At 40.7% G+C, this 117,324-nt stretch overlaps 1 protein-coding gene and 1 long non-coding RNA gene across 2 annotated transcripts; one reads left to right on the top strand and one right to left on the bottom strand.

The window, feature by feature from the left end:
* Positions 1 to 47,387: 47,387 nt before the first annotated feature.
* Positions 47,388 to 73,053, bottom strand: LOC311291920 (uncharacterized protein). Its single transcript, XM_084411276.1, has 5 exons — positions 72,945 to 73,053; positions 59,682 to 59,764; positions 56,332 to 56,443; positions 51,274 to 51,355; positions 47,388 to 49,571 (listed from the first exon to the last, which is right to left on the bottom strand). Exons 2-5 carry the CDS (start codon positions 59,761 to 59,763, stop codon positions 47,523 to 47,525), a joined length of 2,325 nt encoding a protein of 774 aa, XP_084267402.1. The 5' UTR covers position 59,764; positions 72,945 to 73,053; the 3' UTR covers positions 47,388 to 47,522.
* A 1,010-nt stretch (positions 73,054 to 74,063) lies between these two features.
* On the top strand, positions 74,064 to 117,060 carry LOC311291919. The gene is made up of 6 exons (XR_014627633.1): positions 74,064 to 74,136; positions 74,864 to 74,952; positions 113,013 to 113,098; positions 113,193 to 114,491; positions 116,296 to 116,507; positions 116,637 to 117,060. It is a non-coding gene; the product is annotated as an uncharacterized lncRNA (long non-coding RNA).
* The last annotated feature ends 264 nt before the right edge of the window (positions 117,061 to 117,324 follow it).

The following is a 117,324-nucleotide window of genomic DNA, read 5'->3' as shown; positions in this document are numbered from 1 at the left end:
GTCTTGCTGCTCCCTCCCCGTTCTGTGATTGGTTCCCTAGCTGAGGCGAAAATCTTGTCCATGGTATCCAGGCTGCCTAGCAGCGTGAATCAAATCGCGCTGCGCTCAAGGCAGCATGGGGAAACCCAGGCTAGATCGATGCATTAAATTGATCAAAAGTGACAGTCAAGGGTTTTACACGGTTAAAAAATCTACTTCATATAAATGCTGTTCTTTCAACTTTGTTCATCAAATAATTCTGCATAAAATGTATCATGGTTTCCACAAAAATATGAAACTGTTTTCAACATTGATAATAATAAGAAATGTTTCCTGAGCAGCAAATCAGCATATTAAAATGAATTATCATCATGACTGGAGAAATGATGCTGAAAATTCAGCTTTGATCACATGAATAAATTACAGTTTACTATGACATAGAAAACAGATAGCCTATGTTAAATTGTAATATTACAGATTTGTTTTGTTTTTTACAGTATTTTTGATCAAAAGAATGCAAAAGAGAATTTAAAATTCAAACTTTTGAACAGTAGGCTAGTACTAGTAGGCTAGTACTATAATTATGGTAGTTTTGTAAAAGTCACTGACTAATTACAGGTGAGTTGAGAGCACAAATCACAAAATATTTAGTAGTCATGAAAACGTATTCAGATTTAGCATATTAATGATGCATTCACCTCATAAATCATGACACACTGCTCTAGCACAGGAAAGTGCATACAAGTTCAAGTGCATGCTTTTAAAATTAAAAAGTATTGGTATCGGTATCGATATCGATATCGGCGATACTGGCCCTGTATTTACTTGGTATCGGATCGATACTGAAATTTGCAGTATCGCCCACCACTAGATCCAAGCTTGTAGAAGGAAGACAAGGCAAAAGAAGGCGTCTTATATGAAAGTTGTAAAAAGATTGAAGGAGTTGACAACAGTTCCAGATCTGGGATTGGATAAATTGTCTATATGTGATTGAATATGTAATGAAGGGGTGTAATGAAATGAATTATAAAAAGTACAGTGAAACATGTGAGAAGCAGAAGCTGTGAAGAGAAGACAGCCTCTCCCTTGTTTGATGGTCCAAGCCTGACACTATGGAGCGAATTATGTGCCATAATTAAACAAACAAATCCAGCATTTTGCAAACAAACTCGATCTACTTCGCAAAGGAAAACTCGACTCGCAAACAAACAGAAAGCAATGTGCAAGTACAAAGGTCAGTTTGAGTGAAAATGCAGTGGAGTAACACATATGCATTATGTTTTACAGATATAAATAAATAAGCCAAGAAAATACTTCACAAATAAATACAAACCATCCTACAAATTGCATGTAACCTTTGAACAAATACCAAATCTAGTGCATACAAATGCATATCTGTCTGTTATGATTGTGTGACACTTGGCTCGATTTTCTCACAAATGCGTCCAGGCAGATTTTCTCACAAATGCGTCCAGGCAGATTTTCTCACAAATGTGTCCAGGCAGATTTTCTCACAAATGTGTCCAGGCAGATTTTCTCACAAATGCGTCCAGGCAGATTTTCTCACAAATGCGTCCAGGCAGATTTTCTCACAAATGCGTCCAGGCAGATTTTCTCACAAATGCGTCCAGGCAGATTTTCTCACAAATGCGTCCAGGCAGATTTTCTCACAAATGCGTCCAGGCAGATTTTCTCACAAATGCGTCCAGGCAGATTTTCTCACAAATGCGTCCAGGCAGATTTTCTCACAAATGCGTCCAGGCAGATTTTCTCATAAATGCAGTTGAGCAGCTTCCTCTTCTAAAACAGTAGATGGCGCTAAACTAGGGGATTAATTTAGCGCTAGTCTCCCGGGAGAAGCACTGATTTGAAACTTGCCTTTGCCTACAGCTGAGGAAAATGACCGGTAAACGGGTGTGTTTCTGTCTTATTTGATCTATAATTAACCTTTTTGAGGTTTTCTTTTGCAAAATGTTTATTGCCAAGGCAACAGCGGCATTCCAAGAAATGATCTTATCTGAGACTTCGTCTGTGGTATGGGGCAATTCTCTATTGCCTGGATCCTTTGAACTTGAGGTTTAAATATTGACAGGGTCAAGACTCGTAAGATATGGGAAACACAGTTGCAAACGGACTTTGCATTTCCATTTTAAATTTGGCAGTCACTGTGTGTTCGCTTAGACGAAAAAGCAAAGGGAAATGCCCGATTTGCAGTTGCGTTTGGATTATGTCACATTTTATGCGTCCACAAATTGAAAACGCAATTGCAAATACAATTTGCAATTCCTTTTGAATAATGTCCAGAATATCATTCCATATCTCACTTTGACAGATATGGGACTGGCGAAAACAGAGGCCTTGTGGTTTTCCAAAAATCACGTGTGTTTTAAGGTGGACTGTGTACAGTTGAGACACCTTAAATAACTGGTAACACTTTACAATATGGGTGCACTAATACGCATTAATTCATGCTTACCTAATGCACAGATAATCATGTGTTAATGTATGACTCATGAAAAACTAAACCATTAATTAATGATTGCTGCATCAGCAACTAATAAAGATTCTATATGATCAATAGATTAAGTAATATATGAATTGTTATTAATTAAATGTGTCACAATGTATTAATTCCTTAATAACATATTTTTAATTAACTAATAGTGTAAATGAATGCATTAATTGCCACAATGGGTTGAAGTCATGTAAAACTGGCATATTTCATGGTATTGTGTCATGCAAGGTCATTGCAAAATCTAGAGAAATGTGCGAGGTGGCAAGCGGAGGACAGTTGAGACACACGTGTATCTACTGTCCCCGTGATAGAGCTCTATTACCAAACACACTGTTTAGTTGTTCAGTGTTACGATAACAGGTTAAACGTCATAATTAGCCAGCATAGGACACAAATGAAAATAAAATTTGATATTTGTGATATTTAATGAATATATTCACTAAATATAAACTTCTTATGGGTATTATTGATTGATAATATCTTAGTCTACAAGCTAATGTAATGTCATGTGGAAATTCACTTCTTTTCAGTATCTATTTTTGTGTGAAAAATCAAAACACAAAAAGTGTCTCAACTGTACTCAGTCTCTAAAGCATTCCTCTTTTGAAAACCATTGATGTGAAATGTCTACTAAATAAAAATATGCCATTGTCAATGTGTTTTTTCACTGACTAGAACATGTCATTAACCCTGTAAAACCTCTGGGCTCTGAGGTATTTTTGGGGTCCTTGAGATGTTTTGACATGCCCTGATGAACATAAACACACACACACACACACACACACACACACACACACATATATATATAAGTGGAATTTTGGAATTTATTTAGAATATGTGACACTGGACCACAAAACCAGTCACATGGGTCAATTTTCTGAAATTGAGATTTATACATCATCTGAAATCTGAATACATAAGCTTTCCAAAGATGTATGAGTTGTTAGGATAGGACAATATTTGCCCAGGTTCAACTATTTGAAAATCTGGAACATTGAGAAAATCTCCTTTACTCAACTCAACTTTATTTATAGAGCACTTTCAACACCGCAAGTGGAACCAAAGTGCTGTACAGAAACATATAAAACAGAAAACAAAAACATAAAAACATGCAAACATATGACACATACTGTATATACACAGCTTACAAAGCATTTTCAAATGCTAAAGAGAACAAATACACTTTAAGCGCACTCTGAAAAACACCCAAAGATGGAGAAGATTTTCCAGACAGAGGAAGGTCATTCCAGAGCCTAGGAGCTGCAACAGAGAACGCCCGATCACCTTTACATTATAAACCAGATTGCGGAACCATGAGGAGCAATTGATCATTTGAGCGCAGAGATCTACTGGATTGACAGCGACTGATTAAATCAGTAACATACTCTGGTGCTAGGCCATGCAGATCCTTAAAAAACATACAACAATGCTTTGTAATGAATTCTGTATCGCATGGGTTACCAATGTAGTTTAATTAACACAGGAGTAAAATGCTCTCTCTCCCGTTAAAAGTCTGGCAGCTGAGTTCTGAAGAAGCGTCAAACGGGAGAGAGAGAAGCCTTGACTCACACCCACATACAACACATTACAGTTGGTTTCTCACGCTAGACAGGTTTTCCCAGGAAACGACCCTAGTCATCCTCCACACACCCCTTATTTCCAAATAAAACCATAGGCTATATGGCCATTCTACACAATTGGTTCGAAGTTAGAAACGTCTTTCCCACAAATTTTGTATGCATGCAAATTGTATAATATCCAAGGTAAAGATTTCTAGTAATTGTGCAGTTAATTCATACTGTATTTTCAGAAAGTGTTGGAATATTTTTCCTCTCCCCAAGTTTGTCACTAATGAAGCAAAATAATAAATGATGTAATGAGAAGGCTTATATTGACCTATTAAGATTTTGGGTAACACTTTATAATAATGTTCAGTTGTAAGTCATTTATAAGTGGTTAGTTAATGATGAACTAATCATTTACAAAACATTCAGAAATAATTAGCAAGTGATATATTAACATTTTATGAATGTTTTGTAAATTCCGTTACAAGTAATTTACAAGTGATTAGTAAATGATTAACTAATCATTTACGAAACATGACTATGCATTCATAAATGATTAATTAGTGATAGGTTAATTATTGTATGTATGTTTTGTAGATTCAGTTATAAGTCGTTTACAAACATGAATATGCGTTTCATAAATGTTTAATAAATTGTTTTGTTTTTTTGCGTGTATGTAGCAATTAGAGGGTGCAAAAAGGGTTGTAAATGCCTTGTATACACGTACAGATCATTTGTAACAGGTCATTAACAGTGTTCAACACAATGAACTGAACAATCAACTGAATGTTATTATAAAGTGTTACCACAATTACAATTTCAACAATATTTCAAGTGTAATCTTTCTTTGTAGCGTAACGTTTATCATACGTATTTTAAAGTTAAGGATTCATTAGTTTGGAAATACATTGGAACAAACACTATAATAACATCTAAGTTGATAATTCAATATACCTACTTTTTTTTTGACAAAACATTCCATACTATATATTTAACATATGAGCAGAAATCTCCTGAGTTACAGTTACAGTTCCCTAGCGGTTATGGGCACAGACAAAAAGCCATGTGTTGCAGGCTATTTCCTCTGAAGGCCTCCTCTGTGGTTGTCACCTGGGCGTTGTCAAGTCACCTTCATTTATACAGCGCTTTTAACCCTCTGGGGTCGGCTCGATTTATTTCACATAGCAGCAAATATTCTCTGTTTATGTAATCTATATGAAAAGAGAGAGACGTCAGTCGCTCTCATTTCAGCTCATTATAGCTCATTATCTGTTAATGTGAACACGCCAACTGAGAGCGCGCGCTATTCAAACGCAAATGATCTGAGGCAATCCATGCGAACCTGTGAACGCCCACATCAGCTCGACAAAACACATCAAGTTTAATCAGATTAATGTACTTTACATCGCCTTGCTAGGCTGTGAGGAATAATCCTGGGAAATTTACCTCAGAAGTGCTGATTTAGTGTGATTTCGAGAAGAAAACTTACATCTCTTACTTACAACTTACATCTGTTCTCCCGCCTTCATGATGCCACACATACATTTTCTTACGCAATGAAAAATCAAAATCGCAGAGCAATGAGGACACTGTCACCAAGAGACAAGACAGAGCATGTTTCTTTTGACATGGAGTCTCAGGTTTCAAATTCTGTCCGTTTTATTATGAAATTCAAACTGTAAATACATGAGACGTATCAGATCGCTGGAGAGCCCCTCAGGTCAAGTGGCACGTGAAATGATCATCTCTTCCTGTTTACTACTAGTTAGTAAGAATGGATCAATCAGTGTTTCAACTGTGGAAAGATGTCAATAAAGCAGCTGGAGAACAATGTCATGTAACGTAACATTTAGCCTACCACAGGAAAGCCATTTATGACCATATCATGTTAGTTAGTGTAATGTTGGGACTCGTGACGAAAAGAAATAAACAAGGAGAGAGAACGATTTGTTTACAACATTGTCCACGCTTTACTTCATTTCTTTTTCTTCTCTTCTTCTGATCGATGACAAACGAAGCCTCACTTTAGGCTTGTTCGACTTGAACCGGCGCTGCACAAACCGATCGGTTTATAACATCAAAGTACCGCGAGAGCGAATAGAGAGCAGACGGCTCCTTATGCTTTTGAATCGCTCTCGCGGTACTTTGATGTCATTCACCGATCGGTTTGTGCAGCGCCGGTTCAAGTCGAACAAGCCTAAAGTGAGGCTTCTACAGATCGTATTTAACGAGTCAGATTGTTGCCTCAGTCAGGCTGATGGGTTTGTGAGGAGAGTGCTGTACTTTGAAAGTTAATCAATATATTACATTTAAATAAGCAAAATTTATTTTTCGCTACTTAGGCTATTATTTTTTGTTGTTGTGTCTTTTTGTTTTTGTAAAATCTTTGCACTTTTTGGTTATTTTAGGTAATTTGGTGTTGGTATTTGGGTTTAGGGTGGGGTTAGGGGATAGGGGATAGGGTGCTGGTGTTTGGTGAAGGGTTTGTATTTAGAGCGATGGCAACAGCCAAAAATAATAAAAATAATTAAAAACTTTATCAACTTTCTGTCATTCCAAACAGTTGATCAAGCACTATCAGTAACAAGTGTCATAAGCACATTTAATCAGTGGCGTTTTCTTGCGGAGGCCAAGGGAAGCCAGGCTTCCTCACTTTTTCAGAATATAATCGTCATTTAATAAACACTTTTGTTTTCACAGTTTACGCAATCCTTCTGTCATCTCCTCATCGTCTCTCTTCATTCATTACTGAGTGTTTTATGATGTGTAAAACAGCGCCCCTATAAAAGTGACATGGTGAATGAGCGTTGAAAACATGGTACTGCACCCTGTGTCTGTGAGGAGGCCAGGCTGAGTTGGCATCCCTTGATAGAAAAAAAAAAGAATGACTAACCAATCAGGTGACGCTATTGTCACGACACTGCTCCCCTGTGATTGGTCAGGACAGTGTCAAGGGAAGCCATGAACTTGTTGGCATCAAGCCAATCACATCACGTTATCATCGTCAATGAATTAATGAATGAAATAGCGGAAGATTTGTGGTTTTGTGCCCATCTTTTTAATTCCTTTATTTATTGACCATACACTCAAAACAAAACAAAGACACATTTAAATGTAAGCCTTACAAACAACCTTTTCACACGTAAGTTTTTCAAGGCGACCGTTATTGATCGTAGTATCACTTTATGGTTCCCATGGAGACGCGTCTTTCATTGCTTGTCACACCGCAGGCACAATAGCGCTGAATGATCAGCTTTTATTTCCTTTTTTTATTCAAAATTTCACAAATTTATTAGCTATAGCAGGATATATCTGATATTCCGTTTGTCAAATATGTGCAAGAGGGTGTGTTTTGTTGTTCAAACACCTTTATAACAATCGCGTTAGTTGAGCTGTATGCGCAACATATTTTAGGTATCTACGTGCTCAAAGTGTTGGATTGTAACAAGCGTAAGTCCCGGTAAGAAGATGCTGGGCGCTCTAATAGTTCATCCAAATAGCAACATATAAATGGTAACGTATGATTTTCTGCCCCCACCCCTTAAAACACACAGCTTAGAGGTTGTGTCTTAATTGGCTTCCTCAGAAATTTTCCCCACGCCACGCCACTGCATTTAATAACAGATGATCTTATCAGACAATGTCCTTATTCATTGTGTGTGTGTGTGTGTGTGTGTAGAGAGAGAGAGAGAGAGAGAGAGAGAGAGAGAAGGCCTACATTAGATCTTATTGAATCATATAAGCTCATTTTATATTTTAATTGTCACACTTTAATGGGTAAAATCATTTATTTAATGAACAAATCAAACACAAACATGTAAGGCTTTTATTTGTGCACATAACATTGAAACTATGGAGTGTGTTGTGGTTGCTTCACCTGCCAGAGCTTCTAACACAGGCTTCTGGCTGCTTTATTTTAAATAAGCACCAGATGGCGCTGTTCTCTGCGCTGTTCTCCACACTCTCGAAGCTTTGAATCTTTTCCCGGAACAGTCAGGGGAAAGCCTCAGTGATTCATGAGGCATCATTTCCCCATCCCTAAAGTCCGGTTCTACCAGGGGTGCACACCTGCTAGTGATGAATGATTGATTTTGCATCAAGTATGAACTGGAAGTCGGAAGCTCTTATGTGAAAAAAAAAAAAAAGTTTCAGTTGCTTATAAACATATTACTATAACCAGGCTTTTGAACTAAAATTTTATGACTGTTAAACGTAACTGGTATCATCACAAACGTTATTCTGTGCCCTATTAATATAAACTGGGAAGACAAGGGGAAGAGAAAAAAACTTAAAACAATAACAGACAAATATAACTTGCAACAGCTGATCAAAGGCCCAACAAGAATTGCAAAAAATTCAATTACAGTGTTGGATCTTGTCTTCTCCAGTAGACCAGAGAGGATAAAAGAAAGCTACAGTCTGATCACTGGGCTATCTAACCATAATTTAACCCTAGTGTAATGTTGCTGAGGAAGACAGGCGAAGACGAGGATCTAAACGCAGGGTTTTAATGAAATAACACATAGAACAAATAATAAAGAACTTCAGGGATAAAGAAACAAAACCACGAGAATCACCAGACTAGACGCAACCCTTACATGTACAACAACTGACAAAGTAACAAGTGAAGCACAAGGGCTATAAATACTAGGGATGAGCGAGTACAGCATTATCTGTATCTGTATCTGTATCTGTTAACCATATGAATGATCTGTATCTGTACCCGGACTGGGCGGGGCCTAACCCGGAAGTGGGCAGGATTTAACTCGGAAGTGGGTCGGGTTGTCTTGAAATGGGCGGGGCTTTAACCGGTATGTTATTTTAAGCATGCAATTGATATGGGTTGATCAGAAATTGTTATATTTATTGCTGATTAGAAAACTATTTACATGACAGCATCAGCATTGAGCTTCAGATCAATGGTTTTGATCACGATAACAAACGAACTACAGAACAAGTTTTGCAACAATGAATACAACACATGCGGTTGCAATTATGAAGTAAAATGTAATGAACAAGAGTTTTCATCTCAACTAGGGCTGGGTGATATGGACCAAAAGTCATATCCCGATATATTTAGGCTGAATTTCGATATACGATATATATATCCCGATATTTCTTATTGTTCATGTTTGATTTTTTTTCAAAATTTGTTAACACACACACAAGTAGGCCTACTGTCCCCCTTTACTTAACATAAATTGTAAGAATATGACTAATAGTAAAGACTAGTACTAATAAACATTAGGCCTATGCTAAAGGTATTAAATAGCAGTCCCAAACTAGTTTTTGTTAATACAATGTTGGTATGAGCCACTAGAGTCATTTAAAAATATAAAAAAATAACACAAAGAAAAATAGTGGCATTTTGGGGTTAATGTGGAAACGACAGTTGCCATGGTGAATACACAATACTAACAAGAACTGTTAATGAACCATGGAAACTGCTCCTGGTGAATAGAATGAAAATCATCCCTGCATTACTTTTATTTCGTGTAATTTACAACGTAACGGCGTTGCATGCTCGTAGTTCTCTTACGAGAGATACTCTCGTACTGCGTAGAATACGCTAGGGGAAAATCCTTTTCCACGAGAATACTGAAGCCAAAAAATTATCCTTAATTTTGTATTAATGTAAAACGCGTTGCGGCAGCATACAGACATAGGCGAGGCAGCTCGCGCGCCTATTGGCTGGTCTGCTGGCAACTGCTTAAGCCTATCGAGCGAGACCTAGAGTGACGTCAGACCCAATGACCCGCCGTTCTCCAGCTTGCGTCACGTCCCGCCGAAACGGGCGTGGCTTAGGTCTATAAATACCGCTCGCAGGCCTTATATCTCTGATTTTTCATCCTTCAGCGAAGCAACTCACATCGCTGGATCCGAGAAGAAGCCGCGCTGTTGAAGAAGCACCTCAGCGGGACGAGTCGAGAAGCTGCTGGCCGAGCCGCCTTCATCGCCTTCCTGCTGCGCTATCCGGCGTTATATCCTTTTCTCTTCTACTGTGCCTTGTGTGTGCTCGCCGCCGCGACACACACTCTCATTGCACTAAAAGAGCCGGGCGTCTTTTTCAAGACGCCCCTTTCCTGAGGATCACGCAGTTCTCGCGCTCGCTGACGGCGACTGCCCTCACTGCGAGCTAGGTACTGCCTATGGTGACTCTGAGGACTCACCTGGCATCCTTCTCCGAGACTGCTTCTCCGCCCTTCCGACCCGCAAAGCTCGCCGGTTCGCCCGCTTGCCTTGCCTGCTTGGGGGGTGATGCCTGCTCGCCCCCTGTTCGAGCCGCGCAACCGCGCCGTTCACAGGGGATGTCTGGAGCGGACCGTCACGGGGCTGGCTTTCTCTCTCCCTCTGTTCGAGCCACGCAAACTGCGCTGCTCACAAGGGAGGCTGGAAGCGGATGGTTGGGGTTAGTTTTTCTTTACGTTACAAGAAAGCTACCCTACCCCTGCGCCCCATTCACGCGTCACTCACCGGCGAAAGGAGAAAAGTGTTTACAGTCCCGTCGAGACTGGACTGACCTCATTTCTCACACATGTCTCAGTTCCCTGATCAGGCGACTGGAAATGTCTATACTGCAGCAAACGTGCCTGTTTTTTAATACACGCACGCCTGCAAGCAAACGCCGAAGAAAACATGTTGACGCTCTTTATATGCTCGTGCATCTGAAAGCCTTTGTGTTTCCCCCCTGTGGCTCAGTGGCGGAATCCTAGGTTTTTTCACACGGGAGACCGGTGTTCGAATCCCGGTCTAATGGCAGATAAATTATGCCGCCAATGCTTCGTTCTGTCAGTTCCCTGGAAGGCGACTGCAGACGTGCATTTTGCAGCCAACGAGTGCGTTGTACAACCCCCTCGCCTGCACCCAAACCTTGCCGCTCGTCCAGTTCCAAGAAATGTGACTGGTCCAGCGTATTTAGCAGCCAACAAGCCGGTTCCATTGCCCGCTTGCCTGCACAAAAAAGCCATTTTTACGGCTACCCAGATAAATCCCTTAAGAGTGTATTTTCTGGTGTCCCGGCCACGGCCGATGGTGTTTTCATGTGTAGAAAAAATGCCCACTACTCAGTGCCCATTCCTACACACAAGCACAGCCCTTCACACAGGGCTCGCGCACATAAAATCGACTCAGATCGATTGCGCTTTAAACGTAGCAAACGTGCCCACTACCCAGTGCCCACAAACGCTACTTCCCACATGTCTCACGGTCTCTGTAAATACAGGACCAGTATGCATACGCTCTGCTCACGCGAGCAATGCTGTAAAAGTGGTGTATGTGCCCGCTGCTCTGCGCCCACGCCCACACACAGACATGAAACTAGCCCAGCCCTCCCCCTCTCAGTTAGACACTGCAGAGGAGTCGAGCGCGGGCATTCTGCCCGCTGTTATCAGCGCGCCCCCTGCCTCAGATGTCATGAGCGCGACGCTTATGTCCCAGCACACAAAAGCCGCTGTATCGCGAGCCGATCAGAGCGTGCTTCGCATCCAGCCCCTAGCTACTCGCGCACTTGCGTGGGAAAAGCTTCCCGGGGTTTCGAGATGGGTGCTGAACATCATAAAAGAAGGCTATTCGCTGCAGTTTCGCTTCATGGCACGCGTCGAGACCACGGTAGAATCGAAAGTAGCTCATCTACTTCGAGCCGAGATTCTGAAACTGTTGAGCAAAGGGGCTATAGAACCCCTATCTCAAGCTCAAAGCGAAGGGGGGCTTTACAGCAGAGACTTCCTGGTGCCCAAGAAGGACGCGTATTTTCAAATACAGATAGCGTCACGTCACAGGCAATTTTGAGATTCGCCTTTGAGGGCCAGGCATATCAGTACACAGTCCTGCCTTTTCGGCTTGTCCCTGGCACCCCGTACATTTACGAAGTGCATGGACGCAGCGCTCGCACCCCTCAGACTACGGGGTATACGAGTGCTGAACTATCTGGACGACTGGCTGATTCTAGCCCAATCTCACTCGGAGCTTGTAGAGCACAGGACCATTTTACTCGATCACCTCGAGAATCTCGGTCTCACAGTGAACTGGGAAAAGAGCTCGCTATTCCCCAGTCAGATTATATCTTTTCTGGGAATAGAGCTGAACTCGCTGCTAATGACAGCACGCCTGTCATCTCAGCGCACACTGGACATTCGGCGCGCAGCCGGCTCGTTCCGCTGCGGCGCGATAGTCCCTCTCAAAACATTTTAAAGGATGCTAGGTCTGATGGCCTCAGCATCTTCAGTTCTCCAGTTGGGCCTTCTGCGCATGCGCCCACTGCAGTTCTGGCTCAGAAAGAGAGTACCACGCACAGCGTGGGCCTCCGGTCGGCTTCGCTTCAAGGTCAATCAAGCGTGCATTGCAGCTTTGAAACCTTGGGAGGCAAAAGACTGGTACCAATCAGGTGTAAGCCTGGGGACTTCCTCGAGAGTGATGGTGGTGTCCACGGACGCATCCACCTCGGGATGGGGAGCACTGCTCGAGGGCAGACCGCTTTTTGGGCCAATGGTCAGAGCGGGAGAAGCTCTTACATATCAACTGCCTCGAAATGTTGGCAGTGAGCAAAGCGCTCACGCGCTTTTGTCCCCTCATAAAGGGACACCACGTGCTAATACGTTCAGACAACGTCTCAGTGGTGTCCTACATAAATCGCCAGGGCGGCCTCAGGTCCCTGACTCTGTACAGGCTAACCAAGCGCCTCCTGATATGGGCCCGCAGCAACCTGCTCTCGCTGAGAGCGGCGCACGTGCCAGGGCTCCTAAATATAGGACCAGACAGACTGTCCAGGAACCAGGTTCCAACAGGGGAATGGTCTTTGCACCCACAGACAGTCCAGCTGCTGTGGAAGAAATTCGGCAGAGCGGAAGTAGACCTGTTCGCGTCTCAAGAAAACGCTCACTGTCCAGAATTTTTCTCGAAGAGCAAGGACGCGCTGACCCACGAGTGGCCTCGCGCCCTCATTGGGTCTGACATCACTCTAGGTCTCGCTCGATAGGCTTAAGCAGTTGCCAGCAGACCAGCCAATAGGCGCGCGAGCTGCCTCGCCTATGTCTGTATGCTGCCGCAACGCGTTTTACATTAATACAAAATTAAGGATAATTTTTTGGCTTCAGTATTCTCGTGGAAAAGGATTTTCCCCTAGCGTATTCTACGCAGTACGAGAGAATCTCTCTAGAGAGAACCGAGGTTACGTTAGTAACCGAGTACGTTTATTTTGCACTTTATATACAGTGAGGCGATACAGCGCGCGCCGCCGCATTTGCGCGTGCAATTGAGTGTGCGCTACGACTACAGTATAACGGCTGACAGGACAAGAAAGTCCGTTTTTCTGAGGTGAAAGACTTTATTTCATGTTATAACATAACATGCTCTAAACACGCACGCAAAGTGGAAAAGGAGGGGCGGGGGCGCGGGGAGCGGTGCAGAGAGATCCGGGTCAGCAGCTGCTTGGAGCAAGGATCACAGCGCAAATTTGAACTATATCGATATATGCGATATGGTCTAATTCCATATCGCATTTAATATATTTATATATATTCTTTATATCGATATATCGCCCAGCCCTAACAACATAACTTTCTTTTTTTTTTTAAATCCGAGCACAGATATTGACTAGCACACAAAAGTGCTTTATCCGTACCGGATACTCGTTTCAGCCGAGTATCCGGCTCAACTCTATTAAATACACAGGGACCAACAAGCTAAACAAGATAACAAGGGGGTGTGGCTAATTAGAAACACCTGGGAAGACTAATAAACTAGAAAACTACAAAGGACTACAAAACATGGCACAGAACAGGAAATAACAAGACAAGAGGAACACAAGACAGGAATCATGACACCTTAGGGATGGGGAAATGATGCCTCATGAATCACTGAGGCTTTCCCCTGACTGTTCCGGGAAAAGATTCAAAGCTTCGAGAGTGTGGAGAACAGCGCAGAGAACAGCGCCATCTGGTGCTTATTTAAAATAAAGCAGCCAGAAGCCTGTGTTAGAAGCTCTGGCAGATGAAGAACCACAACACACTCCATAGTTTCAATGTTATGTGCACAAATAAAAGCCTTACATGTTTGTGTTTGATTTGTTTATTAAATAAATTCATTTTCCCATTAAAGTGTGACAATAAAATATAATAGCTTATAAGCTTATATGATTCAATAAGATTTAATGTAGGCCTTCTCTCTCTCTCTCTCTCTCTCTCTCTCTACACACACACACACACACACAATGAATAAGGACATTGTCTGATAGGATCATCTGTTATTAAATGTCAATATCAATAATTGTAAATATCAACCAGACTGAGGCAACAATGACTCGTTAAATACGATCTGAAGTTCGAGCCTTCTGACACCCAAAGCAAAACACGCACGTGACTGGACAGAAAGTGAGGCTTCGTTTGTCATCGATCACGTGACTCTAGTAAACCAATACACGCCTCGATACGGGGCTTCACTACAAATTGTGTCGCTTATGTGATTCGCGCATCGAAGCTTCAGTGTCATATGTAACATCACTATGACACCTAGTATCAAGGAAATTAACTAAAAACAGATTTAAGAATATAACACCATATTACACAGACATTATGTCTTGTGTCCCTAAAAGTAAACAACCTGCATTTGACAGTGAGATGAATGATTTGGTCTGGGATGATATTTTGTCAACAGAAGATGTGGAACATGGTTGTGACTTATTTACAACAAAAATTGATTCTGTTAGAAAGAAGTTTACTGTTAAGGTCAAGAGAAAACTCAGAAAGAGATTTAATCTACCTTGGTTTAGTGATAATTTGTGGCAAATGATGAAGTGTAGAGACTCAGCTTTAAAAAAAAAAAAGAAGCTATTAAGTCTAAAAGAGATACAGATATTTTAATTTATAAAGGTTTGAGGAATAAAGTGGTTAAGGAACTGAGATTAGCCAAATCACGTTTTTATCCTCAAGTAATAAATGAGACTAAAGGTAATAGTAAAGAAACCTGGAAAAATATTAATAACCTCATAGGGCGAGAACAGACTCACACAAGAGATATACATCTCAGATTTCAGGGTAAGATAATTGAAGAAAATGTTGAAATTGCCTCTATTTTTAATTCTGCAATTTGGCTTCAGGAAGAACTATTGCTCAGAAACAGCCGTTTTGCACTTCACAGAAAAAGTAAGAACTCAACTTGATAAGGGAGGAGTTGTTGCCGCTGTATTCTTGGACTTGCGTAAAGCTTTTGATACAGTGAATCATGATGTCCTTATTTCCAAGCTTTCTAATTTAAATTTTTCAGCACAAACACTAGCATGGCTCTCATCTTATTTGTCAAATAGGATGCAGTGTGTTAGAATCAAAGATGCACGCTCCAGCTATATGAAAAACACAATGGGCGTGCCTCAAAGATCTGTATTAGGTCCTTTACTTTTTAGCCTTTATATTAATGATCTTCCACAGCACTGTCACGGTGTTGATATACAATTATATGCAGATGACACCGTTTTGTACACGCATGCAAAAAGTGTAATTTGTATGTTTTTTTTTTTAATGGACTGCAGATGTAAATTAGCCCGTCGCTAACTCTGGTACAATGCATCAAATGGTAACATTTATGTTGGAAATTGTACATGGTCCTTAATAAAGAAAAAAAAAACTGGCATATTTCATGGTATTGTGTCATGCAAGGTCATTGCAAAATCTAGAGAAATGTGCGAGGTGGCAAGCGGAGGACAGTTGAGACACACGTGTATCTACTGTCCCCGTGATAGAGCTCTATTACCAAACACACTGTTTAGTTGTTCAGTGTTACGATAACAGGTTAAACGTCATAATTAGCCAGCATAGGACGCAAATGAAAATAAAATTTGATATTTGTGATATTTAATGAATATATTCACTAAATATAAACTACTTATGGGTATTATTGATTGATAATATCTTAGTCTACAAGCTAATGTAATGTCATGTGGAAATTCACTTCTTTTCAGTATCTATTTTTGTGTGAAAAATCAAAACACAAAAAGTGTCTCAACTGTACTCAGTCTCTAAAGCATTCCTCTTTTGAAAACCATTGATGTGAAATGTCTACTAAATAAAAATATGCCATTGTCAATGTGTTTTTTCACTGACTAGAACATGTCATTAACCCTGTAAAACCTCTGGGCTCTGAGGTATTTTTGGGGTCCTTGAGATGTTTTGACATGCCCTGATGAACATAAACACACGCACACACACACACACACACACACACACATATATATATAATTGGAATTTTGGAATTTATTTAGAATATGTGACACTGGACCACAAAACCAGTCACATGGGTCAATTTTCTGAAATTGAGATTTATACATCATCTGAAATCTGAATACATAAGCTTTCCAAGGATGTATGAGTTGTTAGGATAGGACAATATTTGCCCAGGTTCAACTATTTGAAAATCTGGACCATTGAGAAAATCTCCTTTACTCAACTCAACTTTATTTATAGAGCACTTTCAACACCGCAAGTGGAACCAAAGTGCTGTACAGAAACATATAAAACAGAAAACAAAAACATAAAAACATGCAAACATATGACACATACTGTATATACACAGCTTACAAAGCATTTTCAAATGCTAAAGAGAACAAATACACTTTAAGCGCACTCTGAAAAACACCCAAAGATGGAGAAGATTTTCCAGACAGAGGAAGGTCATTCCAGAGCCTAGGAGCTGCAACAGAGAACGCCCGATCACCTTTACATTATAAACCAGATTGCGGAACCATGAGGAGCAATTGATCATTTGAGCGCAGAGATCTACTGGATTGACAGCGACTGATTAAATCAGTAACATACTCTGGTGCTAGGCCATGCAGAGCCTTAAAAAACATACAACAATGCTTTGTAATGAATTCTGTATCGCATGGGTTACCAATGTAGTTTAATTAACACAGGAGTAAAATGCTCTCTCTCCCGTTAAAAGTCTGGCAGCTGAGTTCTGAAGAAGCGTCAAACGGGAGAGAGAGAAGCCTTGACTCACACCCACATACAACACATTACAGTTGGTTTCTCACGCTAGACAGGTTTTCCCAGGAAACGACCCTAGTCATCCTCCACACACCCCTTATTTCCAAATAAAACCATAGGCTATATGGCCATTCTACACAATTGGTTCGAAGTTAGAAACGTCTTTCCCACAAATTTTGTATGCATGCAAATTGTATAATATCCAAGGTAAAGATTTCTAGTAATTGTGCAGTTAATTCTCATACTGTATTTTCAGAAAGTGTTGGAATATTTTTCCTCTCCCCAAGTTTGTCACTAATGAAGCAAAATAATAAATGATGTAATGAGAAGGCTTATATTGACCTATTAAGATTTTGGGTAACACTTTATAATAATGTTCAGTTGTAAGTCATTTATAAGTGGTTAGTTAATGATGAACTAATCATTTACAAAACATTCAGAAATAATTAGCAAGTGATATAGTAACATTTTATGAATGTTTTGTAAATTCCGTTACAAGTAATTTACAAGTGATTAGTAAATGATTAACTAATCATTTACGAAACATGACTATGCATTCATAAATGATTAATTAGTGATAGGTTAATTATTGTATGTATGTTTTGTAGATTCAGTTATAAGTCGTTTACAAACATGAATATGCGTTTCATAAATGTTTAATAAATTGTTTTGTTTTTTTGCGTGTATGTAGCAATTAGAGGGTGCAAAAAGGGTTGTAAATGCCTTGTATACACGTACAGATCATTTGTAACAGGTCATTAACAGTGTTCAACACAATGAACTGAACAATCAACTGAATGTTATTATAAAGTGTTACCACAATTACAATTTCAACAATATTTCAAGTGTAATCTTTCTTTGTAGCGTAACGTTTATCATACGTATTTCAAAGTTAAGGATTCATTAGTTTGGAAATACATTGGAACAAACACTATAATAACATCTAAGTTGATAATTCAATATACCTACTTTTTTTTTGACAAAACATTCCATACTATATATTTAACATATGAGCAGAAATCTCCTGAGTTACAGTTACAGTTCCCTAGCGGTTATGGGCACAGACAAAAAGCCATGTGTTGCAGGCTATTTCCTCTGAAGGCCTCCTCTGTGGTTGTCACCTGGGCGTTGTCAAGTCACCTTCATTTATACAGCGCTTTTCACCCTCTGGGGTCGGCTCGATTTATTTCACATAGCAGCAAATATTCTCTGTTTATGTAATCTATATGAAAAGAGAGAGACGTCAGTCGCTCTCATTTCAGCTCATTATAGCTCATTATCTGTTAATGTGAACACGCCAACTGAGAGCGCGCGCTATTCAAACGCAAATGATCTGAGGCAATCCATGCGAACCTGTGAACGCCCACATCAGCTCGACAAAACACATCAAGTTTAATCAGATTAATGTACTTTACATCGCCTTGCTAGGCTGTGAGGAATAATCCTGGGAAATTTACCTCAGAAGTGCTGATTTAGTGTGATTTCGAGAAGAAAACTTACATCTCTTACTTACAACTTACATCTGTTCTCCCGCCTTCATGATGCCACACATACATTTTCTTACGCAATGAAAAATCAAAATCGCAAAGCAATGAGGACACTGTCACCAAGAGACAAGACAGAGCATGTTTCTTTTGACATGGAACACAGTCTCAGGTTTCAAATTCTGTCCGTTTTATTATGAAATTCAAACTGTAAATACATGAGACGTATCAGATCGCTGGAGAGCCCCTCAGGTCAAGTGGCACGTGAAATGATCATCTCTTCCTGTTTACTACTAGTTAGTAAGAATGGATCAATCAGTGTTTCAACTGTGGAAAGATGTCAATAAAGCAGCTGGAGAACAATGTCATGTAACGTAACATTTAGCCTACCACAGGAAAGCCATTTATGACCATATCATGTTAGTTAGTGTAATGTTGGGACTCGTGACGAAAAGAAATAAACAAGGAGAGAGAACGATTTGTTTACAACATTGTCCACGCTTTACTTCATTTCTTTTTCTTCTCTTCTTCTGATCGATGACAAACGAAGCCTCACTTTAGGCTTGTTCGACTTGAACCGGCGCTGCACAAACCGATCGGTTTATAACATCAAAGTACCGCGAGAGCGAATAGAGAGCAGACGGCTCCTTATGCTTTTGAATCGCTCTCGCGGTACTTTGATGTCATTCACCGATCGGTTTGTGCAGCGCCGGTTCAAGTCGAACAAGCCTAAAGTGAGGCTTCTACAGATCGTATTTAACGAGTCAGATTGTTGCCTCAGTCAGGCTGATGGGTTTGTGAGGAGAGTGCTGTACTTTGAAAGTTAATCAATATATTACATTTAAATAAGCAAAATTTATTTTTCGCTACTTAGGCTATTATTTTTTGTTGTTGTGTCTTTTTGTTTTTGTAAAATCTTTGCACTTTTTGGTTATTTTAGGTAATTTGGTGTTGGTATTTGGGTTTAGGGTGGGGTTAGGGGATAGGGGATAGGGTGCTGGTGTTTGGTGAAGGGTTTGTATCTAGAGCGATGGTAACAGCCAAAAATAATAAAAATAATTAAAAACTTTATCAACTTTCTGTCATTCCCAACAGTTGATTAAGCACTATCAGTAACAAGTGTCATAAGCACATTTAATAACAGATGATCTTATCAGACAATGTCCTTATTCATTGTGTGTGTGTGTGTGTGTGTGTGTTTCCCGGAACAGTCAGGGGAAAGCCTCAGTGATTCATGAGGCATCATTTCCCCATCCCTAAAGTCCGGTTCTACCAGGGGTGCACACCTGCTAGTGATGAATGATTGATTTTGCATCAAGTATGAACTGGAAGTCGGAAGCTCTTATGTGAAAAAAAAAAAAAAAGTTTCAGTTGCTTATAAACATATTACTATAACCAGGCTTTTGAACTAAAATTTTATGACTGTTAAACGTAACTGGTATCATCACAAACGTTATTCTGTGCCCTATTAATATAAACTGGGAAGACAAGGGGAAGAGAAAAAAACTTAAAACAATAACAGACAAATATAACTTGCAACAGCTGATCAAAGGCCCAACAAGAATTGCAAAAAATTCAATTACAGTGTTGGATCTTGTCTTCTCCAGTAGACCAGAGAGGATAAAAGAAAGCTACAGTCTGATCACTGGGCTATCTAACCATAATTTAACCCTAGTGTAATGTTGCTGAGGAAGACAGGCGAAGACGAGGATCTAAACGCAGGGTTTTAATGAAATAACACATAGAACAAATAATAAAGAACTTCAGGGATAAAGAAACAAAACCACGAGAATCACCAGACTAGACGCAACCCTTACATGTACAACAACTGACAAAGTAACAAGTGAAACACAAGGGCTATAAATACTAGGGATGAGCGAGTACAGCATTATCTGTATCTGTATCTGTATCTGTATCTGTTAACCATATGAATGATCTGTATCTGTACCCAGACTGGGCGGGGCCTAACCCGGAAGTGGGCAGGATTTAACTCGGAAGTGGGTCGGGTTGTCTTGAAATGGGCGGGGCTTTAACCGGTATGTTATTTTAAGCATGCAATTGATATGGGTTGATCAGAAATTGTTATATTTATTGCTGATTAGAAAACTATTTACATGACAGCATCAGCATTGAGCTTCAGATCAATGGGTTTGATCACGATAACAAACGAACTACAGAACAAGTTTTGCAACAATGAATACAACACATGCGGTTGCAATTATGAAGTAAAATGTAATGAACAAGAGTTTTCATCTCAACTAGGGCTGGGTGATATGGACCAAAAGTCATATCCCGATATATTTAGGCTGAATTTCGATATACGATATATATATCCCGATATTTCTTATTGTTCATGTTTGATTTTTTTCAAAATTTGTTAACACACACACAAGTAGGCCTACTGTCCCCCTTTACTTAACATAAATTGTAAGAATATGACTAATAGTAAAGACTAGTACTAATAAACATTAGGCCTATGCTAAAGGTATTAAATAGCAGTCCCAAACTAGTTTTTGTTAATACAATGTTGGTATGAGCCACTAGAGTCATTTAAAAATATAAAAAAATAACACAAAGAAAAATAGTGGCATTTTGGGGTTAATGTGGAAACGACAGTTGCCATGGTGAATACACAATACTAACAAGAACTGTTAATGAAACATGGAAACTGCTCCTGGTGAATAGAATGAAAATCATCCCTGCATTACTTTTATTTCGTGTAATTTACAACGTAACGGCGTTGCATGCTCGTAGTTCTCTTACGAGAGATTCTCTCGTACTGCGTAGAATACGCTAGGGGAAAATCCTTTTCCACGAGAATACTGAAGCCAAAAAATTATCCTTAATTTTGTATTAATGTAAAACGCGTTGCGGCAGCATACAGACATAGGCGAGGCAGCTCGCGCGCCTATTGGCTGGTCTGCTGGCAACTGCTTAAGCCTATCGAGCGAGACCTAGAGTGATGTCAGACCCAATGAGGGCGCTTCGCGCCCTCTTGCGTCACGTCCCGCCGAAACGGGCGTGGCTTAGGTCTATAAATACCGCTCGCAGGCCTTATATCTCTGGTTTTTCATCCTTCAGCGAAGCAACTCACATCGCTGGATCCGAGAAGAAGCCGCGCTGTTGAAGAAGCACTTCAGCGGGACGAGTCGAGAAGCTGCTGGCCGCGCCGCCTTCATCGCCTTCCTGCTGCGCTATCCGGCGTTATATCCTTTTCTCTTCTACTGTGCCTTGTGTGTGCTCGCCGCCGCGACACACACTCTCATTGCACTAAAAGAGCCGGGCGTCTTTTTCAAGACTCCCTTTCGTCTCCCTTTCCTGAGGATCACGCAGTTCTCGCGCTCGCTGACGGCGACTGCCCTCACTGCGAGCTAGTTACTGCCTATGGTGACTCTGAGGACTCACCTGGCATCCTTCTCCGAGACTGCTCCTCCGCCCTTCCAAGCCGCAAAGCTCGCCGGTTCGCCCGCTTGCCTTGCCTGCTTGGGGGGTGATGTCTGCTCGCCCCCTGTTCGAGCCGCGCAACCGCGCCGTTCACAGGGGATGTCCGGAGCGGACCGTCACGGGGCTGGCTTTCTCTCTCCCTCTGTTCGAGCCACGCAAACTGCGCTGCTCACAAGGGAGGCTGGAAGCGGATGGTTGGGGTTAGTTTTTCTTTACGTTACAAGAAAGCTACCCTACCCCTGCGCCCCATTCACGCGTCACTCACCGGCGAAAGGAGAAAAGTGTTTACAGTCCCGTCGAGACTGGACTGACCTCATTTCTCACACATGTCTCAGTCCCCTGATCGGGCGACTGGAAATGTCTATACTGCAGCAAACGTGCCTGTTTTTTAATACACGCACGCCTGCAAGCAAACGCCGAAGAAAACATGTTGACGCTCTTTATATGCTCGTGCATCTGAAAGCCTTTGTGTTTCCCCCCTGTGGCTCAGTGGCGGAATCCTAGGTTTTTTCACACGGGAGACCGGTGTTCGAATCCCGGTCTAATGGCAGATAAATTATGCCGCCAATGCTTCGTTCTGTCAGTTCCCTGGAAGGCGACTGCAGACGTGCATTTTGCAGCCAACGAGTGCGTTGTACAACCCCCTCGCCTGCACCCAAACCTTGCCGCTCGTCCAGTTCCAAGAAATGTGACTGGTCCAGCGTATTTAGCAGCCAACAAGCCGGTTCCATTGCCCGCTTGCCTGCACAAAAAAGCCATTTTTACGGCTACCCAGATAAATCCCTTAAGAGTGTATTTTCTGGTGTCCCGGCCACGGCCGATGGTGTTTTCATGTGTAGAAAAAATGCCCACTACTCAGTGCCCATTCCTACACACAAGCACAGCCCTTCACACAGGGCTCGCGCACATAAAATCGACTCAGATCGATTGCGCTTTAAACGTAGCAAACGTGCCCACTACCCAGTGCCCACAAACGCTACTTCCCACATGTCTCACGGTCTCTGTAAATACAGGACCAGTATGCATACGCTCTGCTCACGCGAGCAATGCTGTAAAAGTGGTGTATGTGCCCGCTGCCCTGCGCCCACGCCCACACACAGACATGAAACTAGCCCAGCCCTCCCCCTCTCAGTTAGACACTGCAGAGGAGTCGAGCGCGGGCATTCTGCCCGCTGTTATCAGCGCGCCCCCTGCCTCAGATGTCATGAGCGCGACGCTTATGTCCCAGCACACAAAAGCCGCTGTATCGCGAGCCGATCAGAGCGTGCTTCGCATCCAGCCCCTAGCTACTCGCGCACTTGCGTGGGAAAAGCTTCCCGGGGTTTCGAGATGGGTGCTGAACATCATAAAAGAAGGCTATTTGCTGCAGTTTCGCCGGCGCCCTCGCCGCTTCATGGCGCGCGTCGAGACCACGGTAGAATCGAAAGTAGCTCATCTACTTCGAGCCGAGATTCTGAAACTGTTGAGCAAAGGGGCTATAGAACCCCTATCTCAAGCTCAAAGCGAAGGGGGGCTTTACAGCAGAGACTTCCTGGTGCCCAAGAAGGACGCGTATTTTCAAATACAGATAGCGTCACGTCACAGGCAATTTTGAGATTCGCCTTTGAGGGCCAGGCATATCAGTACACATTCCTGCCTTTTCGGCTTGTCCCTGGCACCCCGTACATTTACGAAGTGCATGGACGCAGCGCTCGCACCCCTCAGACTACGGGGTATACGAGTGCTGAACTATCTGGACGACTGGCTGATTCTAGCCCAATCTCACTCGGAGCTTGTAGAGCACAGGACCATTTTACTCGATCACCTCGAGAATCTCGGTCTCACAGTGAACTGGGAAAAGAGCTCGCTATTCCCCAGTCAGATTATATCTTTTCTGGGAATAGAGCTGAACTCGCTGCTAATGACAGCACGCCTGTCATCTCAGCGCACACTGGACATTCGGCGCGCAGCCGGCTCGTTCCGCTGCGGCGCGATAGTCCCTCTCAAAACATTTTAAAGGATGCTAGGTCTGATGGCCTCAGCATCTTCCGTTCTCCAGTTGGGCCTTCTGCGCATGCGCCCACTTCAGTTCTGGCTCAGAAAGAGAGTACCACGCACAGCGTGGGCCTCCGGTCGGCTTCGCTTCAAGGTCAATCAAGCGTGCATTGCAGCTTTGAAACCTTGGGAGGCAAAAGACTGGTACCAATCAGGTGTAAGCCTGGGGACTTCCTCGAGAGTGATGGTGGTGTCCACGGACGCATCCACCTCGGGATGGGGAGCACTGCTCGAGGGCAGACCGCTTTTTGGCCAATGGTCAAAGCAGGAGAAGCTCTTACATATCAACTGCCTCGAAATGCTCACGCGCTTTTGTCCCCTCATAAAGGGACACCACGTGCTAATACGTTCAGACAACGTCTCAGTGGTGTCCTACATAAATCGCCAGGGCGGCCTCAGGTCCCTGACTCTGTACAGGCTAACCAAGCGCCTCCTGATATGGGCCCGCAGCAACCTGCTCTCGCTGAGAGCGGCACACGTGCCAGGGCTCCTAAATATAGGACCAGACAGACTGTCCAGGAACCAGGTTCCGACAGGGGAATGGTCTTTGCACCCACAGACAGTCCAGCTGCTGTGGAAGAAATTCGGCAGAGCGGAAGTAGACCTGTTCGCGTCTCAAGAAAACGCTCACTGTCCAGAATTTTTCTCGAAGAGCAAGGACGCGCTGACCCACGAGTGGCCTCGCGCCCTCATTGGGTCTGACATCACTCTAGGTCTCGCTCGATAGGCTTAAGCAGTTGCCAGCAGACCAGCCAATAGGCGCGCGAGCTGCCTCGCCTATGTCTGTATGCTGCCGCAACGCGTTTTACATTAATACAAAATTAAGGATAATTTTTTGGCTTCAGTATTCTCGTGGAAAAGGATTTTCCCCTAGCGTATTCTACGCAGTACGAGAGAATCTCTCTAGAGAGAACCGAGGTTACGTTAGTAACCGAGTACGTTTATTTTGCACTTTATATACAGTGAGGCGATACAGCGCGCGCCGCCGCATTTGCGCGTGCAATTGAGTGTGCGCTACGACTACAGTATAACGGCTGACAGGACAAGAAAGTCCGTTTTTCTGAGGTGAAAGACTTTATTTCATGTTATAACATAACATGCTCTAAACACGCACGCAAAGTGGAAAAGGAGGGGCGGGGGCGCGGGGAGCGGTGCAGAGAGATCCGGGTCAGCAGCTGCTTGGAGCAAGGATCACAGCGCAAATTTGAACTATATCGATATATGCGATATGGTCTAATTCCATATCGCATTTAATATATTTATATATATTCTTTATATCGATATATCGCCCAGCCCTAACAACATAACTTTCTTTTTTTTTTTTAATCCGAGCACAGATATTGACTAGCACACAAAAGTGCTTTATCCGTACCGGATACTCGTTTCAGCCGAGTATCCGGCTCAACTCTATTAAATACACAGGGACCAACAAGCTAAACAAGATAACAAGGGGGTGTGGCTAATTAGAAACACCTGGGAAGACTAATAAACTAGAAAACTACAAAGGACTACAAAACATGGCACAGAACAGGAAATAACAAGACAAGAGGAACACAAGACAGGAATCATGACACCTTAGGGATGGGGAAATGATGCCTCATGAATCACTGAGGCTTTCCCCTGACTGTTCCGGGAAAAGATTCAAAGCTTCGAGAGTGTCGAGAACAGCGCAGAGAACAGCGCCATCTGGTGCTTATTTAAAATAAAGCAGCCAGAAGCCTGTGTTAGAAGCTCTGGCAGATGAAGAACCACAACACACTCCATAGTTTCAATGTTATGTGCACAAATAAAAGCCTTACATGTTTGTGTTTGATTTGTTTATTAAATAAATTCATTTTCCCATTAAAGTGTGACAATAAAATATAATAGCTTATAAGCTTATATGATTCAATAAGATTTAATGTAGGCCTTCTCTCTCTCTCTCTCTCTCTCTCTCTCTACACACACACACACACACACAATGAATAAGGACATTGTCTGATAGGATCATCTGTTATTAAATGTCAATATCAATAATTGTAAATATCAACCAGACTGAGGCAACAATGACTCGTTAAATACGATCTGAAGTTCGAGCCTTCTGACACCCAAAGCAAAACACGCACGTGACTGGACAGAAAGTGAGGCTTCGTTTGTCATCGATCACGTGACTCTAGTAAACCAATACACGCCTCGATACGGGGCTTCACTACAAATTGTGTCGCTTATGTGATTCGCGCATCGAAGCTTCAGTGTCATATGTAACATCACTATGACACCTAGTATCAAGGAAATTAACTAAAAACAGATTTAAGAATATAACACCATATTACACAGACATTATGTCTTGTGTCCCTAAAAGTAAACAACCTGCATTTGACAGTGAGATGAATGATTTGGTCTGGGATGATATTTTGTCAACAGAAGATGTGGAACATGGTTGTGACTTATTTACAACAAAAATTGATTCTGTTAGAAAGAAGTTTACTGTTAAGGTCAAGAGAAAACTCAGAAAGAGATTTAATCTACCTTGGTTTAGTGATAATTTGTGATAAAATGATGAAGTGTAGAGACTCAGCTTTAAAAAAAAAAAAGAAGCTATTAAGTCTAAAAGAGATACAGATATTTTAATTTATAAAGGTTTGAGGAATAAAGTGGTTAAGGAACTGAGATTAGCCAAATCACGTTTTTATCCTCAAGTAATAAATGAGACTAAAGGTAATAGTAAAGAAACCTGGAAAAATATTAATAACCTCATAGGGCGAGAACAGACTCACACAAGAGATATACATCTCAGATTTCAGGGTAAGATAATTGAAGAAAATGTTGAAATTGCCTCTATTTTTAATTCTGCAATTTGGCTTCAGGAAGAACTATTGCTCAGAAACAGCCGTTTTGCACTTCACAGAAAAAGTAAGAACTCAACTTGATAAGGGAGGAGTTGTAGCCGCTGTATTCTTGGACTTGCGTAAAGCTTTTGATACAGTGAATCATGATGTCCTTATTTCCAAGCTTTCTAATTTAAATTTTTCAGCACAAACACTAGCATGGCTCTCATCTTATTTGTCAAATAGGATGCAGTGTGTTAGAATCAAAGATGCACGCTCCAGCTATATGAAAAACACAATGGGCGTGCCTCAAAGATCTGTATTAGGTCCTTTACTTTTTAGCCTTTATATTAATGATCTTCCACAGCACTGTCACGGTGTTGATATACAATTATATGCAGATGACACCGTTTTGTACACGCATGCAAAAAGTGTAATTTGTATGTTTTTTTTTTTAATGGACTGCAGATGTAAATTAGCCCGTCGCTAACTCTGGTACAATGCATCAAATGGTAACATTTATGTTGGAAATTGTACATGGTCCTTAATAAAGAAAAAAAAAACTGGCATATTTCATGGTATTGTGTCATGCAAGGTCATTGCAAAATCTAGAGAAATGTGCGAGGTGGCAAGCGGAGGACAGTTGAGACACACGTGTATCTACTGTCCCCGTGATAGAGCTCTATTACCAAACACACTGTTTAGTTGTTCAGTGTTACGATAACAGGTTAAACGTCGTAATTAGCCAGCATAGGACACAAATGAAAATAAAATTTGATATTTGTGATATTTAATGAATATATTCACTAAATATAAACTACTTATGGGTATTATTGATTGATAATATCTTAGTCTACAAGCTAATGTAATGTCATGTGGAAATTCACTTCTTTTCAGTATCTATTTTTGTGTGAAAAATCAAAACACAAAAAGTGTCTCAACTGTACTCAGTCTCTAAAGCAACCTAACCTTGGTTCTCTCTCGATGAGGGAACGAGTGTTGCGTAAGCTAGCTTACGCTACGGGAAAATCCCTTTTCTCGAGAATACTGAAGCCAAAAATGATCCTTAATTTTTAATTAATTTAAAACGCATTTGCTGCATAGAGCAGACCTAGGCAAGGCAGCTAGCGCTCTGTGGCAACTGCTGCAACCTATCGAGAGGCTGCTCGCACCAATGAGGGCGCGGGTGCCCTCGAACGTCACGTCCCGCCTGAATGGGCGTGGCTTATGTCCAGTAGTCCACGCATGACGCGGAATGCGCATCTTCAGCCAGTACTGAAGTGGGGGCATGTGAAGCAAGCCCAGTCGAAGCACCGCTGAGGCTGAGGCCATAAGGCCCAGCATCCTCTGAAATCTTTTGAGAGGGGTGACGCTGCCGGCTTTGAAAGACGCTGCCAGTCATTGTATACTAAGCGCGCGCTGTGACGTAAGCCGCTCTGTCATCGACACTGAGTCTAGTTCTGTTCCCAGGAAAGAGATTTTCTGGCTGGGAGACAGCTAACTCTTGGTCTAATTGACTTTGAGACCCAGGTCCTCTAGATCAGGGGTTCTCAAACTATCTGGAGATAGGGAAGGGCATAAGGCAGAAAAAATTCCAAGGACCCCCTCATAACCGCAACACAAATGTAATAGCTAAATCGTGTGTGTGTGCGTGTGTGTGTGCGTGTGAAACTGAACTCTGCAGCAACACAGTGGAACACAATGAAAATAGTGCAAAAGGATTTGGTAACCCTTTCTTTTACAGTCCCCTAATTACTAGGTATTTACCTGGTAAATATATGGTAAGTTATAGTTGGTTATTGGTAATTACCACAGGTAACAAGTATGTAAATGCAGAGAAACTACAAACTAATTACTAGGTATTTACCTAGTAAATACATGGTAAGTTATAGTTGTTTATTGGTAATTACCACAGGTAACAAGTATGTAAATGCAGAGAAACTACAAACTAATTACTAGGTATTTACCTGGTAAGCATATGGTAAATTATAGTATTTTAGTGTGTAATTACTTAAGGTGATTAGTATGCAATTACAGAGAAACTACCAGGGAAAAAAACACCACTGTTGAATATCAACTCAACAAAGTACTGTGTACTTGTTACCTGTTTAGGTTGGTAATAACTCAGATTTAATTGTGTACTTCCTCAGAATGTAGGCAGACTATTTTTAGAAACACCTCCAGTATTACCCATCAATTCAAGTTAGGTTTGTAGTTATCCTAGGGTTATGTTGGTAACAGTCCATGTTTATTTATTACTATCTTGAAATTAAGACGTAGTTTCCAATAAATTACCTTGTCTTACATAGTTGTTGTTCATTGCTACACCCATTTATAGAGGGTTTATCAAATAATTTACCTTACACTTACCTGGTAACTACCCCGCAGGAACAGTTTTCCCTAATGTCATGGCACATCTTAAATACTGGGTATGTTCTTGCAGATGTTTTTACAATTTACTCAGTAAGTAAAGTGCAACTGTACTGTATAGTCAGGTTCACTATATATTTTTGTGGGAATTTTGGGGGGATTTGCTAAACTATAAATTTTTGGAAAGGTTATTGTATAAGGAGTCAGAAAATCAATGTTTGCATTTGCCCAGATGTCTATGTGGCGGCCATATAATTTTTTTTTTAAATGGCCGCCGTAAAACTTTTATTTGTAATATCTCGGCTTCTGAATAAGCTGGAATGTTGATTTTAACTGCTAAACCCACATTTTCAGAGTAAGGGAATCCAATGGTGCTAGTTAAAAAGCTACAAGACGTTACCACATTAACCCATAGATGCATAAGTGGGTCAAAAATTACCTGGTGTGGTTGTTTTATTGCAATATCATTGCAATGAAAAGTTGTTCGCATTTAATATTCCATGTTCCTTAAAACCCATGTTTTTTTATCATCCCATTGAAATACATCCACAATATGGGTAAAAAAAAACTAGCAGAGTTGTATCCTGCCCAGCCTGGAATGTTGCTGGAAGTTTCTTCTGCTTTCATTCTTGATAAAGCAGATGCAAAAACCCATCCTAGCTGTGTCAGCTGATATTCTGAGATCCCCTGGTTGATGGCAAACTGTTCTGACCTCTTGGTAAGCTGTGGTTTTGGCTCGTCACAGTGAAGCATCTCTACATAGTAGGGAGTGACTGATAGAGGTTCTGCAACAGGTTCTTTAGAAGGATCAACCTTCTGGTACACTGCAGTGATCGTTCCTTGAGTGGTTCCTTTTCCATCAGGAGTGTCTTCTGCAAAGTCTGTGTTATCTACTGCAAAAAACACAAAGGTCTCCTTCTTCAGGAATGGTGGTACATAGAGGCCTTGGTGCGCTTTGATGTTTTCTACAACAGCATTGGCCAAAGCAGTTTCCATGAGAAGGGCACGGCCATGAGCATTGAGAAGATTCATCAGCTTCTTGTTGCGTGTGTCATGGTGGACAGTCAGTGCTAGTCCAAGAACCTGTGGTTCTCTCGTGCTTGGGGTGACCTGAATGATGCTGATTCACTGCTCGGCATGTACTTTACCTGTGCACAGAATTTGAACCCATACATGACATTCTGGCTCACCGTCAGTGTTGCTCGGTCAACAGCTCTGGTTCTCTTTTCAGTTTGCAGCTTTTCAGCAGGCCCAACCATTATCCAATATATTAAGGTGTGTAGTTCAGCTGGAACATCGCCAATGTCACTAGATACCTTTATGACATTTCTCTTCTTGGTCTTGGTAAAGGTTGCAATACTTTTCCTTATTACCTGTGCTGCTTTGTAGATTGTCTTCATGCTGTTCTCCTCCTCCTTGCCAGCTGTCAATGTGGTAGCAACCATGTCCTCTTCACATGCATCTGGGGAGTAGAGGACTGCTGGCTTCTTTCTATTTGGACGAACATACACCAGGTGTGGCAAATCAGTGAGGATTCTTTCTTTCAGCCATTTTCTGCTGAATGCAGATACATGAGTTTCCAAGAAACCAATTTGAACCAATCAAATTGAAATAAGTGGTTTCAATGTCATCCATATGAAGGTAGGCTTAGTTTCGTGTTTCCACATCAGCTCAAGAAGACTCAACCTTTGTAGAAAGGGTTCTTCTGCAGTTTTGCTAGTGGTAGTTTCTCGGAAGAGCGTGGAACACATTTTCTCTCCAGCAAGATTTGTGGTATTTCACATCGATTGCATGTGCATCACCAGGTGAGATGCAGGTATTCAGCCTTGTCTTCAGTGCAGTATTATGGGACCTCTCCACAGCATCTTTGAGATCTTTACCAGCATTCTCAGTCCTGATCTGGTACAGTGGCTGGCCATTGTCCTTTTGGCAGAAGAAGCAGTCTTCCTTATCCAGTGGATTTGTATGGGATCGTGTGAATGGCAATGAAGAACCAGATGTTGAGGGGTCTGGCTCAGCCGTTTCTTTGCTTCTTCTTTTCTGTCCACGCTTTTTGGCAGTGTAGTGTCCTGTAGCTAAAGCATGTGCATTGCGGTCTCTTGCACGTTGTATTTCAACCTTTTTAGTTGCACTTGAGTGACAGGAGCGATGCCAGACTGCCTTCTCTGTGCACATTGTTTCTGGTGTGCAGTTCTGTAGTCGCCTTTGTACTTGGACATAGATCCCATCATTCAAACTGGCCCTCTCTTGAACTACCTGAAGAATGAGCCCATAGGACTCTAATCTAGGGTGTTGGACCAGGACTCCTTTCTTTTTATCATCAGACTGGCAGAAAATGCACTGCTTCCAGTTAATGGACTCCTCAGCTTGACATACCCCTTTTTTACCTTGTGACTTGTCACTCACAAAGACATAAAATATGATCAAGCTAGCTGGTGTTGTTATCTAACTAGAAAGGGTAATTTGATGATACATGATAACACATGCTCTCAACTTAATAATTATGAATGTAGGCTTCATACAGTAGCCTAATGTTAGCTAGCTAGTTAGCTAGTGTTAGCTAACAATAAAGTAGGCTAATTTGTAGGGGAAAAATACTCTTACAAACAATCGTCATTTATGACACTGACACGTACTATACAGTATTGTTAGCGACCTGTTAGCAGCCGGCATAAATGTATGTTGTTGAAATATAACATTCTGAGGAAAAAATCAAGATAATAGGCTACCTACTATACATGTGTTAGATGCTCTGTAAAACAATGTTCTTGAGGGATGACACAGCTGATATAATATGTTGTGTGTTCCACAACAACTATCCCTGTATATCAGAAGTCTGAGGAGCAAAAGTCATATATGACACACACTATACAGTAATATTAGCTAGCTTAGTTAGCTGTAGTCATACATGTATAAATATGTTGTTGAAATGTATAACATATTTTCTGAGGTAAAATGAAGATAATACTTACTATACATGTGTTAGATGCTCTGTAAAACAATGTTCTTAAGGGATGACACTTCTGATATAGCAAGTCTGAGGAAGAGCCATTGGCTCGAAACATCACTGCAAATAAATTCTTTCAACAGATAACTTTTCATTACAAAGATTGCAAGAAAACAATCTATGGGTTAATATGGTAACATCTTGTAGCTTTTTAACTAGCACCATTGGATTCCTTGACCCTTACAGTGTGGGTTTATCAGTAAAAATCAACATTCCAGCTTATTCAGAAGTCGAGATAATACAATTTTAAAATTTACGACGGCCATTTTTTAAACTTCAATATGGCCGCCATATGACATCTGAGCAAATGCAAACATTGATTTTCTGACTCCTTATACAATAGTGGTTATATCCCAGGTGCTAATTTCAGACAAATAACTTATGTTTTAGTTATGATCTTTTTATTGTTTAATTTTTTTTTATCATATTCAATATTTTTAAAGGAGAACTTGGTAACTTTTTTAACTTAATAAAACTGTCTAGAAATCTTTTGGATGGTTAAACAACCTGTTCTGGTGATATTGGTGATTTTCCCCGCTCCCCCCAGCGTTCCCAGGCGGAAAACCAACCTTGCAACTTTGGGCACTACCGTCCCGGCAAGATAGAAATTGGAAGTCTCGTGAGAAGCGAGAACTAGAACGAGAACGAGCGCGAAACACAAATTGCTTTACGGCAATTCGACATAAACACACACGCATGTATGATGTATTACCAGATTACTCACCTCGGTAGACCTAGCTCCACACGATACAGTTGGCTTGCTCCGATCAAAACACACGCACATGAGCAGCGGTAGAGAGGGGGAGGAGGCCGCCGCAAGTGAGTTATTTACGACTGTGTTGTGAAATATACGCCCTCCCACAGCTGTAGGGGGAGCTCGTGGGGAAAACATGCGACAACAAAAGGGAAAATCAGCGAAGAAGTGACTAGAGTTCGCTAGAGTTAGTTTCTCCTTTAAATACAGATCATGCCAAGGACAAAAGTTACCAGACGAACCAATAAGAGCAGAAGCCCCCAGGATGAGCCGCTGCAGTCGGATAATGAAGGTAACGTTAACTTAATATTACATAAAGTTAGTAAAGAATTAAAGAGCCAAATCAAATGTTTAGTGTGCCACCAATCGTCACTCTTACAAATTGTGTTTTTCACTGTACGTTTTTTACAGTTAGTGGGATTGCTCAATCACAGCTCTGCAAAAACTTGTTTATTTGCTAGCATAACGTTAAGTTAGTATCAGGCTAATGTCAGCAAAATTTGCAGCCTACTAATGAGGAACTAACCTTAATTACGACATGAGTCATATAAATTCCTGCATGAATATACCGTCTTAACTACACGTTAGTACATGCTTGTTAATTAATGTATTAATTACCATTTCGGGTTTAAACTAAATCACACACACACACACACACACACACACACACACACACACACACACACTCACACACTCACACACTCACACACACTCACACTCACACTCACACTCACACTCACACACACACACACACACACACACACGCACACACACACACACACACACACACTAGCTCGTTCATCTCACGCTGCATTGAGCGGACACGTTCAGTGTTTCTTGTTACCCACCCTAAGTGAATGTGGGGTCGGTGCCGCGCTGGGCAAGTGATGTAACCGGTGAATTAGAGACGGTAAAGTGAGTGTGTCTAATATCATTGCTCTTAAAGAGTGTGTGAGTCTTGTTCCACACACATACGATGGTTCAGACTGAACGGCACTGCTAAAACTTCTATTTCAGTTTTTCTCGATTGTTCAGTTCAGTTCAGTTTGTTTATTTATAGAGCACATTTACACACGGCCACTGGCCGACCAAAGTGCTGTACATACAGTAAATAACATTAATAAAAATTGGTAAAAAAAATAATACTACACAGTTTAGAATGGATCAATCACTGTAAACTAAAAGCAACAGTAAATAAATACGTTTTGAGGCATGACTTGAACTCAGACAGAGAGGAGGGGTGGCATGGTCGAATTTCCTCTTTCCCTTCAGGAATCTCGCCGCAGCATTTTGGACAAACTGTAAGCGGGCCGTTTGGGACTTTGATATACCAAAATAGAGCTGGTTGCAATAATCTAGGCGCGAGGTAATAAGAGCATGGATCGCAGTCTCCAGCGAACGTTTCGGGAGATAGGATTTGATTTTCGCTATAGAGCGAAGATAAAAAAAGCTAGATCTGATAACAGCACTAATTTGCCTATCAAATTTAAGGGAACTATCGAAAATCACCCCTAAATTCCGTACCTGTGGAGCAAGAGATAGATCTAAAGATCCAAGGTCAAAATCATGTGTTTGCCTGGATTCAGAGGGGTTAAACATAATAACTTCTGTTTTGTCTGAGTTCAAGAATAGGAAATTGTTGGTAAGCCAAGCTTTAACCTCATCAAGACATGCTGTCAAACTGTGAAGAGCACTCTTATTTTTCTTAGCCAAAGGCATATAAATCTGCATGTCATCGGCATAGCAGTGAAAAGAGACATTGTGTTTCCTAAAAATAGAACCCAGAGGAAGAAGATATAGAGAAAATAAGACAGGAGCTAAGACAGAACCCTGAGGCACACCGCAAGATAAATGTCGGAATGAAGAGGAGAAACATCCCATTTTTACAGAAAACCGTCTATTAGTTAAAAAAGATTTGAACCAGCTTAAAACTTTGCCCCCTAGGCCAACGTAAGACTCCAGCCGAGAAATGAGAATCGTGTGATCTACAGTATCAAAAGCAGAAGACAAATCTAACATTATTAAAATGACGGAATCTCCCGAATCTGTACCCATATAAATATCATTAAGAACCTTTGTAAGGGCAGTTTCTGTGCTATGCAGAGTTTTAAACCCTGATTGAAATTTTTCAAAGATATGGTTGTCATTTAAGAAAGTCTGGAGCTGTAAGAATACTATTCGTTCTAAAACCTTGGAAATAAACGGCACAATGGATATAGGACGAAAATTTGATAACATGAAGGCATCGAGTGAGGGTTTCTTTAGTACAGGTGTAATTGAGGCAATTTTCAGACTAGAAGGTATAGCCCCTTCAAGCAAGGATTTATTAAATAACGAAACCAATCCAGGACCGACAGTGTCAAATAATTGTCTCAGATATCGAGGAGGTAAGGTGTCATATGTACAAAAGGAAGGTTTGAGTTTAAATATAATTTCCTTTAACGAATGTAAAGAGACAGAATTGAAAGAGGTCCAAATAGTAGGTGAACTCATTTCAGTCGGTATTTCCTGATCGGAGACTTGAAATTCGTCTCTCAAGTTAGAAACTTTATGGCCAAAGTAACTAGCAAAATCCTCACATAGTGCCAAAGACGGGCAGCGGAGAGAGTTTATTGGAGGATTTAGAACAGAATGAATGACAGAGAAAAGTGTTTTTGGAGTGCGGTGATGTTTCTCAATCAATTCAGTAAAATATGAAGCCTTAGCTTTCTTAACCGCATTCTGATACACCAATAGACAGTCTCTTAAGATCTCGTACGAGATCTGCAATTTGTCTTTTTTCTGCTTTCCTGCATGACTGTCTCAACGAGCGAATGCTATAATCAACCCATGGCTCAGAATTGGACTTAACTTTTGGCTTAAAAGACTTAAAAGGAGCAGTGAGACCTAAAGTATCTTCCCAGACCGTATTTAGGAGCAAGAAATGATGCTCCACATCAAGGTCAGGTAGTGGGGATTCTAAAGAGAGTAGCGGATTGACCTCATTATAAAATTTAATAAAGTCTACTTCAAAATTGGGCAAATAAGCACGCGCTTGTGTGGTATTCGAGACAGGTGCAATAGTAAGCAGAGGAAGAGACATTTTAAATAGAATAGGAAAATGATCAGAAATAGCAGAATCAACAACTTCAACTTCAGTTACAGGAAACCCATATGATAGAATTAGATCCAGTATGTGTCCATGAATATGTGTGGGATAACAAACCCACTGCTGAAGGTTAAAAGAGTCCATAATATTTAAAAACTCAGGGGTTAATCGCTTCGAAGGGCAACATATGTGCACGTTTAGATCACCTAAGATAAGGATGCGATCATATTTAGTGACCAAGTCACCTACAAATTCTGAGAACTCCACTATGAAGTCTTTGATTAGATGTGGAGTTCGATAGATCAAAGCTAATACCAAGGGTTTAGGCCAGTTCAAAAGTAAAACAAGTGCTTCAAAACTTGAGAAAGGGCTGGTATATAGTAGTCGACATTGAGATCTGAACGATTCTTTAACAATGACAGCTAGTCCACCACCTCTGCCAGCTGCTCGCGGGCCGTTGTAATAATAATACTCGGCTGGAACAAGTTCAGAAAAAGGACTAAGGTCTCCTACCTTCATCCAAGTCTCGGTAATAAACAAGAGGTCCAGATTATGATCTGTGATGAACTCCTTGAGGATAAACGTCTTGTTTACCAGAGAACGAGCATTTAGCAGCGCAGATTTTGGAGAGCGTAGAGTAGTATGTGGAACCGCTGCTTTTCCCAAGAAGCAGAGGTTAGCAATATTAGCGCCCCCGTAGCGCGGTCGAAGAGTGATTCGTGAGTGGATGATTTCCTCTTGAACCAGCGAGCCGAGAGAATCAGAAGTAGAAGCAGGGGAGATTGTCACGATTTGCCTGAGCCAACGCGACGCCAGGGTTGGCCGAAACCGCGCCGTGAAGCGATCAGATACCGTAACCTGTGACCGAGGATGAGACCTGAGAGCAGCTAGACAACCAGCTCTCACAAGTATCTTTATTCTGACAATCACACCCCCGCGTTTACCGCGTCTTCTCCGACGCTTTCTTGATGAGACATCCAGAGGCAATAGAAGGGATCCGTATGTATGGTCGGCTAAAAAGCCCAATTTAGTGTCCAGAACTCCTACACAGGAACTGCGTATATCCAAGATAGTCTGGCGATCATATGTGAGAGACTCAACATAGTTGCGGGACAGAAGATCACATAAAAACAGCCATATAACAAACAAAGCCGAGAGCAGCAGACGGCTCGCCGTGTACATAGGCGCCATCTTGGATGGATTGTTTACACACATTTTCTGAAAGCATGCCTCATGCTCTCAGAACTCTACACACACACACACACACACACACACACACACACACACACACACACACACACTGGGCAAAACCCCTCAATTCTCCTGCAAAATGAAACTTTACATTCAAAACAATGTTATTTCTTCTCAAAATGGTATTTTGTTTTCAAATGACACACACAAACCATCATATGAATAGACAGAACCAGTTGAACACTGATGTGCTCACTGTAAAACACTATGATGAGTGTAAAACACTTCTTCTCCATTCATCATCATGACTTAGGCCTTTGTTTTGTTCAGTGTTACACTTAATACAGACAGTACATACATAAGTGTGTTGTAAAATATTTGAGAATATTGTTTTTATACTCAGAACACACAAATACACGGTAACATATATATTTTATTTTTCCCACAAAAACAATGTACACAGTGTACATCCCAACCAACACAAAGCTGCACATACAGTGGTCTGCATACAAACAACAGAAGTATTCACTGTATACAGTTACAGAAACTATGCTGCATCCTCTATTCTGTTTCGGTCTGTGGCCCTTTCATGCTAAAGCTCTGATTGCTAACTGTAAAACTGTGTGACGGGTGTTTGCCCATGTGATGAGTCAGTGTGTGTATCTGAATGGAGATTTTCTGCATGAAAATTGTGCCAAAAGCAGGGAATTGTGTGTAGTGTTTTGAAAAAAGTGTGTTTTAGACCTGCAGTTAGAGTGTAAAGCAGGAATTGTGCTTGTAGTTTAGCAGGATTGGTTCAGGGGGTTGGTGCATGAGTTACATGTTGTGCTCATTGTGTCTCAAGTACCAGAAAATGTGTGTAAACAATTGAGAAAAACTGTAATAATGCTGCATAATTCCCCATTTCACAACAAAATGTCACAAAAATTACAAGATCTCTCAAAAAATTAATTATAATGATCTAATTGAACTATCCCTAATTTAATGTACGTTGTAATGCATTATTTAATGTACGTTGGTGGAAATGGGCAAAATTCACTGGGCGGACTCTATTTTGAAAACAATAAATAAAATAGAGGTCATCTGGCTTTAGATGACCTTTCAGATGTTTAAAAACCTTTATAATCTATAATAACTAAATTAAATAAATAATTTATTTTATGTTTCATTTAACCCCCTGGGGTCGGCTATTGCAAATAATAAAAACAAAAGGTTGTGTCTTTGTCTTCTGTCTTTGAACACTGGACTCTAAGTAACCCTCCTTTGCTTTTCTCATGATGTCATCAGCAGTCTAATGTCCATGGCTTCCTTTATGTTGACAGATTTTCTTCCGAAGTGATGCCATTTGTGCCTCCCTTGTGTCTCCACTACGGCATATTTGAAATTCCAACCATTCTTTGGCCAACCTTGATCCCTTCATATGATGGTGTAATCCTAATCTTCCTATACTACCACACGCATCACATCCAAGCTTGCCATATTTCTGTTCTTTAGCCACGGATGGCCTTTACAGAACGGGTTGAACTGCTCCTCTGTCCAGCAGCTGGGGAGAATGCAGCCTGCATTGCTGGAAGTTCCCTGATCTTCACTTTCTCTAGACTGTTCAGGTTGTTCTTTATTCTGCTAATTTTCCTCCTCATTCTTGTCCTGTTTTCCCATATCATCATCCTCTGCCTTTTTAGTCGTAGCTTTTTTGACAGGTGGTCCAAAGTAATTTAATAATGTTCTTTTCATCCTGTCGAACTGACTATCTCCTTCAAACTCTTCTCTATCTTTGTGTCGTTTTTTTTACTATCAATAGAAATAAGGGTGGCAAACTGTCAGTTTGTGAATGTCATTGTATTTGAAGAACAAAATACATTTATTTACAAATATTTAATCAGAATGTTAGATCATTTGTCTACAAGTTGAATACTAGCGTGTTGTGCAGGCTAGCGAAATTACTAGCGTGTTGTGCTAGTGATAAGGATTTAGATAGAAGCTAGTGATGTCAGATTAATGTGTGGTGATGAGTAAGATATAATTATCAATATAAACAACACGGAATGATAGTAAATAAAGATTACAGAAAGCAGAAAGCAATACGGAGCATACAGACGCAAACCACTCAGCAGCAAGGCAGACAGGAGCAATCGAGCAGGAGCTCAGCACACAGCGGTGATTCGTGAACGAATCTGTACAATTAACAAAAATGCACAATTAACACAAAGTGACACACAATGTGTTAAAATGGCGTAAAACAAAAAATGTTATTAATTAACATTTACTTTTTGAGAATGTTGATGCTGCACTGTGAAGGAAGTTGATCTAGCCTGTCAATGTGAAGTGATGTGTTCTTTGCCAAAAACCACAAATCATCAGTTATATTATCAAAACTATGGCTTATTTCTAAGAAAATATAATATTTTGAACATTAGTATTTTTTCATTATTACAGCACTCCAGTTTTCTTTTCTCACAACCCTCTTCCCACAGCTACATAATTTTCTTATAACCTGTAAATGATCTGTAAAGGTTTTTATTTATTCTTTTAAATATTTTTCTTTTCAGGTTTTTGCAGAAGTTGATGACAGGCAAGATGATCTGGATGCACCTGATGGATCCTTGAATGTAAGGAGAATGCGTACAGAATATACATACAGTACATGTTTTTATACCATGGGCTGTTTAAATACTCGATTCTGATTGGCTGGAAGGTGTGCAGTAAAACCGTTTAATGCACAGGTAGTTCCAGTCAGTTTGATTACAGTTCGAAATTAATCCGCTACATTGGTAACCATAGTAACACAGATACACTTGCAAGCAGAGTGAGAGACGCATATGAAAACGTTTAGGTAGACATACAGTACATGTTTGTGTATGCATGAGTATACATTTAAAAATAAATAAAAGTACTGTTGAAAAAACAGTTGATTTTCATATTAAGTTATGAAGTTCATATTAAGTTATGTCAGGGGTCCAGACTGTGACCAAATGATCGCATTTTGCCACCATTCCTGCCAATGCGACCACAATAAACATTTTGCAATGGAAAACCTCAAGATGTTTATTATAGATACAGTAAGACAGAAACTCACCCGTTCACCGCTCATTTTCCTCAGCTGTAGGCAAACGCGTTTCAAACCAGTGCTTCTCCCGGGAGACTAGCGCTAAATTAATCCCCTATCTTAGCGCCATCTACTGTTTTAGAAGAGGAAGCTGCTCAACTGCATTTGTGAGAAAATCTGCCTGGACACATTAGTGATAAAATCGAGCCAAGTGTCACACAATCATAACAGACAGATATGCATTTGTGTGCACAAAGTTTGGTATTTGTTCAAAGGTTACATACAATTTGTAGGATGGTTTGTATTTATTTGTGAAATATTAGGCTAATTTATTTATATTTGTAAAACACAATATTTGTTACGCCACTGCGTTTTCGCTCAAATTGACCTTTGTATTTGAACATTGCTTTCTGTTTGTTTGCGAGTCGAGTTTTCCTTTGCAAAGCTGATCGAGTTTGTTTGCGAAATGCTGTATTTGTTTGTTTAATTAAGGCACATAATTCACTCCATAGAAAACACCCAGCAATGAAAGCCATGTATCTCCTTTATGGACAGTGTCAGAATACAGTGAGAAAGCACTACATGAACAAAATAGAAAAGAGCATGAGTTGCTCCTCCTAGCGCTAAAATTAAAACATGGTGTGCCAGATGAAGCACTAGAAGACATGCTTCAAGTCATAAATGCTATCACCGGTAAACACTCAGTGTCAACTACTAAACATCACTTCTACAAAAACATGAATGATTATAAGGACTATATTATTATCAAGCATTTCTGTTCAGATTGTATGGTCTTAATGGAAACAAAAGATGAAAAAGTAGGTTGCAGAATTTGCGGCAAACATGTTGATGCAAAGGAGCACGTGAAATCGGGAAACTTTTTTATTGTTCTCCCTCTAGAAGCACAACTACGAAATATTATTGAACAACACAAGTTTTCGCAGTTGACCGTCAATAACAAGGATGACGTAAATGGACACTTGGTTGATGTATGTGATGGTGTGCTCTATAAAAAGACCTTGAAAACCTTCACAACTTTAAATGATTGCTTCTACTTTTCAACCACCTTTAGTTGTGATGGTGTACCTTTATTCAAATCCTCTTCACAGTCCATATGGCCCCTGTTGTGCACTTTAAATGAACTACCTCCCGATCTGAGATCTGACCATATTATGTTAACAACATTGTGGTTTCCCCAATGAACATCTATCTTGACCCATGTGTGAATGAGTGCACTGATCTACATGAGCGTGGCTTTGATTGGGTTACATCTGATGGTGTACATGGAACCAGCAAAGTATATGCTTTAATACTTGTAAGGGATTCTGTTGCCCGTCCACTCCTACAGAACTTTAAGCAGTTCAATGGGGAGTTTGGATGTTCTTTTTGTCTTCAGAAAGGAACACTTGTCGAACGCGGTCGGGGAAAGGCCAGGGTTTACCCATTTGAGGAAAACATAGAACTTAGATGTCAAAGTCAGACTTTGGAGCTAGTTACGAGGGCTGTTGAGACGGACACACCTTCAGCAGGTGTGAAAGGACCTTTGGTGTTGTCCCTTTTACCTGGATTTGATATAATTGAGGGATGTGTCCCTGATTACATGCACAGTGTCCTCCTTGGAGTTACAAGATCTATCACTTCGCTATGGTGTGACTCTGAAAACCACCAATCTCCTTGGTACTTAGGCAGGTCCATACCACACATTGACATACTACTGTTAAAAATAAAGCCCCCAAGTAATGTCTCCAGAACACCTCGATCCATAAAAGAAAGGCGTTACTGGAAAGCCCATGAATGGCTGATGTGGCTACTTTCCTACAGTATTCCCATTCTTAAGGGGATTCTACCTGAGAGATACCTAATCATTGGCTGGAACTTGCGAGTGGCATAGCTTTGCTGCTGACCACATCGATTTCATCTCAGCAGCTTTTAGAAGCACAGGACCTTCTTCACCAGTTTGTATCTGAGATGGAGCCCCTTTATGGTATAGGCACTGTCACCTACAATGTTCACCTCTGCCTTCATCTCTCTAGAAGTGTCCAGAATTGGGGGCCATTATGGGCCCAATCTGCCTTTCAATTTGAGGCCTATAACATGGAGTTGATCGAAATGGTGAAAAGCACCCAGTCTGTGCCCATCCAAATATACAAAGTTTTCTGGATGAAAAAAGCACTTCCACTGTATCCCAGTCAAACACTGAAAGATCCCTCCTCAGAGTGTAGTGCTGTTCTTGGGCAGTTATTGAGGGGAAAACAAGAGCGAAAGCATGCAGTGAGGTGTTTGGGAGTTACAGCTTTTGGACCATCCAAGAAAAAAATTATGGCACATGATGTCTACATTGCTTTGCATAGTGTTGGTGATAGGGTAGAGAAGCAGGTTGTAGAATATTATAATCGAGTGTTTGTCAATGGTGCGATCGTTCACTCCCAGGCACACCACCGTTCAAAGAAGAGAAATTCAACTGTAGTTCGTATAAAAACTGACAACGCATTCTTCTCGGTTAAAACGTTCATAGTGACAGATGTAGGAAATGGCAGTACTTGTTATGCTATTGGTCGCTTTTTTGAGGAGGGGAAGCACAGCTTTTCTGCTTGTGTTCAAAATCCTCTACACTTTCATCCAGTCAAGAAGGTGCTATCTCACCTAACTGCTGTACATGCCTCAGCAATTGAACACAAATGTGTGTACATGCCTTTAGAACAGCACAGATGCGATTACATTATGACTTTTCTTAACTATTATGAAGTAACGGTTTAATTTTTTTTTTTATGTCTGACATCAGTGACATCAGTTTTTGCAGCTCTGCCAAGCTTTGTTGAAAGCACCAAAAGTTTATTTTCTTTGAATGCTAGTGGAGAACCCAGGTTTACATAGCTGCATGAGTTAGATCAGTGGCTCTCAAACTGTTTACACCACCTCAGAAAATATTCGGCTCTCCAAGTACCACCATAATGACCTATATGAAAATACAGTAGCGTAGTAGGCCTAACTATTCAGCTACAGTTATGCACAGCTCAAGAATCTGTATTATTGTCAGCCACTTTGAACATTGTAAAAACACAGTTTAAACATTAACACTGCACTGTGCTGCTTACATACAGGTTAATAAAAAACTTAAATAATGATTCAATTCAAATGTATTGCACCTAAAAATGAAATAAAAACTGTAGCCTACTGTACTTAAAATATTAAGTAAAAAAAAACGTACTGTACTTAATAAAAAAAGACAGGCTGTGTATTCATATTTAACCTTTTTAAACGTACATTTAAAATATTCTGGCTGACCCCCGTGAGTTTTTCAAGGCGATCATTATTTTAGAACTGATCACTTTATTGTTTCCATGGTGACGCGTCATTGCTTGTCACGTGACACACCGCGGCCACAATAGCCCTGAATGACTAATGATCTGCTTTTATTTCTTTTTTTATATATTTTTTTATATTCACAAATTTGTTAGCTATGGCATGAAATATTTGATATTCCGATTGTCAAATATATGCAAGTGGAAGTGTTATGTTGTTTAAACACCTTTATAACGATCGCGTTAGTTGAGCTGTATGCGCCGCCATGTTAGTTTGTGCCACTTTTCAGAGAATCGGATCTGTTGGATTTACAGCACGTAAATTCATCCACTTCTCCCGAAATACATGAAAGTAAGTGGCCGGTGAACTGGGAGAAGAATAGAGTTAACTTTAAAGTTATTTACACAATATGTATCTGATATGAATAAAATGTGTCGGCTAATTATAATGGAAATTATTATTATTTCCGCTTCCATAGACATCAGTGTGTATTTTACAAATTCTAAATGTATTGTTTTTTTTGGTACTTATGTGAATTTAAATGTCTGAAACCCAAAATAAACATATGTGGTTAAAAACACTGAATAACTGTGATATTTGACAGCGCCTGAGTGGCGCGCGTCCGTCTCTGGCTCAGCGCCAGCCAACTGCGAAAGCACATTTGAGTTTAGCAGCTGATCACGTGATGCACTGACCGTTCTACACCAGTGTAATCGTATCGTACGCTCCAGGGACCAGCCAAGACTGAGCACACCGGTTTGATCTTACGTGCGAAATTCAGTGATTCCTCTGCGTACCACTAGAGGGAGCCTGCGTACCACACTTTGAGAACCACTGAGTTAGAGAAATGCGTTCAAAAAATCTAGGGTCCTTAATTTAAAGACAAACACAACTGTATATTATTCTGTATGCATCTGCATATGTAGTGCATGTATATACTTTCTTACATATAGATATTGATATATGGCTATTGATGAAAAAAATTAAATGTATGTTTTCAAATAGAATTTGTGTAGTATTTGTTTTGTTTTTATGAGCCGGTTAAGAAGAGGTAAAATAATAATAAATAATACATTTTATTTATAAAAGATTCGAAAATGGGATAGAAATTGAAATGAAATGTGGATGTGTAGACTTGATAAAAGTTCAAACTGTTCAAATAAGGAAAACAAGGAATGAATAAGGAAACCATAGGCATGTAAAATGTATGTATGTTGTTTAAATAGTTTGGCATATATAAATTAAACATATCGGTGACATATATGGTCAAAACATACAGTATTATATAAATAATAATCATATACATCATAATAATACATGTCAATATACTCATTCAATATGGCAAATTTATATATGTTATAAACCTATATAAACATATATCTAGAGATATGTATATATGTGATAGCAATATATTGTCTTATATTTAGCATATATGATGGCGTCACTAGCGATATAGGGACATATATGTCATTACATTTCCGTATGGGGAGTGCAGCTGTCTTCAGAAAGCAGAGACACAGCCCTCCCAGTGCAGAAACTGGTGGATTTATCCCTAAATTGTTCAGATTGGCGACCACAGAACAATGATAACTAATCATTTCCAGCTGAAATAATGAAGCTAGAAGGCAGATGGATCTATATTTAGCTAGGGGGAGTGACGCAGATTTGCAATATCCTCTCTAAAACTAAAAATGCCTTTTATTCTGCTGACATGTCATATGGTTCTATTCTCACAAAATGTACCAGATATGTCCTTATATTTAGCAAGGCAGGTGGAGATTGCTATTATAATACAGCATCACTACAGCATCATGGGCTTTGGGTGCACTCGTCCAAAAGCACAGGCATAAGGCCCAGTTGTGAGGGCTCCTTTAACAAAATATAGTTTTTCTTTAGCTTACAAAACTAGATTAATGTAACAATTTAAATAATTTACAGTTGTTTTAATTTGTTCTTCAAAAAACGTACACTCCTTTTTCACAGTTTTCTTTTTCATCCACTCTACTAAAAGTCATAGCCGTGACCCCTGTGAGTTTTACGTTTCCATGCGTTTGCCGACATCTCAGGGCCACAAAGTGAAATTTTCATTTTACATTTATCCCTGTACACACACATCCCGGTGTTTCCTCCATTATTGTTGAATCACGGAAGCTACACCAGTTACTTTTGCCAAGAGATTTATTATTTATACATGTGTCATGTGTCAGTCAGAGAGAAACAGGCATATGAGAATATAAGGCTACATGAGAGGAGGTCTTCATTCCCCATTCCTGATCTTCTCCCCCCATCATGCTAGCTGTAAACGGTTTCTCCTTCCTCACCCCATCATCTCTATGTTTCCTCCTTCCTCTCACGCCCTCATGCCTTTATGTTTCTCTGAGGTGGTACAGTAAAGTTGAGCTTATATACATCACAGAGAGACTTACAGCGTCCTTATAAGCATTAGGTATACAACATGATTTTCTGCCTTACGTTTAAAAATGGAATTTACCCCATGCTTTCACATGGCACTATCCTCTATCCACATTAAGAACTATTTCTCAGTGTATACATTAGTGATATACATATGGTACATTTGCCTCAGTTGAAACATCCCTTCTCTCGCTAAGAGCAACTCTACACATCTGAAGCATCATCACTGGATCTCTCTGCTAATGAACATTACCTCTAAGCTAACTATAACTCTACCAGCTCTCTGCTCAGCACACATGTACAAATATAGTCTGACTTCACAAAAAACATTATGAAATTATTAGGGCCGTGACATTAACGCGTTAATTTCGATTAATTAATCTGAGAAAAAATAACGCGTTAAAAAAAATAACGCAGATGAATCCATTCCGTATTGACCTTTGAACCTGGAGCCGTTAAAATGAAGGAGGGAGACGAGAACGCGCTGGCGCTGCCTGGATCATTGATTGGAACATTTACTTATAAAAAACATCAATTTCAACGTTGATTCACCGGTGAACGTAAGGGACCAAGGTCGAATCAATGTTGGATTATGTTTCGATTGTGCAAAACGAATCAACGTTGAAATCGTGACGTTGTTTCATTGTTGATTTCGTGACGTTGTTTCACCGTCTCTTCTTTCAATATGGGTGAATAAAGATTGTATGTCGACGTTGTTGAACCAATGATGAATTATGCTTCGCTTTTGCAAATTGAATCAACGTTGATATCGTGACGTTGTTTCACCGTATTACCTTTCATCATGGGATAATGAGTCATGACAATGCTGACTGAATTTGTGATTAACTGTACACTAAAATATTGTTAACTGTCAAATTACTTGCAGCAATGGCTTAAACACATTTAATAAAAATATAACACATGCTCAAGATTGTAAAACAAGTTTTATTCTGAAAAAAACAAAAGTCTAAAAATACTTTCTAAAACAGATGAAAAACATCTCAAACTTTAAATTTCAGCATTTTCAAAGTAATGTTAAAAACCTGTAAAGCAAGTGTAAATAATGTTTATAATTTAATGTTTAATATCAAATGTATAATTTAATAATGTTCAATAATTTAATAATGTTCAATTGTATTGTATTGATTATTTGCTAGGCACAATTATTTCAATGCTCACCCTTTGAACATTTGAACATTATTTCAATAACATGTTCAACACAATTATTTTTAATTGATTGACAGCCCTAATTTATATGCAATTAAAATGCGATTAATTTCGATTAATTAATTACAAAGCCTCTAATTAATTAGATTAATTTTTTTAATCGAGTCCCGGCCCTAGAAATTATAAAGAAAATGAATAAAGAAAAATAATAATAAAAAATAACATTAAACAGTAAATTTTCCAGTCTTCCCCGGTTAAAGAGTCGCACTAGACATGGCTGTGTGTTCTTCTTGATGGTGTGGCCATGGGAGGTCTGCTACGCCACCTCCCCAGGGGAAGATGTTAGCTCTTGGAAAGTTGCGTAGCCGTCAGTGTGGGCTCCTTATGAGCCAGATGCTGAAGCTCCACGGTTTTTATTCATTTTGGTTTTAAAATCGTTGTAATTTTTAACTGGATCACCTTCAGCTAACTTGAACTCTTCTGCAAGCTCGCGTACCTTTTCAGCATCCAATACCTCACCATATATTGTATTTATCCACGAATTATACAGTCTGACTTCTCTGCCTATGACTTCTTCAAGGGGAGACGTTATACTAGCGGAAGCAGTTGGTTTGCTGGAAACTTCAGGTGTTGCTGAGCCGCTAAATCCACGTAGGTCCTTGTTAATCCAACTACCTCCTGTTGCCATTGAATGCTCTGTAAAAAGAAAATTCTCTCCTTTCTCTCTGGTGTCTGGGTTTGTGTTTTCAACCATTTCCACGGCCATAAGAATCAGAGGAAATGTCCGGAAGTTTCGAGCAGATTCAGCTATGACTGATGCAGTGAAATATGTGGTGTACATGGCCTCATCTAGCTGTAGGTAAGTTTGCTCTGCACGAAAAATATCTTTCACATAATTAGCATATTTTGTTTTTTTTATTTGAGCTCGAAGGTTTCCGTAATCTACTTTGTCTGTCTGTCCCTCAATAAGTTTCTTGACTTTATTCTTTCCCACATCATCTCTTTGATTTTGGTCAAGCCCTTTTCCAACTGGATACACATACAGACTTACAGGATCAACAACGTATATCCAGTCTTTGACCATCAGGTGTGTGAGCTCATCTTCTCCATCCTTTGCATAATGACGGATGATACTTCTGACATCTCCTGCTGTCTTAATCTCATAACACTTGGAAAGAACATTATTTAGTCCTTGCTGATCCGTTATCCACTTAATTTTAACCAGCTGGTTATTTTTATCTTTTTCTTTTACCCCTATTACATAATCCTGGTTTATGTTCTGGTTGGCTGTTACTCTTTGTGGAAGTGGCAGGTCTGCATGAAAGAAGGCCCAGGACAGAGCTTCAAGTTCATTAACAGCAGTTTTGTCAGCAGAGGATAACTTGTCAAAAACATTCTGGTCAATAAATCTGCGTGGCTCAGCAGGCCAGCTGTTTCTGTAGGTAACTTTAGTAGTACTTGTTGCTCCTTGACCGCCAGGCTTTGGGTTATTTTTTGGGGGGGCCTGTAGAAAGTTTCTTTCATTAGTAAAGACTTGCTCTCCTCTGCTGCCAGGCTCATTTCTGATAATTACGTCTCCGTTCCTATCCAGGGTTGCCACCACCTTCTTGCTGTCATCATTGTGTCTCCACTGCACCCCTTCTTCTGAGATCTCCTGGGTGATGATCTCTCCTGTGTGTCGGACCTGGAGCACAGCGCTCCTGAGGTGCAGCTCGGTCTCGATGTGGGCCGTCTCATGGAGCTCCCTCAGCAGGGCTTCAGCAAACTCTTCATCTGACCCCACCTCACAGGCCACCACACTGGTCGTTCTGATTCTGTGGCCCGTCCTGAAGGTGTGCTGAATGATTCTGGCGACGTCTCGAGCTGTGTACCCTGCCAGTCTCGTCTCTCCAGAGCTGTCTCTCTCACCGTGGCCTACCAGCGTCAGTCGGCTGTCCTCTGACAGAGGCACAGGGGCACCGTGGACCAGTCTGGGTCTCTGGTTTTCATCAAGAGCGTAGACAGAGGTCACTGCTGGACGTTTCTCATAGAGAGAAGCAGCAGCTTTTCTGACAGTAGGGTCATCCTGCATAATGAGGATCTGCTGGTGGTCATACTGTGTGCTTGGTGGAGTTAGGTCGAGAGGAACTGAGTCAGGCTGATTCATGACCTGGTAGATCTGGTGATTCTCCTGGTTTGTTTCTAAGACTGCTTTAAGGCCAGACACAGTTTGTCCATCTTCTGAAACTCTTCCAGATATCTTCACTACAGTGTCTCTGTCTGCTTCTGGTCCACATGAGCCATTGAACAGGCATTCTGTGCTGACTCTTACTGAGTAATGAGGATCCATGCTGGACTCCTGCTGGACTCTGTCCTCTGTTGGCTTGTCTTTGCCAGTCATGACCAGAAGTGTTCGGCTGTAGCTGTGTGAGATCTCTGAAGCACTGATCTTCTGTTCATCAACATGCAGGAAAATGAACATACAGTATATAAAACATTTAATATAAATAAAGATTGGGTCAAGATAATCATTTATGAAACATGTGGTATCTCACTCCATGTTTTCTGATGTTGAACTCTTTTAATAACTCGTTTTATTAATTTAACACTGTCTGTATGGGCAGAAATACAGGTGAAACTCGAAAAATTTGAATATCGCGCAAAAGTTATAATGTTGATGATTATGGCTTACAGCTTATGAAAACCCCAAATTGAAAATCTCAGAAAATTAGAATATTACATGAAAAAAAAAAGGATTTTACAGAAATGTATAATCATGCATATGTATATAGTTATATATACTAAATATATTAGTTTCACCTTTTAATTTGAATTACTGAAATACATGAACTTTTGCACGATATTCTAATTTTTCGAGTTTCACCTGTATGTGTCACTAGAAACTGAGTTTAGATTTGAATTTGAATTGCTCAATTTAAATTTTTGAATCATTTTAATGTATTAATTCCAATAATTTTTTAACTGACTGTATGAAACTGAAACTGAAAAAATGAAATGATATGAAATGAAACTGACTGTATGTAACGAACTGTGTGAAACTGAATTTGTTCCTCACTGAAAATCCATCCATCCATCGTCAACCCCTTATCCTGCGTACAGGGCCTCGGGGGGCTGGAGCCAATTCCAGCTCACATCTGGCGAAAAACGGGGTACACCCTGGACGGGTCGCCAGTCCATCGCAGGGCCACACATAGACAAACAACCACTCACACTCACACCTAAGGACAATTTTGGAGACACCTATTAACCTAGCCTGCATGTCTTTGGACGGTGGGAGGAAGCCGGAGCACCCGGAGAGAACCCACGCAGACACGGGAGAACATGCAGACTCCACACAGAAAGGCCTGGAACGACCAAAGTTCAAACCCATGACCTTCTTGCTGTGAGGCCACAGTGCTAACCCCACGCCGCCCCTCACTGAAAATGAATCTGTCTATTTACTTTCACATTAAGTTTTCACAAGTCAAATTCAAATTGTTGAAACACACATCCTGTTGAACTTGATGCTGATCTATTACAATTGTCACAGCCAGCACAACTGGATCACCGACCACTTGACATAATGTTGAGAGATTAATTCATTAAGGACTGAATGCATGCAAGAACTGAGATGCTGACAGAATAAGCACTTTTACTTTTGATACTTAAGTACATTTAATATGGAATACTTTTATAGTTTTATTTGAGTATAATGTTGAGGACGGTTTGGTAAATATGGTATATATTGTACTATATTAAAAGACAATTGTTCAGCGTTTAGTGCAAACAGTGGCAGAGTTTTTGCCCTTTGAACAGCATGCCTGGGATTTACATCCTGGTCAGGCTGAGCGCTCCACAGTCGCTCTACTACTGTTTATTTTCTTCTCCTAAGGAGGACAATAATGAATGTGACTGAGCAAGGTATTTCCCTCAAGTCTCAACTATGACTCCTGCTGCTAAATGCTGTCTCACCGCTTTCTCCTAGAGAATTACAGTACAGGTTTGTAGCCTGATATATTGTTACTATTATTATTAATCATTAAATTCATTTTCCAGTGACACATATTTCTTCCCATAGATTTGTATTCCAATATTGAATTCAGTTCTTCTAAACTCAGCGGTGTTTACTGGTTCTTCTTCTAAAATCCACCAACCTGTTCCTCCTGAGTGTCACAGGACGTAAAGCCCTCCTCACACTGCTGCCAATGACCCTGCACACTCTGGCCAATGTCCACCCTGAAAGAAGATGAACATGCTTATTATAGAGTCTGCGTTTACACAATAATTACTCTAGTTCATTAAAACCTGATAAAGACCATGTGAAAAGTTAATGACTTAAGATTGAGAGTACCTTCCCTAAGAAAGAAGAATAACAACACATTGGTATAAATGTATAATATTTTGCAAAATTAAACATTTTATTTGTATAAAAATGTCAATCCTTATTGACTCTGAAAGACATGATATACTGTAAGATCTTGGTTATTATTATTCCATACTATGATCGATACGTCTACTTGTGTTTTGTTTTTACTTCAACTTAATCTGTGGATTATTTATTCAGTTTATCAATTCATGAAGATAAGAAAACTGTGAAAAATGCCTGTTCACACTTGTTGATGTCATCGTATGTCTTCTTTTGATTTTAGACAATTAGTTGAACAAAACATGTTCAATTTAATATAACCTTAAGACAAAGGAAATTATTAATTATTAGAACATTATCGCTTTTGAGAGGCTGGAAACCATCAAATGTTTGGCATTTGTGCTTGGAAAATTACTACAATCAACTAATTGTCCTGGGGATTCTTTCACAACATCGATCATAACTTTTGAGAATGTTTTAAAACTACATCGGAGATGAACTGCTTTTTAAAGTTAGAATCCGCTACAATAATGGAATGAACCAAAGAACAGTAGGCGACAGGTGCTCATGGCGAGACTGGTCTTTTCAGCGGCATCAGTGCAGTGGTTTGGTCCGCACCACAGACTGTATAAAACAGGTGGATGTAGCCACCGTGATGTCACCCGCTGGTTTGTGGACTACCGTTTTGGAGCCTTGAGTTCGATATAGTGACCGTCGCCATCTTTGATTTTTGGAACCAAGTGACCATATTAGGACAAAAGGGTGGAGCTGTGGAGGGATATGCGTTACTATGCCTGACAGGTTGCCGTGGTAGCGACTTGTCAATCATCTTGTAGCCCCACCCTAAAGCCTCCCCTGCTTTCTGGTCTATGTTCCTCTAAATGGTGGATTATCTGGGTAGCCGTAAAAACGGCATTTGTGTGCAGGCAAGCGGCAGCGGTTCCGGCTTGTTTACTGCAGAATACACTGGAACAGTCACGTTTCTGCCGCGGTCTGCCGCCGCTTCTGTCGACGACGCTGATGAAAAAGCCGCGTCTGGGGAGGATGATACCTGCTCTCTTCTGGCATCGGGCAATGAGGATTGGGCGAGCTCTGTGGATCTCGCGCCCTCTGCTCGTGGACCGTCAGGCAAAAGAGGTAGCATCGAGACGGAGCTGATGCGTATACTCGCATAGAGCCTCTGCCTCGAGTGGTCAACGCCTGAGCTGCCTTCTCACAACCGGCTGGATGGATTCTTCCTTCCTGGGGATCGCGTTTCACCTGCGTCCAAACCGGCACCCTTTCTTCCTGAGTTACATGAAGAAGTCGCCAAGGCTTGGAACGCCCCCTTTTCAGCTCGAATGCGCTCTTCTGTTTCGCTGGCATTCTCCGCTGTTGACGATGCCAAAAACAGAGGATACCATTCGCTCCCGCCGGTCGAAGAGGCGATAGCGGCCCACCTTTGCCCGCCCTCCGTTGGACGGCGCGCTAAGCTGGCGCTACCGTCTAAAGCCTGCCGCACGACGTCAACCCTGCTCGGTTGCGCTTTCTCCGCCGCTGGGCAGGCTGCTTCAGCACTGCATACAATGGCCACCCTGCAAATTTTCCAGGCCGATCTCCTCCGTAAGTTGGACGAGAAAGGACCAGAAGCAATTTGCGTGCCAGACTTAAGGAGTGCCACGGAACTCGCTCTCCGCGCTACTAAGTCTGCTGCACAGGCCATAGGACGGAGCATGGCCTCTCTCACTGTGGCTGAGAGACACCTATGGCTGACGCTCTCGGAGATGTCTGAGTCTGAGCGCACCGCGTTCCTCGACGCCCCGCTTTCTTCTGCTGGCCTCTTTGGATCTTCCGTCAGTGACTTCGTGGAGAGATTCGCTGAGGTGCAGAAAGCATCACAGGCCATGAAGCACTTCCTACCGAAGCGCTCCAGTTCCGCAGCGGGCCGTGCAAAACCGCCTGCTCGGAGCTCACAGCCACAGCCTCCGCCCACCGCTGCCACTTCGCAGCGCCGACAGGCCCGAAGCTCGAGGCCGCGCTCTTGCTCAACTAGCCGCCGCCGCGCTCTTGCTCAACTAGCCGCCGCCCCGCTCCGCGTGGGCCACGGCCTAGGATTGCGGTGAAGCCCGAGGCCCCGAAGTCGTCCTAGCACGCCCAGGGAAACAACGGTGTTCAAGTCCCGCCGTTCAAGTCTATTCCTCGAAATGGTCAGTGTTTTCCAGCTGGTGCACAGCTCGTGGCATATCACCCCCGGACTGTGGGGTGACGGAGGTTCTCTCCTTCCTACAAGAGCTGCTGGATAAGGGCAGGACTCCTTCCACGCTCAAAGTTTATGTGGCGGCTATAGCAGCGTTTCCTAAACCAACGCTTGGTCAGTCAATAGGAAGGAACGATTTAGTCATCCGCTTCCTTAGGGGAGCTAGGAGGCTGAATCCTCCCAGGCCTCCCTCAGTCCCTGTGTGGGACCTTTCTACGGTGTTGGAAGCCATGAAAGGTGACCCATCCGAGCCTATCCAAACGATTGATTTTAAATACTTGTCTTTCAAGACAGTGTTTCTTCTGGCTCTCGCTTCGGTGAAGCGCATAGGTGACTTACACGCGCTCTCGGTGAGCGCGACGTGCATGGAGTTTGGGCCAAATGACTCGAGAGTCATACTCAAGCCTAGGCACGGTTATGTTCCAAAATCCCTCAACACACCGTTTAGGGCACAGGTCATTTCCCTGTCAGCCCTGCCGGTCTCTGACGAGGAGAGAGACGCGAGCTTCCTTTGCCCAGTCAGGGCATTAAGAGCTTATGTGTCTCGCTCGTCTGCCTTCAGGCAGACAGAGCAGCTCTTTGTTTCGTTCAGCGGGCGTTCCAAGGGACTAGCTGCATCGAAACAGAGCCTATCCAGATGGATAGTTGACGCTATAGCGCTAGCGTACACTTCCAAGGGCATGCAGTGCCCGTTGGGTGTCAGAACGCACTCCACGAGGGGCATGGCCTCATCGTGGGCTTGGTCCAGTGGGATTGCCTTGCAGGACATATGTATGGCGGCAGGCTGGGCCTCCCCATCTACTTTTATAAGGTTTTATAACCTAGAGGTTCCCGCCCTACAGGCCAGGCTGTTGTCGGTCTAAACGAATCAGTACTGTCTGTTTCGGATGCTATCGATTCAGAATACTGAGACCGCTGAGCGCTGCTCACTGATCGACCATAAATTGCTTATGGGCAAAATGTATAAGACCCGCAATTTCCTCATCAGTTCAGGCCGAGCCCGCCCTGTCTGTATGATGTGCTGTTAAGTAATTTGCGTCTGTGGGGCGCTGCTATATGTGGGAAAGTATGGCTTTGCCCCCCTCTTTTCCCGGACTCTCTGTGAGTTCTTTTAGTGATTGTGCACTAGATGAACCCCGGGCGTTTCGCCCTTGGGTCTTTGGTGTTAGATCCCAGCACGCACGGCGTTTTACATTGGGTCCCCTAGCGTAAGATACTTACGCAGTACGAGAGACCTCTCGTAAGAGAACGTACTCGGGTTACTAACGTAATCTTGGTTCTCTCTAGAAGAAAAACCAGATATCAGCTGCCTCCGAGCCTTATTTATAGGCCTAAGCCACGCCCGTTTCAGCGGGACGTGAGGCAGTGGGCGCGAAGCACCCTCATTGGGTCTGACGTCACGTTAGGCCTCGCTCGATAGGCTGATGCAGTTTTGCCGCAGGGCAGCCAATAGGCACGCGAGCCGTCTTGCCTATGTCTGCATGCTGCCGCAACGCGTTTTACATTATTACAAAAATTAAAGGATAATTTTTTGGCTTCAATATCTCACGGAAAAGGGATTTTCCCCCTAGTGTTAGATACTTACGCAGTACTCGTTCCCTCTTCTAGAGAGAACCGAGGTTACGTTAGTAACTGAGTACGATTCTGGAAACTCACAAATAGCGAGGATCAGTCTCTCCTCCAATGATTTGTGCTGCGCATCGTGTACAAAAAGTTTAAGACAATTCAACTTCGGCAGCGGGCGGGCGTGTGTGCGAGGCGAGCAGAACCGCGACAGCTTCACGGGAATGCACCCGCTTGTGCTCGACCACTTCACCTCACTGTAACTGGAACACTTGCTACTGAACACAGACTGTTTCTGCTGATCCCTGATAAAAGAAACCTGCTGATACCTGTTCAGAAAAAAACCAAGAAAACAGGACTCTGATGGTAACTGGTTTTAACAAGCTAGATAAAAGGTAATGCCCTGGCAGTGGCAAATAGCTTTGGTTTAATATTTGATTTGATTACATTAATGTTTAAGTTGAGATTTACAATAAATATTGTATTTCTACTGTGTAAAGGGAATACTGCTGGTAAAAAGCACATTAGGCTATTTGTTTAAAGTTTCTGCAAACCACATGTTATTGCACTTTTGTGCAGTACATTTAGATCAAAAGTGCGCAATACTTTAGAATTCAAAAACTTTAGAATTCATTATTCAATTTTGCGCGTAACAATGCGATTAATCGCGATTAATTGAAAGACAATCATGCGATTAATCACGATTAAAAAATGTAATCGTTGCCCAGCACTAATATTTATATATTTCTACATTTATTTATGTCGACTGTATGTTTGTCTACGTGTAGCACCTTATGACCAAAGCAAATTCCATTGCTTGACCACAAGTCAACCTTCAATGCTTCAAATATGGATGTTGCTGCAAAGAAGCTACAAGTTCTAAAACCTGGATGCTTCACACACATTTTAAACCCCAAAGTTAAAGTTAACCTTTGACCTTTTGCATATAAAATGTCATCCCATAATTCACCCTTGAGTCTAAGTGGACTTTTGTGCCAAAGGAAATGAAGTTCCATCAAGGCGTTCCTGAGATATTTCTCCAGATACCTTTGGTCTGAGGGGTTCTTTAGTCCTTCATGAAGCATGTGTTCAGACAGTCCTCTGAGGCGGTGCAGGGCAGCGATGTCGGGGCGGAGCTCCTGCCACTCATCTTTCACCTCTGAAACAAACATGTTATACTTTGTATGTAGGTGTTCCTAATGCTTATTTGCTGACGTCTTTATTAAAATGTCTGTTATATTTCAGCAGCTCAGTGAGTGTCTCCTGCAGTATTAACCCACACTTACTGTGACTGCATGAGTTAGTTTGGTATAGGAGTTTCCTCACAGTGTTTTGGTTAAAACAAATAAGGGCAGTTCAGTATTTAAAGAGATCTCTCCTGGTAAATGGGCTCTGGGGGTTAGGGTTAGGGTTAGGGTTAGGTTAGGTTACCTTAACACTTGGTCTGGGCCTCAGTCATTACAGTTCTTCTCAGTGGCTTTGGTACATTTCTCAGGTCAGAAGTGAAACTCTAAAATAAGCCCTACTTGTTCAACCTCCACATCATCTGGTCACTTCATAAAAGCAATTTCTCTTTTCAAGATATTGTAATTTGACACATTCATGCAAATGATTATGAACAACTGTCTGCTGTTGATCCCAATGTGTTATTACTGGTTCTCCGGTGAATAGTCTAACGGATAGTCTAATACAGTGCTTCTCAATCTTTTTTCAATGACGTACCCCCTATCATTTTTTTTTCTCAGCCAAGTACCCCCTGACCAGCCCCAATCACTTGAGATAGAAATAAAAGCTATGACTACTATATGCCATCATTATGAGATTTATTAAACAATGTAAATGAAAAACATTTGCAAAAATAAACATGGGCAATAATAAACAATGTATTATTACCGATAACCGATCATGCAGTTTAAGTACCCCTTGACTGGCCCCAAGCATGTTTGATAAAAGAAACCTATATAAATAATATATATATATACAGTGTGTATATATATATATGTTGTGTATAACATTTTAGCTCAAAAACACTTGTAATAACAACAAACAAAGCACTTATCTAATGCATGTGCTTAGTGCGAAACATGTGCTTGTGCTTCACTGAGGATCTTTGTCATCCTCGGTGGCAGGGAGGACACAGCAGTGATCAGACTCTTTTCCAGGCCCAGTCTGTTTCTCTGCTTTGTTTTGATAACAGTCATTGCAGAAAATGAGGCCTCACACAAATACGTGGATCCAAAGGGCAGTAGCTGCTGCAAAGCTTTTTCTCCCAACTCAGGGTATTCCTTTTTTACACACACCCAAAACTGCGTTACAGTGGAGTTTTCATATTTCATCCGTAGGCCATAGTCAGATGACACATCCAAGAGTTTTTCCTGGTGACAGAGAGGGAGCTTGTTTCTGCTTTCTTCTGACAAAAGAAATGGGTTTCTCACCCAACTGAGTTGTGCAGATTTCTCCTCCATGTCAGGAAAGTATGAGTTAAAACTCACAATCAGGTTGGCCAAATGTTCTTCTATGATGGACTTCACTGGTGCTCTCTCCACATCTTCCCTGGAGAGGAAAGCATCCACCTGAGAAAAGCAGGTGAGATCCCCCTGTACACATGCCCGTTTCCACAACTCTGCTTTCTTCAGAAAACCACCCACCTTGTCATACAGGTTCAGAACGTGGGTGTCCTTGCCCTGCAGACACACATTCAGCTCATTCAATTTGCTGAATATATCTGCCAGATAGCACAGCTTTGCAAGCCAATCTTTATCTTCAAACAGGGTGGCATATGGAGATCTTTGCTCTGACAAAAAGGTGTGCACCTCCGCCCGTAGTTCCAACAGCCTGTTCAGTATCCTCCCTCGAGATAGCCAGCGCACTTCTGTATGTAGCAGCAGTTGTGTGTGTTCAGCTCCTATGTCCTCACAAAGGCGGTGAAACAGTCGTGCATTGAGTGGCCTTGACTTTATAAAGTTAATCACTTTAATGCTGTCATTCAAAACGTCATGCAACACAGGACTTATATTTTTGGATGCAAGTGCTTCCCTGTGTATTACACAGTGATTCCACTGCACTTCTGGATGTTTACTTCTAATACGCGCCATGAGCCCTTTAATACGGCCTGTGATTGACGCGGCTCCGTCAGTGCATACACTCTTGCAGTTTCTCCAGTCCAGCTCGTTTTCAATGAAGAAATTATCCACAACATTAAAAAGGTCCTCTCCTGTTGTTTTCCCCTCTAAGCTCTTGCAGAAAAGTACATTTTCATAAATGTCGTCGATATCCACATACCTCACAAACGCAATGAGCTGTGCCTTGCCACTGACATCGGTCGACTCATCAAGCTGGATTGAAAATGCTTCGCCAAGTTTTCCCACAACTTGTTCAACAATATCCGCTCCCATTCTTTCTATTCTGCGGGAAACGGTGTCATTAGACAAAGGCACTGTTTTTAATTTATCCGCGGCATTTTTGTCCAGCATTGTCTCAGTTAATACAACAGCGGCTGGGAGTAACAGGTCCTCAGCGATCGTGAACGGCTTTTTTGCTTTAGCTACGAGCAGTGACACCGCATATGACGCCTGTAGTGCTTTGGCTGATGTTGTGGAGACTTTTCGCATTGTTTCCTGCGATGATCTAAACTCAGAAAGTTTTCTCTTGAAAAATTCTGGTGGCTTTCCAACATGACACTGATGTTTGGTGCTGAGATGTCTCTGGAGGTGCGCCGGTTTCATCGAGCTGTTTGCTAGTTTCTCCCCACAGAAAAAACACAATGCCTGGGGAGGGTTGCCGTTTGTTGCCGTGAATCCCATCAAAACATACCCCTCCTGATATTGACGGTATTTTGTTGGCTCCACTTTGGCTTTCTTTTTTTCTTCATCCTCCCTGTTCTTCGCTGTAACGTTAGTATTGCTACGTTTTAACCAGGATTTCATTTATGTTTGTTTAAGCAACTGGCTTCCCGCTCGGCGTGATTCAAATTCTTCTTCTCTGATTTAGGTAACGTTAGTTTACAATCACATTTTAAATATAAACATTTTTTATAAAAAAATGTGGTTTACATAAACATTTTATTAAACTTATTTTTCATAATCATGGATGATTTTGTATATCTTTTAAATTAATTAAAATTAATTAATTTTATTTATTTATTTATTATAAATCTCACGTACCCCCTACAGTACCGCAACGTACCCCTAGGGGTACGCGTACCCCCATTTGAGAATCACTGGTCTAATAGACTGAGAAAAACTGTAATACACTGATTTCACATATTGTTTCTTGTGTCAAGCTGTTTATTCACCTTATTACCTCGGTAACCGCTGGTGTTGCCAAATCAAATATTATTGAAACTTTAGAGATGTAGAAGAGAGCCTGAACGTGTTAAAATGTAAAATATTTCTTACCAAATAGTTCAGTGAGGCTGAGGAGGATGAGGAGGATCAGGAGACTCAGTGTCCTCCGGCTCTTTATCCGACCTGCCATCATTCTGCAAAACATTGAACACTTCTTATTATCAAAGTGATGCATCGACCCTTTCCAGGTACTTAACATCTGGTGTCCCTCTGCTGTCCTCCGGCTGCCGTCCTCAGATCCTCTCCTGATAGACAGAGAGCTTTACAGTAACCACTGACTGCTGCCAGTAACTAGTTACACAGTTATAGTTACGCAGAGAGAAAACTAAAGTAAAACTATCTTAATGCAGCAGCTCATGACAAACATGTTAGTTCATAATAATAATTACTCATTTAGATGACGCTTTTATCCAAAGCGCATTGAATCAAGCCCAGGTCTCCCACACGAAAGGCATGTGTCTAATCCACTGCTCCATCACCACCCAAACTATTTGCATGATGGAGACGTTACGTGGGCTGCCGTTTTACCATTTCACTGCAAAAGCGATTTGATTATCTTTATAGCCTCCAATCAAGAGCATTCATTTAAAACACTGGTTTGCAGAGCATCCCTACATTTAAATAAACTATTATATGTGATCTATAGTGATCAAGTCTTTTCTTTTAAAGGTTTTTTTTAGGCTTTTTGTCTTTAATCAGATAGTGCAGTTGGACTTCCGGTTTGGCGATGTAAGAGAGGGCAGCAGAGACGAGGACCTCCCAACCACACTCCTTTAAAACATACTTATGCGTCTTCTTTTTCTAATTTAATTGCTTTGCAATATAACATATAAGTACTACACCTAGTCCAGAAAGTGAAATGAGCAACTCTAAACAGAAGCAAAGTACTGCACAAGCAACACGGTCAGGTGCAACCCTAGCGGGTAAGCTAGCAGTAATGGCGGCTAATGACACCACTACTAGCAATAAGGACATACCTGTAAAAGACAATACGGATAACTTGACAATGAGTCAACTAGTCTCCGAACTATCAAAACAGCGGGCCAGTTTGAAAGAGGACATGGCAAGTTTAATTCAAGATTCAATAAAGCCGTTACAGGCCTCCCTTGAGACGCTACGTGAGACAGTTGGCTCGTTTCAGCACCGACTCACATCTACTGAAGTACTGGCCGGTGAAAACTTTGAAAGGTTAGCCGCCGCGGAAGCGACGATTAAATTCTTGAAGACACAGAATTCATCTCTTCTTGACCAAATTGACGATCTTGAGAATAGATCCAGAAGGGCTAATCTACGTATTATCAACATTCCGGAAGGCGCTGAGGACGGAAAAGACCCCATTGGACTTATATCTGGGCTGCTTAAAGATACCATGGAGAGCGTGTTTGACAAACCTCCTGAACTTGAGCGAGCGCATCGCGCGCCTCGCCCCAAACCTGGAGCAGGGCAATCTCCAAGACCATTTATTGTCTGCTTCCACCGATTTCAGGAAAAGGAAAAGGCACTTCACTGGGCCAGAAGACATGATACTAAATTCAACGGACTGTCACTGCGGCTATACCCGGATACAAGTGCAGCTTTAGCGAAGAAACGCGCCGGTTTCAAAGAAGTCAAACAATCCCTCTATCAAAAAGGCATAAAGTTTCAACTTCTGCACCCTGCACGTCTCCGTGTGAAATTCGGAGAGGAAACTCACACTTTTGATTCACCTGAGGCGGCCGAGGCTTTTTACAAACAACACGTCCTTGCAGAAGACTAAAGATGACTCTGGCCGTAATATGTTGTCTGTGAGCTTAAATGGCACATACAATATACTTCAAGCAATAAGGTGACTTTCTCTATCTATTCTTCTATCGCAATTTATCTAAAACTTCAAGAAAAGACGGCATGTTTGTTTTTGTTATTGACTTAAAACTCATTTAGTACATTGCGCAATATTGACGCTATGTTCTATTCAATGTAAATATTGTGGTTTGGAGTCTCTCAAGAAGATCGAGAGGTAAAGACTGGATAATCGGGAGCCATGCAATTCATATAGGTTTCTGCGGCTTGTTTCAGTTGGGGAAGCAAGCATTAGGAAAATGTTGGGAAGTTTGGTTCTAAGTTTCATTTATCCAAAAAGTTTTGGGAAAGTTTTGTTTTATGTTATGTTTTTATACAAACTGAATAGTGAGGAAACATTTATGTTGTTGTTTGCATTTTTGATCTGTGAACTCTTGGAAAATGTATATTGTTCATGTCTGATATGGCCGATTTAACTAAATCTCATAGGGGGTCGAAAGTTAGATTTGTTAGCTGGAATGTCAAAGGCCTAAATAGCCCAATCAAAAGAGGCAGAATTTTTGCATACTTAAAAAAATTTAAATCTGAAATAATATATTTACAGGAAACCCACTTACGCATTATCGATCATCTCAGAATTAGGAAACCATGGGTGGGACAAGTTTTCCACTCTAACTTTAACTCTAAGGCAAGGGGAACTGCCATTTTGATACACAAAAGCATTCAATTTACTGCCTCTGCTTCTATTGAAGATCCTCAGGGAAGATATGTTATTGTCTCTGGGATATTATATAATGTTCCTGTCGTATTAGTTAATGTATATGCGCCTAACTGGGATGATATGAGTTTTATTAATAAGCTAGTCTCTTTATTGCCAGACCTAAACTCCCATCTTATGATTTTTGGTGGTGACATAAACTGCGTAATGGATCCATCCCTTGACCGCTCTAATCCCAAATCTTTATCCCGTTCTAAGATGGCCCAAGCCTTATCTACATTTATAGAGCAAGTAGGGGCGGTTGATCCCTGGCGATTTCAGTTTCCACACAGCAAAGAATATTCCTATTTTTCACATGTTCATCACTCCTATTCAAGAATTGATTATTTTTTTATTGATAAATCTCTCCTTCCTTCTGTTGGACAAATCGAATATCTACCTATTGTGGAATCAGACCATGCTCCTTTGCAATTAGACCTTATTTGCAATTTGAGGTATAACGAACGGCCTTTGTGGAGACTAAACACGGCCTTGTTATCAGATCCTGCGTTTTGTACATTTGTGTCAACAGCTATAGACAATTTCCTATTACATAACAGGTCCGAATCTATTACAGCATCTACATTATGGGAGACACTTAAAGTAGTTATTAGGGGAGAAATAATTTCATATACCTCAACTCTCAATAAAAATAGTAAACAAAAACTGGACGATTTAATTGATTCTATAAGAACGGTAGATTACCTCAACTCTACGTCTCCATCACCTGAACTTTATAAAGAGAGGTTGAACCTTCAAGTTCAATACAATCTGTTATCAACAAATAAAACTGAATGGTATTTATCACGTTCTAAAGGTTATATTTATGAACATGGAGAAAAGGCAGGTCGACTTCTAGCCCACCAGTTAAAATCTAAAGCTGCCTCTCAACTTATACCTCAAATTTCGAACAGTAATAATGATTTAATAGTTAATCCAATTGAAATTAATAACACTTTTAAGAACTACTTCTCAAATGTGTATACTTCTGAAAGCCCTGACTCTAACTCTGAAATTTTAGATTTTTTTAATAATATTGATATACCCACCCTCAATTCTGTGCAGAAAACTCATTTGGATCAGCCCATACAAATAAAAGAGATTTTAAACTCGATCACATTAATGCAGAGCAAAAAAACTAACACCCTGATGTTTATCCGATAGACTTTTATAAAAAAATTGCAGATAAATTAGCCCCTATTCTTCTTGATATGTTTGAGGACTCATTGGAAAAGGGTAGCTTGCCACAAACCTTGAATGAAGCAAACATTATACTCGTACTAAAACCTGGAAAAGATCCCCTGAAATGTAACTCTTATAGGCCAATCTCTCTCTTAAACTCAGATGTAAAAATTTTGGCAAAAATCCTTGCTTTACGATTAGATACAATAATAGAGAATTTGATTTCAAAAGACCAAACAGGATTTGTCAGAGGTCGACACTATTTTAGTAATATCCGGAGATTGTTAGGGGTAATACACTCGCCTAAACTTTCTCAGGACCCTGTCCCTAAGGTAGTCATCTCGTTAGATGCTGAAAAAGCATTTGACAGGGTGGAGTGGAAATATTTATTCTTTGTGCTGGAAAGATTTGGATTTGGTACATCTCACTGATTAAGTTATTATATTTTTCCCCTAAAGCATCTGTAATTACGAATAGAGTATGTTCAAAGTATTTTCCCCTATCACGGGGTACAAGACAAGGATGCCCTCTTAGCCCTTTACTTTTTACTTTAGCCATCGAGCCCCTATCTATAGCATTAAGACATTCACAGTATTTTACTGGCATCAGCTGTAGGGGCATAGAACATAGAGTATCCTTATATGCCGATGATATGCTGTTGTATCTTTCAGATCCGATCTTATGTATTCCACAGGTAGTTAAAATTTTGAAACAATTTGGAACTTTCTCAGGCTATAAACTGAACTTTTCGAAAAGTGTTTGTTTCCCCATAAACAGTAAGGGCCTCCAGATTTCGAATACCGATATACCTTTTCAGTTGTCTATAACGGGTTTTAGATATTTAGGTATAAACATCACACAGGGATTCCCTAACCTTTACAAAGAGAACTTTGTCCCTCTAATTGACAAGTTAAAATTAGACCTCCAAAAATTGAATTTGCTATTTCTCTCTCTTGCAGGTAGAATTATTTGTGTAAAAATGAACATTTTACCAAGATTCTTGTACTTGTATGTAATGCATTCCAATATTTTTAACAAAATCCTTTTTTCAGAATTTAGACAGACTTATTTCATCATTTATATGGGGTGGAAAAACACCTAGGATTAGGAAGGAATTTCTCCAGAGACAGAAATCTCAAGGCGGTTTAGCGCTTCCTAATTTCAGGTATTATTATTGGGCTGCAAATATCTCGAAAGTACTTTATTGGCTTCAGATCCCCAAAGATGTCTGGTGTATCTCAGAGGCAAACTCCTGTACCTCATCATCCCTTCCTTCTTTAGCTTTATCTAAATTGCCCCTTTGTATTTCTATGTATACTCAATGCCCAATCGTCGCAAATACTCTCAAGATTTGGTTTCAATTTAGACAATGTTTTGGTTTTAAGGACTTCCTCATAGCCAGCCCTATATGCAAAAATCACCTATTCCTTCCAGCTCAATTGGACTCAGTCTTCAGTCAGTGGCAACAGACAGGTCTTGTTAAATTGAGTGATCTTTTCATTGAGGATTTTTTCACCTCTTTTTCTAACCTTTCCTCAAAATATAATCTGCCAAGATCACATATGTTTAGATATTTTCAGGTTCGTCATTTAATTCAAAATCTTTGTCCCACATATCCATCCATTCCTCCCAGTACAGAATTGGATGCAATTTTAAACATTCCCTTACATTTGAAAGGAATAATTTCTAATATATATAATATTCTAATGTCGATAAAAAATATTAATCTAGATAAAATCCGTGCAGAGTGGACAAAAGATTTGGCAGTGGATATTTCAGAGGAAACCTGGAATAATGCATTATCTAGAGTGAATGGAACAACCTCCTGTACTCGCTTGGGTTTAATCCAGTTCAAGGTCCTCCACAGACTTCATTACAGCAAGGTTAGGCTGTCTAAGATATACGCAAATGTGGCTGATACATGTGAAGGTTGTCGCTCTGCTAAAGCAGACCTTGCTCATGTTTTGGACTTGTCCCAGACTGCTGGATTACTGGACGGCTATATTTAAAATTTTGTCTGAGGCATATGTTAAGGATATCAGGCCTAGTTTTGAGATGGCTGTCTTTGGAGTGCCTGAACAAGATGTGATCATGTCCAAAAAGTGTCAGGACGCATGCGCTTTTGCATGTCTTTTGGCTCGTAGAACATGTAGCAAAGGCCCACAGGTCGGCTCAAACCCATCCAGCACCCCACCAGTCCCCCACCAGTCAGCTGTTTTAAGTGAACAAATTGGAGCTGGCTCCCGTCTGAGATCCAAAAAACAAAGCATGACACAGAACAAAATCACCCTTACACTAATTACTTTTACTAATTGTTAATTACAGTGTGTCCATATAGAGTGGTGATATTATTTATTAACCATACTATTTCATTTCATTAGTAGGGTGTTATTTTGTAACCATCTTATATTTTGTTTTGCAGATGAAAAATCTTGCAGCTTTATTTCTAGCAAAAGCTAAGAATGTAATTCAGGCAGTGAGCCGTGCTGAAAGAGCCGCTCTCGGGAAGGACGGATCTATATGATCCAGTTCATAATTCCCATCACCAGTGATCCAGTACCTGACACCATAACCCAAACTAAATACCCTTAACTTGTGTGCGGCCTCCAGGTTGTTACTATTAATGCTTTAATATTACATTTACGATCATTCGTGATGTTACTACCAGTTTTACACATGCTCGATTAATACTTTTATTACCACTGTAGAAACTTTATGGTAGTTGTGCTCTTTAAAAAGCCTCTGCACCCGTTAAAACATGAAGCCCAGAGGTGAGAGCTGTTAGACAGTTTATTGTCCTTTCAAAGATTTTCACTTATGTAGCTGACTGACAGATGATTTAAAGGTGCCCTACAATGTGTTGAAATAATATTTTAATTTTGTCTCTGATATCTACATAGAGGGTATGTGCCTTATTTAAGGGCATTTAAAATGGTTTTACAGGTCCATTTTCAACTCTATAAATTGGCCCTAGAATGAAATGGTCTGTTCCCTTTCAAGGGAACTCGCGTTGCGTCGAGATTGACGCTATGGGAGCGCTTTGCATGATGATGTCTTGAAGCACATGTAAAATCAGTCCAATGGCGTGGCGGAACGTCAGATGCGGGTGACGTCACGTACCAGGAAACTATAAAGCCTGCTTGAAAACAGAGAGCGACAGCTTCTGTGTCTTCAGTAGCGCTTGATGTGAAATCTGTCTCTGTCTATTTATTGTTGTATTGTCACCATTATGTCCAGCGATCAGTTCAGAATGTGTGTGCATCCCTGCCCGCGTTTTATTACGGGTAGGGACACTCACGTTTTGTGCCTTGTTTGTTTGGGAGAGGAGCATGCCCAGTCAGCACTCGAGGGTGCTGACTGTGTGCATTGCGAGGCGCTGCCCATGCGCTCGCTCCGATCCCGACTGAGTTACTTCCGGGAAGCTCGCGTCCCCCAGGGCTCGGGTCCCGCTGCTGCCGAGGCACAGCGGCGTTCTCAGTCCTGGGGTTCGCAAATGGATCTATCAGCGGGGTCTGAGACGGGTTCTGCCCTATCTCAGCCCTTACCTGATAGATCCGGTGTCTGTCATCAGGGTTCGGAAGCACGCGCTGCGGTTTCTTCCGCCCCGATGATGGAACAAACACTGCATTTACATTTACATTTACATTTATTCATTTAGCTGACGCTTTTATCCAAAGCGACTTACAATTGCTATATATGTCAGAGGTCGCACGCCTCTGGAGCAACTAGGGGTTAAGTGTCTTGCTCAGGGACACATTGGTGTCTCACAGTGGATTCGAACCTGGGTCTCTCACACCAAAGGCATGTGTCTTATCCATTGCGCCACACCCCCCTGCAGTTGTCCAGTTCTGAGGAACTGGATGTTGTTAGTGTTGAGGCTGAGTCTGAGGATGCCCCACCTTAGTCTCATGCATTTGAAGAATTGCTGGAAGTAGTGACAAGAGCAGTCGATAGACTTTCCATTGAGTGGCCATCTGATATACAGGACGTTCGTTCAAAAAGCAAACTTGACGAACGCTTCCTGCCCTCACGTGCACAACCACAACGCCGAAATCTGCCGTTTTTCCCCGGTCTCCACGCTGAGGTGTCGAGATCGTGGGGGAAGCCAGTATCATATAGAGTTTTTAATACACAAACATCCAATTACTCTTCTATTTCTGGTTATAAAGAGCATGGTTATGGGGAGATGCCGAAGGTGGAAGAGACACTCGCGAGCTATCTCTCTCCAGCGACGGCATCTTCCCTAAAACCTTCAGCATTGCCTAATAAGCCCCTCAGAGTTACATCTTCTCTGGTGGGCAAGGCTTATTCCGCGTCTGGTCAGGCTGCAGCGTGTTTACACACGATGTCTTTACTGCAGGCTTATCGGGCGGAATTATTGGGGGATCTCGATGAGGGCGGGGGTATTGGCCCAGATATGGTGTGTGAGCTCCGTAGAGCCACAGATTTGTCTCTCAGGGCCACCAAGGAGACGGTTAAATCTATCGGCCGGTCTATGGCAGCCCTGGTGGCTACTGAGAGGCATCTGTGGCTCAATTTGAGCAACATTAAAGATAAGGAGAAGAACTTTTTGATGGATGCACCTGTTGCTGCGTCTGGGTTATTTGGTAACGCTGTTAATACTGCAGTTGAGAAATTTCAGGAAGCTTCTAAACACGCTGCAGCGTCCCAAAAATTGCTCCCCCTCCACTCACATCCTGAGGCTGCTGTGCGGGAACAGCCTCAGACTTCGAGCTCCCATAGGGCATCTCAAAAGCAGAGCGTTTCCGCCCGTGCTCCCCCGCACAGACCTCGGGGACAGGGAGGACGTTCTCAACCCCAGCCTTCGAAGGGTAGAGCGGATCTGAGGACCGTTATTACCGCTAAGAAGGCTGCGGGGAAAAGATCCTGACGCTCGAGGGCTCAGGACCATGAGGGTAGTCCCCCCTGAAGTAGAGCGGTCCTCCTCTTACGGTGCCCGTCTCTTCTGTGCCCTCAGGGGACCGTTCTGCCAACCCTGCCGCCTTCGGTGTTTCAGGGCGCAGCGGTCTCAGGCGAGCACATATCTCAAGGACCACCCGGAAACGTAGTGGCCTCGGGATGCCCACCCCCTCTGAGGAGGGTGTTAGAGCAGTCTGTTCAGTCGTTCCCTGCCGGTGCGCCGTTACAGGGCGACGAACCGACTACTCAACAACAACAAAACCCAGAAGTCAGTCTCGAGAGACTGATACCTTTAGTAGAATCTTTGGCAGCGTGGAAGCTACTGCCGAATGTTTCTCGTTGGGTCCTGCAGACCGTAGGGAAAGGGTACCAAATACAGTTTGGCTCTCGCCCACCTCGGTTTATGGGGGTCCTACCCACAGTGGTGGACCCCGAGCAGATTCTGGTTATGGAACAAGAAGTGAACACTCTGTTAGAGAAGGGGGCCATAGAATATGTACCTCCCTCCGACAGGGAAACCGGGTTTTACAGTCGGTATTTCATAGTTCCAAAAAAGGACGGGGGTTTGCGTCCCATTCTGGATCTTCGAGTTCTGAACGAGTCTGTGATGCAACTCAAATTTAAAATGTTAACACTGAGACAGATTGTGCCACAAATCAGGTCCGAGGACTGGTTTGTCATGATAGATCTCAAAGACGCATATTTCCATATCTCTATCCGTCCTTGTCACTGGAAGTTCCTGAGGTTTGCTTTCGGGGGCAAAGCATACCAATATCGAGTTCTTCCATTCGGTCTAGCCCTATCACCCCGCACTTTCACGAAATGCGTGGATGCAGCTCTGGCGCCTCTGCGCCTCCAGGGCATTCGCATAATGAACTATATCGACGATTGGTTGATTTTAGCTCAGTCGCGTCAGTTGGCGGTTCAACATCGAGATGTCGTTCTCGCACATATGAAAGAGTTGGGGTTACGGTTGAACACCAAGAAGAGTGTGCTCACTCCTCTCCAGAGGACCACTTTTCTAGGCGTGGTATGGGACTCAGTGCTGATGCAGGCGCGCCTGTCACCTCCACGCATAGAGTCCATCCTTGCAGCTGTGAAATATGTAAAGCTAGGCCAGCTAATCACTGTCAAACACTTCCAGAGACTGTTGGGTCTCATGGCAGCAGCTTCCAACGTGATACCTTTTGGACTGTTGTACATGAGGCCCCTGCAGTAGTGGCTCAGGACCAGGGGGTTCTCCCCGAGGGGCAACCCATTTCGCACAATCAAGGTCACGCGGCGATGCCTACAATTCGGTTATGTGAAAACCTTGACCTTGGTTATGTGGAAGAAACCCTGGTTCCTGTCCCAAGGCCCGGGGTTGGGAGCTCCTTGTCGTCGCAAACTGCTAACGACGGATGCTTCCCTCACAGGTTGGGGAGCGATTCTGGAGGGTCGCTCATCTCAAGGTCTGTGGGAAGACCATCATCGTTCATGGTATATAAATCGCCTGGAGATGTTGACTGTTTTCCGGGCTCTGAGGAGCTTTATCACAGATCTCAGGGGACACCATGTGCTCGTACACACGGACAACACTTCGGTAGTCGCCTATATAAATCACCAAGGGGGTTTGCGCTCACGCCCATTATGCAATCTGGCACGCCATATCCTCTTGTGGTCCCAGGGGAAGCTGTTGTCACTCAGGGCAGCTTACATCCCTGGGGTCCAAAATGTAGGAGCAGACATTCTGTCGAGACAGGGGCTGAGGCCCGGGGAATGGAGGCTCCACCCCGAGGTGGTGGAGCTGATATGGAGGGAGTTTGGCCAAGCACAAGTGGATCTGTTTGCGTCTCGAGAGACGTCTCACTGTCCACTTTGGTTCTCCCTCACGCATCCAGCTCCTCTGGGACTGGATGCTATGGTACAGACGTGGCCGAGGCTGCGTCTGTACGCTTTTCCCCCAATCGCTCTGCTACCGGGAGTTCTGGACAGAGTTCGCAGGGACCGGGTTTGTCTACTTCTTAAAGCCATGCGCTGGCCGGGCAGAGTATGGTTCCCCGATCTCGTGTCTCTCCTCGACGGGCCTCCTCTGGAGCTACCCGTCAGGGGGGACCTTCTGTCCCAAGCAGAGGGCTCGATATTTCACCCCCGACCAGAACTGTGGAACCTGTGGGCTTGGCCTCTGAGGGGGCCCAGCTCATAGAGTCAGGTCTCAACCGTCGGTTGGACCCAGTTAACTGCCCAGTTGGTACAGTGCTGGAGTTCCTGCAAGAGCGGTTCACTGCAGGTCTGACCCCGTCCACTCTAAAGGTCTATGTGGCGGCCATAGGTGCTTACCACATTCTTTTGGGTGGAATGTCTGTGGGGAAAGACCCTTTGGTATCTCGTTTCCTTCGTGGCACTTTGAGGCTGAGGCCTGCAGTTCGCTCTAGGGTGCCTCCATGGGATTTGTCCATTGCTCTACAAGGCCTTTCCCTGGCCCCTTTTGAGCCTATTGAGGAGGTTCCGGCTAAGTTTCTGACTCTGAAAGCTCTCTTCCTCCTTGCTATTTCTTCTCTTAAGAGAATAGGGGATCTTCAAGCACTGTCGGTTGCTCCGTCATGTTTAGAGTTTGCACCCGGTATGGTCAAGGCATTTCTGCATCCAAGACCGGGTTATATCCCCAAGGTCCCCACTAATGTGGCTAGACCTATTGTACTGCAGGCCTTCTGTCCTCCTCCCTTTCAAAATGCGGACCAGGAGACGAATAATTTGCTTTGCCCAGTATGGGCATTAGACGCCTATGTCCACAGAGCTGCCCTGTGGCGTAAATCCGATCAATTGTTTGTGTGTTTTGGTTCCCGAATAAAGGGTCCCCGGTGTCTAAGCAAAGGATGAGCAAGTGGGTGGTTGAGGCCATCTCACTTGCTTATGAGGCGGCTGGGCAGCCTTTTCCTATGGCTGTCCGGTCCCATTCGACTAGGAGTATGGTGGCCTCCAAAGCCCTTTTTTCAGGAGTTTCACTTCAGGACGTTTGTGATGCCGCAGGCTGGTCCTCACCGCACACTTTTGTCAGATTTTACTCTCTGGACCTGGACTCTTCTCCAGGGTCTCAGGTTCTGTTATCCTAGTGCTGCTCTTCATGATTTCACACAGGACAGACACTGGTAGCTATGGTGGCGTTGGTATAGACGTTCCCATAGCGTCAATCTCGACGCAACGCGAGTTCCCTTGAAAGGGAACGCCTCGGTTACGACTGTAACCTTGGTTCCCTGAAGAGGGAATGAGCGTTGCGTCACCTTGCCATATCTCCTTCATGCCTGTCAGCGGCTACTTCAGACTTTACGAAGCTGTCGCTCTCTGTTTTCAAGCAGGCTTTATAGTTTCCTGGTATGTGACGTCACCCACATCTGACGTTCCGCCACGCCATTGGACTGATTTTACATGTGCTTCAAGACATCATCACGCAAAGCATTCCCATAGCGTCAATCTCGACACAACGCGAGTTCCCTCTTCAGGGAACCGAGGTTACAGTCGTAACCGAGGCGTTTTTACCTTATTTGGAAGGGTCATGAATAGTAATGAGGAGTTCTGCTCTGATTGGCTGTTTCACTGCGGGCTCATTACAGTAGCTCAGAGTGACAGCAAACAGGTCCCTGATGTCCAGCGTGACAATGGAGAGATTACGCGTACAACCATACATGTTTGAGCCTGTTTCAGATGAAGATGCCGATTTTGAGGAACAACCAGTTGTTTTAAGATTGGAAATGGACGCTTCTGAGTGGTAAGTTTATTTTTTATTTTCAGTAAGAACTTAACTGTCACATCAATTCTAGAAGTTCCACCTAAACGTTAACTAGCATATAGCATTAACTTTACACATTAACTCGTAACGTCATTGTCACGTTTTCATGGACTTTCAGTTTGTTTTCACCTTCATCACTGTCTTCAACTGTTTAGTTAATTATCAATATCATCATTAGTTCAGTGTCTGCACCTGTCTAGTATAATCAGTTCATTTGTAATCATCGTCATCACCTGTTCTGTTCTCATCATCTGTGTATTTAAGTTCTCCCTTCTCACTCTTCAGTTGTCGGTCAATGTTTGTGTTAGCACTCTGTTTGTGCACGCACACTGTTCCGTGTATTCTTCAGTTTAAATAAATATTGAGTGTTTTGGATCTCTGCCTGGAGCTTCATCTTCTTCTACCCTGAGACGTTACAGTCAGCAGTCACAATTCTATTTTTAGCATGGTAAAAACATGTAAATTATTATAATGTCACCGTATAATTTTACGATAGGTTTTTCACGTTGAATCACGAACAAAAAACAGCGAACTGTGTAGCGCGTAAATGTGTTATTTGGAAAGTATTGGAAAGGCGTACATATTAATGATCCCAACTGTTGCGTCACAGTCCGTGTTATGTGGAGATTCGCCTGTTTTTCAGGGGTGTTTCTCAAAAACGAGATTTAAATAAGAAGGAGAAAACAATGGTGTTTGAGACTCACTGTATGTCATGTCCATGTACTGAACTCTTGTTATTTAACTATGCCAAGATAAATTCAATTTCAAATTCTAGGGCACCTTTAACAGCTAAAAGGCAAAAGAAAACAATAATCAGTGAACAAAGATATTCTAATAAATCTTAATCAGAGCACTCATTCAACATTGAACAAAGAAACATCATTAACTATAACAAATATCCATAACTTACCCAAATATTGCGTCCGGTGCTCAGCCAACGGGGAAAGCTGGGCAATATAAGGTGCAGTCCGACTCTCTGCAGCAAACACAGGGACAGACTGAGCAGGGCTTCATCCAGGCCTCTTATATGTGCAGGTGTTGCCTAACAGGTTAAGGGTAAGTCCCGCCCCCTAGGACTGGGCAGGAAGGGGGATTTTCAACATCCACTATCATATGTATTAGATTCACTACTATGACCAGTCCATCTGTTATCTCACTCTTACAGCTACTGCACTGTGGTTCTACTACAGGTGCTGTGTGCTGTCCTGCAGCTCCTGGGCTGATACAGAAGGGCTGTGGAAGGACTTTCATAGACCATGTTGACTTTGGATGATTTTAAATCAACTCATTCACATTTGTGATGAGGTAGAAGACACTATATGCATCTTCTGAAACTGCTGGTCCTGGGTTTTATTCAGGAACCCAATGACTGCATCAGTTCAACAAATTCAATCCTGATGGGAATCAAACCATTTTACTCTGCTTTTAGAACATGCAACATGTCTCCCCTCGACACAACAGCAGAAGCCAAAGGGACTCTTCTTTCTTCCAGAAGGGTTTCATCAACACTCTTGCAAATAAAATGTGTATTTAACATCCACAACTTTTGTGAGAGTATACTGTAATGCAGAGATAAAGTTATGCTCCCAAACGTTTATTAATAGTAATAACTCACTTTATAAAGCACCTTTTATAACACAGTTACAAAGTGTCTCACAATAAAACACATTTTAAACAAAGAGAAAGTAATTTGAGGTGACTTTCCCTTTAATTGTCTCCTAAACTGTACAACTAACATATTGTACATGCACTCAAAAAAATGAAAACTGGTTGTTGTTTGTCCAAAGAATGTAATTATGTTTAAATTAAATAATGTACTTATGTTTGTGCATTAAAATTAAAATAGTTGTGTTGACAAAATTAGAAAAAGTGATATTTCACATTTAGACAGCTCACTTAAGTTAATTGAATGAAATGCAGTTGTGTTGCTTCTGCAGTACCGCACTTTGGTCAGCAGGTGGAGCTATATCTGCACATGCGCAGATGGAAAGCACATCCAACGATCAACCTTGATCCTTCAGCTCACAGAGTCCCTCAACGCCATTTTGTGCTATCAAATTCAACATTTCACAATCAACGTTTTTGTCTTTGTGGACACACAGGTAAGATATTTTACTTTTTATCCATTTATATATAGGCTGTCAGTAGATTAGAATGGTGTATCGCGGTTATCGTGTTTTGTATGGTATTTTAATTAAGTTGCCGCTTTCCTCGTGTGGTTTTCACATTTTTGTTAGTGAGGCCTAACGTAACATTCGTGTGTTTCGATCTTATGTAATATTTTATACTTGTTGAACTTTGATAATATTTAAATTCCCCCACACAAAGACACAAATGACTTTTTAAATGGCTAGTTATTAAGAGTTTCTCAATTTATGTGTAAATGGATTGTGTGTATACTGTATAAAGCAAAGCACTTTTTCATGTTTTAGTAACGTTATCAGTTTTAATAACTGTCTTAAATAACGTTAATGGTTTTGAGCATTTTTATTTAATGTCAAATGTTAACTCTCAAACCTTGAAAGCCCCAAATAACACATATGGCTATAAACACATTTGACACGTGACACCTATTAATAATTTATGAACGTATTAACTAATAATTTATAAATGACTTATATCTGAATTAAGAAAACATTTAAACAATTTAGCATATCACAATCATTTATGAATGTATAGTCATGTTTTGTAAATGATTAGTTTATCATTAACTAATAACTTATAAGTGACTTATAACTGAACGTTATTATAAAGTGTTACAGTGTTGTTTATATTATTATTATTATTATTATTTGGTGACTTACATCTTTTTTTTTTCTTTTTTTTCAGAGTTTTGGAGTTCTAGAGTCCTACATCTGGCTGTGCAGAGATTGTGGCTCGTATCACACATCTAGATCAAAGCTTTTAAAACACTTCAGGTTGGTACATGGTGTAACAACACTGGGTCAGTTAAGGGGATTTATTAGCTCAATGAGAATTAATATTCATAAGATATGAATATTAATGTGCTGTATACACAAATTAATTTATTCTAAATAGGGAATAAGTAGGTAGAATTTATAGGTTCAATTAGGGGAAATTTAGGTAAAGTTAGTGTTCATTTATCGTGCAAATTATCTGTCCTGCAGACAATATGTACAATTTCTGAACAGAAACTTATCAGTCTATAACTCCGACAAGATATCCTTCTTGTGGCCACAGAGAACGATACTTTAGGGTTTATAGACAATTTAGATGTTTACTGGTAGAACAAAAATAGAGCTTAGAGGTATTCGCACTCTCAGAGATTTCAGCAATGTAACAATATGAGACAGATTCAGTTTCATAGGATTATAAAGTTTTAATCAAACAACTAAGATTACATGTACTAATTCAAATCACGCAGGAGTAAATATGCATAAACAAAACAACATAAGCGATCGCAATAAGACATAAAATAAAACAAAGCAACAGAATAAAATAATAACAAGGTTATAGGGAAAAAGAAAATGAGAGAGAGAGGAAGAGAGAGAGAGTTTTGGGTGTGTGTAGGTGTGGCAGCGTGTAGGTGGGAGTTTAGTGAGCACGTGCGTGGGTGTGTGTAGGCCTAGGAGCGCGTGTGTGTGTGTTCAGGAGCACGTGTATGTGTGTTTTGGCTAGGAGCGCGTGTGTGTGTGTTTGTCCGTGTGTGCGTGTGAGTTTGAGAAAGAGTGTGTATGCAAGTCTAAGACAAATGTGAGATTGTGTGTGAGAGAATCAGAACAAGGAAGAAGGCAAAACAGTTTAAAATGTTACTTTTCAACGAGAACCCAAAGGCTATAGCAATTTCTAGACAACTTAAACAGCATTTCTTTTGGATCTGCGAATTTAAGAGTATACAGTACTTGTTTGAAGCCCTCTTGTATGCGTCTCGTGAAACAAAGGCACCTGGAACGCGTGGTCAGTCGCTTCGTCGGAGGCGAAGTTTGGTTGCGATGTTAAGTCAAAGAGTTCGTTAAACTTAGCTCAAAGATAACTTAGCCTTAAGTTTCGTTGTATGAGAATTATCAAACTGAAATAAAGTATCAAGAAAATAAAGACTTAGAGTAAAACAAAAAGAAAACGAAGGAAGAAGCGGGTTTCTCTCTCGAACGGTTGAACTGCGAAGTTTAGAGAGCTGGCGCGTGTTTTTGCTGGCACAGCCACGCCTTCCTCCCGTTCCGGCGCCAATCATCTGGAAGGGCGTGTTGCGGCCGCCTCCTAAAAGTTTGCGCCTCTTCCGTCTTGTGCTGAAGCAATAAGCTTATTTGTAAACATTTATAACCTGACATTAATAAACGACTGCATCCTCCATTATTTTGGATTAAAGATTCAACACCGTTGGGCTGTTTGGCACAAAATGATACCGCGAACGGTGATTCTGTGATCCAATAACACAAAGATACACGATGTCTCGGGATTTTACAGGCATATTACATTGATTATAAAACAATACAGCTTATAGATATAGTAATTTGGGTATTGAGACCCTGAAACACAACCAGAAATACAATTTATATAGTTTATAGGGTATTTGTAAGCCACGTGGTCAGGGTTAGTATAGTTTCTTTGTGTTTTGTGCGTGTGGAGTCATACGAAGTTCGCACCACGCGCTGAACTTTTGGCTTTCCGAGCCGGGGGGGTGAGGGTGTATGTGTGTGTACGTGCGTTTTTCACTCACGGGGCTTTTGGTTAGACACTGTCTTGTTTGTTCTGAGGTGTAAATCAGTGTTTGGGTGTAAATCAGTGTCTTAAGGAACCCACAGGGGATTTGCGAAATTGCCGACATTGCGGCGCCTTGCCCCTCGTGACTTCCCGTGGAGTAGTAAAACGTCGTGTTTTGCTGATTCAAGACAAGAGAGCGTATTCAACTGGCAGTCAATGAGTAACTGAGATGACAAAGCAATCTGTTGTTTGCAGACAGTAGAGGAAGGACAGAGCCTGTTTGTTGATTGGAAAGTCAGTAAGTTAATCATGTAAATTCTTGCTATCAAGGAGAACAGGGGTTTTTGTGTTCTGTGAAGATTCCAGTAAGTTAATTAGATCAAGGAGAGCTGGCATTCTGACCCGTCTTTACGTTACAATGGACACGCATATCCATGTGTATATTCTTACTGTCCATGCACTTTTAAAACCTGGAATGCACTGCGGTCCCACTTATGCAGATCATGGCAGTGAGCAGCAACCTCAAAAGCAAAATTCTAGCGAAAGTACAAAGATAAATTGTCATGTTTGTGCTGTTACTGACATTCCTTCAGTAAATGATTACTTTCTCCACATAAATAATCATTTGCGCTGTCATGAGACAGTAAGTTGTATGTTTAAAGATCGCTCATTTAAAACAAATATGTATGGCACATTCAAATCACATAAGAGTCGAAAACATTGTCAGTGTTCGTTGACTGATTTTAAGGAAGGAATAGTGAAAACACAAGAGGTAAGAGGAATATCTGATTAAACTCTTTCAAACGAAGAAATCAATACATCTACATTAGAGGAGGATTCCAGTTGTATTGATACAGGAGAGGTTCCAGAGAACTTGCCAAAGTTGGTAGAGCTTAAATTTGCTTCCTTGCTGTTGAAGCTGGAGAATCACTATCATGTCCCAGGCACAGCTGTCGATGAGTTGTTGGAGGACTTGCATTATTTACTGAGTGATGCTTCTTTCCCTTTGTCTTACAGAATTATTGTACAAAAGCACAGGATTGACAATGATGAGTTTCTAGTCAAAGACCTTGTTACATCTTTAAAGGAAAACTCAGACTTTTTGGGACTTTAGCTTATTCACAGTATCCCCCAGAGTTAGATAAGTCCATACATACCCTTTTCATTTCTGTGCGTTCTGTAATTGTTATTTGACGCACCCACCGCTAGCCTAGCTTAGCACAAAGACTGGATGTAAATGGATAATGGTAGCATACTAATCCCAATAAGTGACAAAATAATGCAAACATTTTCCTATTTACATGTTGTGATCTGTATAGTCACAGCGTGTACAAATAGCAAGGCTATATGAGACAGAGACCATTTTTAATCATATAAATACTGGGAACTATATTCTCACTAGGCGTAGGAGCACAGCTAACGTTACTTGGGCGGAGTGATTAGCGCAGCACACGAGAGTAGACGCCCTGTGGTGAGGAGCAGAGAGTTCGCTCAGAGTTGGAGAAATAGAGTCAGCAATTACTAGATAGTAAATTTATAGTTTACAATCATGGGTGTTCGCTGTATTGTAAAGAGCTGCGACAATAAACAGGGGAGACCAGGTAATACCATGATGTCTCATAGAATTCCAACCAAAAACGCTGACCTGATGAATCGATGGCTACTTGTTCTGGGTATAGATCCAAACACACCTGTAAACACACCTGTAAACAGCATCAAGAAGTATTTCGTTTGCTCTGAACATTTTACAATAGACGACTATTTTGAAAAAATGCAAGTTGCCACACGGACCATGAAACGTGTGCTAAAGGATGCAGCCATCCCATTGATAATAAAGACAGGACAAATTGGATCACCTGTTGCTGCGGTAAGTGTTCCGTTATGTTTTGAGATGACTAACATTAGCTATACTGTAACAGTGCCATGCTGATGTAATGTAACCTTAGTAGTGACACTATTACGTGAATAGGGGCTCCGTGTATCCCCTTTATTGTTATTATTGTGTTGTCATGAACACACTGTATCGCTCAATAACAAATGAGCGGCGCTAAATGTAACTCTCAGGACTGTAACATTCAACTTGCTAATGAACAGCTTCCAAAGTTTGTAACTCCTCGTCTGTGTATTCTGGCTCAAAACTATATGGTTCTGGATCTTGGTTTGATACACAGTAAAATTCCTCTGACAATTCCTCAAAGTCAGCCATGATCACGAGTCACGTTCGCTACTAGCTAGTTAGTCACGTTTGTTTTGTTTACGGAACCATCAATAGGGCGTCTCGTGTGCTGCGCTAATCACTCCGCCCAAGTAGCCACTCCGCCCAAGTAACGTTAGCTGTGCTCCTACGCCTAGTGAGAATATAGTTCCCAGTATTTATACGATTAAAAATGGTCTCTGTCTCATATAGCCTTGTTATTTGTACACGCTGTGACTATACAGATCACAACATGTAAATAGGAAAATGTTTGCATTATTTTGTCACTTATTGGGATTAGTATGCTACCATTATCCATTTACATCCAGTCTTTGTGCTAAGCTAGGCTAGCGGTGGGTGCGTCAAATAACACTTACAGAACGCACAGAAATGAAAAGGGTATGTATGGACTTATCTAACTCTGGGGGATACTGTGAATAAGCTAAAGTCCCAAAAAGTCTGAGTTTTCCTTTAAGTACAACAAATCCTTTACTCACTGCAATAAAGCATGGTGGTCCACTAGCCTCTGCATCTAAGCGTAAAGAATATTACAAGGAAAATTTTAAAGTTGTAGACTCCATGGAGTATGTTCTTGAGGCCAAGGGAAACAGAACTTTTCAATATGTTCCAATACTTGAGTCTTTACAGAATCTACTTGGTCAGAATGACCTACTCGACAAAGTGGTCGAAAGTCACAGTTCTCAACAGTTAAGAGATGTCCATCAGTACAGGTCAATTCAGGATGGTCAGTATTTTAAAGCAAATAATTTCTTCTCAGATGAGTTGAGGATATCTGTGTGCTTATATGTTGATGACTTTGAAATTTGCAACCCTCTCGGGACATCAAGAAAGAAGCACAAGTTATGTGCAATCTACTGGATTTTGGGTAATGTGCCATCCATGTTTCAGTCAACATTGTCTTCAATTTATCTTGCCGTTTTGTTCAAAACAGAAGACGTGAAGACATACGGATTTGAGAAAATCTTGCGACCTCTTTTGCATGATCTCCAAACTTTGGAACAGCAAGGTGTGTATGTCCAACAGCTGGGAACATTTCTTAAAGGAACAGTGCAATGTGTTGTGGCCGATAATCTTGCTGCACATTCAATGGCTGGCTTCATTGAGAACTTTTCAGGAGAGTACTGTTGTCGATTTTGTACAGCTTCTCGTGCAGATTCTCAGACCAATGAAGTGAAGGCAGGTGAATTTACACTAAGGACTGCAGAAGAACACCAAGGACATGTGAAACTTGCAAAGGAGAAAGGTGTGAATGTCATGGCTGTGAAAAAGGCATGTGTTTTCAGTGACAGCCTTAGCTACTTTAATGTTACAACAGGCTATCCTCCTGATTTGCCTCATGATCTTTTTGAAGGCATAGTACCAGTTGAGCTGGCAGAGTGCTTTTCTGTACTAATTTCAAAGAAGATCTTGTCTCTTGATCAGCTCAATGAACTCATCCATAATTTTCCGTACAAGTGGGGTGATAAGACAAATCGACCTCAATTGGTGCCACAGACATTTGCAAGCAGAAAATCAGTTGGTGGCAATGCGCATGAAAATTGGTGTCTGTTAACCCTCTGAGGCGCCCGTGCGTTTTGCTGGATTTTCTTCACATTGTAGAACTATAAACTTAAATTACTCCGTCATTTATGGTCATACAGAAAAAAGAAATATAAAAAAAGAATCTGTGATATTTCTACTTTTGTATGTGTCCACTTAGAATCAAATCAAAACATTGTGCTTTTGTAAAATAAAGAAAATAAACAGGGTGTGCGTTCTGCCTCTCCGTCGCGGTGAACTTTTTTTTCTTGAGCACGTCTATAAACTGAAACCAGACTCAGCGAATACTTGTCACACATTTATGAGCCATATACCTTTATAAACATTTAAGTGTGTACTTTTAAATGATCGGATTCAAACTGAAAACAAATATTCTCTGTTTAAGTAATTTGTATAAAACCAACAAGATGTCCAGCTTCTCAAACGCTTCCTAATTATTTTTAATTTGAACACGCCCACTCGTGCAAAAGATATTCACATTCAAATCTCCACATGGAACGCGAACGCGCTCATTACCTCAACAACAAAACACTTCACAAGTCTCTGCTTTTAGTCGAGTTTGAAAGACGCGCCGTGAGCTTACATTGGCTTTACCTCAGAAGAAGAACGCGATTTGAAGACAAGAAAGATGTAAGGTAAGAAATTCTTACATATTAGTTTGTTATTGTTGCATAAATTTCACATTGCAGTTGAACTGTCTCTAGATATATGGTGAATATTATAATATTTAGACCCGTGTTTACTGTTACTGTGTTTGTGGATATCTGCTCAAACGTAGATATGTATATGGTAGGCCTAACCATAATGTTTTATATTTGAGCGCGATCGCGTTTGAATGCATCATATTTGATACATTCGAAAAGCAAAACGCACCAAACGGCTTCATGTTTTTACTATTATCTCATTTCATATCATCATAACGAATGGAAACATTTTAAGTAACATGATAATCAGTATATTTTTCTCTAGCTTAGTTGTTACTGAAATCTTTTTGAAGATTTATAGGCTGCTATAGGTTATTGTTATTATTATTTTATGCAGCACTGCGCATAGCCTATGCCTACAAGGCACAACAAACCTGTTGTTCATTATATTATATATTGTTGGAAACATTTGTGTGTGTGTGTGTGTGTGTATTCTGTGAATTTTAAAAAGCAATTTTAACCAGAGAAATCTAAAATGTATTCCCCAAATCGTGCAGGCCTTTCTCTTGATATCAGTATGTTCACTTTTTTTTTTTTTTCAGGGCCCAGATGCCACTGAGTCCTGCTGACTTCAACATTCACATGAGTCTCTGTACATGAACATGGTAAAGTGAAAATCAAACACCTTGGAAATGAAAGGTATGTACAATGTTTTTAGGAATGGCACAAAGGTCTCTTTCTTTGGATCATTGTTTTCAATGAGTGCTTTTTTGTCATTTGTTGTGTATCTTTGGATTATGTTGTGTTGTAAATAAATCAAACAATCTAAAAGCCATTCTTTTTTAAATCTCCTCATTCTTTGTGCAAGGTTGCTCAGAATGACAGGGCCTGATAGCTCCTAATAGGGCAGCAGGGTTCTCAAGTCTCACGCATTGGCCGTGAGACACACGCAATTCAACCAGTTCACACGCTCACACGCCACACCGTGTATTTCTCACGCTGAAAAGGCAATGCCAACCAAGTTGTCCTGCAAGCTTTATATATAACGTTGTATACGAGGCGCAGGCACACAAAGTGAAGCTTCCTGCCGCCAGCACGTATCTCGGCCAGATTGCGTTCGTTACTAGGCAACATAGATACGCGAACCATAGGCGCGAACACACGGAAGTTGACGGAAAATTCTCGGCCGCCGTACGTTCGTTACTAAGTAACCAACAACATCACGCGAACACACGTCGTGATGGAGTGGATTTATAAGCCGTTTTCCTCATGGGGACCAAAAAATGTGCCCACACGAACAAGGATTTCGGATATTGCCATCCTTGTGGGGACATTTTGTCCCCATAATGTAAGGTTTACCAGGCCACACTTACACACACACACACACACACACACACACACACACGCACACACACCTTAATACTATGTCATTTGTTCACAATGTCCCACCACACAATAAATCATTATACCATTACGACTAGACACATTCAAAATGCAAAAAGATTTGTTTTTCCAAACTGTTTGGAGCAATTTGTTATATTTTTGTATATTTGTAATTTTGAAATATAACATTAAAGAGTATATTTGATGTGATTAATTGCTCTGTCATTTATCAGATTTACCAATTGTTATAATTTCAATTTGTGCTGGTTAATTATGAACAATGGTTAAAATTGGGGGGACGGGTGGGGGCGGGGCTCCATTAGGGCTCCTCCCCTAACCGCATGTGATCTCACTCCAAGCTTTTGATAAAACTTGAGAACCCTGGGGCAGTTAGAGGAGGGTCTTTGTCTTTCTCAGGTGTGAAAAGCTTACATATTAATGAGCTCCCGCATAAAGCTTTCTAACACAAAACACGTCGTAAAAATTTTAAATCAATATATTGTCTTCTCTGAATGAGCAGTCAGGGTGATTTTCACATAGTTTTAGAGCAAATATTCTAGGCTACGTCATACAATTTTCAAAAGTCTTGTGAAGAAATAATCAGTATGGGTTTCATGACCTTATTTCAGTGAGATTTTTTTTTGTTGTATTTTTACAAACCATGCATAAATGTCATTATCTCAAAACTACAAACTTTTACACACATGCTGCTGATATATTATTGTAGCAGAGAGTGTAATTAGACTTTAGCCATGAAAATGTCACAAGTAACAGAAATAAGCACAAATGTCAGAGCATGTCAGAACACCTCCAGGGCCAGAAAACAGCTCAGACCCCAGAGGGTTAAGACTGCTGCCATTTATTAAAGATTACTGTTATAAACATGAGCCTCGTCTGAAAGGCAAAGGGGGAGGTGTTGCTGTAATTTATAGTAATATTTTCAAAACCACTAAGAAATGTAGTTTTAAATATACTTATTTTGAAGTGTTGGTGCTTAATGTAAAAATATATAGTGTAAACGATAAATCACATTTGAGAATTCTGCTGGCACCATACAGACTTTATCAAAGAATTTGCGGACTTTCTATCAGAATTAATATTGATTAATTGATTAATATTGGCTGCAGATAAAGTACTAATTGTTGGTGATATTAATATACACATAGATAATGAATAAGATGCATTCAATGCAGATGCAGATTCAATAAAATTTTTGACCTGACGTTTTTTGGATTTCCAAATTCGGGGAACAGACACAGTCTCTATATGATAATAGCTAGGTGAAAGAGGCTCTATGTGATGGGATTTATCTGACCTGGGTGACGTGAGGTCGCTAGCAGACGGTTGGTTTAGCCAGTCTGTCTGCTTCCTGACCTGAGCCCCAGATTGTCATGTTTGAGCTCTAAGACTATGAGCCATATTACTAGAGAGAAGAGCAGCACCATCCCAGGAGGGATGAATACCATCTCTTTTCAACAGGTCAGGTCTGCCCCAAAAACTTTTCCAATTGTCTATGAATTCTACATTATTACACGGACACCACTCAGACAGCCAGCGATTCAGTGAACACAATCTACTAACTATCTCATCACTCCTGCGAACAGGAAGGGGGCCAGAGCAAATTACAGTGCCTGACATCGTACTTGCAAGTTCACACACCTCTTTAACGTTAATTTTGGTCATCTCCGACTAGGGTTGCAAAATTTCCAGAAATTTTGGAAACTTTTCAGGATTATTTGGAAACTTTCGGAAACTTTTCAGGATTATTTGGAAATTTTCAGTTTTTGATATTCACTTTTAGAAAGTTTCTGGAAATTTACCAGAAATATTCAGCCCCTTTCCAACCCTATCTCCGACTGGCGGAGTCGAACATCATTAGTGCCGACATGAATAATGATCTTAGAGAATTTACGTTTAGCATTAGCCAGCACTTTTAAATTTGCTTTGATGTCAGGCGCTCTGGCTCCCGGCAAACATGTGACTATGTTCGCTGGTGTCTCTATTTTCACGTTCCGTGTAATAGAATTGCCAATTACTAGGGCACAATCAACAGAATTCTCAGTGGGTGTTTCACTGAGCGGGGCAAATCGATTTGTTATGGTAATCGGAACGGAAGAGTGGTTTTTTGATCCGCGACTAGAGCGATCCCTCACTGTCACCCATTTGCCCGGCTGCACAGGCTCTACTTCAGCTGGAACCGAATCATGTAAAGAGTTCACTATGCTAGGCGCATCCAAAATAGTATCTAAAGCTCTAGCACTCTTACTATCCTCAATTAAAGTTTGGATGCGTGTCTCTAGTTCTGAAATCTTCTCTGTCAGCCTGACTGTCTCCTTGCATTCATCACATATAAATCCTATATTGCCGACAGAGAAGGCTATGCTAAACATGTCAAGTCAAGTCAAGTCATCTTCATTTATATAGCGCTTTTAACAATGTAGATTGTCTCAAAGCAGCTTTACAGAGATAAATGTATAATTTAACGTAAGATTGTTTTGGCTTTATAGCGGTTCTTTAATAAAGTTATTTTCCAGCTAAAGTTAGTTTTGATTGATTCGCTTCCGTCGCAACGATCATTTGTTTTTAAATTAGGGCCGCCAAGACGACACCATTCTCTCTACACAGACTTTAGCGAACCTGTGAGAAACGCTGATGGCGTTCAGATGCGCATTAAGAACGGGTTCTATAATTATGTGCGTTTGAATATATGTGTGCAGGTTTGGAATTCCCTACAAACCAAGCCTAAACAAATTACTGGTGTTTCCTTATAGTTTTGATTCAGAATTTTATTTTATCAATTCGGGGTAGATACGCAAATTGAGTTTTCCCGACGACGCGTTATCTGTAGAGGGGGAAAGGGATCCTCCATAGGGAGAGACTAGTTGGCCCTTCAGCACTGCGTTGACATCAGGTCCAGGCGAAGGTCCTTCATCAGATCTGGAAACGGCCTGGATCCGGCAGGCTGCGGGAAAACCTTGGGATAAACAAAGACACTAAAATTAGCGTAGATGCCATTCTTCTCATGATGTAACAAGTACATCAGGATTTATGGGAAGTGTTCCCGGTTCCAGCTGACCTAATCTATGCAGCCTAATATTGAATTATAGAAGTCTATAATGTATTATGTGAACGCTATGTCAAAGAGATGTGTCTTTAATCTAGATTTGAACTGACAGAGTGTGTCTGCTTCCCGGACAATGGTAGGAAGACTGTTCCAAAGTTTTGGTGCTAAATAGGAAAAGGATCTACCGCCAGCAGTTGATTTTGATATTCTAGGTATTATCAACTGGCCGGAATTTTGAGATCGCAATAGACGTGAAGGAGTATAATGCGTTAAGAGCTCGCTCAAGTACTGCGGAGCTAAACCATTTAGTGCTTTGTAAGTAATCAGCAATATTTTAAAATTGATGCGATGTTTAATAGGGAGCCAGTGCAGTTTTGACAGAACCGGGCTAATATGGTCATACTTCCTGGTTCTGGTAAGAACTCGAGCTGCTGCGTTTTGGACCAGCTGCAGTTTGTTTATTAAGCGTGCAGGGCAACCACCCAGTAGAGCATTACAATAATCTAGCCTTGAGGTCATGAACGCATGGACTAATTGTTCCGCATTTGTCAATGAGAGCATATGACGTAATTTAGATATATTTTTAAGATGGAAAAATGCGGTTTTACAGATACTAGACACGTGACTTTCAAATGAAAGATTGGTATCAAAGAGCACACCCAGGTTCCTAACCGACGACGAAGACTTAACAGAGCAGCCATCAAGTGTTAGACAGTATTCTAGGTTATTACGTGAGGAAGTTTTTTGTCCAATAATTAGAATCTCTGTTTTTTCAGAATTTAGAAGTAGGAAATTACGAGTCATCCAGTTTTTTATATCAGCTATGCATTCTGTTAATTTAGTGAATTGGTAAGTTTCGTTAGGTTTTGAAGAAATATAGAGCTGAGTATCGTCAGCATAACAGTGGAAGCTAATTCCATGTTTCCTAATGATATCTCCTAATGGCAGCATGTACAGAGTGAACAGCAGCGGTCCTAGTACTGAGCCCTGTGGTACGCCATACTGAACTTGTGATCGATGAGACATCTCTTCATTTACTGCTACAAACTGATAACGGTCAGATAAGTATGATTTAAACCATGCTAGTGCAATTCCACTAATGCCAACATAGTTTTCTAGTCTATTTAAAAGAATGTTGTGGTCAATGGTGTCAAACGCAGCACTAAGATCGAGTAACACTAATAGAGAGACACAACCACGATCGGATGATAAGAGCAAATCATTTGTTACTCTAACGAGAGCAGTCTCAGTACTATGGTATGGTCTAAATCCGGACTGAAAATCCTCGCAGATATCATTTCTTTCTAGAAAGGAACATAGTTGTGAAGATACTGCCTTTTCTAGTATCTTTGACAGAAAAGGTAGATTCGAGATCGGCCTGTAATTGACTAATTCTGAAGGATCAAGTTGCATTTTTTTAACAAGCGGTTTAATCATAGCCAGCTTAAAGTTTTTTGGTACGTATCCTAGAGACAAAGAGGAATTAATGATATTAAGAAGAGGATCTATGACCTCTGGAAGCATCTCTTTCAGTAGCTTAGTCGGTATAGGGTCTAACATACATGTTGTAGATTTAGATGATTTAACGAGTTTAGTAAATTCTTCCTCTCCTATAGCAATGAATGAATCAAATTTTTCCTCAGGGAGACTACAATGCACTGCCTGATGCGATACTGTAGTAGACGGTTGCATAGTTATAATTTTATCCCTGATATTATCAATCTTATAAGTGAAGAAGTTCATAAAGTCATTACTGCTGTGCTGCTTGGAACCTTCTGTGTTTGAAGCTTTCTTTTTCGTTAGTTTAGCCACTGTTTCAAATAAATACCTAGGATTATGTTTATTTTCTTCTAATAGGTTTGAAAAATAAGCAGATCTAGCAGCTTTTAAAGCCTCTCTGTAAGCAATCGAGCTCTCTTTCCATGAAATGCGAAATACCTCTAATTTTGTTTTCTTCCAGTTGCGCTCCATTTTTCTGGCTGCTCTCTTAAGGGCCTGAGTGTGCTCGTTGTACCACGGCGTTGGATTATTTTCTTTAATCTTCTTTAAGCGCAAAGGAGCAACTGTGTCTAAAGTGCTGGAAAAGAGAGAGTTAAAAGTTTCTGTTGCAATATCAAGTTTTTCTAAGCTATCCGGGATGCTAAAATGATGAAACTGATCAGGAAGATTATTAATAAAGCAATCTTTAGTAGCAGAAGTGATAGGTCTAACATATTTGTAACACGGAGTCGGCTTTGCAGCCTTGGCTAAATGTAATTTACACGAGACTAGATAATGATCTGAGATGTCATCGCTCTGCTGCAGAATTTCAACGGCATCAACATCTATTCCATGTGATAATATTAGATCTAGAGTATGATTACGACGATGAGTAGGTCCTGACACGTGTTGTCTAACTCCAATTGAGTTTACAATGTCTTTAAATGCCAATCCCAATGCATCTTTTTCATTATCGATGTGTATATTAAAATCACCAACAATTAGTACTTTATCTGCAGCCAATACTAACTCTGATAGAAAGTCCGCAAATTCTTTGATAAAGTCTGTATGGTGCCCTGGTGGCCTGTATACAGTAGCCAGCACAAATCTCAAACGTGATTTATCATTTTTACTATATATTTTTACATTAAGCACTAACACTTCAAAAGAATTATATTCGAAACTTGATTTCTTAGTGGTTTTGAAAATATTACTATAAATTACAGCAACACCTCCCCCTTTGCGTTTCAGACGGGGTTCATGTTTATAACAGTAATCTTGCGGGGTGGACTCATTTAAAGTAATGTAATCGCTTGGTTTTAGCCAGGTTTCTGTCAAACACAGCACATCTAGGTTATTATCTGAAATCATATCATTAACAATGAGTGCTTTTGAAGTAAGCGATCGAATATTCAGCAACCCAAGCTTTATCATTTGCTCATCTGTATTATAGCTGTTTTTTATTTGTTGAACATCAATTAAATTTTTAACCTTAGATAGGTTTAAACATTTTTTGGATTTCCAAAATCGGGGAACAGACACAGTCTCTATATGATGATAGCTAGGTGAAAGAGGCTCTATGTGATGGGATTTATCTGACCTGGGTGACGCGAGGCCGCTAGCAGACGTTTGGTTTAGCCAGTCTGTCTGCTTCCTGACCTGGTGCCCAATTTGTCATGTTTGAGCTCTAAGACTATGAGCCATATTACTAGATAGAAGAGCAGCACCATCCCAGGAGGGATGAATACCATCTCTTTTCAACAGGTCAGGTTTGCCCCAAAAACTTTTCCAATTGTCTATGAATTCTATATTATTACACGGACACCACTCAGACAGCCAGCGATTCAGTGAACACAATCTACTAACTATCTCATCACTCCTGCGAACAGGAAGGGGGCCAGAGCAAATTACAGTGCCTGACATCGTACTTGCAAGTTCACACACCTCTTTAATATTAATTTTGGTGATCTCCGACTGGCGGAGTCGAACATCATTAGTGCCGACATAATGATCTTAGAGAATTTACGATTAGCATTAGCCAGCACTTTTAAATTTGCTTTGATGTCAGGCGCTCTGGCTCCCGGCAAACATGTGACTATGTTCGCTGGTGTCTCTATTTTCACGTTCCGTGTGATCGAATCACCAATTACTAGGGCACAATCAACAGAATTCTCAGTGGGTGTTTCACTGAGCGGGGCAAATCGATTTGTTGTGGTAATCGGAACGGAAGAGTGGTTTTTTGATCCGCGACTAGAGCGATCCCTCACTGTCACCCATTTGCCCGGCTGCACAGGCTCTACTTCAGCTGGAACCGACTCATGGAAAGAGTTCACTATGCTAGGCGCATCCAAAATAGTATCTAAAGCTCTAGCACTCTTACTATCCTCAATTAAAGTTTGGATGCGTGTCTCTAATTCTGAAATCTTCTCTGTCAGCCTAACTGTCTCCTTACATTTATCACATATAAATCCTACATTGCCAACAGAGAAGTCTATGCTAAACATGTGGCATGAAGTGCAGGTGACAATAACAGGACAAGACATTACTCACCGTGTTTGTTGACTGATTATTACTTACCTGAGCTTTTATGAACTCAAAGGCGCGAGCGCGCGAGAGAAAAAATAAATAAATAAAACAGCTGAGCGCACGGGTGGCGCGTTAACAGGCTAGCAGTAGCGAATTAGCGTGTTGTGTTAGTAGTAACGGATGCTAGCGATGTCAATCTGAGATGTTGGGTAAGCTGTATTTAGTATAAACAACTACAAATTGTAGTAAATGATGGTTCAAAACAAAGAAATACGAGGCTAAGACGGAGCTTACAGCACCGAGGCAAACACACTCACAGCAGGCAGCGAGGCAGACAGGAGCAATCGATCGAGGCCGAGTGTGTCACATGTGACACGTGACAGGTGACAATCACAGGACAAGACATTACTCACCGTGTTTGTTGACTGATTCTTACTCACCTGAGCTTTTTATGAACTCAAAGGCGCGGGCGCGCGAGAGAAAATAAATAAATAAATAACTGAGCGCACGGGTGGTGCTTTAACAGGCTAGCGAGTTACCAGCGTGTTGTGCTAACAATAACGGAAGCTAGCGATGTCAGGTTATCTGCCAACATCTGAGATGTTGGGTAAGCTGTATTTAGTAGTATAAACAACTAGAAATGATAGTAAATGATGGTTCAAAACAGAAAGAAATACGAAGCTAACACAAGGCTTAGACGGAGCTTACAGCCTCGAAGCAAACAAACACACAGCAGGCAGCGAGGCAGACAGGAGCAATCGATCAGCAGCAATCGATCTCTCACAAAAAGATTTCATCTCGTTGCCTTTTGAGCACTGCACTGTTTGAGCAGTGTGTATGATTGTCAACAATCTGGCAATCTAAACATGAACTGTTGACAAACGTGTTCATGCCAATGAACGAATGCGAGTGAGCAGCAGATACAGAGTGCTTTAATTCGCGATCAACCTTGTTTTACTGTAAGGTGACTTCAACAAGGCATGTGTGACGATGCAGAGCAGGAAGCAGGATCCAAGTGCAGCAGTGTTTTTTATTAAATAAACTAGAACTTTGACAGACTAAGACTCCGTAACAAAACTCATGAACAGAACAATGAACATGTAACATCACAACATCAAGAACTCACAAAGACTGAACTAGACACAGGGCTTAAATACAAAGGCAAACAAGCTAAACAAGATAACAAGGGGGCGTGGCTAATCAGAGACACCTGGGAAGACTGATAGACATTAAACATAACGGGGAACTGCTAAACATGGAAAAAGATAGGGGAACACAGACAGGAAACATGACAGAACCCACACTGTTACAGCACGCTGTGTCTTTGAAGCAACAAAGGCTAAATAATTTGTTACAGTTTTTTTTCGTGATTTGTATGGATGACACGCAGCGACATATACAGTATTACCAAAAAAGAGATCCAGCGTGAGAGAGAGGCAAAGAAAAACGCATGTTCTTAATTTATGTTGGTTTGGACTATTTTCGATTTGTACTGTTTTAATTGTTCAATTTAGCTGCAATTTCTTTTGCTATACAAATTTAAAATGTTGCACGACTAAGATTCTGTGTTTCTTATTTTGCATCGCAAAGGAAATAAAGTCTAAACTCGATGCAACCCTGTGTTAAATAAATACACTGTCCCGACACTTTATTTATACCTTGAAATGTGCGATGGGGTTTCAAACTTAATTAATTTTAGTGTTCTTTTATATTTTCATTGGTTTTTATATTAAAAGCAATATTATTTAGTTAGTCTGTTATTTTGTGTAGCCAAGTCAACAAAATCAGTTTTCTGATTTGTTCAATGAATGGATCTGTTTTATAAAATGTCTTCCGTTGCTATGGCCGGGTATCACTGACTGTCAGTCATCTCAATTTCGTGAATGATTCACAAAACAATAATTTAGCAGATTAAATAAGAACTTCTTCATTTTCATTTTCAGTAGCGGCTCTACTGGAATGTAGCAAATTTATGTTGTAATGTGCCATTGATAATTAAACAAAACACTTGACCTTAAATAAATAAACAGTTAATAAACTTGGGAATAAATGGTTACCTATTTAAGCATCAAGAACGGTAAAACATAAACGCTATCGGCCAACATCGGTTAACAGCATGTAGGTTTCAATGAGATTCGATCTCGAATCGCTTGAAGCTCCGTGAGGCTCATGTTGTTGCGTTGACCACAGAGCTATTGTCTGAACGCTGTTAAGATAACGTCTTTTATGCTTTTGCAAAGCCTCATTGATGTAGCCTAATATGTTTCTATTGCAATGTTTTATGTTGAAATGTTTTAGTTATTTATTTAATTTATGTCAGTAATTTCAGTATTGTGATTATGAATTCGTTTAACTACAATGTTTTACTTTAATTGATCTGCTACCAGCTTTCAATCGCTCTGAATGAGCCGCGGCGCGGTGGCAGATTACGCAATGGAGAGAATAAACTGACACTTTTCAAAGTCTGTGATTGTAGCACCTTTTAGCGTTAAAAGGCAGCAAATACACACCCGCAATTTACCGCCGCGGGAACGGCGGTATTATTACGTAATATATTCTGGCGGTATATTCTGGTTGAATACCAACTGTATTGGGCCTTTTTTGGTAGCACATGGTCTATTATATTATCTGGAGCTATATTAAAATATCCACCCATAAAGAAAAGAGGAGAAGGATATTTAAGCAGCCAATAGTCAAATTTCCTTAAGACCCATGAGAAAACCATGCATCACTTCCACATTGTGATTTCCAAAAGGAACAGTCATTCACAGAAGAGAGAAAAAACTAAAATAATCCCTATCCCAAAAACATCTTTACACTTTACAGAATCTATCATTCCCCTGGCATTTAGAGAGATAGCAGAAACAAATATAGTTTAATAAACAAGAAAAGGAACAAATATAACAAGTTCTACAAAGGCACAAAGAGTAGCGTAACCTAAGATCCGTAGCTAAGCTGAACACAGTATATAACAGCAAATCGTCAAAACAGTTTTGGATTGATTAAAATAAAGTGACATAAAAAAGAACCATTGTATAATAAAGTGTTATGCATCATACCACAGCAATGCACTAGAAACTTGACTGTAAAGGGGTGCTTGAATGCATTCAGGGTTAGGGAAGCAGACTCACCAGATGGATGAGGTTAACCCTCTGGGGTCTGAGCTGTTTTCTGGGCCCTGGAGGTGTTCTGACATTTGTGCTTATTTCTGCTACTTGTGACATTTTCATGGCTAAAGTCTGATTACACTGTATTCAGCACAAACTCTGCTACAATAATATATCAGCAGCATGTGTGTAAAAGTTTGTAGTTTTGAGATAATGACATTTATGCGTGGTTTGTGAAAATACAAAAGAAAATTGTCACTGAAATAAGGACATGAAACCCATTCTGATTATTTCTTCACAAGACTTTTGAAAATTGTATCACGTAGCCTAGAATATTTGCTCTAAAACTATGTGAAAATCACCCTAACTGCTCATTCAGATAAGACAATATATTGATTTAAAATTTGTAAGACGTGTTTTGTGTGAGAAAGCTTTATGCGGGAGGTGTGATCACGTCATTAATATGTAAGCTTTTCACACCTGAGAAAGACAAAGACACTCCCTAATGGCCCTATTAGGAGCTTATCAGGGCCCATCATTCTGAGCAACCTTGCACAAAGAATGAGGAGATTTAAAAAAGAATGGCTTTTAGACTGTTTGGATTTATTTACAACACAACATAATCCAAAGATACAAAACAAATGACAAAAAAGCACTTATTGAAAACAATGATCCAAAGACAGAGACCTTTGTGCCATTCCTAAAAACATTGTACATACCTTTCATTTCCAAGGTGTTTGATTTTCACTTTACCATGTTCATGTACAGAGACTCATGTGAATGTTGAAGTCAGCAGGACTCAGTGGCATCTGGGCCCTGAAAGAAAAAAAAAGTGAACATACTGATATCAAGAGAAAGGCCTGCACGATTTTGGGAATAAATTTGAGATTTTTCTGGTTAAAATTGCTTTTTAAAATTCACAGAATACACACACACACACACACACACAAATGTTTCCAACAATATATAATATAATGAACACCAGGTTTGTTGTGCCTTGTAGGCATAGGCTATGCGCAGTGCTGCATAAAATAATAATAACAATAACCTATAGCAGCCTGTAAATCTTCCAAAAGATTTAAGTAACAACTAAGCTAGAGAAAAATATATTGATTATCATGTTACATCAAATGTTTCCATTCGTTATGATGATATGAAATGAGATAATAGTAAAAACATGAAGCCGTTTGGTGCGTTTTGCTTTTCAAACGAGATCGCGTTCCAAAATATGATACATTCAAATGCGATCGCGCTCCAAAATATGAAACATTATGGTTACCATATACATATCTACGTTTGAGCAGATATCCACAAACACAGTAACAGTAAACACGGGTCCTAATATTATAATATTCACCATATATCTAGCAACAGTTCAACTGCAATGTGAAATTTATGCAACAATAACAAACTAATATGTAAGAATTTTTTTACCTTACATCTTTCTTATCTTCAAATCGCGTTCTTCTTCTTCTGAGGTAAATCCAATGTAAGCTCACGGCGCGTCTTTCAAACTCGACTAAAAGCAGAGACTTGTGAAGTGTTTTCGTGCTTTGTTTTTGAGGTAGCGAGCGCGTTCACGTTCCATGTGGAGATTTGCATGTGAATGTCTTTTGCGCGCGTAGGCGTGTTCAAATTAAAAGTAATGAGCAAGCGTTTGAGATACTGGACATCTTGTTGGTTTTATACAAATTACTTAAACAGAGAATATTTGTTTTCAGTTTGAATCCGATCATTTAAAAGTACACACTTAAATGTTTATAAAGGTATATGGCTCATAAATGTGTGACAAGTATTCGCTGAGTCTGGTTTCAGTTTATAGACGTGCTCAAGAAAAAAAAGTTCACCGCGACAGAGAGGCAGAACGCACACCCTGTTTATTTTCTTTATTTTACAAAAGCACAATGTTTGGATTTGATTGTAAGTGGACACATACAAAAGTAAAAATATCACAGATTCTTTTTTTATATTTCTTTTTTCTGTATGACCATAAATGACGGAGTAATTTAAGTTTATTGTGCTACAGTGTGACGAAAATCCAGCAAAACACGCGGGCGCGTTTGTCGACCCCAGAGGGTTAACAGAAGTTTATTGACAACAATGAGCGGAGACAGAATGTAGGTGAGGGATATGAACAATGTTACTTTGGAGAGCGGTGTGCAGGCGATGAGTGGAATGGTTCTTCTTACATGTATGAAGATGCTGGAGTATAGTCGTTCGAGAATCAAGGTTAGTGATAGCTGGGCAAGTAGTCCTCTTCGAATAAACGAGACCAGAGGTGAAGAGTGTGTCTTTATAGTTGTCACGATGTGGGTTTTGTGTCCTGTCAGGTTCTATGGTTCCCTGTCTTGTCTATTAGTTATCCCAGGTGTTTCTGATTTACCACGCCCCCTTGTTATCTTGTCTAGCTCATTTGTCCCTGATTATTTAAACCCTGTGTTTCAGACTTGTCTTTGTGAGTTCTTGTATGTCTTACAGTTCGCTGTAGCATGTTAACGTTAACGTTAACGTTGATGTTGGTTGTTCCTGTTCTCGTATCCTGTTCCTGAGTCCCGAGTCCTGTATCCAGTCTAATTTGTATAGTTTGTGGTCTGTTAAATAAAGCGTGTGCTGCATTTGGATCCTGCCTCATCTCTGCCTCAACCGCACCTCGTTACAGAAGAACTCACCACATTGTGATCCAGCAACCATGCCTTTCTGGAGTCCAGACGTCCAGATTCTCCGTCTCCGTCAAGAGAATCGCACCATAGAAGAGTACGTTGCGGACTTCGTTGAACTGGCACATCTCGCACAAATGAGCACAGAGTGCTTGATGATCTTCTTCCGCGGGGGATTATCGGAACCACTCCGGTCTCTGATGCTCGATCCTGATCCTCACGGTACTTTGAAGCAGTATATTGAAATTGCCCTGCAACTGAGTGGTTCAGCTTTTACTGTGGGTAAGGTGGACAGGAGCCCCGTGACTCCACAGTATTCGCCAAACCAGGGTCTAGTCATGTCACTTCTGCCGATCCAGAGACTGTTCACGTCACGTCTGCCAAGCCAGAGATTGTTCATGTCACGTCTGCCGATCCAGAGACTGTTCACGTCACGTCTGTCGATCCAGAGACTGTTCACGTCACTTCTGCCGAGCCAGAAACTGTTCACATCACGTCTGCCGATCCAGAGACTGTTCACGTCACGTCTGCCGATCCAGAGACTGTTCACATCACGTCTGCCAATCCAGAGACTGTTCACATCACGTCTGCCGAGCCAGAGAGTGTTCACGCCACGTCCGCCGAGCCAGTGTCTCCGGACAAGATGGCCACCACCGAGCCAGTGTCTCCGGACAAGATGGCCGCCGCCGAGCCAGTGTCTCCGGACAAGATGGCCGCTCCCGAGCCAGTGTCTCCGGACAAGATGGCCGCCGATGAGCCAGAGCTTCACGTCAGCCACGACGAACTCGAGCTTCACGTCTGCCTCGACGAGCCAGAGCTTCACGCCAGCCATGACGAACTAGAGCTTCACGCCAGTCCAGCCGAGCCTGCACTTCATGCCAGTCCAGCCGAGCCTGCACTTCACGCCAGCCCAGCCGAGCCTGAGACTGAGAGCATCATGCCCGCCGAGCCTGAGACTGAGAGCATTATGCCTGCCGAGCCTGAGACTGTGAGCGTCATGCCCCCCGAGCCAGAGCCAAAGCCCCCTTCGCCGCTGGTCCCGTCCAGTCCAGAGTTTCCTTCGCCGCTGGTCCCATCCAGTCCAGAGTTTCCTTCTCCGCGGGTCCTGCCCAGCACAAAGCCCTCTTCACCACTGGTCCTGCCCAGCCTAAAGCCCTCTTCACCACTGATCCTGCCCAGCCTAAAGCCCTCTTCACTACTGGTCCTGCCCAGCCTAAAGCCCTCTTCACCACTGGTCCTGCCCAGCCTAAAGCCCTCTTCGCCGCTGGTCTCGTCCAGTCCAGAGCCCTCTTCTCCGCTGGTCCTGCCCAGCACAAAGCCCTCTTCACCACTGGTCCTGCCCAGCCTAAAGCCCTCTTCACCGCTGGTCCTGCCAAGCCTAAAGCCCTCTTCACTACTGGTCCTGCCCAGCCTAAAGCCCTCTTCACTACTGATCCTGCCCAGCCTATAGCCCTCTTCACTACTGGTCCTGCCCAGCCTAAAGCCCTCTTCACCACTGGTCCTGCCCAGCACAAAGCCCTCTTCACCGCTGGTCCTGCCCAGCCTAAAGCCCTCTTCACTGCTGGTCCTGCCCAGCCTAAAGCCCTCTTCACCGCTGGTCCTGCCCAGCCTAAAGCCCTCTTCACCACTGGTCCTGTCCAGCCTAAAGCCCTCTTCACCGCTGGTCCTGCCCAGCCTAAAGTCCTCTTCACCGCTGGTCCTGCCCAGCACAAAGCCCTCTTCACCACTGGACTCCTCTAATCCTGAGCCCTGGACTGTTAGCCTCCCCAAGAAAATTTTGGCAGTATACCCGGTGGGACCATGGAGACGGTCTCGACATGGTTCCCTATTCAGCCTAAACCGCCATGGCCATCTGAAGGGTCGTCTCCGCTATGGCCACCTGATGGTTCGTCCTCGCCTGAAGGGTCTTCCCCGCCATGGCTGCCCGAAAGGTCTTCTCCGCCATGGCCTCCCGAAGGGTCTTCTCCGCCACAGCCGCCCGAAGGGTCTTCTCCGCCACGGCCGCCCGAAGGGTCTTCTCCGACGTGGCCGCCCGAGGGGGCTTCAGCGCCCTGGCCGCCTGCACGTCCTGCTCCGCCCTGGTCACCCACGCTCCATGGCCCAGGCCCGCCTTGCCTATATCCTGGTCCCGGTTCCCAGTGCGGACCTGGCCCTCCGTCCCTCCCCCAAGACCGCCTCCACTTCTCCACCCTCCTGAACTTTTTGTTGTTTTTATGGCCGTCAGGAGCCGCCCATGGGGGGGGCTATGTCACAATGTGGGTTTTGTGTCCGGTCAGGTTTTATGGTTCCCTGTCTTGTCTATTAGTTATTCCAGGTGTTTCTGATTTACCACGCCCCCTTGTTATCTTGTCTAGCTCGTTTGTCCCTGATTATTTAAACCCTGTGTTTCAGCCTTGTCTTTGTGAGTTCTTGTATGTCTTACAGTTCGCTGTAGCATGTTAAGGTTGATGTTGGTTGTTCCTGTTCTCGTATCCTGTTCCTGAGTCCCGAGTCCTGTATCCAGTCTAATTTGTATAGTTTGTGGTCTGTTAAATAAAGCATGTGCTGCATTTGGATCCTGCCTCATCTCTGCCTCAACCGCACCTCGTTACAATAGTGGTGGTGATTATAGTGATGATGAGGTGCAGGTGTGTGTGATCAGAAATGGCGTGCAGGTGGGAACTGAGGTGAGTGATGGGAAGTGTAGTTCTTTCTCATCATCTTTCAGTAGACGCAGGCAGCTGAATCTCAACACCATTGATATAAGCACAAGCACCAACCTAGTATGCAGCTTTTCCTGCTGCTCTGGCTTCTTCTACTTTAGGCCACAATTTATTTCTTCTTTCTATTTCCAGCGGAGTACGATCTTCCATAAACCGCATCCCATTTTCCTTCAAAAAAGGAGAGGATTTCACTACTTTCCATACTGCTTCCCTGACTATGCGTGAGACGAACTGTATTATGACAGCTCGTGTGACAGGTTTGCTACTCACATGATCTTGTTTTTTTTCTGGGAACGGTCTATGGCCAAGGAGAATTTTCCCTTTCCTTCGGGATATGTATATTCACATATGCGGATGACTTCGTCCCTGATGTTCTCCTTCTCTTTTTCATACACCCCTCGCAACTGAAGTTTCCACCATCTCGACTGCCTCTCCAGGTCTGAGAGACGGGCTTCACAGTTCTCTATTCGCTGCTCCCAGGGTCGTAACTTAGTCGTAACTTAGACGTAAGGTGGTCCACTTTCACATCTTTAACTTCAGCGGAGACAAAGTCATTAGTCTTTTTCAGACCCTCTATTTTCAAAGCATTAGTATTCACCAACTTATCCAGAGAATTAGAGCACTCGTTGATCAGGGATGAAATTGACGATAACATCCAACCACGTCATCCAAAGATTCAGTCTTCCTTTTCTTAGAGGCAGGCTTAATCAGAGTGTCAGGGAGAGCAGCTAAACAAAAATCCAGAGCTTTGTCAACTCCCGGGAGAGAAGCAGCAGGCACTGCGTAGTCATGCACTTCCATAGACAAGTCTTTCAAATCCTTTGTCCGTTCGTTAAGTTTTTCAGCGCTTTTTGGCATTTTGATGAAACATCTAAATTCTAGGTAAGTGTAGAAGGAAAAACTGTTGTAACTAACTGAAAATACACGGTTTGAATGAAATCAAATGTTTTCAATCAGCAGAGCTACAAAAAGTTGTTTTATTCAGCCGCCATCTTGGAGGGTCTCCAGAAACTAGGATTATGGTGCGCTTTTTCTTCATGGTGACTCTCCGATTTGTCGCTCTGTTGAGAATGTCTTGTGTGTAAACCATGAACTTACTCCCGGACGTGGTTTTGGAACCAGGAGACCTTCAGTAAGCAACATTTGGGTTAAGGGTATGTTTTTTATTTTTATTCAGAGTGTTTTTGTTGAACATCTTATCAAACATAAGATACACTTTACAATACATTTTCTTTTTATGTTAACCAACCCACCCAAGAACAATCCCCACCTGTTGCACCAATACACATATTAATTTGAAAAAAAAAACAATTAACATGTTTTAGAGAAGAAAGCACAAGTACGTACAGTATATTACTCCTCTGAAATTGAGAGTAGAGAGGGATCCACCTTCCTAATTTGGTCCAGAACCGGTTGCCAGATATCAAAAAATTTATAGGCACAGCCTGCTGTAGCATACCTTATTTTTTTCCATGGTCAGATTGTATAAAAGATCATTGAGCCACATTTTAAAAGTTGGAGGGGACTTGACTTTACGCTTGAGCAGTATCTGCCGTCAAGCTAAAAGAGTAGTAAATGCTATGAGGCTTTTGTTGTTTTGATTTAAGTGAAAATGCTGCGGTACAATGCCGAATACAGAGATCATGGCATTAGGCTCTATGACTGTCCCCAATGTGTATTTAAATATAGACTTCCAAAAATCTTTACGTTTTGGACAGAGCCAAAACATGTGAGACAGAGTGCCTGGTTCGACTTCACAGTGAGGATCTATGTCTGATTTAAATTTTGCCAGTTTTACTTTAGACCAATGCAATCTATGAACAACTGAAGAGCTCTTTTCCAAAACGCGATAAACGCCATTTAAAAAAAAGAGAAGAGTTTGTCATGTCATTTTGCTGTGTACTGAACCTATTCACTGTTCCATCAACGTTTCATGCCAAATCGCTATATTTCCTTGTTTAAAATGTACTGCAAGATGCAGTTCCTTTCCAAACCGTGATAAGCGCCGAACCTATTTGTAGCCTAAACGCGATACATCCTCTCGACTAATCAGAATTCGGTGAGCATTCTATGCAATCCAACATGTCTCTGTGTGAACGCGCCTATAGAGAGAAATGCATGTAATGGATTACATAATCAGAGAGTATCCTATTTTTTTTCTTTTTTAATTGTTTCGTTTAAAGACATTTCAAGCTGTCTATATAGATATATTTCTCATGTCTGTGAGGCATACGCTGAGTTTCGGTTAATTTATGATGAGATGCGCTCCAGTTCACTTGCAATGCAAGGGACCGCGCCCACGCCTCCATGTCAAGGTTATATTGTATATTTGCTTCTTATTTATTACATCCAGGCAATTAGTTGATGAAAAAATTATTAAAATTAAGATACAATTTATACCAAACGAAATTCACTTTAAAGAAAGGTTTTCAACAAAACAAAACGTAATTAAGTGGCCAAAATCATGTCTGACCATGTCTCTCGATATATTGCGCATCCTATCTTACTCATGCTGTTCACTTTTCATAATCAACATAGATGGGGAAAAAAATAACTTTATAATATTTTAACAAATATGAAACTAAATGCACTTATTTAATGGCTACAACACGTATAGGCCTGAATATTGTTATCATTACTATCATTACTTTTATCAGGTTCGGCACCGAATGACTATTAGCCTAAATATGTTACTAAATGATTTGAATGCATTTTTAACATTGTTGTATTTAACCCTCTGGGGACCAAAAACGCGCCCGCGCGTTTTGCTCGTTTTTTTTTTTAGCAATGAAAAATAAACACAAAATGCTCTGTTAATTTTGATCTTTCATTTTCGTGTAATACATCAATCGATCCTGTTCAGTTTCTATTTTTTTTCTGTATACTCACAATAAAAATAAAGTGTTTTGCTTTTTGACAAATAAAGAAATATTAACATGATGCTATTTCTGCCTTCTCTCTGTCAGTAAACTCCCATTTGAAACGCGTTCGAAAATGATCTATAACTCCGCGAAAATTCAGTCAAACAGGCAAACAGACCCACGGGCATAAAGCTTGAGATCGCAGCTTTTAAATGGAGTAATTTATATAAAAAACAAATATTATCAGCTTCTGTAATCTGTATAAAAAGAGAGCGACTCCAGTCGAGCTCATTACGAGATGATTCACAGTAATTTGACCACGCCCCGGAGAGCGCGTGCTATTCAAACGCAAATTCTGAGAACCATTTCAGTCTGTGAAACGCCCCCACATCAGCTGTAAACAAAGAGGCATAATATAGCCTACCTTATGGAGAAAAGTTTCCGTGCTGATATGAGGAGCAATATGAGGAGCAAATCCCGCTGAGGAGTGAGGTAGGCTAAGTTATCCTTTCTCAAGTGTTAATGTGGAATAACGTTATGGAATAACGTTAGGCCTATGTAAACAAAAAGATGAATCGCGTTTCTATAATATGAATCGCGTTTCTGTGAGATGAATGAAGGGTACATATTTGTAAAGACTGTTTAGCCTAAATATGAATCGCGTTTCTGTGAGATGAATGAAGGGTACATATTTGTAAAGACTGTTTAGCCTAAATATGAATCGCGTTTCTGTGAGATGAATGAAGGGTAGGCTACATATTTGTAAAGACTGTTTAGCCTAAATATGAATCGCGCGTGTGTGTGTGAAAGAATAAACTGCTTTGCTATAGCCTACTGAGATGAGTAAAAATCGACTGAAATATGTTGAAATAAAATGTATTTGTATAAGCAACGTATTAAACTGCAAATTAACATTTATAGGCTATGCCCTAATATTTCATAAAAACAACGTTACAGTCAGGCGAAGTATGAAAGACAACATTTTGTTGACTAGATTTGGGTACAGTTTTTACTGTAGAATAGACTGTCACATCAAATAAGCTTTTCTGCTCATATATATATATATATATATATATATATATATATAAAAATACTATTTTGTCAAAAATAAAGTCATAGACTAAGATGTTCCAATGTTGGCTATATTCAAACTAATGAATACATATGATAAAATGTAGGCCTATAATCTTTTTTTTTTTTTTTACAAAGAAAGAGTACTTTTTTGCAGAAATATTGCTGAAATTGTAATTATTGTTGTAATTGTAACCTTTTTAATAAAATAGCAAAACATATTTACAAGATAGATGTAAGCAAAATCTTAAATGGTCAATATAAGTCTTCTTCAAAATATATATTTTGTCCTTGCATTGTGGCTCAGTCAGTGTCACACCTGAATGAATGGCTAATTATGCAGAGTCATTATGCAGAGTGGGTGGGACTGGGTAATCTAAGGTGTAAACTACTCCTCCCCCTCGCATATTGGCTTTCCAAGCAAAACCTGTTTTACACCATTTAAATCAATGTATTTTTTTTTGTGAACGATAAAGCAAGACTATTTTCACATAATTTTGAAGCTAGAACTCGAAGAGACAACATCCATTAGTCAAAAGTCTTGTGGGCACATATTTTGTGGTCTTATTTCAGCAACTTTCATTTTTATTTTTTTAAATAACCACGCATAAACATTATTCTCTTAAAAATACAAACATCTACATACATGTTGCTCGCATATTATGGTAGGCCTGTTTGTGCTATATAGAGTGAATTTACACCTTTGCCATTAACATGTTTATAAATAACTGAAAAAAGCACAAATGTCAGAGCATGTCAGAACATCTCAAGGGCCCCAAAAACAGCTTGGTCCCCAGAGGGTTAAGGACTGGTATTTGTATGCGTGTTATCTTTAAATTATTTGTTTTATGTGGTGGACAATATTGGAACGTGACATTGGAAATATTTATTGTATTTTTACTATTTATTTTATTTTACTATTTATTTTGTTTGGCTTTTATTTATTTCATGCATTTGCACTTATTTAATTTATATTCACTTATAGTATGAGTCCCTGATTATATTGTATGTTCTCTTGTTGTTGTTTTTTTTTTTTTTTTTTTTTAAAGACAAACCCTCCATTTTTGGAAAAATAATTGATGGATTTATAGCGTTTTGAAAAAAAAAATGTAACTTTGAATTTATCATCAACAATATTGTTCTTTGATTTAATAATCATTGTTCAACATGTTCAGACGGAGCAAAAAAAACAAAAACATTTTAACAGGATAAATTGAATATTCACAAAATGTGTGGGTCTAGGTAAAAAATTTAATTTTCCTGAAAACTATTGAAATGGATTTATAGCGTTTTGGAAAAGAGCTCCTCAACTTTAAATTGAATCACTCGATGTCTTTGACATATTGAAGATGAATGAATGTTTTTCAATATAAATTCCCATACGTCCTCAGTCAAGGGTATGTTTGATAGTAAGATAACCTTTCTTTCTGGAATACCCCCCAGGCCTATAACTATTGTGTGGAAAACAGATGTTCCCATGATCCTTTGATTCCAATTTTCATGCATACTGTGAAACATGTGATAAAGATTGGTATGAAATGCACTTTGCTAAACCTAACCCTATGGTTCATGATCTGTTGTTTATAGCATCCCGATTTTCATAATGACCATATAGCATGTTTGATTTGTACCTACTTTTAATAAGAATATGTTTTGATGCTTTGCATCTTTTTCGACCCGTGGTACAAACAATATCCTAACAAACTGTAATGGTACAAACAACTTTCTTTAGGTTCAGTTCTCCACTCGGGTGACAGTGGACTTTTGTTAAACTGACCACAGTGTTTTTGTGCAACTGAAACTGTTAGGAAACATTTATCAAGATAGGGAGGCACACCTGTTTTTGTGCTGCTTCACTTCTGCATCTGTTCTGAGTTTGATCCAAAAGGGGAAGAACTTATGTGAACATGTGAATCAATCAAAACTAACTTTAGCTGGACAATAACTTTATTCTAGAGCTGCTATAAAGCCAAAACAATCTCTGTTACTTCAATTTCCTGTTATCACTGTAAAGCCGCTTTGAAACAATCTATATTGTTAAAAGCGCTATATAAATGAAGATGACTTGACTTGACTTCTTTATGGGTGGATATTTTAATATAGCTCCAGATGATATAATAGACCATGTGCTACCAAAAAAGGCCCAATACAGTTGGTACTCAACCAGAATATACTGCCAGAATATATTACGGAATAATACCGCCGTTCCCGCGGCGGTAAATTGCGGGAATGTATTTGCTGCCTTTTAACGCTAAAAGGCGTTTTAAAGGCGCTTTCTAAATATATGTTGGTTATGTGTCTATTCAGAATGACTTAAGAGCAGCAACCTTTTTATTTTGGGAATGTCATGTATGCAGTACTTGCCAAAATTGGGGCTGACTGGTAAGGGGTCACAGACTTGTCAGTTTATTCTCTCTATTGCGTAATCTGCCGCCGCGCCGCGGCTCATTCAGAGCGATTAAAAGCTGGTAGCAGATTAATTCATGTGAAACATTGTAGTTAAACAAAAGATGATGCTGATTCGAGAGACCTGGGAAGAAATTTGCGTGCAATGTGTCTGATCGGTGCACCTGAAAGCATGTGTATTTGTTGCATATTGCAATGTGTCTGATCGGTGCACCTGAAAGCATGTGTATTTGTTGCATATTTCGATTGCTCAAGAGAAATTGCCTTTTGATCAATTGACTGTTTACATAATCACTCAACAAGATATTCTGGGAGCTGCTGCGTTTTGGACCAGCTGTAGTTTGTTTATTAAGCGTGCAGGGCAACCACCCAGTAGAGCATTACAGTAATCTAGCCTTGAGGTCATGAACGCATTAACTAATTGTTCTGCATTTTTCATTGAGAGCATACGACGCAATTTAGATATAATTTTAAAATGAAAAAAGTGTGGTTTTACAGACACTAGACACGTGACTTTCAAATGAAAGATTGGTATCAAAGAGCACACCCAGGTTCCTAACCGACGACGAAGACTTGACAGAGCAGCCATCAAGTGTTAGACAGTATTCTAGGTTATTACGTGAGGAAGTTTTTTGTCCAATAATTAGAATCTCTGTTTTTTCAGAATTTAGAAGTAGGAAATTACGAGTCATCCAATTTTTTATATCAGCTATGCATTTTGTTAATTTTGTGAATTGGTAAGTTTCGTCAGGGCGTGAAGAAATATAGAGCTGAGTATCATCAGCATAACAGTGAAAACTAATGCCATGCTTCCTAATGATATCTCCCAAGGGTAGCATGTACAGAGTGAACAGCAGCGGTCCTAGTACTGAGCCTTGTGGTACGCCATACTGAATTTGTGATCGATGAGACATCTCATCATTTACTGCTACAAACTGATAACGATTGGAGTGTGATTTAAACCATGTTAGTGCAATTCCACTAATGCCAACATAATTTTCGAGTCTATTTAAAAGAATGTTGTGGTCAATGGTGTCAAACGCAGCACTAAGATCGAGTAACACTAATAGCGAGATGCAACCACGATCGGATGATAAGAGCAAATAATTTGTTACTCTAATGAGAGCTGTCTCGGTACTATGGTACGGTCTAAATCCGGACTGGAAATCCTCCAGATATCATTTCTTTCTAAAAAGGAACACAGTTGTGAGGATACTGCCTTTTCTAATATCTTTGACAGAAAAGGTAGATTCGAGATCGGCCTGTAATTGACTAATTCTGTAGGATCAAGTTGTGTTTTTTTAACAAGCGGTTTAATCATAGCCAGCTTAAAGGTTTTTGGTATGTATCCTAGAGACAAAGACGAATTAATGATATTAAGAAGAGGATCTATGACCTCTGGAAGCATCTCTTTCAGTAGCTTAGTCGGTATAGGGTCTAACATACATGTCGATTTAGATGATTTAACGAGTTTAGAAATTTATTCTTCTCCTATAGTAATGAATGAATAAAATTTTTCCTCAGGGAGACTACAATGCACTGCCTGATGCGATACTGTAGTAGACGGTTGCATAGTTATAATTTTCTCCCTGATATTATCAATCTTATAAGTGAAGAAGTTCATAAAGTCATTACTGCTGTGCCTTAGGGCAGCCTGGACAGGTATGAAATCTATGGCATCAATTAATCAGTCTTCCTGTGAGACCAAGCAGGTCATTCATGTAAATGGTTGTTTTGAAAGGTCTGATTTTGTGAATGATATCTCTGAAATGCGGGAATCTTTGGTTCCAAAGAATGGTCTAGTGATAACACAAGGTAATGTCACAAATCTTTTCAAGAAAGTAAACATACGTAAAGCTGCTGGCCCTGACTCCATCTGTGGACGCGTTTTGTGTTACTGTGCGGACCAGCTCAGTGAGGTGTTTACAACACTTTTTCAGATGTGTATTGAGTGTGGTCAGATTCCTGCCATATGGAAAACATCAATTATAATACCTGTCCCTAAATCTAATAATCCAAGAGAAATTAAAGAATTCAGACCAATTGCACTAACTTCACTTGTGATGAAAACTTTTCGAGAAAATACTGAAAGATGAAATTGTCTCCCTAATCGATGGCAAACTAGATCCACTACAATTTGCCTATCAAGTTGGGAAAGGTGTGGATGACTCTAAGATTTTCATCTTAGATAGATTATACAAGCACCTCGAAAGACCTAAATCACATGCAAGACTTTTATTTGCTGATTTTTCTTCAGCTTTTAACAAGATGCAGTCTCACATTTTAATTGAGCGACTGGCCTCTTATTTTAATCTACCTGATCAGATTTTATTGTTGCTCTTAAATTTTTTAACAGACAGACTCCAGAAGGTATTTGTGAATGGCCACATGTCCAGTATCCTCACTTCAAACACAGGGTCTCCGCAGGGCTGTGTCATTTCTCCTTTGCTTTTTATTATGTACACTGATAGCTGCAGGACTTCCCAACTGGGTAGCTACCTTGTGAAATTTTCTGATGACACTGCCCTACTGTCACTTCTTCAGGGGGCCCAATCGGGCCATGGAAGTGCCTTATCACAATTTGTGAATTGGTGTGATGATAACTTCCTGGACCTTAATGTGACAAAAACTAAGGAGTTAATCATTGATTTTAGAAAGACCCGTTTTAACCCAGAAGCCAGCATCATTCATGGCGAAAATGTTGAAATTGTAGAGATGTATAAGTACTTAGGAACCATGCTTGACTCCAACCTCAAGTTCGACAAAAACACAGAGTCAATCACTAAGTGGGGACAACAAAGAATCCACTTGATGCGGAAGCTAAATTCTTTCAATGTATCTCAGAGGATCTTATGAAACTTTTATTATTCATTTATTGAAAGCCTTTTAACATTTTCTTTCATCTGCTGGTTTAATGGATTGTCTGTGAGGGACAAGAATAGCCTCAGCAGTATTGTTAAAACCTGCTCCAAGATCATTGGAGTTCAGCTGACAGACCTGAGCTCCCTCTGGAAAAAAACGGGTGCTCCAGAAGGCTAGACAGGCCATGAGTTATCCTGACCATGTTCTTGGTCAGGAATTCTGTCTAACGCCCTCAGGACGGTGCTACCTTGGAAAACTAACAGATATGCAAATTATTTTATTCCCTCTGCCATCAGGTTTTTAAATACTGTTGACAGCGGCAACTAGATATATGCCAGGCATCGTAAACCTCTGTAATTATTATTTATATATTATTTACTTAGTATTATTATCTATTTATTATTTATTTATCTACTTGAACTCGAACGTTGGTCGCTGCTAAGTCTATGTATTGTGGCCTGTGTATTTGTTGCTTTGTTTTGGTGCCCAAATGCAATATGATGTCACAGTGTTTCTGAATGCTTGACTACCGTATTTTCCGCACTATAAGGCGCACTTAAAAGCCTTTATTTTTTTCAAAAAACGACCATGTGCCTTATAATCCGGAGCGCCTTATATATGGATCAATTGGTTAATTAGTTGATTACGGCTACCGTAGTCAGTAAACACAAAATGGCACCTTTCAAGAGACACGCGTACGACGCAGAATTCAAGCTCAAGGCTGTCAGTCATGCAGTAGAATATGGGAATAGAGCAGCAGCGAGAGAATTCAACATTAATGAATGAATGGTACGGAAGTGGAGGAAGCAAGAAAATGAGTTGCGCCAAGTAAAACAGACTAAACAGAGTTTCCGAGGGAACAAAGCGAGATGGCCACAGTTTAGTTTAGTTTATTTGTTTAGCACATGTTTAGTACAAGTACAAAACCATGCAAGGAGGGAACGAAGACAGTCTAGGCTTGTACAAAGTTCCACTCCTACTCATATTAGCTCATGAAACATGCAGACTAAACACTCAAAAAAAACGAAAACAAAAACAAACAAACAACAAACGAAACAAAGCAAAAGCCTAAGCAAAAAAGAAACAACAGAAGCAACAGGAAGAAAAAAAAACAAAAAAAAACCAAAAACAAAACAATACAAAGCAACAATTCAATAACATAAAAAATTATCAATCTGGGTAAAAACGCAAAAAGAGCAAACAATACTTAGACAGGACTACATAAAGGCGTCAGGCTGGCAATAGTAGTCTCTTCAAATGTTTCTTAAAAGCAGAAAAAGAGGACATTGATCGCAACGATGGACTTAAATCACTCCAGAGCTTAGGACCTCTATAAGAAATATTAAATTGATGTCTTGTAGTTCGTGAGTAAGGTAAAAGTAAAGTATTATTGCTGTGTCTAGTTTGATATGAGTGTACATGTGAAGTGGGGATAAAAAAATTCTGAAAGGAATCTGGAAGATCTTGTTTCCTATATATAAAATTATGCATAAATAGGCATGTTTGATAAATATTTACCTTATCAATAGGTTAGAGGACAAACTCGAACAGTGGGTTGTTGAACAGAGAGCAGCAAGTAGAAGCGTCTCTACAGTCACTATTCGAATGAAGGCCACAGCGCTCGCACGGGACATGCACATTGATGAATTTCGAGGCGGTCCTTCTTGGTGCTTTCGTTTTATGAAAAGACGTAATCTCTCCATCCGCACACGAACTACCGTCTCGCAGCAACTGCCAAAAGATTACCAAGAAAAGCTGGTCACTTTCCGCGCATACTGCAAAAAGAAGATCACTGAGAAGAAGATCCGGCCAGAGCACATCACCAACATGGACGAGGTTCCACTCACCTTTGATATTCCCGTGAACCGCACTGTGGAGAAAACGGGGACCAGTACGGTGTCTGTACGCACCACAGGGAATGAGAAGTCATCCTTCACTGTAGTTCTCGCCTGCCAGGCTAATGGCCAGAAACTTCCACCCATGGTTATTTTCAAGAGGAAGACCTTGCCAAAAGAAAACTTTCCAGCCGGCGTCGTCATCAAAGCTAACCCGAAGGGATGGATGGATGAGGAAAAGATGAGTGAGTGGCTGAGAGAAATTTACGTCAAGAGACAGGGTGGCTTTTTCCACACAGCTCCGTCCCTATTAATCTACGACTCCATGCGCGCCCATATCACCGATGCTGTCAAAAAACAAGTGAAGCAAACTAATTCGGAGCTTGCCGTAATTCCGGGTGGATTAACGAAAGAACTCCAGCCGCTAGATATTGGTGTCAACAGGGCGTTCAAAGCTAGACTGCGAGCTGCGTGGGAGCAGTGGATGACAGAAGGTGAACACACGTTCACCAAGACGGGGAGACAGCGCCGGGCGACTTACGCCACTATCTGCCAATGGATCGTGGATGCCTGGGCTGACATATCAGTCTCAACTGTGACCCGAGCTTTCACGAAGGCAGGAATAATCTCTGAACTGCCAGGCAACAGCAGCAACACTGACTCGGATAATGACGAGGGGGAGCCTGGCAGGTTGGATGCCGTAATCGCCCAACTGTTCAATTCGGACACTGAAGAAGAAGAATTCGAGGGATTCGTGGACGGGGAATGAACTGAAAAAGTGAGCTTTACGTGTTATACGTACTGAACAATGTTGAGTTATGCACTAACGTTTGATTTAGTGGTATCAGACTTTTTCTTTTGCTACGTGTATACTGAATTAGGGAAAAGTCCCCCCCCACGTTTGGGAGAAGAGTGAGCAAGGCTGTGAAATATTGTTAATATGCACTTCAACGTTTGAACAACGTTACCATGGGAGTGAAGTGAACGGAGTTGTCAGAACCTTAATAAAGTTTGACTTTATCTGACTGTTTTGTTGACATTCCCTTTAGCACAGCTCCATCTAGTGGATGCATAACGCAAACCCAGTCAAACGTTTGACTGCAGTATCTTCTATTCTATGCGCCTTATAATCCGGTGCGCCCTATATATGAAAACAGTTCTAAAATAGGCCATTCATTGAAGGTGCGCCTTATAATCCGGTGCGCCTTATAGTGCGGAAAATACGGTAAGTGTTGTCTTCTTGTCTTGTTGATACGACTGGTAGGCTAAAACTGAATTGCCCTACGGGGATAAATAAAGTTGTTGAATTGAATTGAATTGAATTGACACCTGTCAAGAGCTGCAGCCCAGAGGAAATATTATTATCTAGTTCACAAAGTATATGGGCCAAACAACAGACATTTAAAACAAGTACAAAATTGCGAAACGATCCGAGATCATGTAGTTCTTCCCCCCAGGCCTATAGTTGGGTATAGTTGGGGATATTTGGGGATATTTAATTTAATTTAATTAATTAATCAACAATACTATTGATCAGCATTACCAAACGTGGACGTTTTCCACTAGAAACAAACATTGATGTATTATTTTAATTTAATACTGTGAAGCTGCTTTGATACAATCTGTATTGTGAAAAGCGCTATATAAATAAACTTGACTTGACTTGACTTCCCCTTTTGGATCAAACTCAGAACAGATGCAGAAGTGAAGCAGCACAAAAACAGGTGTGCCTCCCTATCTTGATAAATGTTTCCTAACAGTTTCAGTTGCACAAAAACACTGTGGTCAGTTCAACAAAAGTCCACTGTCACCCGAGTGGAGAACTGAACCTAAAGAAAGTTGTTTGTACCATTACAGTTTGTTAGGATATTGTTTGTACCACGGGTCGAAAAAGATGCAAAGCATCAAAACATATTCTTATTAAAAGTAGGTACAAATCAAACATGCTATATGGTCATTATGTAAATCGGGATGCTATGGTTCATGATCTAACCCTATGGTTCAGATCATGAACCATAGGGTTAGGTTTAGCAAAGTGCATTTCATACCAATCTTTATCACATGTTCCACAGTATGCATGAAAACTGGAATCAAAGGATCATGGGAACATCAGTTTTCCACACAATAGTTATAGGCCTGGGGGGTATTCCAGAAAGAAAGGTTATCTTACTATCAAACATACCCTTGACTGAGGACGTATGGGAATTTATATTGAAAAACATTCATTCATCTTCAATATGTCAAAGACATCGAGTGATTCAATTTAAAGTTGAGGAGCTCTTTTCCAAAACGCTATAAATCCATTTCAGTAGTTTTCAGGAAAATTACATTTTTTACCTAGACCCACACATTTTGTGAATATTCAATTTATCCTGTTAAAATGTTTTTGTTTTTTTTTGCTCCGTCTGAACATGTTGAACAATGATTATTAAATCAAAGAACAATATTGTTGATGATAAATTCAAAGTTAATATTTGTTTTTCAAAACGCTATAAATCCATACATTTTTTTTCCAAAAATGGAGGGTTTGTCTTTTAAAAAAACAAAAAAAACAACAACAAGAGAACATACAATATAATCAGGGACTCATACTATAAATGAATATAAATTAAATAAGTGCAAATGCATGAAATAAATAAAAGCCAAACAAAATAAATAGTAAAATAAACTAAATAGTAAAAATACAAGAAATATTTCCAATGTCACGTTCCAATATTGTCCACCACATAAAACAAATAATTTAAAGATAACATACAAATACCAGTCCTTAAATACAACAATGTTAAAAATGCATTCAAATCATTTAGTAACATATTTAGGCTAATAGTCATTCGGTGCCGAACCTGATAAAAGTAATGATAGTAATGATAACAATATTCAGGCCTATACGTGTTGTAGCCATTAAATAAGTCCATTTAGTTTCATATTTGTTAAAATATTATAAAGTTATTTTTTTCCCCATCTATGTTGATTATGAAAAGTGAACAGCTTTAGTAAGATAGGATGCGCAATATATCGAGAGACATGGTCAGACATGATTTTGGCCACTTAATTACGTTTTGTTTTGTTGAAAGCCTTTCTTTAAAGTGAATTTCGTTTGGTATAAATTGTATCTTAATTTTAATAATTTCTTCATCAACTAATTGCCTGGATTTAATAAATAAGAAGCAAATATACAATATAACCTTGACATGGAGGCGCGGGCGCGGTCCCTTGCATTGCAAGTGAACTGGAGCGCATCTCATCATAAATTAACCAAAACTCAGCATATGCCTCACAGACATGAGAAATATATCTATATAGACAGCTTGAAATGTCTTTAAACTAAACAATTAAAAACGAAAATAAATAGGATACTCTCTGATTATTTTATTTTTACCCCCGTGCAAAAGTAAGGTGATTCTTCCACTGCAAAAGTGATATAACGTAATACAAATAAATCCAGAATTCCCTCGCCGTTGGCATTGATATTACTGTAAGTTTTAGTAAAACAACTGTACTACGCTGAGACAGAGTGTATTGTTTGGTTTAGTCACTATGACAGAATACTAAATTGATGGCTGGGTTTTACATGATGGCAAAGGCAATTTTATTTAAATATAACATCATTAAATACAACCCAATCACAATTATAAATAAAATTCAGCAATTATAAATTAAAAGTTACATCTCTACCACGGTATCAGTTAATCTCTGTGTTATAATTAAACGTGAATTGTCTCCGCCATTAACCAGGGCTGCATATCTCAAAAGCATCTTACTTGGCAAAATCACGGTGACCGTAGGCCTAACGTTATGTAGATCGTAGAACCATTGGCACCAATAGTCTTTACGATCAACTTAGCTCCACAATGCTTTTGAGACACGCAGCTCTGTATCTGCATTAATAATCTGACATCTGTGATGACGTGATATATTGTTAAGCTACTCTCTATCTTCAATCCATGTTGTGTTTGTTTCACAAGGGAGACAATGAAGTGCTGAGATCAGCAAGGCACCTTTTGGCTCAAGAAAGAGCTGATGGGCCTTCTATGAGTCAGGGTATAAATAGGTATAGCAATACTTTTTTTCAAGAATTTCAACTGAATGTCATTGTCAACACATACATTATGAAACTTTATTAAACCATTTTTTTGGTTTGTCAGATCAACCCATGTTAGAGTCCAACCTCAGGAGCCATCAGCTTCTGTTCAAACAGAAATGACCAGATCAGTAGAAACAAAAATTGCATTCCTGGTCAGTGTTGGGTAAATTACTTTAAAAAAGTAATTAATTACTAATTACTAATTACTTAATCAATGTTGTATTTAAAATACTTATCTAATTACTGTGTCTGAAAAGTAACTTAATTACTCAATAAGTAATTTAACTAAATACTTTTTAAAATCCCTATAAACCTTGAGTGGACAAACAATAGAAATTAAACACTTTAATAAAAAGAACATGAGTCAAAAAAGAAATAGTTTAGCCTTTTAGCTTTCTGAATCATCTTTATTACATTCTATAAAAAACATTCGATAATAATTAAATTTTTAGTAAGAAATGTAACCTTCTTTAGGTAAGAAACACAATTCCTGAATAACAAAAAAATATAATTCTGCAACATATCAGAATAACAAAAAAGCTTAACTTAAGAAATATTAAACATGACATGTATCAAGCTGTAAACATGAAACTTACTTTCAAAGCAATGAGTACCATATTCATACATAATGTATGTAATCATGTCATGTGTTTCAACAAAGTGAAGTTAACTGTAACCTTTAGTTAACAAACAGAATTCCTCTGAAACTTCCTCAAACCAATGAGCACCATATTTCATGCATACTGTATGCACTCAAATGTTTTCCAAAAACCTTTTTGTTCTACTTAGCTGCCTTATTTTTGAAAAAGTGGTTGTATCTCATTAATGTAAGTCTCTCAAAGCGTTTACTTGACAGTCTGTTCCTTCTGGGCGTAAGCACAAGATTGCCCAGGCTAAAAAGCCTTTCGACTGGTGCGCTTGATGGTGTGGCTGTGTTGTACCTCAGTGAAATGGCCTTAATCCTGGGAAACTGGCTAAGAACACCCAGCTCAGACCTAGCAGATTTCAAATATTCCATCACCTCTGTTTCAGCAGAGTAGGTACAATCGTCCTCCTCAAATGAAAAAAAGTCATCAGTGGAGTCAGCAGGGTTCTTGTGATCTTGAGCATGTTGTTGGTCTTCAAGAGACAACCCACGGCACTCTGTAGTAAGCATTGCCCTAACCATGTCTTTTTTCTCTTCTTCTCTGATCCAGCGTAACTTAAATTTAGGCAAAGTGACTGCAGCCAGGAGAGCTTCTTTATTGTCCATCATTGAGGAAAAGCGCACCTTGATCCCCTATGAGACAAAAATACATCAGACACTTCTTCAGACACTTCACATAAGAGCATGATAAATAAAACAAAAAAATATTTTAGGGTAAGACCAAAATTTTACAATTTGTATTATATATATAAATTTTATATATATAATATATATATATAATAAATATATATTTTTATATATTCTTACCTTAACAATGACATCAGGGAGAGATGCTGTCAGCTTAAGCTCGTCCCGCAGTGCCAGCGTCCTGGACATTAGAATCTCCAGAGTTGGAAGAAGGATTCCAAAATAGCAGTTATCTTCTCCTTGCAATATGTCTAGCGCAACAGTGAGTGGCTTCAACACAATACAATACTCCTTTAGGAACAGGTATTCCCGATCAGTAAAGCATTTGATTCCAAACTGAGTGCAGACAGTATTTAATTCAGCAAGGGGAATGTCAGTGATCCTGGACAGGGCGTCGTGAAATGAATTCCATCGTGTTGAAATAGGCACTATGAGTTTTTTCTTGAAAAAATTATCTACTAACTCTGAAGCAACAGAAGAACGGTTTGCTTTTGTCCACATTGCAGAACACTTTGAAGTTGAACTTCTGTAGATGAATTTTGACTCATTTGCTTGAAGCCATTTCTCGACATCATGAAAAATTAAGTTCAGTGTGTGTGATGCACACCTTAAGTGTGGAGGGAGAGAAAACTGTCCTTCAGATTCTGTGGAGAGTGTCTGCTCAACATCAGTAAATGTCACCTCTTCATCTTCTTCGGATTCCTCATCTGAGTCTGATTTTTGGAACATTCTAAAAGCTTTGATAAAATTGGACCCGTTGTCAGTCACGGTGGCTGTCACTTTTGAGTTCAGTCCATAAGCCGAATGTACTTGCTCGATTTCATTGCCGATTACGTCATATGTGTGTCTCCCTCGAACTCTTTTACATGCTAGTGCTGCATGTCCTCGTACAAAAGTAGAAGGATCAATCCAATGTGCCGTCATTCCGAGAAAACTTTTGTTATGGCTGGTCCAAATGTCAGCAGTCGTGGAAATATATTCCAAACTCTCGAATGTCCCTTTAAGCTCCATTTCCATGTCAGCATAACACTTATCTAAGTAAGTAGAAAACGTTTTTCGATCGGGCAGTGCTGCTTTTTTGCCACACACAGGTATTTTGTTTAATATGCACCTAAAAGACGGAGATTCTACAGTGCGCAGCGGTAGCATCTCTTCCACAATGTAGCCTGCAATCATTTTTTTAAGCTCACCTTCAGACACTTTCTGCGCTGCCGAAGTAAAATCAAGTTTTGCCTGCTTAGCAGGAGTTGCCGCGGTGTTATCCGTCGATGATGAACAAGGATCACTCAGAAGTGTTCGTCTATGCTGCCGTGTCAGGTGCTTCAGTAGATTGCTCGTGCTATTGACAGCGGCCGATAGTTTTTTCTCCCCAGGACATAGCTTACATATTACTGTAATGTTCTTGTCTACTTGTTTCAGAAAAGTGAAGTGATGGGAATATTTCCATTTCGTAAAACAGCCACTCACTTCAGCCGAGTCCGACATCTTCCGCTTTAGAATACGACTATGCAGCAAACTGGCGCAAAATCACGTGCACCTGCACTACAACGATTTTAAAGCGGCAGAGTGTACTTTTACCTGTAGAAGATAAATTAATAAAATTAAATAATGATATTCAGCGAATTTAATTATTTTACAATTTAACGCAAGTACATTATAAGTAACTGTAATTAAAATACCTAAAAATGAACAGTAATCAGTTACTCTACTTTTTCAGTGGAAAAGTATTTTAATTCCAGTAACGCGTTACACCCAACACTGTTCCTGGTTATGAATTGTACGTCTGTTCATCTACAATGTTCTGACCGACATGTTACAATGTTTACAACAGGTCTTTTCCTGGATTATTCTCAAATGGCAGAGGCAAACAACGCTTCACTGGAACATATCCAGTGCCCATTAAACCAAAACCATTTCAGGTCATGTTCCACCTGCTGCCGGCTCAATGTGAGCGGTCCCTAGTGGCCCAGATCAACTGCTCATACACAGGCAGGACTAGGACGCAGAACTGCCATTCTTGATGAAAACATGACTCATCAGGAGGTAAAGTATAGGACGTAATGTGCCATTACACTTAATGTCAAATAGAGCCTGTTCATATTATTATCTTTGTGAACGGTCATAAAGAGCAGCGATAGCAGCTAGATTAACTAATCCTGTTTTCTTTAACAGTTATGCGATAAACTCACCAAATTATATCCCAAACTTGGTGGGGTAACTGGTTGGCTCCTGTATAAAGCATCAGGTAATATTTACTGCCTAGTGTAACTAGTTGTTTAAGTATTAAATAAATTGTTATTAATCACACACACAAATCTGCTTTAGTTTATAATTAGGAAACAAAATGTATATGTATATATATATAAAATTATATATTATAGTAAAACACAAAATTGCTTATTTTTTTCTTATTTTTTATTAAACAGTGTTTTTTTATGAACAAATTGTGTCTCTTTCTTTAAATAAATTGAACTTTTTTAAGCTGCAGTCTGTAACTTTTGGTGTTCTAGCAGTTAATAAACAAAACTACATGTGTCTTGCAGAAGAACATTGTAGCTGGAGCTACATCTCTCTGTTTACGTCTATGACGAGTCACTCGGGTACTTGCCTGATACGGTGACCGGGAGGGGACATGTTCGGTTCACTTATTTTTGTCGTGGCCACAACATATAAACTCGTGGGAACGTCATAATATCTCGTGGGAACGTCATATTAAGTCGTGGCCACGAGATCATTTTGCTGAGGTAACGACATCATTATGTCATGGCCACGCGATGCAAAGTCGTAGCCTCGAGATCATATGTTGATAAATCATATGCAAATATTGCTATGCAGGCCTATTTCACTACTGTATGGGGTC

The sequence above is a fragment of the Rutilus rutilus genome, assembly GCF_951802725.1.
Source record: "Rutilus rutilus genome assembly, chromosome: 6".
Taxonomy (NCBI): domain Eukaryota; kingdom Metazoa; phylum Chordata; class Actinopteri; order Cypriniformes; family Leuciscidae; genus Rutilus; species Rutilus rutilus.
Note: the sequence above shows the minus strand (reverse complement) of the source record. Positions and strands in the feature narration are given on the sequence as shown.

Coding starts and splice junctions, on each gene's coding strand:
- LOC311291920 (XM_084411276.1), bottom strand. CDS start 59,763: ATGATGGCAGGTCGGATAAAGAGCCGGAGGACACTGAGTCTCCTGATC. Junction 56,444..59,681: donor CAGCCTCACTGAACTATTTG/GTAAGAAATATT, acceptor TGTTTGTTTCAG/AGGTGAAAGATGAGTGGCAG. Junction 51,356..56,331: donor AAGAACCCCTCAGACCAAAG/GTATCTGGAGAA, acceptor ATCTTCTTTCAG/GGTGGACATTGGCCAGAGTG.